Raw genomic sequence first — 125,042 nt, forward strand, 5'->3', positions numbered from 1 at the left:
TGGAAGAGTAGGACAGCAGATGCCTGTCCACAAAAGGAAACGTTAGTCACCCCCCTTCTCGAGCTCTGTGTCTTCATTTAAAATTCAGTCAAGTTTCAGTGTGACTCATAGACCTTTGGGACATCCCTCACTACAGTCTCTCCTGGGCATCAGTTACCTACCAGATAATTCAGCATCCTCGGCCAGGATGTTCCCCCTCACAACCTCTCAACAGCTCATGGGGACATCACCCTAACAAATAAACCCATCCTAAGTGTGTTGTCATTGATAGTGCTAGACACTCATGAGAGCTACAGAAATGTCCAGTTCTTTCTGAAAGCTAGTGAAATATTTGGCTCAACTACTTCCTTTGGCAATGAATTCACCAGTGTGATCTCATGACATGGAAAAGCGTTTCCCCATCTTCACTCCCCAGCTTCATTGAATGGTCCCTCTGTTCTCATATTATGATACAGGAAGAACAGAAGCTCTCAAGTCTACTTTTCCTACTCTAGTAATTATTTTATATTCATCCACTTTTATATCCCTCCTAAAATAGCAACCTCAATTTTTCTAATATCAGAGTTGTTACATGTCACCATTTCCTGAAATCTCCTCTTTAAGGGCAGACTTCTGTGTCCTCCCCAGACCACCCAGACAAGATTGTCCACACTGGTGCTGGAATCTCATGCCTGTGATTATTATAATTTAAATCCCAGAACAGGTAACATCAGCCTAAATGTTTCCCTTGCCATTGCACTGTTGACACTGAATTTCAATTACTGTGGCGCTGCCCAGCCACCTTCCTTGTTTAGGTCTGACTGAAGTCTTCCAGAGACCTCTCTAATACAGCTACTCTAAATTACTTTGTCTTCTGCAGAGGTTGTTGCTTCACTGTACTCTTTTCCCTCCTCTTCCCAGATGAACAATAAATAAACACAAGACAGGGCACAGGATAAATCCATAACATTTTGCTTTTAGCCTTTTGCCATGATGAAAATTAACTGTTCAACTCCACCCTTTGCTTGCTGCTTATAGGACAGTTCTTATTCAAAGACAATTAGTCGTGTCTAACACTGTAATGCTTAAAATTTTTTAACAGTTTTTGTTTGCGCAATTTAGGGAAGGCCATTTTGGAAAGTCCCTACTTAATTCTGGAATTTTTTCTTCCTCCTGGTCAGCCTAACTTTGTCCACTCTATACCTATTTGTACTAAACTAGCAATATTCTTCCAATTAAAAGCTCCTTTCCCTACCTGTTGCTTACTGTCAGGTATGTTTCTGGCCAGCCATCAGATCCCTTCCCAGTCTCAATTTTACTAGGCAAGGTTTTTAAGCCCCCAAACCTCTGGTGATAGGATCTTCATTCTCCAGAGAATCCTAGAACCCATTCTTGCACCTGCTTTAGTTTGAATTAATATTTATTGAGAATGACTGATCAGAATTATTCACAATATTCTATATGAGATTTTTTTAATAGAAAATTCTCTTGATACTTTCCTGGATCCCATTTACCTTTTAGCAGTTCATGGTGTGTGACCAGCTAATACTCAAAGATCCTTTTCCTCCTTCTCTCTCATTTCCAGTTGGTGAGTTCCCAAGAAAAAAAAAAAAAAAAAGAAGAAGTTATTAGTCCCTATATTCATGGCACTAAATTTTGCATACCTGAATCTCATCCAAGATTTCATTTCATCCAAATCTCAGAGGTCTTTCAGTATTCATATATAACATCCTGATCATTCTGTCCTTGTGCCATCAGCAAATTTCATCCAAATGCTCTTTTTGATTTATGCCAAGGCCATGAATTCAAATATGAAAAAAGATAAGGCCCCAAAGTGACCTACATTAGTAATCCCTTTTCCCTATCAAGATTTGTCTTTGTGGAGCAGTCTCAAAGGCCTTTTAAAAATCTAAATATATCAGATTAAATGTTTCTCTTTTATTAACTTCTTTATTGACACATGCAGAAAACTGAGAAGGGGATTTATGAGATATTCTTTGCTTAAAGAATTCATCTTGGTTATCATAGTCCTCCAGGTGCTTTGACGTATTTTTAATTACCATTCCGACCAGCTTTCAAGAAACAGATAAAAGTTTCACTATTCTACTTCCCTGCTTCATCCCTAGCACCTTTTTTTTTTTTAAATTGTGGGTACAGTCTGTATTGTCTCCCCTGATGCTCTGGTACCATGGCAGCTTTCTATGAGAGACCACATATTCTCCTTACCCAAGAAGCCAATGTGCCCAACTACTTCTCACTTGAAGTTCTCTGAAATTCTTGGAGGTATGCCATATTATGTTTTAAAATTATTAGTTGGGTCTACCATTTCTTCTTATGAGATCCTAATCTCCTGAAGTTGCTTCATTGTAAAAAATAGAATGGATGGACGACAAGTATATAAAAGCCTCCTACATCCTCAAAACTGAAGGTGGATATGAAAAAGCAAAGTTTTTCTTGATTGTTCTCTTTAACCTCCCTTGATCCAACACATCCACTAATTCTTTCACAGGCTTCCTGGTTCTCACACCCTGGAAGACTCTCGTTTATACTTTTCATTCATTTCATTGTTTGCTCTGCAACTCCCTGTTCTAGCTTCCCTCCTAATTATTACATGCTGCAAATTCAAGCTTCTCCCTGCTGTAAATTTTGAAGAACCTCTTGCATGACTCCCAGTTTCTCAGAAATTATAACTTAAGTCACACAGGTATCCTATTTTCCTTTTGATCCACAGGGATGCTTGTCATCCGAGACTATTATTATTGCTGATATCATAGGTATCCGCAGCACTTCTAAGGATTTTAATCTTTGACTATTAACTCTGATGGCTGCTTCTCAGTCAGATCGCAACGGCATGAACTGCTCATTAGTTTGAGCTATTGCGATCAAACTTTATATCCTGTCTGCATTTTCACACCATCTGCTTTTGAAGTGGTAGACAGACTGTTAATCAGACTTACTCTGCTTCAGTGTCTGTGAAGTGTAGTGGCTCTTTGAAATGTGACTTGAGGTGGTTCTACATTTACTGTTTCACAGCAACTTCTGTCCGCACTTACAGGCAGACAGAGCTTTCCTAGATGACAGTCCTGGGATGTGAAGGCCCTGGCACCATTGCCTAATATGAAGACCCAAACTTTGAGGCACAAAAGAGGATTTTATGGACAGCTACTAATTGATCTTTTGGTTTGCTCACTATAGCTACCTGAAACTTAGAATACTATTTTGTCAGTTCAGTACAGGAAGGAGCAGTATCCAGCTTCTTCTCTCGGAGATATTTTAATTCTGCAGGGCTAACAAGCAAGAAAAACAGTAAAAATTATTTCAATCGGTCAAGTCAGAAGATTAGTCAGAACACACCTAAGCACCCTAACTGCTGAGTAAGAAAGTACCTTTTCATGTACAGCTTCTTAGCAGAGAATCACTTTATAACTTTGCTGCATTTTCCTTTGTATTCACTGAGCCTATAGTAACGTAACATGTGTAACAGCACCTCTGTGAGCTTTTGCGCCCTAGAATCTTACTCATTATCAGTTTGTCTGTCTGTCTAACTACTGAAATGTCTCACTTGTGAGTATTTCATAATCTTTAACGTAGTAACACTACGTAAACCTTCTGAGCCGGGAAAGTGCAATTATCGCGGAAATATTTTCTCATGGAAAGCTTTTAAGATGTTTTACACTGAAGGAAAAACAACATGAATTGAAAATGTACGTCAAACAAATTCACTGCATTCACTGACAACCCCCTCTCTTCCTGGGAAAGCTCCTTTGTCTCACGCAAGTTGGCTAGAACAGAGCACAGCAGACCCTAGGCCACTAAAAGCACTTCAGAAGACCCCAACACCCTGGTCTGCCAGGCCGTGACAATGAGGAATCTCATCTCCAGGAGTTCCCTACTCTCTAGCCGAAATTGTGCGGGAGTCTGCATTTAAGTATTACTTATTCTCATGTAAGCACTTGCTGACTCTGTCAGCTCTGACTTCACCCTCCAAGCTTCTCAGGTTGAGTGGAAGCTCCAGAACGACTCCTATGTACGATTTCCCCCTGCCGATCTCTCTAGAAGATGGCACTCCTAGAGGCCCATTCAGAGCACATCTCAGCCACAGGGAACCCGTAAGGAAGGGCTGGGGCAGACCAAGCACATCACTTTTAAAACATTTTTCCCCGCTTGCGGGAGATCTGGATCTCAACTCCTGCCTCCCCGCGTTGCTTTCTGTCAGAGGTATCACAGTCTGAACACACAATTAAGTATTTTGCAGTAAGTATTTGTCATTTTGTATGATGTCTCTGGTATCTTCCATATACTGACTGAATGTCCTGAAGACTAGGGTTTGTAATACATCTATTTTTGTCTCTGTGAATATTTAATCATTCACACAGAGGGGAAGAGCTTCAAGAGAAAAAGCGTTTAAAAAGGCAACCAACTCCAATTACCCAAAGCTGGGTAATAAGAGCCTTTACCTAAGATTTGCTGGTACATGTCTCTTTCAAACAGGGCGTTTGACCTCAGGCAGACACAGAAGTCGTCTCCTTCTGCTCATGATTCTTGGGAATGAACCCTGCTCTGCTCGGTTACCTACCTACAGTCACTATGCCTGTCTGAAAGATTGAGGGAAAAGCAGGTGACCCAAGTTTAAACCTTTGCTAAAAAGCTTTGAGAAGAATGAAAACCCCTTGCAGAGATCTAAAAAACCAAGAACTCCTGTAGGATTCATGACAATAAGAGACCAAATACAGGAGAAATGCTTTATTTTTGTCCTTGCAGAGGGAAAGGTCACGATATGAACTAAAGATTTAAAAGGCATAAGAGAACCAGAATGAAAAGAAACATTACAGACACACCAATTAGGGGAAAAGCTTCAGTTAGAATTTGTGCCTTATTGGATGTCAAAGAATCCAATTATGAGACCAAAACTGATAAGAAACCAGGCTTTGTTAGTTCTGCAATTCACAGAACTGCCTTCTTCAAAGCACATTAAAGTGCAGCTGTAGCCTGAAAAATGACTATCACAACCATGTGTGATGGCATGGAGCCTGCACAGAGTCTGGCCTGGAGGAAAATAAAGAGCAAACCACCAGTCACTAGGAAATGAAGGCTGGGACTTTCTTTTGAAAAAGGCTTTCTGCATTGAAAGCACAGCCAATGGCCCTGTCTTGGACTTCCGAGGGGTTCAGGGAAGGGCTCACCTAGTTGCAGGTCCTGTTTGAAAGCAGGGGGTAAGCCCATGGTGGAGACAGGGTAGTCCATGTAGAAACTGTACTTCTGTGGGTGGTGAGAGACAGCAGGGCTTCTGTCCACCCAAAATATTCCATTATCTTTCCCAGTGACTAAAACCTCTGGAGCAGGATTTATTTGATGTTTTATGTAACCTGGCAGGGTTATGCTGGCAGCTCTTCAGCAGGCAGATTAAATAAGTGCTGAGTGGAGTTTAAGTAGGAAAAGGATACACTTCACCCTGTGAATTGTCATACCTGCCGAGCAAGCGAGTAGATTAAATTTAACGGCTTCTTTTACTCCCATCTACGGCGGCATGAACACAACTATGAGAGCAAGGGGGTTCCGCCGCTCCCCGCTGTCTCCCCACCGTTACCCGCCCGAGCGCTCACGGAGCCTGAGGAGCCCGGCGTGCGTCCACTCGCAAACGTAACAGCCCCAGCGTGGGTGCTGCTGCGAGAGACAACATGGAGCCCCTTGCTGCCATTTTACGGCGCCGCTCTCCACGCGGAGGCGGGGGGGAGGGATTCCCGGCGCCAGCCGCGGGGAGGCTGTGGAGGGGACGGCGCGGCCGCAGCCCGGGTGTCACTGCACGGCGACAGGGCTGCAGCTTCCCGCGGGAGGGGCGGGGCCGGGGCGGAGCGCGGCCTCCCCCGGGCCGCCCACAGCCGCCAGCCGCGCCGCGGGCCCCGCGCCGCCCGGCCACCGCTCGCGACGTGACGTGACGTGACGTGCCGTGCCGTGCCGTGCGCAGCGGCAGGAGCGGGGGGCCAGTGCCGCCGCGCATGCGCCGGCCATCGGCCGAGGGACGACGACACCCGCCTCAGGCCGCGGGTTAACCGGAAATGACCCCTGCGCGGCCCGGAAGTGACCCCCGCGCACTGTGACCAGCTGCCCCGCCGCTGGGGCCCGCTGCCCGCGCCCCGCTCCGGCCGGCCGCGCGGCCCTTTGTGACTCATTTGACTGACACGCGGCGGGTGACCAATGGGAGCTACGTCTCGCTTCCCGTCTGGCCCGCCTTCTCTCGGGCCACAGCCAATCGGAAGGGCAAACTCTTCTCCGTCGCCGTCGCCCTTTGATGGATGGATGCAGCAGCCAACCGGGCAGTGCGCTGCGGGCTAGCCCTGCCCCCGTCTCCCACCAATGGGCGCTGTGGAATGAAGGCGCTAGCGGGACCGGGGCGGGGGGGGAAGGGAGGGCCGCGCCAGCCGCCTCCGCCCCAACGGACCCGCCGCGCGCCTGTGCCCGGGGGAGCCGCCCTCCCTCCCCCCTCCCGCCGTGGGGTCCTCTCGCCGCCCCCGGGCCGGGGCAGCCCCGGCGGCGCGTCCCCGCGGCGGCTCCACTCCCCGCCACACGTTCCCAGGCTGGATGCGACACGGGGCGGGGAGGAGCCGCCCGGGCCGCTGCGTGCGGGGGCTCCTGGCGCTCTTAAGGTGGCCCGGCGCGGCGGGTGGTGTGGGCCCGCCGCCCTGCCCGGCCCTGCCCGCCCGGGGGCGGCGCGGCGGACCCGCGCGGTAACGGCGGCCGACATCGCGTCAGGCGGGAGCTGCCTGGGGCGAGGGCGGCGTGCGGGGGTGCCCGGCGGCGGGAGTGTGGGCCCGCTTTTCCCTCGGGGCGAGAGGAGGAGGAGGAGGCTGCTCCTGGCTTCGTGTATCGGGAGATAAGAGCCTGTCCCGTGAGCCTTCCTGCGGTGTGACGGGGAGCTGTCCCACCGAGGGAACCGCAGCTGGGGACGAGGTGTCTGCCTTCACCGGGCCCGAGGCTGGGTCAGCAAACGCCTCCCTCGGCGCTTGCCCAACCGTTCAAACTCCCGAGCTCCCGGCAGGTCTGGTTGGCACTGGTGGAGACGTAGGGCACGTCGCCTTTCTTGTAGTCAAAGTCGTATGTAAAGTGCCCAGTTTGAAACCACCAGTTTTAGCCTCTTGTAAGACACACCATTACATGGGGCTACCCTGAAAAGGGAGCAGATACATCACTTCCATATAGTACTCTGAGAAATGGTTCAGGGGACGTAGCATGAGCAACTCAAGTAGATCTTTACACACAAATACGTAAAAGAAAAAATTTCCTGGGTAAGAACAGGTTTTGGAAAAAAAAAAAACAATCACCAAACCCTATTTGGGGAAAAAAATATGTTAGGATAACTGTGTGTTTACATGGGATTGCTGAGGTGCCTGTTTACTACTAGTTGCAAATGGAAGGAACAGTCCTTCAGCCAGGATGTGGAAGAGAATTCCTTCCCAAATACTGTAAGTTTCAATGTCCTAACTGCCAAAACACAAAGCCACCTCCTACACCTTCCTGGGAACCAGAAGCCCCAACTGCCTGCTACCCATCTGTCAGAATTCATCACTTTCCCTAGACAAATATTAATAATTCAGTCATGCACAAAGCCAGTGGCATCTTGACAAGTTGGGAGAAGGATAAACCACAACAAATGTAGTGTAAAAATAAGTTATGTAGTGACTAGTTTACTTCTTCCCCCATGTCTCTACCTGCTATCCTCTTATCTTCTACTTAGCTTGCAGAGGCTTTGGGATGGATCTGTTTGTTCTCTGAATGCTAAATATGATAACAGATCACCATACATTCACTTTTGTGTCTTTCTGCAACACCGATTCTTTGGCATGCCTGCCAATTTGTGTTGGACATTTTTGTCTTTCAAGTAGTGGAATAAGTTAGTTACTTTTTTTTTTTTTTTTTTCCCCTATAAAAAGCAGGCAGTATTTCAGACATTCATCTGGGAGAGAGGATCCTGAAAACCAGAAGGAAGAATAAATGGGGAACGCACATTGGATGCCTGGCACGTGTCGAGTCCAACCGCAGTCTTCTAACACCTCTGCAGTTGGCTATAGATCAAACAGCTCGCAGATACCACCCGTCAGTGCCTCCCAGCACGGTGATGCTTCTGCCTTGTCTTTCAGTAAAGAGGAGCCTGTGTACAGTATGGACACAAATCCTGGCCATGGGGAACTGGAGAACTTGGTGTGGGAATAGCAGGGAGACCCAAAGATCACCTAGCCCAAAGAGAAGTCCAAGGAGAGGCAGAAGGCCGAGGGAACTGGAGCTAAGACGTTTACCTAGGACTGGAGTAAGGCTGGGGGAAAGGACAGAGCTCTGCTGTGGAGGTGGCAGGGAGACATGGTTGTTAATGATGGTTGGTGATGATTAGGAGCACTGTAATGGGATTTGTAATGAGATAATATGAGTAATATAGGAAAAGGGGCAGGAAATCCTCCTTGACAGAGAGAACAGGTAGTAGCATAGGGAGAAGAGCTACGGCCAGAGCTGCTGGCATAGGAGCCAAAAAAAGGTTTGGTGTGGGAGAAGAGGACACAGAGCATCCTGAGAGGATGGAGGTGGAGCGTTCGTTCTTGTGACTTCCTGAAATGAAGGCATGGGATTTTGGCACGGCTTTTGACTTGTTGAAGGAATGAGAGGAGTCATTGCAGGTACAGCGGTAAAGGAGGCCCTGCAAAAGCAGCAAGTCTTACAACACCCCCTCTACTATTAGAACAATTTCCATATTACAGTTTCCAGAAGGAAAAAAAAGAAATTTACTCAGAAAATGCCATTTTCTCCCAGCATGTGTCCTATCCTCTACTTCAAGCCTTACAGCAATGTTACCATTTGGAGGGATGCAAAGGTGAAACTACCCACAGAAAGAAGAGATTCTGAAATACAGGGCGTCTTTGAGATAACTGGGGTAGGGACCCTGAGGGTCGTGCATTTTGGATTTCCATGTAGAAGTGGCCTGCCTATGACATTGGCCTCAGATGCAGAGGGATCCCAGGCAGTGCCTGTTCCTTCCTATACACACATTTTGGAGTGTTTGACCTATTTAGTTCACTGCACATTCCCCTTTAATGCTATAAAATAATGGACAGTTGCCTTGGTCTGGGTCCCTAAGACCAGCCTTGCAACACACCGAGAGGAGACTCCCAGTTTTCAGCCGGCTGGGTGAAAGCGGGACAACGCTATATGTATGTAACTCATGGGGTTTTCGATATGGTTTTAACTGGTTGTAACACATCGGAGAGAGAGCGACGAGACTTTTAACAGGGTTGTGGCAGAAACACCTCTTCAGATTTGGGGATGTTACTACAATAGGTTATTGACAAATACAAGGCGTGAGAGAAGATTACCAGGGACGGAGAGGTGAATTTTTCGGGGGTGGGAGAAGACTCTGAGCGTCCTGGGCTGGAGCAGGGCACCACCACGGCGTGGCTGGTGGGAGCAGCGCAGGTTGCCCAGGGCGGCGAGCCCGACCCGCGGCGGGGCTGCCAGGCCCGGGCGGCCATTTGGGAGCGGGGTCCCGCGGGAGGGCCGGGGAGCGCGCTGGGGCTGGGGGAGATGACCGGCGGGTGGGCGAGCGGCTGTTGCACGAGTGGCCCAACAGCTGCTGCCGTTACCGGCCGCGGGGCGGCAAGAGGCTGCCGCTGGCAACGGCCCGAGGGGTGAAGGCGCCCCGGCCGGCGGCCATCTCCGGCGTGAATCGAGCCCCCGCGCCCGGGCGGGGGCGCCGGCAAGGCCGCGGCCGCGGCTGGTCCCGACGGGCGGCCAGGGAACCGGGCTCTCCCCCCACCGGCTAGAACGGGCGCGGCCCCCGCTGGGCAGCCGCAGCTCCCCCAGCCCGGCGCCTCCTTAACCCGGGGAGGCGGGGGCGGCCGCGGCCGGGGGGAGCGGGGGGGGGCGGAGCGGAGGCCGGGGAGGAGCCGGGGCCTGCAGTGGAGCCGCAGCCCGGAGCAGCCGGAGCAGCAGCCGCGGGAGCGGCGGGGCCTGGAGAGACTCAGCGCCGCCCGGCCGGGGCCCCCCGCACCGGAGCCCGGGGAGCCCCCCGGGGACGAAGCCGAGGCCCGGCGGAAGGCGGTGGAGGCGGCCGCTCAGCCCCGCGCAGGCCCGTGAGCCGCCGCGGCCTCCCGTGGTAGCCGGGCCCGGGCAAGAGGAGCTGGGGCCTGGGGGGAAGCCAGGGACAGCCTCCGGGCAGCCGGGGTGGGGGGACACCCCCGTAGCCTGCCGGGGTGGGGGAGAGACCCTGCCCGCCGCCCCCCGCCCCATCCGCAGCCGTGAGGGGACACCCCATTAGGCAGCCCCGCTCCCGGCGGGGGGGACACCCCGGCGGCCCCTCGCCGCCCCCGCCTCGCTGGCAGGCCGGGGCGCACCCGCCTGCCACCCCCCTTCCCTGCAACTGGTGGGGGAGCTTAGCACTTGCCCCCGTCGCGGGTGACGAGCCAAGGGTGGGCAGAGGCCCCCGGCAGCCAGCTCTGGTAACTATCTAGAAGCAGGTCTGCTCTTCCTCGCTGTGGAATAGAGCCTCCTGGAGCTCCCTCCATACCTGTTTAGGGGAGAGGTATCCTCAGACCCCGGTTTCTGAGGGTTGTGAGAATAACCCTTACCACCTACTCCCCCCCTGCTACAGAGGAAATTCCTCCCCCGAGCAGAGGAGACAGCTCTTCCCCAGACCAGATAGTAACAGGGGAGCCTTCACAAAAGAAACCCCATATGCCCAAGAGAGGCAGTCCCCAAGACAGAAATAAGCAGGAGCTACAGATACTTACCTAGTAATTTTATTTTTTTACGTCTGCTTAGCAGGCAGCAGAGAAAGCAAAACAAGGGAGAGAAAGTGGAGACAGAATTTAGATATTCTTCCCTTTTTCAGTTGCTGTTAACCACTGGAGATAAAGGTAATTTCCAATACTGACCTCGTCCTTCATCCCAAGGAAGATCCCTCATCCCCTAATTCCAAGACGGTTTTCTTCAGATATCCTGTGCAAGGAGAGAAGACACACCTCCCAGTTACAGGGAAAAGAAAAGGCAGATTTCGCTGATAATATCCACAGAGATAGCAAGAATTTTTTCAGAGAAAGAAATTTGCCCACCCTTAAAGACAAGGTGCGTCTAGGGGAAAGAAGAGAGATTTACAGGTAGGGAGATTGGGGAAATTGATCTCTGAAATAATCTGACAATCAGTGGAAAGGCTGTCTCCCAGGGGAACACCCCTTTAGCAGTTAGCTGCCAAAAGGGAGAGAGGATCTCCATCCTGGGATAAAACCAGCAGCTTTAGGGGACTGACAATCCCAAGCAGATTGTTTCAGTACTCAAGATCCTGATTTCATCTACAATCCCTTCGCCCCCCAAAATATTTCTTGAAGAAGCTCTTGGATTAGCTGACAGCAACGCTCTGAGGATGGGTCTCAGAGAAGGAGTGTGAAGGGCAGCACCCCAGAAACCAGCACTGAAGATAATCCACCTCCCTCCAGAAAATCTTCCAGACAAGAGTGAGTGACCACATTATATCACCTCTCTATTCCTAGCTGTCCTCCTCTTTTGCCTTCTGTCCTTGTTTTCCATGTCTCTTCTCTCACCGTATCTGCTTTCCTTTTAATCTTTACTCTCTGTTTCTGAACCTCTCCCCAGGCTTTTTTTTCTGCGTGTCTTTCTCCATCTCTCTCATTTAGATCCCTTATATGCTATATGGAATTGACCTGATTGTTTCTCTTACTATTTAGCTTATGGGAGACCTTAGCCCTGTTTAATTGTAAGAAACCTCCCTGCCCTTTCCCTTCTACTTTCTTTCACTGGTGTATTAATCTTAGGCTCAGCCTTTATCATCACCGGTATGAAATTAATTTCTGTCATTTAGGGGTCACTGAAAAGGGTAATACTGGCGAAAAAAGCTTTGAGGAGACAGGATCAGTGATTTGTAGTGCTGGTGTCCAAGGATGCACCCATGGGGTTGGAGTGTCAGTTGTTCTCCGTGTGGGTCCTACTATGCTTGTAACGGTGGGAATAAAATCATTGTGCGATGCAGACCTCGCTGTGCTTGGGAGCTGAACGTACAGATCCCGGTGCTCGTACTCCGAGATATGTGTCCTAATGTACCTAGGGGCTGCGGGATGAATTCTGGAAAGAGTGCCCTTGAGAGTGGGTTCTGTGGTGCTCAGGGGCCTGGGAATGAAAATCGTGACAGTGCTGGTGGAACCTGCTCTGAAAGCCAAAAGAAGCCATACCATTGCCACCAGTCTTCATCTGTGTTTTATGCTGTGTTCAGGGGCTAGGAATGTGAATCCTAATGCTAGTGCCGTGGTGAGTGAGCCAAGCTGGCTGCTTTTTGTAAATGAGGCAGTCACAAATGAGTATTCTGACACTAACGTTGTGATTTCCTAAGAAATCAAGTCTAAGGGAGACCTTGATCTCGAAGCCAAAGCAGATACCCATAGCAGAAGAATCATGCCTAAGGATATCTCACCTGAGATATTCCTGTTTCTGTTCTCCAGGGAGATAGCAGTGAGGAAATCCAAGATCAAAGGGTCCTTGGCCAGGACAGGAACTCTTCTGGAATCCATTTGGGAGCACAATGGTTAACAAGGGAGTCCCTGAGGAAGGAACTCTTCGGTGTAATTTGCTAGCAAGATCAGACAAAAGATGCCAGGTCCCTCCAAAGTGATTCCCCATTTTGGCAGAGGATTTTGACAGTTATCCATAGCTTCACAAGGTGCCTCTTTCTGAGGGAAGGCTGAACCGTGAAGCGTACATATGTTCTGGGGGTACTGTTAGATGCCCTCCTACCTGTTGCCCTATAGTTATGCAATCAGCCTGTTTTGAGTACAGCTGTGTGTTATCTAGCACAAGGGAAGAGATAACTGAGGCATTTTGGCCTTTGTACATTCAAGGAGGTAACTGACTTTTCATGCTCTTGAGGTTAATTTACCTTGCGCTGCCCCCTTCCTCACAGTAATGACTTGACATTTTTCAAGTGCTTTTGGCTCTGACGGATGCCTGGGCACTTTACAGAATATATATGCCAGCCTTACAAAATTCTGCTCTCCAACAACAATTATCTTTCTGTATATAAAACGGTTTTTTCTTCATTATTTTATGATAAAGATTCAGATTTTGTATTTGCTGCCTGAGCTTTAAATATTCATGACAGACATACAAGGCTGAAAGTCGTGTGCTGTAGAGTAATTGTTATTTATTTGTTAATTGCTGACAGGGCATTCGGTGCTGACTTGGACACACAAAATTAAGACAATCTGTGCTCTGAAGATCTTGTAGTCTAAAACACAGCTATACAAAAGATAGGACATACTGATAAATTTAAGGAAGGGAATAATTTTTAGAGAGCATAGCTCTTCAGTGTGATCATGGCATTTACATGAAATGTTTATCACAGGTGAAAATGCAGCTTCCTCTGAGGTGGAATACTGCAGCTGTTCTGCACCATTTATTTTATACAAAAGTATCCATAAAAGAAAAAGGGAGATTATTATTTATCTTCATAAAAGTGTAAGGTACTTTATAGACACATTTAAATGAAAGTGCTATGTCTTTTAAGAGTTTACATTAAGAATGTTAAACCTGAACACCTAAAATTAGACTTTAAAACCCACATTTAGGTACCTAAGTAAATAGCCTAATTCTTGTAAATGCCCAGGAATGAGGAGCTGACTTCAACAGAACAATGAAGTCTTCAACATTTGAGTAAAGAGACACCTAGTTATATGTGTATGGGTTTGTAAATTTAAATTTGGACATTCTTGCTTCCAAAAGTTGACTTTTTAAGTTGAAGCAGACTGATCCTATCCTATGGGCGCTCCACTCCTATCTGAGAACTGAGTGTGTAGCATTTCTCAGGTCAAGCCCTTAAGTAAAATGAAATGAGAAGGTCTAGAGAGTTATGGGAAAAGGATTACATTACTGAAAGATCATGAGGTTATATTAATGTTTAAGTTTGTGTTCTGTAAGTTCTTGGATTTTATCTTGAAATCTGGTTCTGTAGGCAAGTTTCTAGGATAGAATAAGGAGTCAGAAAAGTTGGAATGAAATATAATAAACAGTTTGAGGAGTTTGGATATAATTTTCCAGTCTAAGACGGGGTTGTGACTACTGTAGTACTTTTTTTTTTTTTTTTTTTTTTTTTGTCTTCCTATAAAAATACAGCTGAATGCTGGTGTCTCTGGAGAAGTTTTTTCTTACCGCAGAGGTACAGGTATCTTTGCTTACTGCCTCGTCCCCTAAACTTCAGCCGACCTTCATATAGTGGGAGATTCAGTCTGCATCACAGTTTGGATCTTCGGCCCTTTACGTCAAGTATCATAAAGGAGGTATGGTCAGTGGCAACTGTGATACGGACAGCTGTCCCTCAAGAGCAGGACTGAGCTGATTATCTCATTTTACACAGCTGTCCACCAGGAATTACATCTCGGTCATTAGCAACCAAAAGATGAAATGCTTTTGGACTCATTTTTCCGTTTGCTTCTCCCAACCTTGGGTAAAATTGTAACCGCAGAGAGCCCTCTGTGTTTTGTAGTGCTCCATTTGCAGGATCTCTTGCTGAGTGATGCTTCAGAATTGAAACTTGAAAAAAATAGTGTTTCTAGCATTTTCGGTCTGAAAGACAACTTTGAGAAGATGAGTAGTGCCTAGTTTAATGGACCAGCCTGAAATAGTATCTCCAAAATGTTTCAACTCTCCAGTTGTGTTAACTCTGAAGCCTAAGGAAAAACATTTAACTCTCTGTATTGCTGGCTGATACGCATTGTGTTATTTTAGAAAGAATATCCAGTTGAACTGCCAAGTGCTTATCATCTTGGTAGGAGTCACTATTGCTACTTGCTATCTATTCTGCTGGTTTTGTTTCCGTCTTCCTTCTGAGGGATCTCTGATGAACTTAAAAATCTATAACATATTTCTGCCCTGTACTCATGTTTTCACTTTTTCAAGGCAGTCTGTGTATGTGTATTAGAGAGAGCAAGCATGCTGCAGTATGTTTTCACAACTAATTAATTGCAAATTTTCATTTTAAGTTTGGGAATGTTTCAAAATTCGGAGACCTTGCAACAGAGTTTAGGATTGATTTAATGTTGTGTCCTGTGGTGCTTTGCCAAGATTTGGACTAGACTGTTGTTTCATCCTCTGTCTTTGACCTGCCCCATCCTCTACCACATCCTATTATGAACCTTGGAGTTGGTGTCTTAAAGGTAGACAGCGCACAGATTTTGCTAGTTCCTGACCCTTGTGAACCCTTTCCTGCATCCTGGCCTGAGCTTCCTACGGTCGTGTCACAGTCAGGCTCCTCTCCTGCACCTTTAAGGCCCAGCATGTTTCCACCCCGCCTACTTCTTTACTCTCATTTCCTCCTACACCCCACTCCTCCTCCCAGTTCTCTCTGTACTGCTCTTTGCATCTCATTTTCCATGCTGTCCCTTTGGCATCTGTCCTGTGGTCCTATAGGCCTAAAATGCTGCTTCTCTCTTCATCAGGGAAGCATCCCTCATCTCCTCTCTAGGATTCTTCACTGGCAGGAATCCTTTCTTACTACAGCTCACAGTCCCTGCTCTTACTTCCACACCTGCATTTTGACCTGTTCTTGGTTTGGCTTTCATTAGATTATATGCTTGTGGACACACAGTGTTTTTTGTCTGAGGTTATGTCAAGAAACCTGTTCTTTTTTACCACTCCACAATAAATAGAATTTTGTTCCTCCGAAAATAGCCGGTTCTGCTAGGCTGAGGAATGGTGCTTTGTCTCCATGATCCATCTGACTCATTCATTCTCCCACCCTCCCTTCTCCCCTGCCTCCTTCCCATCCCCAGGAATAGGTGGATTTTAGTTGGTTAGAATGAAAAGCCCTTGTGTTACGTTCTCTGGTTCCTTCCAGCACTCCAGGATCTGGGTTTTGAGAATTAGGGTGAACATTTTGTGCAAGGCCCAGTACCTTATTCCTCATCTTTTGAAGCTGGTCAGTTTACTTAATGTGAATTGAAGAAATTGTTCCTTTCTGTGTTTCTTTCTGGCCCTTTTTTATGTATAAGAGAGACTGAGTAATGAGGGAGAGGGGGAGATGACGGGTGAGAGTTTTTATACCTCAAGGAAAATATATTTGCTTTTTTGTTTTTTACAATTAGCAATTCAAATTTTGTTTATGCTCTCTGCTGTATAAAGACTGTGGCTGATTATAGCAGAAATATGTAATTACTGTTAAAAGTTCAAATCTGAATAATTGGGAAGGAATCTGAACTCTTTGTGGTCACAAATTAAAGGAGCAAAGCTTCTGAATTTTCAGTTTCCCCCAAAAAACTATTGTTAGGTAAAACCAAAACAATTCTCCCTCCCCATCAGGAACTTGCAGAGAAAAATAAACAAGCTGCTAAAATAGTTACCTCTGAAATTCCCTTTATCTCTTCCTGAACCAAGCAGACAAGCGTTGAATGTAGAGAACTGGGTTTTGGGAGACCTGTGTTCTCTGCGTGGTTCTGCTACTCTTCTGCTAGCTGACCTTGGGCTGCGTACTTCTCCATGCATGGCTTCCCATTTATCCTGGAATAGGTTATTGATCCTTTGTAAGGGTTCCAAAGTATAAGGATGAAAAACACTTTAGAAAGGCTGGCTGTTCTTCTTGCTGCTGATTACCTTAATTACAATGTGATGCTGAACCCAAAACCTCTATATGCTGCCTTTTGTGACATTAAGAAACAGTGAAAGCACGATGCCCCAATTAATTTTTGTTTCATGGAAGGACCCGTGACTCCAAAACTGAAGGATCCTGTACCATGTCTGCAGCCTGAAACTGTTTTTTTAAGTTGACTCAAGTATAGATATTGTGACTCCCATGAAGCTTCTAAGATCTCTAATGACCTTTTCTTGGCCAGGTCTCAGGGTCTCTATTCCATCTTCATCCTTCTTGGCTTCCCTGCTGTTTCTGACACTTGATCATGCCCAGTCTTGAAATCTTGTCCTCTCTTGACTTTTGTATCAGTATTTTCCTGGTTTCCCTCCTACTGTTCTAGTCATTCATTCAGTAGCTTCTGCACTAAGCTATTTACCTTCCTCCGTTTATTTTTTTCATAAGTTAGACACAAAGACCCACCCCTGGCATACTCTCTTTGCTTTTCTTTACTTCCGTCATGCCAGTGATACTAAATTATGCAACTTGGCGTACTACCTTAACATCTTTTTTGAATGATTTGCTGCGAGTTTAAGACTGCTGGGGCCAAGATGGAAGTCCAGAAAGCTCCTTTGAGATTTCCTTTTGTTTCACGCTTTCCACTGTTGCAAGCCTCCACAGTGGGACCCATAACATGGGTTTTCTCGCGCTCTTCTTGCTCTGCACATACAGGATAAGGACTCATTTTCTGGTTTCATGGCCTGAATCTCCCGCTTCTTCTTAGTCTCTTTGGGTAACCCTTATGCTTTCTCCTTCATTTACCATCTTGGTCTCGCTGTTCTTGCTGGCCGCTGACAACTGTGTTACCTTCTTGTCTTGTTAAAAACACGATTACTGAAGCTATCCTCCTGGCGCGTTTTCTCAACATGTTGCCATCTCCTCCTTGACAAGCCTGTTCTTTGGCTATCATCCACCACATAAGGTTCCAGCTTCTTACACTCACTCTAAGGGGCCTTCACATTTATGTTTCTCCCCTATCTGTCGCCGTCTCTTACTGTATTGTCCTTTGCTCTGCCAGCAACACAAGCATGACATTGTGCTTTTCCACTTCTTGCATGAGCATCTCTTCACATTCTTCCTCAGCTGACTCATACCTTGATACATATAGGAAAATTGCCAGCCACTAGAGGCCAGACATACTGGAAACTACTTATTTGCATATTTGAAAATTATTCAAAAGGTCTAACTGATACTCGGAGTTAGTTTTCTTGTTATATGCACCCTCCTCTCCCTGGCTTCTTTTGTAATGAAGGATGATCACAGAAGTAAAAAAAGATCATCTTAAGCAAAGACACAGCATCTCAGAGACTGGAAAGGTCAGGGCTGGAGCAGAATATTTACTTGCAGTTGCAAGGTGGCAACTGTGGCAAGTAATGTGTGGAAGAGGGGCTTCTCTCAGTGTCTGTAAGGAAATGAACAGGAGATTTAATTTGAGGATGATACACAAAATGGAGCATTTTATGAGTAGGATGCAGAAAGCCACGTACAATACTAGTGTTTTAAACCAGAAGAAATTGTTAATGGATTTGTGTTCCTTGCTAGGGTGGTTCTGAATCCTCTTGACCTTCAAGCTTGGTACAAATCTTCACAAGTTGTGAGCCTGGTTAGGGATTGTCAGGTGTTTTGTCTCCTGGAAGACAGTTCAGTCAGTTTAGTTCAGCTTAACAGCTAACAGAATAGTGAAAAAGAATTATGTTAAAGCAGTGGTTGAGACCTAATTTTTGAGCTTCACACAGTGTTACTTGATTCTTCTGATCATTCTCCAACTTCAATTTCAGCTGCGCTTTGCTTCCAAACTCCTCTTTAACAGGCTTTTCTGCAGTGCTTTGGTAAACTTAACTCTGGGAGCATCTGCTGTATGTACATTTTGGCCACGTGGTATACAACTAATCTGCACTTTATATCTATTTCCTTATTTTCTATGAATTCAGTACATAGTTCTTGCTAGTGCTTGATACCCATTTCCACAAGTGGGACGGAATGGGTTGTGGCTTGTTTCAGCAACTATTGCAGAGTTCATATTGACTAATCTATTTTCAGTGGTTCAGCCTTTGGTGAAGAAGTTCTGACCACTTGCAGTCAGATTTTCATTTTCACTGTGCCTGGCTGGCATTCATTTAGCCCTGGGAGCTCTCTTACATAGAAGCTTTCTAGTATTACTATTATTAAACTACAAGGTTAACAGTCATTTTTCACCGATAGACCCATTTTTCAATGGGAATAAGAATACAGTTTTCATTTATAAGTGCATGTTGCATTCTTTTAACCTGGGTTTCAGTACCTATCTTTGCAACGATGTGAAGATCTTCTAAGCAAGATATTCTGCATGCTGATCTACTTCTGATATGTCTCTAATTTCAGAGACAATCTGGGTATCATATCAGTGTTTGCATATTCTGCACTGAAGGTTTACTAGTGCATGGGATTCTCATAGGCAGCTAAAATTGAAATCCCTCTCTTCAACCTGGGTGCTCCCACAAGGCTGGGGAAAATACCTTCTCTTAGATACAGTTTCTCTACCACAGACTTCCTGGTTTCCAAGGGAATATTTCATTTCAGGTACGTGTTCATAAATTTGAATTATTCCAAAAACAATACCCAGTACCTTTCTCAATGTAAGAGTAATTGTTCTGTTAATATTCTTAAAGCAAATGCCAAAGATTTCTCTTGCCTGCCTTGGCATATGTTTAGAATTACAGCTCCTACTTCCCATGGTAAAATATTGTGTAGTGGTACTGAGGGTGGAGGGATGCTGTGGAGACATTTCTGCTGTGGTGATGTATTTTCATTGTGCTTCTTCAAAGTGCTTGGTTTACTTTTTACTTCAAATCTGTTCTTGGGAGGGTTGTCATAGGACATTTGGCTTATTATTAGAATAAATCTTTTATAGTAGTCTTATTACAAAGAAAATAATTTTCAGCTCAGAAGTATTTTAGGCATACCAGTATTCTCGGTATCATTTGTTGTTTCTTTTGACAGGTGTTACGTATTCCTCACTTTCATTTACGCAGCACCATAAATAAGCAAACTAATCTTTACTTTGAACACATATTTTCAGACTGTCTGAGGGGTCTCTGCAATGTTTGTATAGTATTTCTCAGTGCATTTTTGCTGCATGTTTATATAGCAGACAACAAAAATACTTGATTAGTTGGTCTTATTAAAATCTGGCAAGGCACTAGCTATCCTTGATCTTAGCCTTTTATGCCTGTAAAGATATTGTATCCCTTGATATGGGAATATTTTAGACTTTGGCTATAATGCCGTCTGTTGATAAGTTTAAGTAAGCAGGTCAGGTTTTGTAAACTATACCATTTTGTCAGTTTTGTACAAAACTAGTACATAATTGCTTTTGGAATTGGATCCTGATGCACTTCCAACATGGGGGTTTTGGTGTCTTTATAGTTCCCACAAGAGTTCATGCTTCATTAGTACCAAGAATGCATGTACAGTCAGGGCTGTTCATTCACAAAATACAAAATTATACTCTGCTCGTGCACTTTTCACAAAATGGAGGGAATCAAAAAGTCCTATGTTAAAATGTGCTATTATGATATTGATGTATTTAGTAACTTATGAAAACAAATTTGTTTTCTTTTGATTTTACCTCAAGACAATATGAACCTTATGTTGTTGAGATTTCTGTTTGTTAGGAAGACCGTATCTGTACGACAATTTAATTCTAATAAAACGATTAGTCCAGCGATTTATATTAAGCCATACACGGTCTAAAAGTTTTCATCTTCTAACTCTGATTTTTCAGTACCATCTTAGCGTGTTGTGTTGTAACTTTTAGCAAATTTCCAGTTCAGTATGCCGTAATTACTGTACCACCTGTGTTCTTTTACATAAAATAGCATTGAGCATTCAAAGCCATTCTGTGTTGCACACTAAGTAGTTTTGAGCAGTGGTACAGAGTCAGACCCCTGTGCAGTGGACAGGCGCAGACTGTGACAGTTCGTATTTGTATAGGTGATGCCACGCTGTGTGCTCTTAGGTGGCAGTAACTTCCTTTGGTTTAATTCTTTTTTCCTTTTGGTTCATGACTAGTAAGAACTGTGTGCCCCCTATTACCACATCTGCAAGCCTATAGTTTATTGGGAAAATGTTTTTTTGGCTTGTTTTGCTGCTCACAAAGAAGGGAAACATGGTTTTAGGGTATGACGATTTCTCTTACCTTTTTGCCCCAGGGAGCAGTTTTCCTCCTTTCATATGGCACTGCAGACAGAAGTGTACTTCCAAACTGCAGTGCTTTTCTTTTGGTTTGCTGATACACTGATATGACACCTACCCCTCCTTCCAGGTTAAGTTTCATTTTATGAACAATACCCAGCAGCCTCTCTCTTCCTTCTGGATTTGATTCCAGAAACATAAACATTTCCTGAAGGCTTCTCACAAGTAATTACCAAAATGATGGATAACAATTTCAGACTATGCAGGTAATCAGTATTCTTTCTTCCAATTTCTTACATGAAACACATATCTCTCAGTGAGAATGTTTGCTTAGAGAAGATAAGATTTTTAAGTGTTTTGTTCCTGCCCTCTTAGTACACACCTCCTTATTTTTGAGGGAAAGCACATGTCTTAAAACAGCAAATTTCTCTTCCTGCTAGAGTTAACAAAATAGATTCTTTTTCCCTTTCTGTATTGGCATAAGAATACAGGTTTCTTGCACGTATAATTGACACAAGTATATCAAAATTGCCTTTTCCCATCAAAGTAGATAGAATGAGTCCATTTCTCCATGCATGTGGTATTCTTATGTGTTACTTTTCTTCCTTACTTTTTGAGGCGGTTTCCTCTAATTGGCATTGCACTCCTCTTTCTGTTTCAGAAGGGTTGCAGTCAAATGGTTCTTTTTTGCCAGTTTGTTGGGTTTGAGGTTTTTTGTTGGTTAAATACCTTAGAAGCTAGGTGTATCTCTGAGGATATTAGATGGATATTGTTAGTTAGATCACTGGATCTGTGTTTCAGGCACCTAAATAGAAGTGGTCTTATTTTTATAGGTGTTCTACAGCAATGTCTCTCACTGCTTGGTAGTCAGTTGTGCATTTCTTCCTTCTCAAAGTTTATGTTGAGAAACCTAAGTTGAGTTTCCTTTGAATGTTTTGCCAGTAGTGTTTCATTGGATTGGAATAGCAGCAAATAAAGCAACAGTGAAAGTAAATATAATAAAGTAAATGTAGATAATTATTCTGGAACATGCATCTTCTGTAGGCTGTGCACAGCATAGTTTCATTCATTGTATGACTCCCTGCTTCAGTCCTTACTGATTCTGACTGGCCAGCCTTTGAGGATGCTTTAGGCTACAGATGTTTATTAACTACCTTCAGTATGATGCTTAGATTGCTGCTCCCCACATTTCATACATTTTTCAGTCCTGATATATAAGTAGCAGTGATCTTGGATAAGGTCTGACTGGCTTAGAGCAAGCATTTGCAAAATAGCAGGGCAGGCAAAATACAGATTTCTTCAGTCCAGCGGCAGGGATAGTACTGTCTGATAGACAGAAGGCTGGCTTGCATTTTCAGCCTGAGGTCTGATTTGCTAGTTGCAAATATTCAAAGTAAGGCAGTAGCTTTCCTGGAAGGCTGTAGTGAAGTATTACTAGTCCCAAGTGAATTAGTGGTTATTAAAAGGTATTCAGTGCTAGGATTTTCTTTAATGATTTTTTCGTAGGAATCCGACAGATTCTCATCTGTTTAATTGTAGTTTTGGATCAGAGCTTGGCTGCCATTTCTGCATCTCACTGACCTGTCTTGACTTGGGGTTGTACTGGAACTAGTTAGTGCTTGAGAAATTAAGACTCTGCAGTCAATTTCCAGCTGTTGATGGTGGTTATGACTTGGCTACCTTACCCTTGGTTTTTAAAGTCAGCCAAATACATAAACAGATACCATTTACCCTGTAAAGTGGGAGATTATGAATTCCGGTCTTCGACTTTCTTTTTACTTCTTCGACGTTAATTCTGGCTTGCTAATATGGTAGGATTTTTTTTTAAACACCCTTGATTTCAGTTCAATGTGTTTGTTAGTCATTAGTATCTTTTTTTTCTCTGTTTGAGTGGGATCATAAGAGAAGAGTTCGAAAGATTTGCCAGGCAGTAAACTGGGAAGGGAAAGTTGGAAGCATCATCAGCTGCTCTGGTTTGGCTGCAGACTTGTTTTATCGTACCATTAAGTAGTATCAAGCTGGTGTACTGCTTGGATCAGGTGAATGAGATACACAGCATAAATTATAGCAAGTATTACTGTTATAGTAAGTATTCTTTCCAATAATTTAGTAGCCAAATACACCAAATTATTTTTGCACTGACAGTGTTCTGGAATTGCTACCTTACCTAAGGTTTGACTGCCTGATTATTACAGATCCCATATCACCAGGATGCAGACTTATAAATCCAGTAACATGATCAAGTTTAAACTTGGAAAAAAATTCATATTCCACTGCTTTGAAACTTCCTATGTGATTACTGTTGGGTCTGAGTCTTCACTTTGTGTCCTAAATTACTGTCTAGCCTATATGTTCTTAAAGATCTGCTATATTTTACTGAAAGGTAGTTGTTCCAGTACTGGGTGATTAGTGCATATGTATACACAGAATTCTTTTATTTAAGATTTTGGGATTTTTTTTTTATCAAAGATTTTTATTATCCAGGGAATGAAAATATTCAGACTCTTAGTGTGGGTGTAATGTGACCCAATTCTAACCTTGCTTGTCTCCCTGACAAGTGTATTTTACACAAATACATAAAAGCTTGTGTATTTGATGATGGGTGTGTTGCATATCAACCTTACAGTTTACTGCATAGCCAATCATCCCAAATGCTCTACTGACATAACCTGGGCAAATCTGAAGCTCTGTGAAAACTGCAGTGTTTTCTTCTGCTTCTTGAATTTCTGGTGTTTCAGATTGGTATCTTAATCTGCCATAGGCTTTTATAACCTAATTTTCTTGATTTCTGTGCTTGTCTTAAAAGAAAAAAAATAAAAGAGTGGCTGGGAAATTTGTATTTATTTTACTTTGGGTTTGTATTGTTAGCACAACTGATATTTCAGAATGGTTTAACATGCACTGTGGAAATTAAAACTTATAGGAGGGACACTTACAAAATTAAGCGTTCAACTGATACTTAGTTCATGTTTGTTTTCACCCAGGTGGAATGCTACTTTTAGTGAGGGCTGAACCTGTAAAGTTGCCATGCAAATGTAGCTGTGTTTCAGTTACGTGGATACCTCAGCGGTCTGTCTATCCCCACTGGATAAAAATATGTTGTTGCTTTTTCCTTGTATAATTCAGGAAGGAATAGTGCTGCTTTTTTTTTTTTTTTAAATTTAAAATGTTTGAGATTAGATCAATTCGGCCAAAAAGCTCTATATTCAATAAACAACGACTTGAGGAGGGTGGATAATGGAAAGCCTTTTGCAGCTCTGATCGTCTAGTTAGCTGTGTAGCGAGCAGTCATCGCTATCATATGTGATAGTGTGGCAGATGTGTAGATAGATAAGTTAGTAGCAGTTGGGCTTTTCCTTTCCTCCACAGACAGAAAAATGTTTCCACTTGCTACAGATGCTGTAGTGCTGCAATTTTACTTTTCAGTCAGTGCGTGCAATGAGCGTGAGTGGTATGTTAGCTGTGCAATTTGGAGGTGTTTTCTGAGCGCAGGGCTTTGGACCACTGCTTGTGGTGGTTGAGGGACGGATTTTGTGGGGGTATTGTGTAGGTGTTTGAGCCTTAAGAGGTGTGATGAGCACATGCATGAAAATGAAAGGTTTAGTGCATACAAACGTGTTGGAGTGTAGGCTCTTAAGTGCTTTTGTGCTGTGAGAGCACTTCAGTGCAGAAGTGCACGGTATAATGCATATGGTTGTGGGGGAAGAACGGGGAGCTTCTGTGTCAAAATGCTGGGTGCATCTGTCTCTGGATCTGTGCATCCACACTGTGTTATTGTCAAATACCTATTTTTAGAATGAGTATCTAATTGGTATTCATGCAGATGGGTGTCTCCCTGTCTCATCTGATCCACTCATCTGAGTGATGCACTCGGTGGGAGGTGTCTGCTGATGAATCTTTCCTGAGCAGTGTGTTCATGTTGGTTTGTTCTCTTACATGTATGCATGTGTTTAATTTGTTACATGAGTGTGTACGTAAGTATGTACATGTGTGTTTGCGCGTTTACCTTTTGCATGCGCTAGCGTGCTCAAAGATAGTATCGTCTAATCCTCTAAAAAATTAATTTCAAAAATGAAAGACACAGAACTTGTAGCCCTTCAAGATATGATTCTTCTCATTATGCAAAGAAGAAGTGCAGAGCAGTGCAGGTTGTGGCCATGGAAACTTAGCCACCTCAGTCCAGACTTCAAGGGATTGCTCCTAGTGTAGTGATGCAGCCAATTATGAGTAAGAATGATGATCTTTCTGCTGCCTTGACTGCTACAAAAGACAGCATGCAAGTTTGGGTGCTAAGTGTATAAGTTCATACAAGTTCATGCTGCTAAATATTTTCTTGATATAATTGTTAAGTAGAAAACCCTGGGTACAAGTGCTAGTCATGTTGGACAGGTGTGTTTTATTATCATGAGAGGAAATATATAATATTTATGAGAGGAAAGATCCTGAGTCTGTTTCCACCCTGTGGCAAACTTGTTGTGTGACTTTGGACAAGTAAGTTTGTCTTGTGTCTCAGATTTGGGGAAAATACTTGCCTGTTACATTGTGAATTAAGCAAGATTTAATTCAATAAAATTATATGTATATTTATGAAAAACGGGTTATGGTAGGCAAAGCTTTAACTATTATGAGCTTAATATAGTCTGTTCCACCTCGACATGGTAGATGTAATTATCTATATATAGTATTATGCATGATCTTGGTGTTTTAAAATGAGATATGTAATCCTAGCTCTAAGGAATAGGATTCATTATAATGTCACCTGATACAAAAAGAGAGGCTAGGCCTTAGAAATGAATTTTCCCCAAATTAAGACAGTCACCGTCCTGACTTTTCCAGATGATCTAATTAAACTGTGGTTTGTATATGGCATGAAGGAGTATTCCCTTTTAGCTATGATTTTCCTCTTACCTGACACAGTAAACCTACTGGATTGCAGGAAGGGTCCCAAGGTTTTAATGCTTACGTAGTAAAGGAGTGAATGTGGTACAGCTGCTGAAAAGGCTCCACTTCTTTGGATAGATCTTAGCTCTTTACCTGGGAGCAGCTGGGATGCTCTGGGTGAGACTGTTCTAGCAATGTTACCATCAGCACTGTCCCAGCTACTGTCAGCAAGGATGATCCTCCCAGAGACACAGTCATAGGCCTTTTTGGGTGATTCTGACTAGCTGTGAGTACGGTATGTGAAGTAGGGTGATCTTCACAGAGGTATTTGTGATAGGGGGAGAAGCAAATGGAGGGAGGAATGCAAATGGATGTTTCTGTTCTTAGGGTTCACCTTGTTTATGTCTCAGGAGTTCCCTTTCTGCTCCTGTCTCCTCACAGATACTCCTGCTTTCAGCATCATGGCCTCTGACCTGGAAAGCAGCCTCACTTCCATAGACTGGCTCCCACAGCTTACTTTAAGGGCTACTATTGAAAAATTAGGGGGTTCCTCACAAGCAGGACCTCCAGGAGCTGCCCGAAAGTGTCCCCCAGGCTCACCGACAGATCCCAATGCCACCCTGAGCAAGGATGAGGCTGCAGTGCACCAAGATGGGAAGCCACGTTACAGCTATGCCACTTTGATCACATATGCCATCAACTCATCACCTGCCAAGAAGATGACACTTAGTGAGATCTACCGTTGGATCTGTGACAACTTTCCCTACTACAAAAATGCTGGTATTGGTTGGAAGGTGAGGACTTGCATCGCTAAAGTACCTTTTTTGTCTAATTACAAGACTTGTTTTCTTAATTCTGTGCAAAATGCCCTCATTGAGCAAAATAAAAAGACAGATGTGAAACTAAGTTGACCAACTGGAGAAAATACAGAGCCAGAAGTCCCGTTTTCTCTGAGAATTTTTTTGTATGCATGTGGTGGCCCCTTAAGGAGGAGTGTGCAAAAAAACCACCAACAACCAAGAGAAACAAAACAAAAACCCCCACAAAACCCACATCACTACCAACCTCTGCATCACACTGATACTGTTTTCATTGCACCTTCTGTACATGTATAGGTGGTTCAGCCCCGTATTATTAATCCTAATTCATCTCTCTCTTTTCCGCAGCTTCTGTTCTGCTCTGTTCCAAGTATATGTAGTGAGCTTTGGCTTTTGAGTATGCACCATCCTTCTATTTTTCTCTACCTGCTCCTGGGCATACTCAGAAGGCTGTATTGTTTTTGTTTTAGCACTTACCTGTATCTCTTACTCTCTCACCAGAACTCTATTCGTCATAACCTCTCTCTGAATAAATGTTTTCGGAAGGTGCCTCGACCAAGAGATGATCCTGGGAAGGTAAGAAATCTGCATGCTCCTGGTCAAGCAATTTAAAACTGCAGGGAATAAGCCGGGGTTGCCCTTTCTAACTCATGGTTGGAATTTGAAACCTAAAGTGTAGGCAAAAATGGAAGCAGTAGTAAGATTTACTGCAGTGCTTTGGCTACAGAAGCATTCACTTAAAGGGAACCTGTAAAGGGGCCTTAATGGTTTTAGCAATTACTTTTCTTATCTGTGATCTTCAGTTGACTTTAAAGATAATGGAAGAAGAAAAAAAAGGGTTTGAATGTACTTTCTTAGTTTTGTTTCTTTTTCTTGATCTTTATGTGTAAAATGTGGGTCTAGTCCATCCTGTTCTATTATGAAAGCCCATACTGGCTACTGGTGAACAGCAGGACTATGTTGTGACATCATGGGTTTCGTGGAGGCAAGACCCATGGAAGTGAGAGGAGAACTACTGCCTATTTAGCCTGCAAAACATTTGGTGCTGGGAAAAAGATATCACCATCAGATAGTTCAAATCTATAGAAATAATTTACAAGTAAAACTCAAGAATTTACAAATTTGTTGGCTAAGTAAGGGCTAATAAAGCTCTGTTAGTATATATAGATTGTAAAGGCGAATTGCTGGCAAAACCAAGACTTGGCATCTTGGCATGCAGATATTATTACTGTTAAAAAAACCCAACCAAATGAGCAGAGGGAAATGGTGGGGACAAGAAGCTGTGTATTTTCACAGAAAGATTGTCTCTTCCCCCCCATCCTAAAGTTACCAGAAAGGGCCACTTGCTCAGGCCGTTTGATTTTCAGGTTATATTTAAAGGACTAAGTGGTGCTCGGTTGGTGTCTATAAATGGAAGTAGTATATCTATGAAGATCACTGCTCAAAAATACCATTGATTATATGGCTCATTCCAGGAAATCCTAACTGACTTCAGTGTATATGTTTGCAGGTGTTCACTGGCACGTTGGGCTGGGCTTATAATGAAAGCCTGTCCTGTGCTTGTCACTGATAATCCAGATTTCAATTGGAGGTTGAAATGAGCTAAATCACACTCTAGAGTTCTCTTTCTACTTATTCAGAAAACAACAGACACAATTATAGACTTCTTTATGTTGAAAGGGACCTCTGGAGGTTAACATGCACCCCCATCCTCCTCCCAGACAGGGACAATTAGATTGGGTTGTTGAGCTCTTTGAGTTTTGAATATCTCCAGAGATGGAGATACCACAACTGGTACCACCATCATTATAAAGAATTTTTTCTGTATATCTGATTGTAATTTCCCTTGCTCTAACTTGTGTTTGTTTGCCTCTTGTTCATTTTTGAGAAGAGTTTGATTCTGTCTTATTTATAGTCTCCTTACACAGTTTAGGACAGTGGTTAGATCCCCTTAGCCTTCTCTTGTCCAGGCTAAACAGATCCCTCTGTGTGTACTGCTTGTACATCATGTGTTTTAGTTCTTAACCATCATGGTGGCCCCTCTTTGGATGCATTCTAGCATGGCAGTGTCAGTCTTGCACTGGGAACCCCCCAAATGGGCACAGTACTCAAAGTGCAGTCTCACAAGCATGGAAAGAGAGCGATCCTTCTTGCTGTCTCTGCCCAATCTGAACATTGAATTGGTTCTCATCAGTCAATAACGAATTCAGGTTGTGAGGAAGGTACTGAAGGGGGTGTGCAGGCCCAAAAGAGTTGGCCTAGCTTGGATCAAAACATCCTTTGCTCTTCTTGGTGTCCTGTCTTGGAGTGAGGGAAATGTAGAGCATTCTGCCTTCCACCAGTAGCATCGTACCTCATTGTTCAATACAGCCCAATGCAAGAGAGGTATCTCTTTCCAACACCCAAGTTGTCTGATGTTCCGGAGGGTGGTCCTTGTGGTCCTAATGTTTAGTTGGTGCTGCGTCCTTTGAGTCAGTAACCCCCTGCTTCAGGAAGCTCTCTGTTTTAATCATGCATTCACCAATGGGTCTTCTTTCCAGGGCTCTTATTGGACAATAGATACGTGTCCAGATATATCTCGCAAGAGGCGGCATCCTCCAGATGATGACGTGAGTGTTGTTCTTTCCAGACAGCATGGAGCAGGAGGGGGAATGCCCTTCTTGTTTCAAGGAGTCCTTCCAGCACCAGACCATGGTATTGTTTTGGGGGCAGGGTATACAGATGGGGAGACAAAGGCTAGGACTGAACGAACTAGTATGTATGTCCTGCTGATTGGCTGTTGTTGCTGCTGTTCAGTAGCAAAGTTAATCTTGTTTAAAGTCCTTTATCCTGACTCTTCAGTGACTAAGGCCCAGTCCTCCTCTTTTCTAAGCCGTGAACTTCTACAGCGGGGGAGCTGGCTTCCCATCTGCAGTTTCACTTCTCCATCTGTTTTTGATTTCTGCTCCTTTCCTTTTCTCTTTCTTCCCCATCCACAGATACCACAAGACTCCCCAGAGCAAGAGGCAAGTAAAAGCCCCCGAGGGGCTGTTCCAGTCAGCACAGAAGCCTCTTTGCCACCTGAGGCCACCCCTCAGCTGTCACTCCAGAGCACCACCCCTATTGCCAACTACAGCCAGGTGAGCAGTGGGGGAAAGGATAGAAGCCTTATGGTGGGGGAAGAGGAGAAAAGGAGAGGGGCAGGAGTGCATGAATGGAAAAGCAAGAAAATAAGGATGAAGCGAATTTTAACCAAGGGCTGGCTGGGGATAAGGGTAAAGGTATATAATGGTATTAGGTAGCTGAAGAAAAGGCTGGAGCCAGTGTGCTGCAGAGGGAATGTGGTGGTTGATTTTCCTCAAGGAAAATGGCATTTGGGGAGATTTGCTGGGAGATGAGCTAAGCAATATGGGATATCAGTGCATGTTCTACCTGTATCTAGTCTCTGGATCCCTGTCTCAAGTTACAAAACTTAGTACAAGCTAAAGGCCTTACTTCTGCCTTCCTTAGCAGGGTGCAGGGCCTGTGGATGTTGCCTCTACTGTAGCAGGGGGGCAGGGCCGTGAAGGGGCTGATGTGCCACCCCCGCTGTACAGTGCCAACCATGACTTCAAGTTCTCCTACTCTGAGATCAACTTCCAGGATCTTAGCTGGTCCTTCCGAAATCTCTACAAATCCATGCTGGAGAAATCATCTTCTTCTCAGCACGGTGAGTAACCGTATGCGTCATGTGGGGTGGGCAGGTATCTGCCCACACAGTCTTGTCCACTGATCTATCCTTGGTATCTCTCAGATCCTTCCTCGTTTAGGAGCCTGTGCAAACAGACTTTCCTTCTTTGGCATGCTGTAATTAGTTCTGCCAGGAGCAGATAAGAAATCTGCATGTCCTTTATCTATTGCTCCCCCTAGTTCTCTCAGAATAAAGAGGATAATGATTTAAAAATACCTTGTGTTGACACAAAAGCAAATACTAAAATGGCAGAAGCTTAGGGAAATGAAGTCCTGAAGAAAAGCATGTCGGAGAAGTGTTCACACTGTCAGGCTAGAAACCATAAGAGGGAGGGGATTGCTGCATGTGGAGTTTCTCCAAATGGAGAGTGGAAAGTCGTCATCGCTCAGATCTGTTAAAACTAGGATTGTACAAGGCCTTTGAGAATTGGGTTTTTGTGGATTGAGAGCGTGCAAGAGGGAGCCGACAGCTCCATTCATAGCTTGAATTTCTGGGGCTGAGGAAGCAGCCAGCAGAGGGCACAGTGGCTGTAGGGATGAGATGGGATGAGGTGTCCACGGAAAAAACACTTCAGAAAACTCTTCAGTTGTTCCCCCCCTTAAACACTCTTCTAAATACTAGTCTGGTGTAAAAAGGAATATATTATTAGATGAGTCTCTCACCTATGCTGTCAGTTATTAGATGAGCCTCTCATCTACGCAGACAAAGTTTGCTACCCTAGGAGGAGCCTCCTGAACTTGTAGCTTCAGTGAAATAAAAATTTATTACTTTTACTGCTTTCGTCATGCTGGCACTTGAGATTCCTAGTAGGAGCCTGTTGTGTGAGGTGGTGTAGAATGAGCAAGCTACAAAAATGTAGAGAAGAACCTTGACTCAGTGTGTGTCTCTGTAAAAGCTTAGCAGCAGCCTGTTTTTTTTTCCTCCAAGTCTTCAGCTGTAAGCTAGTCTAGGAAAACTTGCAGGTTTTGAGGAAATTTTGTGGGCAACTTTTGAGTCAGGATGGCAGTATTCATCCTTTAGCCTCATCGCAGTAGTAGGATATTCTGAGGGTTGATTTTGGATCTAGTAAAAAACTGAGGCTTGCTTGCAGATGGTCACGTAAAGGCACTCAAAGTAAGAAATGGGTAGCTCAGGTTAGTGGTGGGTAATGCCCTTCTCTGTGATTTTTCCTGGAGATTCCACAGCATGAGGGGAGAATGAGCTGGGGGAGCAGACAGATATGCTGAGCTCCTGATGTGGGGAAGAACGGAGAACACCTGATACTTTTGCCTGTAGGGGACGCCTGAAATACAAGAGGATAGAAATGACACACCCAATGAGTCAGGAGGAATGAAAGCAATAAAGGAGCCCTCATGTGTGCAATGTGTTCTGTGTACAAAAGCAGTAGAATGTGTGACCTGTGATGATCTGTGTGAGAAAAATTGTGAAGGTTCCCAACCAAGCTGCTTGTAAGATGGGAACTGAAGGGAGCTTTTGGAAACAACAAGTCAGATTTATCAAGTTATCTGTTTTCTAAATGTTTTGTTGTTTAAGTTTGCTTAATGGTCATTTCTAGGAAAACAACATGTGCATGACATTTCAGGAGAGCATGGGTTACTTTGGAAAGTATAGAAAAAATCCACGGAGGAGTTTAAGAGCCTAATTCTGTACCAGAAGTTTAAATCCTGATGGGGCTTTGTCGTAGAGCCTTTTGTTTTGAACAGAATTTGGAGCGCAGTGAGGGCATAACCGGCCAGGTGATAGTTGTTGGCAGCCTGTAGAGGGCACTCCGAAAGCTTCATAAATAGCAGGATGAGCAGTGTGAAATTAGAGATGGATAATTTAAGTGGAGGTCTGGTCCAGGCAGCTCTTAAAGCTCCCTCCTCTTTCTTTCACTTGGCAGGTTTCTCTTCTCTCCTTGGTGACATGCAGCCCTCCAACCACAACTACTACATGTACCAGCAGCAGCAGCAGCAAGGCCCCTCCTCAGTGGGTGCTGCTCCCCCACTTCACACTCCAACCCCGGAGGGTTGCCCATCCCAAGGGGGAAAGCAGCAGGGTGGTGAAGGTTATGGCCCTCCACCAGTGATGTCCATGCACCCACCCCCAATGCAGCATGGAGGCTACCACCAGCATCAACAACATCACCCACACTCCCACCCACAGCAGCAGCCACATCAGCACCAGCAGCAGCAGCAGTCACAGGCTTCAATCAACAATGCTGGCTTTGGTGAGTCAGGGGCGATGGAAAGAACAGTGGGGGAAGAGGGAGCAGTGAGGAGCCCCCAGGCAGAAATCTCACGAGAGTTTTTCCTGTGTTTTGTGGAAAAAGGGTGAAAGCCAGTTATGATTGAAATCTGAAAGGAAAATTGCTTCCTTACTGAAGGAAAAGAGGATACATTCACACTCGGTTTGGGATTCTGTTTAGGGATGCAGGATAAAGTCAGGGGCTAAAAGAAAAAGGAGGCACCGTGCCCAGTCTTCCGAGACAGAACAGATTTCTGGCCACTGTAGCATCAGGCTCTTTGGTGAAGAGGGGCCAATCATTTTATATTAAGGGCTGGAGGGAAAGGGGGGCCTGTATTGGAATAATCTTCTCCCTATTTCATTCCAGCATTTCCCCCTGATTGGTGCTCCAACATTGATTCCCTGAAGGAAAGCTTCAAGATGGTAAACCGGCTGAACTGGTCTAGCATTGAGCACTCCCAATTCTCAGGTCAGTGTTGGCCTAGTGACCAGGCCTAGTGACTCAGTGACTAGGGCTGTAGTCTAGAATATGTGAGTGCTGTGCCCAGATCTTTTTTTCAATGTAACCGTGTCAAGTCCATGGCTTTCTCAGTGACTCAACTCCTCTATTTGTAAAATGAGGTGTCCTACCTCATGTAAAATGGGTTCTGCTAAAGTCCCTGAAGCACTTGAATGCTGCAGGAATTTGGGCAGGGGGGCTGAATTCATAAAAGTATGTCAGAAAGCTAACTGAGATTTTTCCCTCCCCTACCTGAGTCAGTGAGACAGTATCCTAGATATGGAACTCTCCAGGAGTTTGGTGACAGATTTGAAGCATTGAAGTTGGGTTTGTGGGGAGAAGGTAGGATTTAGGGGTAGAAGACAGAAATCCCTTTGCAGGGAGGACCACAGTGTGAGTGCTGGCTTTGACATTGTCCTCTGTCCCCTGCAGAGTTGATGGAGAGTCTGCGCCAGGCTGAGCGGAAGAACTGGACGCTGGATCAACACCATATTGCCAACCTCTGTGACTCCCTTAATCACTTTCTTACCCAGACTGGTCAGCTCCCTCATCTGGTTGGCCCACAGCAGCCCCCCCGAATCTCTGATTCTTGTGCCCTGAACAGTGGCAAGCAGGAGCAGTCCATGAACCAAGGTAATGAGGAGGGAGACTAAAATGATGTGTAAATGAAGGCCCAGTTCTGTGAATATCCTAAACTACTTGCAGCCTTGCCAGGCAATGTAGCACTGAGCAACTCAGGGCTAGGCTGTCAGAGCTGTTCATACAACTCCCCTTCCTCTGGCTTTAAAGAATTAGGATGTCCTATGTCTGTGGCCTAGACAGACCGTTATTATGTGATGCATACCATGGACAGGCAACCTCTCCAGGCAGAAATACATTTAAGAGGTAAACCCATAAAAGGAGAAGGGGGTGGTGTGTTTGTAGGTGACCAACAGAAAGGAATTGCAAGGTAGAGAGACTGCTGTTCCAGATGGCAGGGGCTGTAGGAGCTGTAAAGATGGAAGCTCTTACACCCATGTTGGAGAAATACTGACTGGACAAAGAGTAGGAGGATGCACTCTGCGGAGAGCACAGAGGATATCATGGTCTTGACAGAACTGTGATGGTGTCTGTCATCTAGTACTGAACTAAATGAATGATATTGAGCCAGCCTGTGGTGTTTCTGGATGAAAATTTTCTTCTTTTACAATGATAGAGAAACTTCTGCTGGTTCCAAGAACAAGATCCCTGACCAAGCTATAGTTAGGACCCAACAGCTGAACATCTCCTCAGTATCCCGTGGGTCTGAGTGAGTTGCTCTGTGGCTGAGCTGCCACCCAGTCAGGGCCAAGACAGCTGACCAGAACGTTAATGGGGCTCTTTTTATTCCTTTCACAGTGAACTCCTATGGTCAGCCCCAGCCTCCCCATCTCTTCTCCGGGCCATCTCCTATGTACCAGATTTCCACCCAGGACTCTCCAGGATATAATCGCCCAGGTAAGGGGTGACATTAAGACATACTATACCAATGAATGTTAAAGAACTGGTTCCCAAGCCCTTTGTGCATTTCTCCCAACGCACTTACTAATCAAACGGAGCACTGAGGGTAGAGAGGGAGCCTGGATTGCAAGGGACCTGCCATAGCTCTGGCAATGTTTAGTATTTCAGCGGCCTGATTTCTTTCACTTCACATAAATAGTCTTCTAGCTCAGCTTCCCCCTCAGTTGGTTGCTTGAAGGCAACTTTACTTGAGAAGCTTCTGATGATGAAGTCCTTTGTGCTCTATCAGCAGTCAGCTGTAAGGAAAGTTAAGGAGACTGAAACTTAACCTCTGTAGAAGCTGCTGTGGCGAATTTCACAGCAGACCACCTACAGTCATTGGTAGGTGCTGTCTGACGGAGAAATCCATGCTTGGTAAACTGTTGGAATGGAGAAGGCCCAAATCGCTTATGCTTTCTTTTGCACAAGGGCCCGCTGTAAAAAAGCGTGGCATTTTTTATTCTAACTGTTCTTTTTCCTTTCTCTTCTTTTTTTCTTGTTTTTGGCTCAGCTCACCATCTGGTCCCTCGGCCTCCAGGGCCGCCTCCAGGCGCCAATGAGGAAATCCCCGATGATTTCGACTGGGACTTGATCACCTAGCGAGTTACAGACTTGATAGCCCGTCCTTTGTGAAGGACGCGGGAGGGGAGGGGGACATGGGGTCAATGGTGCCAGCACCACCCTCCCCAGCCTCCCTGCCTTGCCTGTATATAGATATATATTCTCTATCTCCGCCAGAGAAGCCACCGCAAGATGCTGCCGAAGATAATCCTTCCTTGCGTCCTGTTTTATCTTCTTTTTCTTCTTTTGTTTATTATTATTATTGTTATTATTATTATTATTATTACCAATAATTGAGCACAGCCCTCCCCCTCCTCTGGTGGCCTCAGACGCATCAGATTGGCTCTTTCGTGTTGCGTAGCGCCCTGTGGAGGGCGGAAAGATGGGTCCTTGGTGCCATGAAAAGACCTCGGAAGGCTGAATCCTCGAGTGCATCTTTCTCTGCCTCCGTCAATTTTTGCGTTTAACAATCCCTCTTTCCCTTCAAGGTGGCCGGTGAATCTGTCGTATTGGCTACTGGAGTGAGAGAGCCTAACGGACCCTGGGAGCCTGTAGTTATGTTGTTCCGTAAATGTTGTAAAGGTCAGGGGGCTGAAGGGACACTGGAGGGGTGATCTTAGCTCTGTGAACTTTCTCGCACCGGCAGGAAAAGCAAGAAAAGAAGTTCCCAAGTACAAAGAGAGGGTAATCCCTGAGGTAGGGAGAGCTGAGCTGTGAGGGCAGACCTGAGTTTGGAGAAAGGAGAATGTGGCAGAGATGGTATTTCAGCAGAGGTTTTGGAATGCAGTGCCATCTGTGAGGACTGAGAGGGATTTTGAGGGAATCCTGACCTATTTTCTACACTGCCTTTTGCAGTCTCCAGGTGAAGCCTACATACCCATCAGGCAAAAGAAGCAGTCAGGGGTGTCACATGTGATTCAGCAAATTCTATTCCCCAGAGCTTTTCATTTCACCCCCCACCCCTTCCAGCCCTTGTTCAAAATATGTAGTGAGGCTCTTGCATATGCAAATTTGGAAGTTTTCTCCCATCAGTATTTGTTCAGTTGTTATTTGGCCTTCCACCCCTCGTATTTCGTTGGAGACTGTCCTTGCCTGCAGTTTGAGAGCGCCAGCAACAGGAGCCTTGTTGCGTCGGTGCGAGTTCTCTGTCAGTGGTTCCCACTTTGGGAATGGGCTAATGGTGGGAAGAGGAAGCTGCTTCTCGGTGTGGAGGTGCATTAGGGGACTTCTGGACCCTCTGGTCACACAACCGGGAGGCCCTCACAAAGTGGTTTTTCTAAGAGGTGCATTAGAAGAGAGAGGATGAAGTGGGGCAGATTTTTAAACTGAACAGCCAAAGAGTGTAGTATAAAAGGGAGGAGGGTGGGTCAGACCCCTTGCAGTTCAGCTGGGGAGATGATGGAATTTAGGGTACATCCTGAAGGATGAGTTTTGTCAGCACTTGCAAATCAGGAAGGTGGAAAGGTGCAGGAGCAGGAGTGAGTGTTGAGATGCCTCCTCCCCAAAGCTGTGTCCTGTGTTCCCCTTTTTTCTGGTATGACTCTGTTCTGTCAGACCTCTTGTTTCCTCTTAATATTGTGTAAAGCCTCCCCTCAGCACTTACTCCCCATTTACCAGTGAAGGGAACCAAGATGGAAATAAAACATCATTGGCCGCTTGACAGACCTGGGACAGGGGAGTAATAACGCCTACTCTGACTGCAGGAAGGTGGGGAACTAGCATTGCTTTTTAAATTTGCTGTAGGGATAAACCAATTGGATCTTTGTCAGGGAAGTGGACAGAGTCTCGTTGTATTGGGGGGGGGGGCATTTTTGTTTGTTTCTTTTTTTTTTTTTTTTTTCTTTTTTAAGTGTGTGTTTTGGGGGGAGTTCATCATTGAGTGTTTCCAAGAGAAATGAGGAATCCCAGACAACTTCAGCATGGAGTCAGCTGTTATCTCTGCTGCCTCTGGATGGGACTGATACAGCTTGGAAGCGTGTGTGATGGGTTTCTGTGGAAAGTGGCACCAGAGACAACCACGAGAGACAACTTCTGGTAGGTGCCAGTTAGTGCTTTGCAGAGGATGTTACTGAGAGCAGGCCCTGTGGAAGTCTGAAAACACCACCAGAAGAAAACCAAACCAAGATGGCTCCTTCTGCGTATCCAAGTGCTCCTCATTTGCATATTTGCCTCATTTGCGTATTAAGTTGCGCCTCATTTGCATATGTAAATACATGCCGGTCAGTGTGCAAATTATCCTCGTTCCTCTGCCCCTGAAATAAATGTGCGTTGTTAGTGCGTGGGAAGGCATCGGGTGGGCGGCGTGGAGCTCTGCAGGGTGCGCGGGCACCGGCCTGCAGGGAGGGGGGACGCCGGCCTGTCCCCGAGGGGGGCTCTTGCAGGCCCCCCCCAGCGTGGTGTGGCCCCCGCGCTTTGTGTCAGTGGTCAGGGAGAGAGGGGCGTGGTCTCACGAGTTTATTTTTGTGCATGCTTTCTTAATAAAAAGAAAAAGTGAATGTTTATGGTTTAACTCTTTTGGTGCCAGTATTGAATTTTTTCGCAGCGGCGCCTGTCAGGTGGGCTTGGTTCGACCTTAGAAACAGAATTTGGGTGTGAATATTCCTAAATTAACAGCTCACACTGTGGTGGGTTGACCCTGGCTGGACGTCAGGTGCTGCCCAAAGCCACTCTATCGCTCCCCTCCTCAGCTGGACAGTGGGGAGAAAATACAATGGAAGGCTCATGGGTCGAAATAAGGGAGGGAGATCACCCAGCAATTACCGTCACGGGCAAAATAGACTCAGGGAAATTAGTTTAATTTATTACCAATCAAATGAGAGTAGGATAATAAGAAATAAAACCAAATCTTAAAACATCTTCTCCGCACCCCTCCCTTCTTCCTGGGCTTGGTTTTGCTCACGATTTCTGTCCCTCCTCCCCTCCAGTGGCACAGGGGGATGGGGAATGGGGGTTGCGGTCAGTTCATCACCTGTTGTCTCTGCCACTCCTTCCTCCTCAAGGGGAGGACTCCTCTTCCTCTGCTGCAGCATGGGGTCCCTCCCACAGGAGACAGTCCTCCATGAACTTTTCCAATGTGAATCCTTCCCCCAAACTGTAGTTCTTCCTGTGGGGGACCCACGCTAGAGCAGTTCGTGGTCACAAGTCCTGCCAGGAGCCTGCTCCAGCACGGACTCCTCTCTTCATGCGGTCACAGCCTCCTTCGGGCATCCACCTGCCCTGGCGTGGGTTCTCCCACGGGCTGCAGATGGGATCGAGTGCACCCTCAACAAGTTTGCCGATGCCACCAAGCTGTGTGGTGCGGTTGACACACTGGAGGGAAGGGATGTGCCATCCAGAGGGACCTGGACAGGCTGGAGAGGTAGGACCGTGCAAACCTCATGAGGTTCAACAAGGCCAAGTGCAAGGTCCTGCACATGGGTCGGGGCAATCCCAAGCACAAATACAGGCTGGGTGATGAGTGGATTGAGAGCAGCCCTGCGGAGAAGGATTTGGGGGTATTAGTGGATGGAAAACTGACTATGAGCCAGCAATGTGCGCTCATAGCCCAGAAAGCCAACTGTGTCCTGGTCTGCATCAAGGGAAGTGTGGCCAGCAGGTCGAGGGAGGGGATTCTCCCCATTTACTCTGCTGTTGTGAGACCCCACCTGCAGTGCTGTGTCCAGCTCTGGAGAAGGCTCTGTGGAGACCTTATAGCGGCCTTCCAGTACTTAAAGGGGCTACAGGAGAGCTGGGGAGGGACTCTGCATCAGGGGGTGTAGGGATAGGATGAGGGGTAACAGTTTTAAACTGAAAGAGGGTAGATTTAGACTAGGTAGAAGGAAGAAATTCCTCACTGTGAGGGTGGTGATACACTGGCACAGGTTGCCCAGAGAAGCTGTGGCTGCCCCCTCCCTGGCAGTGTTCAAGGCCAGGTTGGACGGGGCTTTGAGCAACCTGGGCTAGTGGAAGGTGTCCCTGCCCATGGCAGGAGGGTTTGGACTGGATGGGCTTTAAGGTCCCTTCCAACCCAAACCATGCTGTGATTCTATGATACCTGCTCCACTGTTAACTTCCATGGGTGCAGGGGCACAGCTGCCTCACCATGGGCTTCACCACAGGCTGTGGGGGAATCTCTGCTCCGGCACCTGGAGCACCTCCTCCCCCTCCTTCTGCACTGACCTTGGTGTCTGCAGGGCTGTTTTTCTCACATATTCTCACTCCTCTCTCCTGCTGCAATTGCACATGTTTGGTTTTTCTTTTCCTCCCTTCTCAAATATGTTATCCCAGAGGTGCTGCCACTGTTGCTGACGGGCTCAGCCTTGGCCAGCAGCCAGTCTGTCTTGGAGCCGGCTGCCACTGGCTCTATCGGACACAGGGGAAGCTTCTAGCAGCTTCTCACAGAAGCCACCCCTGTAGCTCTGCTGCTACCAAAACCTTGCCACGCAAACCCAGTACACACACCTATATGTACTTCAGAACTGAGACTTTTTAGGATGTCAAGAGAAAGAGCCAAAAGTTCTCACAGCTGCTGTTCTCAGGACACTGAGATCCATGAATCTTTCAACTTGTGCTCACCAGTAAGACAAAGTGAAAACTATACCAATGTTTAGTGGCTGTTTGTCATACCAGTTGTTGACCCTACTCTGTTAAGGAAGGACTAACATAAGCAGATTGTAAACCACTTCCTTAGAGTACCTAGTAAATATACTTCTGCATTTCAGGAGCAGGGAACGTTCAGGCTTGGGAAACACCCCCATAATAACCTGACTGGACAAAATTTTTATCTTCCTCCACCAGAAAGACAATGAGAAGCACATCTCTGTTATAGAGAGCTGGACATGACCGCTGCCACAGGCTTGTTCCCCACCTTCTTGAGGTCAGACTGGAGGTTTTCACTTCTCGATTCCAAGGTTTTACCAAATAGCTGATAGTCCAGCAGCCACCTGGACTGCAGTTGCTCAAATTCTGCTGGTGCGCCATCTTAAAATGTAGTAGGTACATTTGGATAATCTCAGACTACTTCCTAAAAGGAGGATTTGGGACTCTGGTGGTGGAGGGAGTGTTGGGGAGGCAGTGACTGAGTGCATGCTGACAAACAGGTGCTTTGGGCCAGTTACTACTGTACAGTGATGGATTTGTCGGGACACAGAAATATCTTGGGCATCTACCAGGGCATGAAAGTCAGTTCAGCACAGCTGACTGAGGCAAGTGCTGTTCTAATGCACTGCTGTAGGAAAATCTAGCACTAACCTCTAAGGAAATCTTCAGAAAAAAAACCCCTCAGACCCCGAGTATAGTTAAAGGAGAGGAAAGACGGAATGACAGATTCCAAGGACAGACATCAAAGTTAGTTTCATTGCAGTTTATCAGAGACAGGAAATGTAGAACATAGACATATGCAAATGACTCTAATGACATTCTCATCTAGCAAGTCAGAGGTTAAACTACATAATCCCACCACAAATCATTCTGCAAGCCTGCTTTCTTCTTTAAAGGTTTAAGTAGTCCGTGTCTTCTGCTTCACGAGTCTTCTCTCAGATTATTATTCCTGGTACTTCCATCTTCCCATCTCTCTAAAGTAGGATATGAAGGCGGTTAGCTGTTCTGATCCGAACCATCTCAGTGCCCTGTGTGCAGATCTGCAGATTAATCAAATGTGTCAGAGCAAAAAATCTTTTAAGTGGCGAGTGATTGATGCACAGGGCCATAGCTTGCTCACTCTACAGTGGTGATCAGAAGTCCTGCATTACACTGTGCTGCTAATGTCCTTCTCTGTCGAAGTCTTGCTTCTGTCAAGGGAGTAAGGGTTTGAACGTGTTGGTTCCTCAGTAAAGGCAACTTCCAAGATTCCTTGCACTGTTTGTCGAGCCTTTGCCCTGAAGTCCCGCCCCACAAAAACATAGAGCAGGGGGTTGATGCAGCTGTTGGCGTACGCAAGTGCTGTAGAGAGGTGATCCCAGAGGACTAATGACTCCTTCAGTCTCGTTCCAAGAGTAGGTACAAGGGGCAGAATCCCAACTACATGGTATGGAGCCCAGCAGATGAAGAATGCAGCTACCACAAGTACAATTGTTCGCAGCATCCTGTTGCGTGGCTTGTGAAACTGATTTGCACGCGTTCTGAAAGCAATAAGGGCATAGCAAACTGCCATTATGCCAAAGGGGAGTACAAAGCCAAAAACAGCCCTAGTGATGTTTATTACCCGTAAGGCAAGGGATACAGGATAACCTTCATAGAAATTTCCCCAAGAGTCATTACCATTGTAGGCTAAAGGTGAGTATTCTTCCCATGACACATTTACAGAATCATTCATATAACTCTCATCATTATAATCCATATAAACCTCATCATCTCCAAAACTGTACCCACACTCCGTTTTGCCATCATAAGTGCTAGTCTCACGGTAGTGGAAGACAGGACAGCAGAAAATGAAGGCCAGGATCCAAATGCCACTGCATATTAGTGATATAAATTTCACTGTTCGATGATTTTGACACCAGACCGGTTTCATCACAAGGAGGCACCGGTCAATGCTGATGGCCACGAGTAGGAAGATGCTAGCAAACATAGTGAAGATTATGATTGATGGAATGACTTTGCAGAGGAACCAACCATATGGCCAGTGCTCATGGAGGATCAGGTGAACAATGGAAAATGGCAAGGACAAGCAGCACATGAAGTCAGCCATGGCAAGGTTTAGGAACCAGACAATGTTCACAGACCTTTTCATTTTCAGACCAGCTACCCAGATCACCAGTCCATTGCCTGGGACACCTATGATGAAAATGATGATGAAGACAGCAATGGAGACAATGGACTCTGAAGCGTAATGTGCAGCAGCCTGTTCATGTGAACTGCTATTACCCAGGAGTTGAGGCATTCTGTAGCTATAAAACAGAAAATAAATTAATAGGGAATTCACACCCTCCTCCCCAAATTCTTCTCTTTATCTGTACTGAAGCACCTCTGACAGTACAGAGCTGTGGGGGTACAAAGGCATCGGACTACACAAATTTATGCTAAAGGCTTTACTTGTCTGACCTTTATCACCTTCATCATTCTCATGGTGGCTAAACTACATAAGCCCCACTATTCAAACAGGGGGGTGTAGACACTTAAATTCTCCTATCTCTACCACCCCCTTTGATTTCAGTCTGGTTCTTTTTTAGTCTCCACTCTAAAGTGGAGACTCTATTCACAAGCCCACACTGTCACCAGGTGTCTTTCCTCATTGACTTCCAGCTTTGTACACACTTTTCTCCAGAAAGGTAAGTCAGTCAGCATTTTAGTTACTTTCCCCTTTAAAATTAGTGATTTCTTCTGGCGTAACCAGTGAAATAGGTTTAGGTTAAGAAAGCAATGCTTGTCTTAATGAAATAACCCTGTTCCACTTTCTGGACATTATAAATAGACCAGACAGGACAGCAACTCTGTTTGCTAAGAGATATTTTTAGGAAAGTCTCAGTAAGCATTTCCTTCTCCCTGCTTTTTTCTAAGCTCTCTGCTGGTTCCTTGGAAAGACAGAAATTTAGTTGTAGAAAGAAAAATTAAAATACAGAGTAATAGCAGTAATGTTCTTGAGCCATTTTAGATATAAGAAAAGGTGTCTTACTGCAAGACAATGAAGCTAAGACACAGAATACTTAAGTGACATTTTAAAACTATGAGAATAGTAGTGGAAAAACTTTAATTGCTCAATTATCCTTGGACTTAGATATTAGTAAATTTAGAAAGGAAAGTAAAGGAACTCTAGCGAAGTCAATACAGAACTGAGAAAAAGAGCCTGATCATCCTTCAGGCATTATTAAAATTGTTTATAAAATCCCTGTTAACTAAACCCTTGTCGAATCAATGAATACACTTGTGTTGCTGAAAGGTCCATAAAAGCATTACCAGGATGCAGGGAAGCTGCATAGGTAAGAGCTGAATACAGCCTGCAGAAGCAACTGAGGAGACATGAATAAGACAAACCCAACTGATTCTATTTTAACCTCTGTTATGCCAGTATTTAAATGCCAGTCAGGGACTGCTGTGTGCAGGACTAAATATCAATATTATTTTAAAAAAAAAAAGAATATTTCTTGCATAACACACAGTCTAAATGTGGAGCAATGCAGAAGCGTTAGAACTTCTTCACCACGAAGGAAATTAGATAAACAGTTGTAACAGACATTGTAATTTACCACTTTTTGGTAACAACTGCTAAGAGGCTTTTAGGTGAGAGTGATCTGCAAGGAAAGCTAAGAAAGAAGTCACTGGAAGGCCACTGGGGGCTTAATTTAAAATTCTAAGAAGTTCGTTCCATTTCCTGCGGTCTTACTGATACATGCAGAAGTGACTTTTACAGGCACAACCGGAGAACAGTGCTGCAAAAGCTGAATCTTGCTGCCTTCTCATATAGCTACAAAAGATGGTATGAAGGGGATAGGGAGTCAAGGAATGCTGTAAAGATAGTAATACAAATACTACTCCAAAGCAAACTGAGGGATGAATCAATAAGAAGATACTGCCCACGCAATGTTTTCGAGAGTGCTAAAAGGGCTGCTATGTGGTTATGAAAATGGAAGGGGGAACTGGAGGGGAGAGAGAGGTTTTCAGGAGTGAAGAATAAGAAATTGCAAGTTGAAGAGGAAAGCAGAATTCTGCAGCTTATTATACCTACCAGATATGTCAGTGTCTCAGGGAGCAAGTACCATCATCAGTCCCGTCTCTAGAGTGACTGAAAAAAGAAACTCACATGACATTTTAGGAACTGCTTTTTTCCTGTATGTGCGTGTGTGTGCAAAGTATGTTCTTCCACCCTGACAGAAATCTTAGAAAGATTCATATTGGAAGTTTTAGATATGACCGGTTGACAAAATAAACAAAAAGGAAAACCACAAGAAGCTGTCCCAACAACGACAAAATAAAATAGTGCCCTGAGTCAAAGAATGATAGAAAGCAAGGCAATGACAGGCACAGACATATACTTCACTATAGTTTCCATAAGACAACTGAATCAGATGTCTTGTCTGTTGGCATAATGCTGACCTTTGCTTGATGTAATTCATAATTCCAAACCCTGCCATGCCACCATCAGGTGTCTTGTAGCCACCTCCATGTTTTACCAGATCAGCACATTCACCTAGCTAATCCCATTTCAGGGATTCTTATCCATCCAGATAAGCTTCTGTCCCAGCTTGAGACAGTTTAGTTCACCAAATACACTGTACACCAGAACATTGTACTCAGCAAACCATAACTGGTCATGTCAAAGGGATTTTTGGCTTTTCAGGGTATTTTTTTTTTTAAAGAAAGACGGAACTTAACTGATGAAAAGTTTGAAGTGGTTAACTGGAATGCTGATAGCACGAAATGTGGCAAGACTATAAAAAGAAAAGACATCTAGGGTGAGGCATTTCAAATGTGCAACAACGGGGCTCCCCCTCACTCCTCCCAGTTTGGGAAATGAAGACTGCTAGCAGAAATGACAAAGCCCAGACATACAAGAATCAGCCTTGGTATTTTGGATTTGGTTTCGAAAATGAACTGGGGTGGAGCAGAGTTCTGCTCCTGAGCGTGTCTTTGTGAAACACACATATGCTGCCTCCAACACAAAACTAGTGAAACCAGAAACAGGAAGGCAGGCCAGGGCTGGGCTGTACTCCCAAAGATGGATGGGCTGTCAGCAGCCTACCAGGAAAATTCCTCTAGCTGCATCTTATCCTCAGCTATCCCCTTTCCTGGGGGACTCCTCAGACCCAGACAGGAAGTGTTGATACTCCTATTGGCTCTTGTTGGCCAAGGGATGTGCCACCTTTTCACCACCTTGTGACTAGCTCTAGTCAAACTCTCCTTTGCAAGAAGGTCCTTCTCCACCAGTTGGACAGCTCTGATCCTCACAGTTCAAACCTCTCCCCTGCAGCCAACCTTGACACAGCAAGCACTTTGTCTTTAGTCTCACCCTGGACAAGGACGAGATGACGTGGTACCTCTCTGTATAGGTTTGCAGATCAAGGAACCTTTTAAACAGTTTGACTAGTGAAGCGTTTTGCACCTCAGCAAAAAGGGCCTAATGATGTAGACACTCAAAGGAGATGGTGCGAGGTGGAAAAAAAGGCATTTTTGTTGCTTTCATAAAAAGGTTACTTAGATCAGACCAGACCTTTGACTTGCAGTTTTGACGGTAATCCCAAATTACCACACTGCATTCTTTTCTTCTCTTCTGGATCTCTCCCTTCCCCTCATGATAAACAGACTGAGTTAGCTTAGAAAGACTCTAATTCACAGCATCACAGAATAGTTGAAGTTGGACAACTGTCTGGAGACTCTAGCCCAACCCCACTGCTCAAAGCAGGGTCAGCTAGATTGTCCAGGACTGTGTCCAGTCGGGTTTGAGTATCTCCTCAGAAGGAGACTCCACAAACTCTCTGGGCAACCTGCTCCAGTGTTCAACCACCCTCACAGTAAAAAACTGTTTTATTGTGTTCAGATGGAACTTCCCGTGTTTCAGTGTGTGCTCACTGCCTCTTGTCCTGTCACTAGGCACCACTGAGAAGAGTCTGGCTCTATCTCCATTAAATACTCCCATCGGGTAGATGAGAAACTCCCCCTGAGCCTTCTCTTCTCCAGGCCCAACAGTTCCAGCTCCCTTAGCCTCTCTTTCTTTGCATGACAGATGTACCAGTCCCTTAATTACCCTCGTGGCTCTCCACAAGTTTCACTCCACTATGTCCATGTCTCTCTAGTACTGGGGAGCCCAGAACTGGACCCAGCATTCTAGATGTGGCCTCACCAGTGCTGAGGGGAAGGATCATCTCCCTTGACCTGCTGGCAACAGGCCTCCTAATCTAGCCCTGGCAGCCATTTCTTTGCTGCAAAGGCGCATTGCTGGTTTATGTTCGGCTTTTTGTCCACTAGGACCACAACATCATCATTTTCTGCCAAGCTGCTTTTGGTATTAGTGCCTGGGGTTGTTCCTCCCCAGGTGCAGGACTTCACACTTCTTGAACTTCATGAGGTTCCTGTCTGCCCAGTTCTCCAGCACGTCTGTCCAGGTTCCTCTGGATGGTAGCACAGACACCTGGTGCATAAGCCACTCCTACCAGTTTTGTATCATCTGCAAACTTGTTGAGGGTGTACAATCCTTCATCATCCAGATCCTTAACAAAGAGTTAAACAGTACTGGAACCAGTGTTAACCACAGCCGGACACCACCAGTGACTGGTCTCCAGCTGGATTTAGTTCCCCTGATCACCACCCTCTGAGCCCAGCAGTTCAGCTGCTCACTGAACTCCACCTCGCTGTTCACCTGTCTGGCCCATACTCCATCAGCTTGTCTCTGAGGATGTTCACATTGATGTTTATCTTGATGTACTGACTCAACTGGCGACCACGACAAGTTGGCTAAAATCTTAATGCAAGTTACCATTTATAGTGCCGTTTCAGGTTTGTTATTACAAAACTGCACCAGTCTATCAGTTATTAGTTACACCCATGTGCAATTCTAAAAATGTGATCAATATATTTACAAAAGCCTCCCTCATGCAAGAGTATCCAGGTTGTCTCCAAAACACTTTAGCAAGGACTAAGAATTCCACTTGTATTTCATATTTCTACTTCTTCTGCAGAGCTTTGCGTCCCCTCTCACACCTCCCATTTGTTTCTCTGCCTGCGGTGTGACTAGCTAGCTATGATCTTTCGCAGACCCCAAATGTTCCTTGTGCAGATGGCAAACCCATCTTCCTTAAAAAAACCTGTCCAGAACACTCCCCATAAACCTTAGCCATAACTAGCCCAGCTGTTTCTCTAGGAAGCATACTGCAGTGGTCTGCTGGCTGGTCTTTGCCATGCGCTTGTTTTCATCGTCACAACTGTGCACTTGGTTTCATAGGGACTCCCCGGGAACATCAAGTGTCTGCAGGGTTGCCCTGCACTGGTACTCCTCAGACTCTCCTCTTCAGAAAATCCACTGAATGACCCAAAGAAATTTTTGTGCATCGCTGAATAAGCTCAGCTCAGCACAAGCTTTGGACACCACGCAGGGAACACAGCTTGGCAAAACTGGTACATACATAGATCGTATATAATTAAAAAGTGGCTCTTCACAATAACAGGTTCTCAGTACTGGGTGAGTTTTTGGGTCAGATGTTTTGCCAGGGCATTTTCAATGAATGAAACACCATTTGAAATAGTATTTGGACTGTTTTGTAAAAATGTTCATTTTGGGATTAATCTTTAAGTTATATAATGAGTTGTTTTTTGAGACTGGTTCCCCCTGTTCCTTCTGTGCAGAGAAGGAAAATTCCAAATGTTGGGTCCATCCATTAAGTACATTCCTGGGAAATGCCTTATTTATTTTCTTAAATAAGCAAAGCAAAAGCCCAAATGATTCTTCTGCATGGTTTATTATGAAGCTACCTACAGATTGGCATGAACTGTGCATTTTTTCAGAGTAAACATTTAGTACTTTTAGAGACTCAGACACTGGCTACTGCATAGCAGTAAACTTCAACACTAGTCTTTACTGAAAAGTCACTATTTAAAAAAAATAGCAGTTTAAATGTTACTAGTCTTGTCATATTTGATAAATAAACTAGTATCTATACACTTATTTTGGACATATTTCTGGGAAATCACACTCCCAAAATTAACCTTTACATAGCAGGCACTTTCAACACTTCTACCTGTTACTTCCTGTAATGGTTTGTGCTGTGTTTTACCTTTGGTTTGCTGTTCTACCAAAGGCCTCCTGATCCCAGAACCACAGGCCACACAAAATTCCATTTTCACTTAAAACCCAAGCATTGGCCCAAGGCTGCAGAGAAGAAAACCATGCTGGGGAGAAGCGCCCAGGCTCACTGCCGAGGGCACGCAGGGATCCACACCCCCCCCCTCCCCCAGATATTCATGTGGCAGCACAAAACCCAGCCCTGTGTTTCAGCAGGGTGTAAAAGAATGCCAGTGTTACATTGCTTGCCAGGCTGCTGGAGTTAAGGCAAAAAGGTTAATGAGAGGCAACAGAAAAACAGACCTGCTTAAAGAAAGCCTATGAAACAGTGCAGATTTACACTTTCCTAGGATACTAGCCAAGCAATCTGTAGTGTAAGTGCTTTGTGGGCCAGGGGTTTGGTGTGCATTTGTTAGCAATATTTTACAGACTTCCCTTCTATGGATTCATCTAATTGCTTTTTTAAAAGTTATTTATACTTTTGGTTACCCGTACCATCCCTGGAGCCATGAATCTAATTGTGCAATATAAAAAAGTGTAATTTTTGTTTTCAAACTTCTACCTGATCATTTCATTTGATACCTCCTAGTTCTTTTGCTATAAGAATTCATGTCATGTCCTCCATGTGTCTCTCATACTACCACTTAGATGTCTCTTCCCAAGGTGAAGCATAGCCGTCTACTCAGCTTGTCCACCAAAAGAAGCCATTTTCAGCCATGGCTGTCTAGTCATCATTTTCTACATAATTTCTGATTCTATAATTAAGATTGAGGACCACTACAGCATTCAGTATTCAAGAAGCAACTGAACACTTCTATTTACCTTTTGAATAGCATTGCACATTGACACGGTTTTTCACAGAACTTTCTGCAGTGACTGCTGCGTTTGAATGGTAATAACTTATCTAGAGTACATTGCTCTGTATGTATAGTTATGGTTGCTTTTCCAGACTCAGTAATACACAATTAGCAATATTAAATTTCACCTGGCTCTTTATTGTGCTGCCATTCAGTGTGCCACAATCCTCCTACAGTTCTTCTAGAAGGAGAGCATCTAAGACAAGAGCGTGGCAAAGAGCCAACTTTTATAAGGCATGTGAGGAAAGATGCAGAAGCAGCACCAGGACACCAGGAATACATCTCCCGTTCAATTCCATTGAGACTTAACCAGCAGAGAACGTAACACCCTTCTGTCTTTTTCAAACAAGCATCTCTGGACCAAGAAAATACAAAGCACCACCAGTAACAGCTGAAGGGTTTTGTTTTTTAAAGGATTAAGCAGTGAATTAAATACGTTCTTGAAAAACGTATTTAAAATCAAGACTATGAAAGCAATGGAGGATCCATATTCTCCCCACACAATAGTCTTCAATGAATGAAAACCAAGAAATAGCAGAAATCTTGAATGGAACTCCACAGTGTGCAAATAAAAAGGGCTACACAAGTAGGGTAAAATGCACAGTTCATGCCAATCTGCGGGTAGCCTCATAATAAGCCATGCAGAAGAATCTTTTGGGCTTTTTGCTTTGCTTTTTGCTTATTTAAGGGAAAAAAAAAAAAAAAAAAAAAGGCACTGTCCAGGGATGTAGTTAACGGACAGACCCAACCTTTGGAACTTTCCTTCTGTGCACAGAAGGTTCAGGGGAAACCATCTCGGCGTGACACCGGCGCCTCCTGCTCGGTGCCACCGTGGTCTGGAGCCCGCGCCCGGCGCCTCCCCCGCCGCGCACCGGGCTGGCGGGAAGCGGCAGCTCAGGGCCTCCCCAGGCCCAGCGCCCCTCCTGCCCGCCGCTGTGCCCCGGCAGCTCCGGGCCTCCCCACCACCCAGGACGGGAACCTGGCCTCCGCCCGGCTCTGCCAGCTCCCGACATGGCTGTGCCCAGCTCCAGGATGGCGCCCGGCACCACTTCATCAGCCCAAACCAGAGATGGCCGCGCCAGGCACTCTGGGGGAAACTGCCAGGGCCCAAGATGGCGCCAGCCCCCGCTGCTGTGTCAGAACCGGCTCCGAGATGGCCACCTCCCCGCTCCCGCGCTTTGCTGCCAGGATCTAAGATGTCTTCTTCCACGCCTTCGACGTGGCTTGTTCCCCGCCCAGCCGCCCCCGCGCCCCTAGGCGGTGGCTGCCCTCATCAAAGATGGCGGTCGGAAGCGCTCCTGGTTCTTAGGGTCCCACCCCTCGCTCTCGCCGGGTTGTGGGGGTTCGCGGCCGAGATGGCGGCGGCTGAGCTGGAGTACGAGTCCGTTCTGTGTGTGAAGCCTGATGTCAACGTCTACCGCATCCCGCCGCGCACTTCCAACCGCGGGTACAGGTGAGGGAGCGTGCGGCGCCCGGGATGGCCCTGGCCCGCGGCAGGGCAGCCAGGAGCTGGGCCCGGGAAGGGGCGTTCTCGCCCCGAGCGGGGCCTTGGGAAGCCATGGCCTGCGGCCGCAGGCGGGTCAGGCCTGTTCCCTGAGGCCTTTCACCCCACCGGCTGCAGCTCTGGGGGGATGTACCGGCTCTCATACGTGGTCTGCGCCTAAAAGCGGGAGCCTTTGCTCCGTGCTGGGGCTGCTCTGTTAATTGTGTGTGGGAGGTGAGGGCACCTGAGCAACCTGCGCTTCCCGGCAGAGCTGCCCACTGCTCCCAGTTTGCCCGGTTCCCTGGGATGTGAGCCTGATGTGGTGTAACGGCATGTTGAATTCGGCCTGTTGGCTCTTGCAGTAGCGGGGAGAAAGCCAGCAGGGGTTCAGCATGATTTTTAGGAAGAGGTTGGAGGACCAGGAGTTAGAAATGCTTTCCCTCTCCTTAGCTGAAACCAGTGGAGTGTCACTTTATAACCTGTGCCCACAGACTTGCAGGAGAAGGGGGTTTGTGCTCTGAAGTGCTGATGGGTGTTGGTGGTACTCGCTGAACTTAGTAAACTGTTACTGCCCTGGATGTTGTGCGGAGCCACAGGATGTATTTGTTTCCAGTTGTAAAATCCTGTAGGTTGGAGTTTTTCTCTCTTTTCTTTTTTCTTTTTTTCCTTCACAGCAGTATGTAGCAAAGAGTTTGATGGGCTAGTCAGGATGGCTGTGTGTGATGTTTTACCTAGTGTAAGCTAGTTGCCTCTAGGTTCAGAGGTACTTGATACTGCAACAATAGGGTAGAATAATGGAGAGGCTTTTCAGCATGCTCTTAACTAATTTTTGAGGTCTGCCTGATGCTCACAAGTCACTTAGTTGCTTTGGGGTTTATTGTTCCAGGTGAGTTTCTGTGTTTCAGTCTCCCCTTTTCTGCACGCTTATACAGGTAAAAACAAGAGTTGATGTTCTCTGCTCTGTATCTATTTCTCTTTACCCAGAGGAAAGAGGTCACTCAGAGCTGTGTGTGTCCATTGGCAGCCACGGATAGGAGCTGAGACCTCATATATTGTTTGTGGAGAGAAATGGAATAAGGCAGCTGCAGGTGTTGAAGGTTTGGGAGCAGAGATTTTTGTTGAGATGGTCAGGCAGAAGTGGAGGTGTTGATGTATGGTCAGTGAACAGTTGCTTTTCTTTTCAGGGCATCTGATTGGAAACTGGACCATCCGGACTGGACAGGGCGGCTTCGTGTCACCTCTAAAGGCAAAACTGCATACATAAAACTGGAGGATAAGGTTTCAGGTAAGGGAAAGGCTGTGGCTTGGCAAGGCTGTGACTGTGATTGCTGCTTATGAGCCGTGCTTCTAAGCCTGCTCACAGCTGTGCATGCAACCTTGGCCACGCTTTAGTAAGAGGTTGTTCTCGTTAACACCCGATTCTCTGTCTTCAGGAGAACTCTTCGCCCAGGCTCCTATAGATCAATACCCTGGCATTGCAGTAGAGACTGTGGCAGATTCCAGCCGCTATTTTGTCATTCGAATTCAGGATGGAACTGGTGAGTTGAGGGATCATGTACGTGCCAAGTGCTAGGGGTGGAGGAGACTTAGCCTGATGGAGCTGGGTGCATGCTGGGTGGATTGAAAGGGTGTTGGGAGTGCCAAAAAGGCTGGATAGGGTGCCTGGAGGGGTAGGAAGGCAAGGTTAACAGAGGAGGGTTCTCTACATCGCACAGAGTCCAGGGACTGGGAAGGAACATTCAGTTTATGAGAGTGCTGCATGGAAAGAAGGGTGCGTCCTGAAAGCTAGGAACAATGAGCTGCTGGTGTCCAGCTGCAAGTGTGTCTGAGGGAGGTAGCACAGAGTGGTTTAGGAGAAGCAGAAGGATTTTGGAGTAAATGAACACAAGGGCCCATTTGCAGGGCACCTCCAATGACTCCTCCTGTCTCCTTGCTAGGACGAAGTGCTTTTATAGGCATTGGCTTCACGGATCGTGGTGATGCCTTTGACTTCAACGTCTCTTTGCAGGATCACTTCAAGTGAGTGGTGCTTTTCTGGAATGCTGTTTTTCCTCTGGCCTGTAGAACATGGCGGGTGGTGGTGCATGTTCGTTTAGCACAGGCTTCCTTGGGATGGTCATGAAACCCTACTCTGGCTCCATCGGGGACGCTTGAGTGTGCTGCCAACTGTCATGCAAGCTGAGAGTCCTGCAGGGTTAGATCTGTAAGTCTTAAACTTAGGTCCTGTGATGCTACAGGTGCAGTGTTAGACAGTCTCTTGGGTTTGTGGTGGTCCCAGCTTTTTGCTGTATTATGTTGGGAGTAGGGAGGTAGCTGGTTTGACAAGGCAAGGTAGTTCTCTGGAGGGATGGGGAGAGGAACCATGCATTTTTCTAAAACCCTGTTCCCTTTTGCCACAGGGCCTTATGTCTTCCTCTTTTCTTTTTAGGTGGGTGAAGCAGGAGACTGAGATCTCCAAGGAGTCCCAGGAAGCTGACACACGTCCCAAATTAGACTTAGGGTTTAAGGAAGGGCAGACCATCAAACTGAACATTGGGGTAAGCAGCCCAGTTTACCCTTCTTCTTTCTCTGCATACACCAAAGGAGACTCTTCCTCACTTATCTTTTCTTTTTATATAGAACATGACGACAAAGAAAGGAGGAGCAGCCAAGCCCCGTGTGCCTGGATCGGGGGGCCTAAGCCTGCTGCCACCCCCACCAGGAGGCAAAATTGCAGTCCCTCCTATACCTCCCCCTTCCTCCACAGCCATTGCCAACCATGTCACACCACCACCCGTGCTGAAATCCAGTAATGTGAGCAGTGCAGGTAAACATTAGTGCAGAGCAAACAGTCTGTCAGACACTTGCAGATGCGTGGAGAGGACTGAGGGGACTTCAGGGAACCAGTGTTCATTGTAGTGCCAGCAGTCCCCTGTGAGACATGATGTGTCCTGAGGGCTTTGTTCTCTTTGACCTGAGGATCTCCGTGCTTGTTTAATAATGCCTGCTTGTTCTCCTTGCAAGGAGGACAGTGTTGTAGCTCCTGTCCTTGCAAAAGGAGAAACCAAGTGGCTTGGTCAAAACAATCTTGGCGGGGGTGGGTATGAAATTTAAATAGGTTTTTCTGAACATGTATGTGGTTTAGGTGCACTGGTGGTGCTGTGTAGGGTGTCCGGAAAAGTACTGCACGGTCACTTGGTTTCTGCAGAAAAAATACAGATAAACTTGTGGCTGTTGTTGAAAGATGCAGGAAAAGCACTTCTTGAGTGGCTTTGAATAGGGAGAGAGGAACCTTTAGTATGAGCAGCAGAAGGAGGTGCAAAGTATAGTGGGATTGTGGGTATAGTGGGTTGTTTTAAAAATGTATATTTTATATAATACATAAAAATATATGTTGAACTTCATACACACATTATATATACACATGTATGAAGTTCAACATAGCAAAGTTCAAGGTTCTGCACTTGTGGTGGGGCAATCACCTGTATCAGTGTACACAAGGGGATGAATGGATTATGAGCAGCCCTGCAGACAAGGATTTAGGGATACTGGTGGATGAGAAATTGGATATGAGCCAGCAACGTGTGCTCGCAGCCCAGAAAGCCAACTGTGTCCTGGGCTGCATCAAGAGCAGTGTGGCCAGCAGGTCAGGGGAGGTGATTCTCCCCCTCTACTCCACTCTCGTGAGACCCCACCTGCAGTGCTGTGTCCAGCTCTGGGGTCCCCAGTACAAGAAAGACATGGACCTGCTCAAGTGGGGTCCAGCAGAAGCCATGAAGATGACCAGGGGGCTGGAGCACCTCCCCTGTGAGGACAGGCCAAGAGAGTTGGGGTTGTTCAGCCTGGAGAAGAGAAGGCTCCAGGGAGACCTTATAGCAGCCTTCCAGTACTTAAAGGGTCTACAGGAAAGCTGGGGAGGGACTCTATCAGGGAGTGTAGGGATAGGACAAGAGATAACGGTTTTAAACTGAAAGGGGTGAGATTTAGATTAGATATAAGGAAGAAATTCTTTACTGTGAGTGTGTTGAGACACTGGCACAGGTTGCCCAGAGAAGCTGTGGCTGCCCCCTCCCTGGCAGTGCTCAAGGCCAGGTTGGACGGGGCTTTGAGCAACCTGGGCTAGTGGAAGGTGTCCCTGCCCATGGCAGGGGGTTGGAACTAGGTGATCTTTAAGGTCCCTTCCAACCCAAACCATGCTGTGATTCTATAACAGAGAGTCTGCTGCAGTCTTCTGGATGCTGTACTAAAAGTGTGACCATACAGAGGTGTCTGGAAAGCTGATGATACTCTTGTGAAGGCAGAGACTTTAGCAGTGCAGTACTCAGATCAGAGTGAGAAGAAACCACACAGAATTGTACTGTTAAGGTGATGCCTGTTTGGCAACTGCATGATTGCTGAGCTTGGGCTGAGTCTGAGTCTTATGTCTACTGGGAGAGGTAATATGTCACAAATCTGTCAGTTTTTATGCTAGGTGGAGACTGTATAGTTCTTGAAGACAGTGTACCCCTGCAGCATGCTCCATGCACATTCAGCAAAAGGAGCTGCTGTTATAACAAAATCCTTAAAAAGTCTGACTTCCTTCTTCTGGAGGAAGAGCTGAATCTCTTCAAAGATTCTCTGCCCCTGCATCCAGCAGTTTGTGTAAGGTGACAGTTTAAATGCCTGTGGGGTTTTCTTCTTGATTAGCTTGATTTTTTTTTTTTTTTTTTTTTCCTTCTGCCTTAGATATTCTATTAGACTTAGATGCTCCTCCATCTGCATCCAAGGTACCAGCATCAGCTACCACAGACCTCTGGGGAGACTTCAGCACTGCATCCAGGTAAGCTGTGGTGAAGGGAACTGCACACAAGAAGGCTGGTGTTCTGATGGGCACTGGAAGAGCCATAAGTTAAGAAGTCTTGCTAGATCTGCTCCTTTGTTTCTCCTTTCTTTATTTCAGTGCTGTTCCCAATCAGGCTCCTCAGCAGTCCAACTGGGTCCAGTTCTGAATGGTCAAAGCAGTGGAATGGGACAAACTGATGACCAAGAGGCTCTAGAGGCACCAAATGGGATCAGAGGGGACACAAACCTCTCTAGTCTTCAATCAAAAACAAATCGGGACAATCCTCATTTTTAAACCAGATCTTCACTTCAGTCAAAACTTACTATTTTTTATCCCACAGTGAAACCACTGAACCTAAAGACTCCTTGCAAGATGGGCAAGGAGGAGAGAGGTAGCCTCATCTCTTCCACCCACTTGGCCATTACATGGTACATCCTAGCTCTTTTTCCCTGTCTTTCCATACAGGGAAATCAAGAATCCTGAAGAAGGTGGGTACAGGGAAAGGCTGGGTAGGTGCCTCTGGGTTCCTTGTCCTTTAAATTTTCTCTGGTTAGAATGTTGCGTTTTGTGGCTGCTTTCAGTAGTGACTTAAGCCTGTAGCTTGGCCTGCAGTGCTGAGGACAGCTGCAGTTGGCTGCAGCTTGTAAACGGAAGCTGTAAGGAGACAGGTCTTGTCTCAACACAAAACCCTCCTTGATTAATTAACGTCTGTGGTGAGGAGTGAACCTCCCCATGCACGCACTACTCTTCCTCTCTTTGGTGCAATTCTTGATAGTGCTGGATGTTCCTGTGCTCTTGTGGGAGGAGTCATGCAAGTCCTTGAGTAGACCTGCTGCCACTGTGCTGTAGCTCCGGGTGGGCACCCCATCTTGAGGCTCCTTGTTTGGCTTGCAGGTTCACTGGAGGAACTTCTATCATTTTTCACTCCTTTCTCCTTCCCGCCCCGTGCAAAGGCCTCATTTGTCATTGAGCTGTTTTAACTGGAAATAGCTTTAAAAAAAACAAACAAACTAACTTGTTTTTATAATTTGGTAGTTACTTGCACTAGATGACAACCAGGTAATCCCACCACTCAGCATTTCATGTTCCTGCATCACGATCCTGAGCCCTGGCCTTGTGTTGTGACTTGGCACTGTGTTACAAGTATTGCATATCCATACCACAGTAAGAACTATGGTGGGACAGTGGATTATTCTCTGGTGAAGGGACAGTCTCCTTCCTCTTTTCATCTCACACTTTGTGTGGGCAAGAAAATTACAGTAGGCCCAAACTTGAGAACTGTGGCAGTGAAATTCTCCCACCTGTGTTCCTTCTTGTGGCTTTTCTTCTAAGGCTGACTTTCTAGGGATGTGAGCTGGTTATTGTAACTTAGATTTTTTTTTTTTTTTAAATTTTTAATGTGCCCCAAACCCCCTCTAATTCCTGTGTGGTTTAGGATGTTAGAGGTAAAAGGCCCTTACTCTCTGCTGTTCTCTTTGGGAGAGTTTCCTCAGGCCCTTTGATCTGGACACTAATCCATCTTCCGCAGCTATGGGTGTGATCTGGGGTGTAAGTCTGCTGATTACTCTGGGCAAAGCCCGTGGGCAGACTGTAAACCTCACAATGCTGGCTACCCTCTGTGCTAGCTGATAAGCCAAACCACTAACTGGCAAAGGGGAGGCTCAGTGGTTCTTCTACAGCTGTACCCGGTTACTAGAACACTAGGGTTCTGGTGCTTCCTTGGAAGGCTTCTTCCTGTTTTGAACATTCAGCCAGCAGCAACGCTTTTGTAACTGGGATGCACTCTGCTAGCACACCTGCTCAAGTAAATTTTTCCCTTTGGGCAAAGATTTCCTGGTGAGGCTTTTAAAAGGGAATAGTTAGCTGTATGCACCTTGTACTTGCAAAGGTCTCTTGTCCTTTCTGTCTTCTTATTACACTGAGGGCATTTTGGAGACAGAGTTTCACTTAGACCATCCTTCTGGGAAGCAAAATGCTTGAAAATAGCTCTAAAGCTGCTGCAGTTCCACTTGTGGAAGTGGGGACCAGACTGCTCTTGGATGTATTTTAAGTAGTCATTTAATCCTGATCCCCTGGCTCTCTTAGTGTTCCCCCTGCTGCCCCTTCCCCGCTGTCAGAGTCACTCCTGCAGTCTCGTTGTACTTAAACTCCCTGCCTCCTCTAACTTTGTGGGTGGCTATAATCTGCTAGCGAAGTCATGGACTCTGCTGGTTGGCTTTTTGTTATTTTTTTTTTTTTCTCAAATCATTGTGAGGTCCTGTCATTTCAACTATGTATCAGTTCCCCAAACCAAGGAAGTTCATGGCACCAATTAACAACTAACTAGGAGCCTCTTCTATATTGTCTTAGTTAGTATTCTGGAGATAATATATTATGTATTTGAAAAGCTGAAGAAGCAAAAATTAAAGATATATGTATATAAAGCATAAGATGTACTGGTGCAAATGGTAATTAAACAAGTAATATCGGGGAAAAGAATGTCATGAGTCTTTTAAGTTGTCAGATTGTTGTTGCTTTGGAAGCCCTGCAGTTTGAAGGTCTTTTTATCTCCAGCAAGATCCTGGTAGCCTACTTAACCTTCTGCAAGTGTGTTATGGCCTCCAGATTGGACAAGAACAACTTTGGGAGTGAACAGGTTCAGGCTCTGTCTGGGCGAAGAAGCAGGAGCATGGAAGAGGGACACGAATATGACCTATGGCACTTCCAAATGGGTAAAAACCCAACCCCCAAAATCTACAACATGGAAACAGGCCTGGCTGTAGGGGTGTATGTGATGCTTGGTAAGAATATGGATAAAACTAGCAAGTGAGAAAACTTAGTTGCCCTGCCATTTAGCATTTCAGATGTTAAAGGCTTCTACACCCTGCAGATGTTTGAAGAATTGATTCTTGCCACGCTTGCAAATGGGAAGCAGCCTCTCTGCTGACTGCAGAGATGAGCAAGGTGAGCTGAGTGGGCCCTGTGTCTGGGAGCAGCAGGGACAGGCTGCTCGGAAAGGGAGAGCAGGCTGGAAGCTGAGTCACAGCAAGGCAGGCAGGGACAGTGGCCCTGCTGGCAAAGGCACAGCCCCACAGTACCTGAGCAGGAAGATTGGAGCAGCTCAGGCTGAGGGTTTAGATCAGCAGGGTACGTGGCCAGGCGTGGGCATGGCTGCACTAGCTCAGGCAGGGATCAAGGGTGAGAACCTTAGCTGAGATGAACTCAAAGGCAAACCTTGCTGAGGTTTCTCAAAGCCAGACACCTGTATTATTTAAGCTGGACCTGAGTCCAGGCAGACAGTCCCCCAGAAGATGGAGAATATGCTCAGGGCCCTGATGTTCTACTATCAAGCCTGCCCACAGCAATCTCTTGCACAGTCACGCTTGCTCAGTGTTCCTCTGGCAGACAGCAAAGCTCTATATCTGTTGTGTTGAAAGTACAATGGAGGTCTTGTGATCTGGGTAAAGATGAGAAGTCTTAACCTTTTAAGTCAGCTGTTTGAATGGCACCAGTAAACGCTGGTGTCATTGTCAAACATTCTAGCAGCTGTGGTGGCCAAAAAATAATTCTATGTTTCTTCAGATCTGGAAGCAAAGATGTTGCCCTGTTTTGGTGAATAGGGTGGGTGTATTGTGTAGGTCCTGGCCAGGCAGAAGATGAAGGGTCTTGTCCTTGAGCTGTGGTGAAGCTTCTGTGACTTTTCAGTAGGTACTTGCAGCAAAAGGGTTGAATAGTCTTAAGAGGGTATTTCTCCAGACTAGGAGGATTTTCAGGTGAGGTGTAGCTAAGGGAGGTGCTGGGATGTGCTCCTGTTGGTGCACAGAGAAGCACAGGGGACTGCGAAGCAGTTCAGGAGGGAGAGCTTAGTTCTTTCTGGAGATCTTTCTGGAGATCTTTCAGGTCCCCGTGTCTTTCCTTGCAGTGAGACCTGCTAGAACACAGCAGCTTGATGTGTCTTGTATAAATCTTCTCTCCCTTCTCCTTGGTGACTGTCAGGAACGGTATTTCCATCCCTAGTGGGAGAAGTTGGCTGTGATGGTAAGTTACTGGTGAAATGACTTGGCCTGCAGCTGGACTGGCTGAATCCTTCTACCTCTTCCTGCACTTTTTGTTGCCAGCGGCTTTTCTAACATTGCAGAAGCCAGTGTGCAGGCTGCTTGAGACCTACAGTCTCTTATGTTGCAGAAAATAGCGTTCTCTAGGTAAAGGATTAAGGCCAGGCCTTTAATGTGGATCAGCAGCTCAAACTCATTATCTCCTGAACATTTATTATGTTCCACTTAATAGATCAACTGATTTCCTTAGGCGGCTGGGAAGAGCTGTCCTCCGTCTGAGAGGGACAATGGCCAAAGAGGGAGAAAAGTTCATGCCAAATGGGAGACAGACTGTAGCATGTAGAAAGAGTCAAGAAACAAGTGTCAAAGGGAAGATCCCAGTTTTGTCTGGTGGTTATTTCTTTTGCAAGAGCTGTAGTTGAGCTGGGATGTGAACATTCCCTCCCCTTCCCCCATTAATTCAGTTCTACATTCTGTGACTTAAAACTCCTGTCTCACAGCTGTGCAGTAACTGTTCCTTACTACAGCCACACAGTATGGATTGCAGGCACAAACTCCCTAGCTTTAACAAAGCCTTGGTGATGTGTCTGGACTCCTGAAGAAATGGAGAGGAAAAGGTGTCCATTGGAGGAAATCAAACAAAATAAAAACCAAACAAGAAACCAAAACCCTGAAGTCTTCCTGAGCTTTGAGGGGGGAACAGGATCCGAATCTGAACTCATCCTGTTAAATCGCCATAAACCTGCCCAGCTCTGGGAGGGAGCCCAACTGTGCTGTTAATGCATAAAACCAGAGCACTGGGGCCTATGTAGTTAACACACATTGTAACGCCTCAAGGTCTAGGCAATCCATTGAGTGCTCATTACATTATGTGAACAATAGATTCTCAGTCTAGAGACCATTTTAGGTCTCTTTCTTCCAAGTTAATAGCTTTGTCTATGTTAATAGTCAGGAAAAGCACATTGCAGGATGTAGTACCCTTCTAGTTTGATAGCTTAATTTTGCCAGCTGCTGTTAGCTGTAGCTGTGTGTCCTCATCCAGAGCTGGGGCTCTGACAGACATTCACTGCGGCTGTCTCTGAGCATGGGAAGATCAGCCAGCAGCAGCTGGTGCACGTTGTGGCTCCCAACCACAGCCACGTCTTGCCAGCTGTCACTGCTGGGAGGCTGTGGTGAACTTCTTGCATCACTTAATGTTTAGGGCAGGCCAGCCAGGTAACTTGCAATGGCCTCCTTTCCCTTTTCTTTCCCGGCTGTTGTAGGAGGACAACTCCTCCGTGGTGGGGCAGAGGCAGCTGGATTGCTGAGGTGACCAGCTTTTTAATCCTTGAGGCAGTTTGAAGAGACATTCCCTGAAGGAGGGAGCTGCCTGTAACTTGCAGCCTTTGTGTTGAGTCTTGTGTTTAGATGTAAAGAGGTGTGGTGCTCCCCTGCCCTCCTAGCCTGGCCTGCAAGTCTGGCTGGGTTGGTGACACCTGCGACCAAGGGCTTGCAAATTCAGCCTCACCCATGACCGTGTGCTGCCATCTTCTGCTGAATCGCCTTGTTGCAGGGCTTCTGGCAACCCTCGGGCTCAGCCACCATCTCCAGGGATTGCCAGAAGCCCCCAGCTTCTGGGAGAGGGGGATGCAGGCAAACATCACCCACGAGTTGGCTAGTACTGGTGAAGTGCTCTCTGGAAAATCGCAGCTGGCATCTGTCAGCAAGAGCGTGCTGACTCCCTGGGTTGGCTGCCTGAAGTGACTTCCCCTGGGCAGGGGAGAGGTGTGCCTGGGAGGGATGTGACCAAGGGCTGGACGCATCTGCAGGTGTTCCCAAAAGCATCTGAGATGGGAGGGAAAGGAAGAGGTGTCTTGACTTTAGCATACAGGAGGCACAAAGGAGTAGGAGGTAGGCAACCATAGGATGCCGGATCAAGAACTTCGGTGGGTCTGGTTTAAAACAGACCAGAAGAGCTTTGAGTGACAGCAGAGTTTGTATTGGCTTTTATTGAATGCTTCCCTCAGTCCAATAGCAGCTTTGCCTTCATGTCCACCAGTATCATGATTTGTCATTCAGATGCTTTCCTGAATGACTTAAAACTGACCCCTGGTCAAGTTTACAGAAGCATGGCTTAAAGATTTTTGGTTTTTTTCTTCATCTCTTTTGACAGTTTGGCAGTAACGGAATTGGTGCTTCCAAATGTAACCATATTCTGCTATCTGAATGCCCTCTGTGCCTCAGTGCCCTCGTGCACAGACAGCACAGTGTAGGGCTAGAATCGAGATGTCCCAGGCCAGGCACATACCTCCTCTTGTGGATACACGTGTGTATGTTGTCTTTAAAGTTTGGCCCATAGGAACTGAAGCCCTCCTAGTCTTTTTTAAAGTGAAGTCTAAGCACTTGTCCATAAGCACTGATTATGGTGTGAAGCAAACTGTTCAAAGATGTGGGGAGGTGCTACATCAGTAGCGCTACACAAACTGTCGCTTTGGTTAGCTGGCGGGGACAAGGAACTGGATCCTAATGAGCAGCAGGACCAAGAGGAGAGCAGTAGGAGAGCATTTCCTTTGAAGAATATGTGCTAAGAGGCTATAGATACAGCAGCATAGGCTGCATGTCTGGCCCAGAGTTAGGGGCTGGTGTCACTAATCCCTAAAGCTGAAGTCAATACCATGGGTACATGTACAAAGCATGCTTGGAAATGACCACTGCATACTTTTTGGGTAGAAGAACAGGAAAAGTCCTTAAGCAATACATTCCATACCAAAATAGGGTTACTGTAAGCCGAGAACCTGCTCTGGGTAGCCTGATCTAGCTGCAGAAGTAGCCCTGCTTTGAGCAAGGTCTGAATGAGATACCTCCAGCCTGAACTATTTCCTAGCACAACTTTTGTGCTAGGCTGTGGTGAGGTGGGTCCCGCAGTGGGCCAGCAGTGTCCGGTGAGACATCTGATGTGGGGGATTGGTGGGTGGTGGGGAACGACGAGGTCTGACGGTGATCCTTCAGCTCAGGAAGAGCAGAGGCTGTGCAAGGACCAGCGTGGTGTGCTGTGCCTGCCCAGTCTTAAAAGTGCTAAATATGAAAATAAGCGTGGACTGGAGGCAGAGTCTAGGAGACAGGCCACGGTGCTGCAGGCCAGCGTGAGTCAGCAAGGAGCACTTTGCCTTCTGTGTCAGTGCCGGCTGCAGCTCCGGGGCCTGCGAGGAGCTGGCAGCGGGGGCCCTTCGCCCTCTGAGTCAGTCCTGGCTCCGTGCTGGAGGCTGGCACCCGGGAGCGCAGTTTGCCCGCCCTTCGCTTTACTGTGCCGGTGCTGACTTCAGCGTCCTAGCGTGGTAAAAGTGGGTGATGCGGGCATCTGGAGAGTGTGCCCTTCAAATACAAAGTGCTCTTCCCCACCCACCTGTGCTGACATTTGTGTCCTGCGTGCAGTTTGAACCCCAAAGCTAGAGCCCTTGCTGCCTGGCATTAAAACTTACTCAGCCTACTTCGGTGATGAGGTGCCAGGGAGCGTCCAGCTGAGTTGACTGTACTCCCTGGGTTTAATTCAGCTTTCTGCAGGTGTTTCCAGATGGCTTTTGACTTGTCCCCTCCTGACTGGATGCCTAGGACGGCTGCGCTGCTCTGGAGGCCGATGGTGTCCCTCGCCCCGCTGCTGGCCAGCAAGAGCGTAGCGTGCAATGGGCGCAGAGGCTCCAAATGGCGTGCAGGGACTTCTTGGGTATAGGGTGCAGGGTAAGGGTCAGCACAGGCCATTTACAATCTTCCTGATAGATCTACTCTTGAGGATATGAGCAGCGTGAGGGAGCCACACGATGTCCATGCTGAGGCAAGCTCTGCAGGGCCTGAGGTTTGTGCTGCTATTCCAGTGCCATCTGGTGGGGCAGCCTAGCCAGTGCAGCTCTCCCCAAAACCTCTCTCTGGGAAGGCTTTGCTGCATTCTCTTCATGTGCACGCAGAGGATGTGAGGATGTGGAGGGAACCAGCTTGAGATCAAATAAGTAGCCCTAAGGTTACAGCATGGGTCTGGATGACCTTACCTGATAGCCCCCATGCTTGCTCAGTGACTGTGGTTGTTTTCCATTTTTGTGCTTTTCTTTCCACTCCCCCCACTCCTGCTTCAAAAGAGGGAGATTAGGTGCATTCACCTCACTGGGCAGAGGTGTAGCCACACTGAATTCAAGGACATCAAGATCGGTGCGATTGTTGGACAGAACCGACAATGAAGCATGAAGGATTGCTTCTGTGGGGGGGTGTTACATGGCTACAGTTTGTCCATGGAAATCCCATGTGGCCACTCCGAGAAGCTAAACTTCACAGCCCTGCCTCTGAAACAGGCCCCTGGGTCTGACCAGGACTTGCATCTGGCCCAGGTTTGGAGTCAGATGTGCAGCTGTGGCAAGCAACTGCAGTACCTGCATCTGATCTCCCACAACTTCTAGCCTTGAGACCTGTGGCTCAGATCCAAAAGAAGAGGGGGGTGAAGGTGTGATGTTCCCAGTAATGGCATAAAACAAAGCTGTGGGCTAATGCATCTGTATGTGTCCTCTGTTGGCTTTGGTTGGATAATTTGTTAATTAGGGGAAATAAATGATATGTATCTTTTCTAAAGAAACAATCCTGGGTTAATGGTGTATGTAAAGAGGTGGGCTGGGGCTTCTTGTCTTTTTGAAGGTTCCCTGGATACTGTTCTTGCTTCTCTTATTCTTTCCCTTATACTTGAGGGATTTGGGAAACCTATCACCACAGGTGAGCACATGACTTTCACTTTCCAAAGCTGACTGAGTTTGAGCTCCCTCGGCTCAGATAGCTTTGGGACATGGTCTGTTCTGCTTGAAACCCTCAGCTCTTGCTAAAGCTTGGCAAAGATGTGGACAGAGAAGAACATTTCTTTCTCATCTCTCCTACTTTTATTTCCTTCCGCCATGCTCGGCATGGTACTGTAACTGTAGCATTTTGGGGAGCTGCTGGTCTCTTTGAAAGTGCTAGAGTGTCACTCTAGGTGTTTTTGCTGAGGACACAAAGTGTTGCTGCTGACTCAGGCCTGCCTGTGGTGAAGTGCTGCCACCTGCCAGAAATTCGTGTGGCTTTGCAGTGCTACCTTCTGTTTTATCTATCTCACTCTCTGCTCTCGCCTCCCTTTCTCACTCTCCATTGAGTTTTTCTCTGTTTCCTCTTCACCCCTAGATGTTCAAATGTCCTTTCCTCTGAGCTTTCACAGCTCCATATAACCCATTTATTCCTAAAGTCTCCTAGTATATCTGTATGGCACTCCGCTTCACCTTCTGGCATCAGCAGGGGTGTCTGCCTTCCAGAAGAGGTTTCTTCTCCCTGCAGCTCTGGCCAGTGCTGTCAGCCATGGGCAAGAAGGGCATAGGATGCCTTTCTCTCAGGTCTCAGCAGGCTGCTGTGCTCCCACACTGTCCCCTGCAGCTGGGGGAGCTCAGCTCCTGCAGTGAGATCTGCAGCATCCTGCCCTAACCAGTTCCTTGCAGCAGGATATGCAGTGGGATCATTTATTGCTAGATTCCCTCTAACCAGCCAAATCCCTCAGGCGTTCTCAAGGAGCTCTCCACTGCCTGAATCCTTTTGATTAGATATCTGCCATCCCTTACTAATGTCGTGCCTTGGGGCCCCATTCTTCATGCTTCAGTGCCTTTTTATGCTCTTCCCTTGGCTGCAAGGGCTCTGCTCTCCCTTTATTACCTCCATGGCCTTAACCCCTAGGAGGGGAGCAAGGTGATGTGGAGGGGGAAGCCCAAGAGGGTGGCATGCATTTCTGATGCTCTTCTCATCCAAGTGCAGGGACAAAAAGCCAGGATTGGGTCTAGGCTGTCTTTATCTGTGTGACCTGGAGGACTGCGCTAGCCAGAGGTGCCACAAGAGCAGATGATGGTAGGACTGTCCTATCAGCGGGCAACTAGGGTCCAGGTAAAACCAGAGCAGGCAGTTTTATGAAAGGACTGGGTGTGGGCTGTGCTTGAATAAGGTCTTGTGAGAAGAGGTCTTGTGAGACGGTCTTGTGCTCTATTCAAGAAGCTGAACAAAACTATGCATAAGGCTGAGTGGTGATAAATACTTAGTTACACGAATGACAGTAGATGGATAGAATCCAGTTTGGCTAGAGGAAATTCCTCCCCCACCTCATTTCTGTCTTTCTGCCTTTCTTGCTTTCTGCTTTGCTTTCCAGGATGCAGCAAGCTGCCTTCCCTGTGTCTGTGCTCAGGGGGAGACCCCACAACTGGTGGAACAGCAGAGGTGTTCTCCCTGAAAGATCGCTCTTCTACCCAAGGTTGCCCCACTGGCAGCCCAGCTGTCTGGAGGAGCTGAAGCCCACTCAGAGGATGGGAGCCACATCAGTAACACCCTTCATGCTGTTGGATACAGAACCTCAAGCTGTGCTCTTAGCACCTGACTGTCTCCTGACCAACCTCCACCTGGTAGGCGCTCTGGACAAATAATCTAGAAAGATCATACTGATGTTAGTGCCTAAAGAATAAAAACAGGGCAAGCATACAACGTGTTCTCTTTTAATGTTTTGCCCCATTCCAAATGTTATCAGAACAGGAACTTGCCAAGCAGGGTATAGTTACTTTGCATTAAGCAAACCCTCAGTGCATTTCTCTCCCGTTATTTTTTTCCAGTTTCCACCTTTAAGCCAAGTAAGCTTTCAGATGCCCAGCATCCTGGGTTAAGGAGTCCATTGCCCAACTCAGTTTTGTGAAGAACCACCTTCCTTCATTAAGTGACCCCCCTTCTCTTCTTTTAATGCCCTGTAGTTCTTGTATTAAAAAAACCAGAAATGACTCAGTCATCACTCAGCCTTTCCTAGATGATTTTTGTAAGCCTCTCTCTCTTCCCATCTTCAGGGTGCAAATGTCCTATCTCAATTTGTTGTTCTTTATGTGGCAGTCATGCTATACTTTTTTTCACCCTTGTCTTTCTCTGAGCCTTTTCTGGACCCACTGTATCCTTCTTGAGATGATTTGAGTTATGAGGACATAATGATACAGTGCTGTAACAATATTTTCTGTACTGTTCTTTATGCCTTTTTCCTGCTATTCCTATGTTTGATTTGCTGTTCTTTCTGCCTCTGAACAGATTTTCTCATACATCTGTTAAAATCTGACATTTTTCTTTGCATGTGACAATAGTTACCTCAGAGCCCGTTATTTTATGTGTGAAGTCAGGGCTGATTTTCCTAAAGTGCATTGCTTCGTTACCCACTTCCCTAAAGAGCATTGCTTACCTACACAGGACTCTGTCCTTTTGTCACCCTGCTACTCAGTCTTATCCTTCTCCAGTTCTTTGCAACTGGCTCTTGAATAACTGCCCTGAATAATTTGGTATCATTAGCAGATTTTATCATATCAATTCCTCTTCGCCATGTTGATGAAGGAAATGTTAGTGTGTGTCCTATTACAGACCTGGCAGAGTTCTGTAGGTGTTCTCCCTCCATTGAGGAACTGTCTATTAATTCCTACTCACTTTTCTGTCTGCTTACTATGAAAAGATCTGCCTTGTTATCCCATGGCTGCCCACTTTCCTTAGATGTTTTTGCTGAGGAATTTCATGGGTAGCTAGATTATTCTCATGCATGTGATTACTGACCCCCCAAAGAACTACAAGAGGCAGGATTTCCTTACAGGAGTTATATTGACTCTTCCCAAAGTACATCATACTTACACACATTCCATTAGTTTCATTCTTTTGATACAATTTCTATTAACTTGGCCACTACAGATGTCAAACCTTTAACTTCCTAAATCTCCCTAGATTTCTCCCCTCCCTTTTATATATTCCTTGCCATCCTGCCATTTGCTGATTAAAAGGCAGTTTAAGGCAAGAGGCCACCCACTGCTATTAGCAACTGTGTCACCCCTGAGTTTCTTGGGAACCTCTGGGACCATCTTGCCCAGACCTACTAATTCCTTACCTTTCGCACACTTTTATTTTCGACAGGTCTTTTAGGTTAGTGCCCCACAAAACACAGTTCTTGTGGGAATTTCTTCCACTGTCACAAATAATTAATTTAGCTTTGTTTTGATGCCCTTGTTCTCTCTGACTGCTTCTTTTATACCCTGCTCTTCAGTTGTCCTCAAAACTTGTGAAAAGGTTTCTGCTTTTCAGTAGCCATAGGAAAGAAATTATTGCTAGTTCTGATGGCTTCTGCTAGTTGTTTTTCAGACTCTTTTTTACCTTTGCTTTGTTGTGATTTTATACTTACTGGAGGTCATGATCATTTCAATTTTCCTCATTCAAATGGAAGGTCAACTTGTTGAAGAACACATACTAATAACCCTCAACGTTTTAGCTGTGTCAACTTCCTTTTGCCTTTTGTCAAATCTTCTAAAGAGGTACTAGGTATTGGCTTTGGGCTGCCAATTTTGATGTCCCTGTGTAACCTCCATGCTATTTGTGATGACTGAATGCCCTCAGCTGCCCCTCTCCATTCTGACTGGCTTGTAACAAGTGTCTCACTTCCCTGCAGCCTCTGCCACAGCTGTGCTCAACTTCAAAAGGGGATTTTTTTGGAATGTGTGGGGTCACAGCTCTAGGATTCAAGTCCTTCTCTTTGCTTATGAATTCAATTTTAACTCAACTGCTTCAGCTTGATTTTCAAAAGAAGTAAGGCACATGCGATGGTGCTGTCTCCTCTGCTGTTACATGGGCCTGCTTGCAAAATCAGGTGAAATTGGCTGTGAGGTGAAAGCCTTGCAGATACTACCTTACTCAAAATTCATTGACAGGTAGGGAAGAAAGAGCATTAGTACCTCTTTCTGATTGTGTCATCTAGGCAACCACCTAAAGGCAGCAGCTGGAGCATGAGTAAGGAGGGAAAGCAGGACTGTTGTGGTGAGCAAACACACGAGTCCTAGAAAGAAGCTGGGGCTTGCAAGGTGTGTGGGAGGTACCTGGCAGTGCTGAGTGGGGTTGAGATGAAAGATGTCTGTGGTATTGTGGGCGGATGAGGGTGTGCTGCATGGGGTGGGCAGAACACAGGTAGAAGGGGAAGAGAGGAACTGAGGAACAGCAGTGGAAATGCAAGGAAACAAAGTGCGAGTTTTGGGTTTTTTTTTAAGCCAGGTCCTATTTTTTTTCTATTTTCAGCCCCACAACTAACTGCTGGGCTCGATTCTCCCTATCTCCCACCCATTTTCATGCCATCAATGCATATGAAATTGGAAGTACAAATTTTACCCTCAGAAATATCACCTCACTGTTGTTGCACAAGAGCCCATCGTTGTGTCCTATGGAAGTATGATTCAGGGTTGAATTTTGACAGCAAATAACAACGCTGATGGCTGAAAAGGAAGAATTGAGCTGTCTCCTGGTGTTCGAGTGCAATCTGGTGTATTCTAATAAAATCAGCAGCTAGATTCTGAATTTACATTTGAAATGCCTCAGCTGTGTTTGGAGATGTGTTTCAATGGCAAAAACCTCATGAAGCTGCACTGTGACTTCCTCTCTGTCTGCTGATTGTATTTCCTGTTTCTTCACAGTGGAAAGTTTGAAACCCTGCCAGGAAGCAAGCCTTTTCCCCCTGAGACTGAGTCTGTTGTGGTTTGGTTGGCTGTGGCAGAGGGGAAGCACACAGAGGATTACTCTGGCTAAAATCTCAGCATGAAGTTTGAAGGCATAACTAGGTTTCAGCAAATACTTAGGGAGGCTTAATTCTAGTGAGAAGGTGAAGCCTGAAGGCAAAGGAAAGTGCTGGAAGGATGTTGGAAAGAAAAGCAGGCAGCATACATCTTCTCAAGGAACCAGACTTCTGGCCTGCAGCTGCTCCTCTTGTATAAAAGTCACCCTCTTTGCACACAATACAGAAAGGACAAGTGAAGCCAGCTCAGTGCACAGGAGACATGAGGAGGCTCCTTGGTAAAGAAATCCAGCTATATATACCCCATTCTGTTTAGGGGCAGTTCTCCATAATCTGTGTGCATATGTCCACTACATCCCTCCCTTGTCCTCCACCTTCTGCCACATTGTTCTCCTCTGTTGTCTGATGCGTATTCTTCCTTGCACTGTCCTGTCTCACCTCCAGCTCTGCCCTGTGTACCCTCCATGCTAGCTCCCTGGATGTCCTGTGAGTGTCTCATTCTGGACTGCCTTGAGGAAATTTCAGCTAGCAAAACAACCAAGCAAACCTTCCTCCTTCTTCATTCTGGTTGTTTTGGAGACCTTACTGAAAATGATCAGAAGGCTGGAAGACCTCTCCCATGAAGAGAGGCTGAGAGAGATGTTCTGCCTGGAGAAGAGAAGACTCCAGGGACACCTTATTGCAGCCTTTCAACATATAAAGGGAGCTTTTAAAGAAAGGTGGAGAAAGACTTTTTACCAGGGCCTGTAGCAAGAGGACAAAGGACAAAGGTTTAAACTGAAAGAGGGTAGGTTTAGATTAGATGTAAGGAAGAAATTCTTTGCTGTGAGGGTGGTGAGGCACTGGCACAGGTTGCCCAGAGAAGCTGTGGCTGCCCCTTCCCTGGAAGTGTTCAAGGCCAGGTTGGATGGGACTCTGAGCAACTTGAAGCAGTGGAAGATGTCCCTGCCATGGCAGGGGCATCAGAACTAGATGACCTTTAAGGTCTCTTCCAACCCAAACCATTCTATCTGCTGACTGAACGCTTCTCACCCTTTTTCTCCCGGGTATCCTGACTCATTGGCATTTCTTCGAAGAAGTCTTTCTGATTCAGCATGTATCTCAGCCGCCATTTCCCTTAATTGTCTCCTTTCAACATCTGCCCCAGCTTGAAATCAGACTAAACATTAGTCTGACATTTTCCCCAAGGTAATATCATAGGCCTTTACTAGAAAGCAGGAAAGGGAGATAAATGAAAGTGTTGGAGCAAAAAATAGAAACCAGCCCTTTCAGCCTCAGAAATGCAGCCTGACTCCCTGAAGCAAGCACTTCTTTGAACTTCCACAGGCTGTAAATCAGGTTGTGATAGAAAGGTCTCTGTGTGTGCTCTTTCCAATAACCTCTCAAACTATCAACCCCATTTTTTTTCATTCCACTTTGCTTGTTCTCCTCCCCGACCCTGGCTTCATCTTTCTCTACTTCTCCTTGGATATATCAGACTTTTGATTATTTATAGTCCTCTGCCTGATGCTGCAACTCCTCAGTCTCACTTCTATAGAGACAGTTCCTTGTTTGAGATTTGTTCTAGTGTTAGCTGCCAACTGGGGCTGACTTCCCAGGATGAGTTATAGCATGGGATATTTGATGTAGCAAATGCAGCTTAACCACAAGAGACAAGTGAGGGCAGAATGCATTTTGTATTGGGCTGTGCTGCAGGTTAAACTGGGCTAAAACCAGTGATAGCTCCAAACCTAAGAGCAATGGTAGAATTATTAACAGACAAAGAAAGGCATGAAGATAAGGGAAGGACAGAGAGTTAAAAAAGAAGTGTGAAAAAAGAAACAACCAAGAGATATTAAAAAGGAAGCCTACCAGCTGAGAATCTGACATGGGGAAGGAGGACTGCAACTTCCTTTTCAGTTAAGTTCTCGTTTTAATTTTCTCTCTCAGAAGTTTCCATAGTGCTGGGACTGATTTCCTGGGCTAAGAAACTGAAGATCTGTTCAGAGCATTTCTGAGCTCCCAGGAATTCTCAGGTTACCACCAGTGCTTCCAGTGTCCAGCACAACCTTCTTTGCAGACAGAGGGTGAACGAGCAGATGGGAAAAGCACAGTAACTTATCGGTGTCTCCGTCAAAAACCAGGGACCTCAAAGGCTGACCTTCTATGTGGCAAAACTAAGGACAAAGGGACAGGGCCAGTGTTCACACTGTGCTTAAATGGCATCAGAAATCACCTACGCTGAGGTGAAGTTCAAGAATGCATCACCGGCTGCAGTGATTGAAGGTAAGGAATGGATGGGTTATCCAGGGGAAGGGGACCTGGAGGGAGGAGGGCTGAAAAACAGCGAATGGTGACTTTTCCTTCTGTGACTGTTTCCTACCTGGTCTTGACAAATTGGTGAGAAAAAGGAGTTGTCTACTACTACATGAGCAGGAGACTGGAGGACTTCTGAAGTAAGAGGGTCAAGGAATGTCTACAAGAGGAGAGGTGGGAATCTTTAGGTGGTGGGGGTTGCAACATGAACGAGGATGACTACCGGGGCCACAAACAGTCGGTTTCAAATGAGCATTCAGCAAGGAACCTATCTGGGCTCCCTTAGTCCCCTGGTTGCAACACCAACAGTGGCAAATGGTAGAGGGTCCAGGATGGGTGCTGTACAGTAATAGTGCTTAGCTCTGGCACAATGCAGGTAGTAGCTGCCTCCTTACATGTTATGTAGTCTTGGTTGAGAGAATAATTTTTGGACAAATAGTGAGTATGAACAATAGAGACTATGGTTTATTACAAACCATTTGATCTGTTACAAAGGTGTAGGGGCTACCAGGGCAACAAATGGCAGCAAATAAGCCCAAGCCCTGGCTGCTCCTGCTCTTGCCTCTCAGAGTGAGGCTGCAGGTTCCTGCTTACGGAGAGAGCAGCAGTAGAGAACAAACATGCCTCCTTACAGTAGAGCCGTCAGTTGCCCTCTACAGTTTTGTGAGAGGTGACACTGGCTGCAGAAACTTACAGCCCCATTGTCCTCGGTTGATTGAGAAATGGTCCTTGGAGAAGAGAGACCCAAAAGTTAAAAGTAAGAATGGGCTTGAAGAAAACACTGTAAAATACACAGAGGAAGGATCCCATTCTGTGATTGATGTTTACCACTCCTGAAAAATAATTAACACACCAAACACACAAATTTGTATTGCTGTTAAAAATCACGGTTGTAAAATGGTGTCTCTACTAGAGTTTGTGCAAATTTAAGGCATGTTCTGATCAGTATGTATTCTGTAGTCATTATGCTGCAAGTAAGAACACATAGAGATGTCCTATGTGTGGCTCGTTGCTTCCACCCTTAGACACAGGACCCTACACACCAGCAGGTGAGGGGTGAAAGTATGTGTGTGTAAAAGAATGAGTGAATAAATAAATAAATAAATATTGCTGCTAGAGATATTAACTTGCCTATTTACAGCTTTACGTCAGTTCTACGATCCCAAACAGAGCAGGCATCATCTCCAGGTTATTCCTTGCCCGCTCTGAGGCATGAATCATGCAAATAAAGACTGTACATACTCCTCACTGACTTGAAATCTCACTGTTTTCAATGCATCAGGGTTAGCTGGTTCTGGTTACGGCTAGCATTTCCATCATGGTGAGGTGTGGGTGGTGGAAGTCCCCCATTGTGTTCCCAGTGACCTATTCCAAGGACACCCGATCCAGCTGTGTTTGCTTGAGCTGCTGATGCCAGGCTCATGTTATAGGTTTGGGTATGTGCTCAGGGTCTGTCTTTGGGTGCACCTGTCCAAGTGATCACACACTGGCTGTAGCTTATACTTTGAATTCAGAGAAGTGTCCACTAGTACTACTGCACACAGTGCTAATGTCTCTCACAGACTCATGGTATGCTCATAGTATGAGAGTTATGATTGAAAATTATTGAAAAATTGAGGGAGTCTTGCTGCTCTGTTGGCCTTCTGAGTGGTTACTCTGGCCATGCGGACTCCATGTTGGTAATGGCCAAGCACAGCTGGGTTTTCCCATTTTGTAGCCTCTTCTAGTTGGACTCTAGAGATACCAAAACTGACAGTCATTGGAAGATAGAGAGGAGAAGGCAGCAGCTAATCAAACAGCATATAGTCTGTGGCAGGAGATGGCAGAGAGTACCAGCGTGGGTTTCACACCACAGTGCCGTTAGGGTTCCTGCATTTCCAAACAGGATTTCCCAGGTAGAAACATAGGCATCTGTGCTGTACCACACTTGTTGCATGTGCCTAGGAGATGATGGATTTACATGCTGAATAACCAGCATATTCTCATCAGGTCTGTTGTGTTGTGATCATGCTGGACATGTTGCAGACTAACTGTAGGAAGCATGTTGCAGGGAGATTAACTCACTGAGTATGCACAAGATCTACTGCACTTCAGTTGTGTTGGTGAGGTGCATGCATGCTGGCAGTGCTCTCTGTGCCACCTGGGTGTGAGTGTGGAACGCACAGGTCTGACTGGGCACGGGATGAACAGTCAATCTGTGGACATGCAGCACATCAAAAAATCATTTGGACTGGGCAGATCTGTTGTCTGAAGTAGGTGTCTGGACCACAGACCATGATCTGGGTCCTTGTTTTCACTGCAGACAAAAGCTCTGACTAGAAAAACATGATTTGGCCAGGGAAATCTGGGTCTTGTCTGTCTATGAATGTTTTCTCTTCTGATAATGAAAGGTGATGCTTTTTGCCCTGCTGTAACAACCTCCTACAAGTCTTTGGGAAGTAGTCAGAGGGCTTCCCCAAACAGCAGGTTACTGGAAGTCTTGCTTACTAGGCATGACTGGCAGGCACACTTGGGAATCTCATGCTGAACAATGAACGAGGTCTCTCTAAAGCTTTTCATTAATATCAGTCTCTCCCAAAACTTCTTTACTCCTGTCCTGCAGTCATGTGCTGCTGTTTCTTTACCCTCCTGTTTGCCCCATCTTGCATACCTGCCACAACCTAGAATAGTCTTTAACAAGTGTTTACTTCTGCTTCCCTGTGAGCCATTCTCCTGCCTGCTCCCAGACTTCCTCAGTACTGGCAGTATTCCTCTAGACAAAAGTCAGGCCCTGGTAAGTCTGAATCTGAGTGGGATACTTTACTCAGGCTGCTGGACCCAGCCCTCTGTTCTCCCCAGCCATCCAGCCTTGCACAACCTAGTTTTACTACAGCATATCTCTAAACCCTGGCTTGGAAAGCAGAGATGGAAGGGAATATTTTTTTTTTTTAATCTTCCAATGATTCTGTGCCATCATAGCTTTGTACATTTTTTGCCTCCTGTCCTCATTTGGCTTACACCAACCTTCTTCTACACAGAAAATCCAAAAACTAAAGAGGAACTGAAGCGGGCGAAAAAGGTTTTCTGGGGAGAAGTCAGCATGAAATCTTCATATGAATGCCTCAAGTATCACAGATAGAGCAATGTTGTACTTGGCAGCTTTGGGCCCCATCTAGAAAGACATGCTTTCACTCCAGATTTTGGGGCCATGTGAAGGCCTCATCCCAAACACCAGTAATTAGCACTGCCAGCTGGGCTGGGGCTGTGAACACTGTTGCTGAACCTGACCTTCTCCAGAAACCACAGAGGTCCCCTGCTCTGTCCCAATCTTCCCTTCTCCCAAACTGTGTAACTTCCACATCAGAACTGAAATTGCATTTTTCTGGAGCAGCTCTCCCTTGAGTTGTACGTCCTCAGTGTGTGGACTGACTGAAGCATAGTTGACTGCTGTGTTGTATTTGCTGTGTTCCTTCACTTTTAGTACCTCCTGAGACAAAGAAGCATGAGCCCCGTCCCCAGAAATACCCGCAGTGGGTCCCGTGGCTGATCTCGCTGCTGCTCTTCTTGGTGTGCATTGCCCTTGTTACTGCTCTCCTTGGTGAGTATGTGCAGGATGGTTACAGGAGAGAGGTCTGGGGGAAGTGCTGGGAGAAAAGCAGAGAAATCAGAACCCAGAGGGGAATATCTTCCAACCAGGAGGGAGTTTTTCCTCAGGAACAGTTTTGTCATGAGAAAGGATGCAAGCACAAACATTTTGGCTCAGAAAACCTGAATGTTGAATATTTGAAAGGTATATTTAGGAGCAGAATCTTTCCTGACTACTTAAGCATTGGGGATTTTAGGGTACAGTTACAACATGGCACAAACTTCTCTCTTGCAGGGTAGCAGATGTTTTGGCCAACTGGTATGTGGGAGCTAGGACTACCACAGCATTATGGCAGATGGTTCTGTTATACCCATTTTCTTCCCTAGAATGATGGAAAGAGTTAGGTGGGAAGTGGTTTCTGGAGGTCTCTAGTCTAATGCCCTACTTGAAGCATGGCCATCTTCAGAATTTCAGGGTTGTTTGGACTTTCTTTTCTGCCCTGGCTTTGTATATGTGTACATACATCCCCCAAATATTCCACTGTTTACCCTGAGGCGTTTTCAGTGTTCCCAGATTACACCGTCTCTTTGGAACTGTGGAACAGTTCTCTATCTTCATACCACACAAAAAAAGAAACAGAATTAATTACAGAGGGGGAAAAAAAAACTGGAAATGGGAGCACAAGTGTCTATGAAGGCAGATGCATCTGCACTTGGGCTCTCTAAGGTGCTTGGACACAATTTGTGTCCTAATGGAAAAAATGGCTTTTCACAGTCCTGTCATCTCCAGGATTAACTGTGTGGTGCAAACTCTCACACCTTTTTAGTGTTAATTGCAGTATACTAGAATAATTCATAAAAAGTTATTCTTGCACACAATGTTTGTGGTGACTGTGATCACTGTTTTTTTCTCATTCACTGCTAAAGATCATTCATGGAATGTTTGCACAAAATGTCAATAAAGATGATGGATTCTGGAGGAGGCGTGTTGTCAGGATAAATTGCTGCCCTTCCTTTTGCTGTCATTAGTTCCCGAGTGCCAGAAGTTTGTATTGCTTTCTTCCCAAATGTATAACTTCTCACAGTACTCTGTCAAATGGTTGAGAAGGTTTAGGTTGGGCTGTCAGAGTCTGATACAGTCTGGCCAGGTTTTTTTAGATGTTTCACACCTTCCAAGTGAATTTCACACACTCTGCCATGTGTAAAATGGTAACATATTTAATGGTAAATTTTCTTATCTAAGTTAATTGATGTTGTGTAGGATTTTGATTTAGCAGAGTGATACAGCAATATATTTAAATGAAAACACAGTTAGCAGAGCGTAGCAATCACAATGCAGAGTTGAATCACAATACAAATGTAGTTCCCATTGTCAGTCTCTGCAATATGCTCAACATCAAGACACTGGGTGTCCCCAATGACCAAGGAGGAATATGTGGGTTAAAGCCAGCTCAGGCCCATAGCTATCTTGAGAGATGGTTTTGTTACTAATACATTGGCTTCATGCTCCTCCGGCTAACTTAGGAAGACACTGCTCTCTCTTTGATCTTTAGAGGGATGAACAGGTACACAGCTGGTCAATACATTCAGCTGATGCAACTGGTTGATTCAGTCAACAGAACTAGATAGAACAAAGTCCATTGTCTGGTCTCCTTTGTGTTGAGAAGAGGTCGCCTTTCTTTGCAACAGGTGTGGCCAGTCACGCATCAGCCTTGCCCATCTCCTCCTCCGTTATAGGAGTTCACTGATGAGGCACAGAGGCCACTATTACTCTGCCATCCTCACTAGAATGATTTTTCTAAATGCAACGTTTGATAAAACAAGACATCATTTAGAGATTATCAGTGCCACTGAAGTGCTGCTTTTTATTCACTGACTGTAAAGAGATTTAGACAGGCAGCTTGGCTGTAGGTATCTCCATGGCAAAAGCCTATGGTTGGGTGGCATCAATCCCAGCCCTTCTGGCATGTCCTCGGTGTGATGCCCTTCCACTGGTCCTTCTGCTCTCTGACATGGAAGATTGTCTCTTTCTGGCTGGAAGGCAGCCACACCACTTGTTCAGGGCAGTTTTCTCAGAGCCGTGGACCAGGGATCCACCAAGCCCACCCCTTCAGCTCCACAGCACCCAAGGGGGCCTGATGTCAGCTGCTCGGTGCTGGGACAGACTCTGTTGACAAACCAGAGGCCAGCTATGGCCACCAGGCACTGTTTGGGTGGGTCACAGGCTTCTCTAGCTTTGTTGGCCATGTCATCCTGTCTAGATCTTGTCAGTCAGTGGGCAGAGGAGTCCTTGTGGGCAGCTGTGGGCTGCTGGGAGCAGAAATGCCCGTTCCCTTCGCTGAGAGGATGGCAGTTACCAGTTGTGAAATGGAAAGAGACAGCCCCAGGAGAGGCGATGCTGGGACAGTGCTTGGTTGGGACCTGGGGAAACAAGAGTGAAGCCCAGAGATGGTGTGTGAGGAGCTGGGAGGAAGGGGTAATCCTGCTGCCTTTCCTCTCCCTTTCCAGTTGCTCCCTTCTCCCGGAAGGGTGACCAGCCCACAGCCCTGCAGCAGGCATTCACGGAGTGGCGGTGCAGCTCAGCGGAGCCACAAGGCAAAGGTCAGCTGGCAGGGGTGCAGGAGGTCTTTGGGATGGGGACAGTGAATGCTGGGGTCTGCTGTGACAGCCAGCAGCAGTGGGAGCAGACTCTGGAGAGGCAGAGTGCAGAGGAAAGAGGTGGGGGGAGAAAAGATTTCCTGCTATCAGCTTAGGGGGAGGAGAGGGCCCTGTTAATGGTGTGCTGGAGGGCAGGGTGGCTGTGGAGTGCAGCTCTAGTCAGGAAAAGGGGCAATATCCCCTGTTCCCTGGGGCTAAGGGCCTAAAGGAGTCTGTACAAGGAGAAGTCAAACCAGATCACCAGAATAACTTTGTCAAGACCTGAGATCATGTTACAAGGATTACCATGGACTTGTGTACACAAAGCTCTCTGGTCATACTGCAAAGCAATGGGGTGGTACAGTATCTGTACTATCCTTGTTTTTTCAAGTGCTTTCTGTCAGGAAAAGTGATCCAAGGAGAACATGAGCATCATCCCTGGAGCACAGGGGTCCTTGCAATCACCATGTCTCTTGTTATTAGCATTCACCTCTGCGGTCTCTCCCTGCACAGAGCGAGGCTGGATGTGCTGCCCGAAGGGCTGGAAACGCTTTCAGAAATGCTGCTATTATCTCTCGGATGATACAATGTCCTGGGCTGAGAGTGTGCAGAACTGCACTGGGATGGGCTCCCATCTGGTGGTGATCAACAGCAAAGCAGAGCAGGTAGGTGCATGGCTGAGAGAGGGGCACAGCAGCCAGAGACACAGTGCCAGGCCCTGGAGGGGACTCAGAGCCCTCCTTGTCCTGCAAGGGAGGGGAATGTCCTTTCTGTGTCCTCTCTCTGCTCAGTCCTGCACCTCATGGGCATTGCACTCTCCCTGATTTCCAGGCATTCCTCTCTAAGGAGGTACAACAACCTTCAAGAGGACCGAATTTCTACATTGGTCTGAGTGCAGAGAAGGTGGGCCAGTGGCAATGGGTGGACCGGACTCCATTTAATGTGTCAGCAGCGTGAGTATCCCTGGATGGAGAGTGTTTGCTGCGGCTGCTGGTAGTGTGAGAAAGTAGGGGAGATGTGAGGGTGTCTGTTGGTGCATGAGAGGGAGGTGAGACAAACCCTTGTGAGAGGTCAGTGATGGAGCAGGAGAGGGCTGTGTGGGACACCAGGGTCACATGGCCCTATCCCTGTTATTACTTAACTACCTGTGACGTGGTCATCAATGCTGTAGGCACAGAAGAAGCTGCATCTCACCAGCAGGAAGAACCCTTCAGAGATGACCAGCCTTGCCTGACCTCCATAGTGCCCCCACCATGCCTATGTGCACTGAGCAGGGCCCTGTGGTGTTGCCTGTAGGAAGAAGGCAGGTTTCCACATTAGAGTGGTTCCAGTGGGATATCAGAGTGGGAGGAAGGTGGTACGGCTTCTGTCTGTGATTGGGCATTTGGAATTTTTCTGTCTCCTCTCCAAGCCTTGCATCCCGCTGTGGCCTTCCCCAGCAGTGCTTTACAGAGTACACTGGCGAGTTACACGTCTGTCTCTTATCTCAGGTTCTGGAGGAAAGGCGAACCAAGTAATACAGATACTGAGAAGTGCGTTGTAATCCATAGGCTTGAACCAACATCCAACAACTGGAATGATGTCAGATGCGTGAATCATCATCGAATTTGTGAGGCTGCAGCAGTAACTGTGTGATGGAGATACCCTCACCCTGAGTAAAACTGAGAGATGAGCAGTGAGCTGGGAGCAGTGCAGGGCTGTGTTGGGAGGGGTGGGGGGCCCTGGAGCCTGCATCTTCACTGTGCTGGGTGGGACGATGTGAGTGGAAGTGATATGACTCAGTGTCCAGCATTCCCAGTGCACGTAATGGTTCAGGGACCACAAGAAGGCTCAGGCTCATCAAAGCAGGTCCTGGGCTCTTGTGTCCTCTTCTCTCTGAGTGGGACCAGCAGCCACTGAGCAAAAAGAGGTTGAGTTCTCCAGGAAGACGACACGGGAAAGGAAGACAGATGTTCAGAGCTGCAATTTCTTTTGTCTCCTTGAGCAGAGGTGTCTGCTTTCTGTTGAGTCACACAGAGAATATCCTCTAGTTGCACTGGTTTTGCTGAACAGATACTGAATTCTTATATAAGAGAAAATACAATATTAGGCCAATGAAAAAGGCTCTGTGCTGTGTGTCTCTCTCTTTCTCTTTCCCTCTCTAAGCTGCAGGTGTTTTGTGGAATCATAGAATCATAGGATGACACAATTGTTTGGGTTGGACGGGACCTTAAATTTAATCTAGTTCCACCCCCCCTGCCATGAGCAGGGACACCTTCCACTAGCCCAGGTTGCTCAAAGCCCCGTCCAACTTGGCCTTGAACACTGCCAGGGAGGTGGCAGACACAGTTTCTCTGAGCAACCTGTGCCAGTGTCTCACCACCCGCACAGTGAAGAATTTCTTCCTTCTACCTAGTCTAAATCTACCCTCTTTCAGTTTCAAACCATTACTTGTTTTCCTCTCCCTACATGCCCTTGTAAAAGTCCCTCCCCATCTTTCCTCTAGTCCCCCTTGAAGTACTGGAAGGCCGCTATGAAGTCTCCCTGGAGCCTTCTCTTCTCCAGGCTGAACAACCCCAACTCTCTCAGCCTGTCCTCATAAGGGAGGTGCTCCAGCCCCTGATCATCTTTGTGGCCTCCTCTGGACCCGCTCCCATGGGAGGAACAATCCACACCACTGTCTTCAGCCACTTCCCTGTATGCACTACGGGGATCTTACCTCCTCCCACAGTATGTAGGGGTTTTGTCTGGGCAGGACCAGGATCAAAAGATGTTGCTGTGCCAGGATACAGCCTTACCATACAACTACTGCAGCAGAGGTTGCATCTGCCCGGTGAGAGGAAATGGCTCAGAGACAACCTGCCTACACTGTTCCCTTGCACACAGCCAAATCTCTGGAGGGGACTGGGCACAGGAAACCACTTCTAGGTATATGGTGAGTATTTGTCAGGCCGTGCTTGACCTGGAGCTGTCTCCAGAGGCAAAATGGCTGGTGCCTTCAGTGTCACCTCGAGGAAGAAGTCCTCTTCCCAACTCAGATGCTGCTCCCAGACCCTCCTGGTGCAGCAGCGTTCCTGGGAGACCAACCCCTCGGTGGTCCCTGTATGGGCATTCCCGCCCAGGCGAGACCATGCTGCAGAAGAGGCAGGGCTGCTGCTGCTACATGAGGTCCCTTCCACAAGTGCATTGCCTCCTGAATTGCCATCATGTCCTGCTGCAGACCATATGCCACCATGGATCCCACCTTTTCTCCACCCCTTCACACTTGCTGGCTGCTATGCCTCCAACTTCTCTTTGCCTCAGGAAACATCATCTGCCTAAGCTTTCCCGACCAAAGAGTGCCAGCTCCCCAGAGGGCACTGGTGTGCATCTCCTGGCTGTGCGACTGTGTCTTACCTGTGAAAGTGAATCCTCTCTCTGTGTCCCAAAGAGAGGGGAGAACTTGTACTGGAGGTAAAGTGACCAGGAGATTTGGCTTCCTAAGCCAGTCAATGTTCTGTGAACAGCAGTGAATGGTGGCAGGAGCTGCTGAATCCTGTAGCCCAGCAGAGGCAAGGCTGCTGCAGCTCCATGTCCCCGGCTCAGACAGCAGTGAGACTGAGCATGGATGTACAATATGGACATATATAGACACATAAGGATGTATACATCTAAGCAACCCCACAGGTCAACACAGACACAAAGCACTGACACAAACACAAACAGCATGAGCAGCCTGATCCTGTTCCCCTCCCTGCCTGCTCGCAGGCTTTCATCCACGCAGCAGAAAAAATGTATCTTTACACATATACAACATGGCCCTCTCCAGCAGCAAGGCTTAGTCATTCAGTCTACCCATAGCTGGCCCCTGCATCCCCTGGTCTTCCCTGTACTCGGTCTCATGACAGACACAAAGAGAAAAAATCCTCCCCAGGAGCTGGTCAAGACTTCTGTTCTGCCTGGGAGCTGCCTTGGACAACTGGGCCTCTCTTCCATTTTCAGCGATGAGGTTCCTGGCGGTCATAACTGCTTGATGTTGTTCAACCATGTAATCTGACAGGTGGGAAGGGTCTGGAGTCCTTTTTTGGAAAGCAGCCACCCCCACTGGTTGTCAAAGCTATTTCCACCGGTGTAGTATTGACACTTGTAGGGATTTGACTTCATTCCGGAGGATACCGTCAGTAACACAAGTTGCCATGAAGCAGTGTCACAGACAGCTGTCAGAAAGTGGTGGTCAACAGAGACTTGTGGTGGTATCAGGGAACTGGAGAAGTGCAGCGCTGGAAATAGCCCCCCTTCCCCTTCCTGGTCCTCGCCAGCTTCACAGTGCAGAGGTGCGTCTCCTGTAGAACAAAATCCTTCCCTGCTGCCACTTGAGTTAATGTCCTCCAGTGTCCTCTGGTGGGAACATGAGCACTGTGCTCTTCACGGCCTCTTTGTGGCTGAGATGCTTCCCCCTCCTCCAACTGCCTTTTCCCAGTGTCAAGCCTCATCTTTCCTCACAGGTCCTACTTAACAAGTTTCTTTTCACCCTTTCTCTTACTTTGCCTCGGACTCCTCCCATGCCGCTCTGGCTCTGGCTAAGCCCAATGCTCTAGCTGTGAGCAGCACAGCACAATTTACCTCTTTCCCCCTATTTTGCATATCTTGTCCCAGAGTTAATATGTTTTCTCTGGACACCCACTGTTGGACAAGGCGTTTCCTCCTCTATTTAGGGCGTTTTATGAGGGCCCAGCTCACCCCTGCAGAGCAGCATTTTAGTCACTTCTCCCAGGGTTTATCTCCATGTTGGATTTCTTCTCCATGCTGTAACTGTCCACGTCTGCCTTCCAAGAATTTTATCTTCTCTGGTTTTAGTTAATTTCTCTGGTTTCCAGATCACCTGTCCTCCCAGCTGCTTTCTTGGCCTGTTGTCTTGTCCGTTCTCAAGCTTTCATGGCTATTCCTGCTCTTTGACTGGTTATTGACTTTTCTTCCTCACGGGGCTTTTGTTTTTGCATTAGTGGACTGAAAGGGACATGCTTTGTCTCCTTCTGAACAGACCCTGAAAAACTGGATAGGGAGCAAAAGAAACGCAGTGGTGGTCTGGCATGGTGAGTCGACTGCATCCCGTCACTTCACAGGATGGGTCTCCATCTTCCTTGAGAGTTCCTCCTGCACAGGCGTCCTGGGGTGAGACTTTCTTCCCAAGACATGCAGAAGATGAGCTCTCATAGACCCAGGTCCTGCCTGTGTTTACGTGCTGTCATTTCAAGAAGGGTGACATGTGACAGTACCCCTTCCTGGCCCTACAAGTGAGGGCCTCTTCATTTGAAAGCTAGGAAGTATCCTCTCTAGTGGCACAGTTCTTCCTAACCCCATCCTGGGGTCGTGGGCTCGGGTCTGCCTGGAGGGGACCTTCTTGTCTGGGGTCTTTAGTGATGTTGCCACTAGTTTCTGGCTTTTGCTGTGCAGGGCTCCCCTTTAGGCCTCACTCTGTGATAATTCTTGACATGCAAGAATAAGAAGGAGCACATTTCCTTTCTTCCCTTCTCCAGCAAAGAGCCAAACCAACAGAGGGGAGGTTAGCCTGCAGTGGTAAAGCTAGCTGAAGGTGCACAACCCTTGAATGACAGAGCTGACCGGCAGTTCCCTCTGCTGGGTGTGGAGAGCCTGGGGTGAGCTGCGGTGAGCAACATCGCCTGCCAGGTCTGAACATGGCCCTCTTGTCTTGGCTGGAGGAAGGAGGCAGGCTTCTGTGTAGGACTGATGCCAGTGGGATTAGCGTAGTAGGAGGACAGGGGTGATTCATCCAGGGGTTTCTGGATGTATCAGCATCTGGAAGAGTCCCTCTCCATGCCCCTCTGAGCCCTGGACCCCCATGTCCTGGACGTGACCTTTCCCTGCAGTGCTTGCCAAGGCCATGCTGGAGGGTAACATGTCTCCAGTTCTGGAGGCCTGGGGAACCAACTGATGTGACTGATGAAGCGTGTATTGTAATCCACTGGAAGTCAGAAGTACACCAGAGGTGGAACAAACTTCCACATGAATGACAGCCATTGCCTTCAAATTTCTGAAACTGCAGCATCAGCTGTCTGATGGAAGAAACCTCATCCTGAGAAAAATTGAGACACCAGCAGCGACCTGACAAGAACACAGATTTTTTTGAATGGCTGTGAATGCTGGAGCCTGCATCTTCACTCTGCTGAGTGGGAATATTGAGTGGAAGCAGTATGGTCAGGCAGCTGGTGACCACCAACCTTCTCTTCTCCAGGCCGAACACTTCCAACTCTCTCAGCCTCTCCTCATAGGAAAGATGCTCCAAAAGATGCTCCATTTGCCTTTTCAAGGCATAGGAAACTTCTCTCAATTACTGCAGCCTGTCAAAGACACCGGCTTTGCAATGAGATTGCCTTTTTCCTGCGTGTTATTTGGACACATGGTTAGTGGAATGGTCAGTTGCCTGGGTAACAACCTGCAGAGAACAAGCCAGCATTGTCCTGGTGCCTTTGGTGACTCTCCGGAAAACAGGCCGTATTCGCTCTCTGTCCTCTTGGCAGCAGTCTCTCTGTGGCCTGCATCACTGTCTAGTGCGAGGCTGGGTGTGCTGCACGAAGGGCCAGAGGTGCTTTCAAACATGCTGCTACTACATGTTGGCTGAACAGATGTCCTGGAATGAAAGCCAGGACAGCAGCACAGGGTTGGGCTCACATGGAGGTGATCAATACAGAAGTAAATCAGGGAAGCGTGAGTCTTCCCATGGGAATCTTCCAAGCAGATCCTCAATTCGGCCAGTGTCTGCTCTCCTGAAGTCTCTGCTTGTGACCCTGTGCACACACCACAGTGAATCCATGTGAGCGTGCTTGCACAGACCTTCATCTTGGTCAAATGGACTGGATAGTAACAACTGGATAGCAACAAAATAGGAGTGTGAATGAAAACCGCTGTGGGCATTGAATACCTGAAACTATCTGAGATGGCATTTGCCCCAAACCCACTACTCTTCAAGCAGAACATCACCACCAGCTTAACAATAACCAGGGAACTAGCAAAAGGCTTTGGAGACAGACAAGAGTCAGTCTGAAAACAAAGTTTAGAAGAAGCAAGAACATTTTTATCAGCAAGAAGAGAGAAGTGGGAAGGAAGTGGCCATTGATGCCAGGTTTGATAGCTGCCCCACAGCTTTGCACCCTCTGTCTGTCACAGAGCATCCTCCCTGTTGGGTGCCGTGGGTAGCCGTGTTCCTGGCAGTGAGGGGGGCAACATGTACAGACCCACAGCTTCAGTGTGCATACGTGACCTCGTGCTTTGTCACTGACCTGTGGGTTAGCAGGCTGTAGGAAGTGGCATGGATGCACACGAACTCTAGACTCCAGCAGGTAGCGTGTAAGAATAGGGGAACCCTTCCTCCCAGAAAAGGGGATGTGTTCTTGCATCCTGCACTTCCTGTGGCAGGAGTGGGAGGTTGCACAAGTAATCATGTGACTATCTGTGTGTATGTGGGAGTTAGAGCTTTTGGGGATTAGTTATGTAAAGACGTCTAGATCTTTGTAGGTGTTTATTAATATTTTGTGTCTGGTATTGTGCTTTATGTGTTGGATTGCTGATCCTGACCCTGAATATACAGGCCATGGTTTGTCAGTTATTCATGTCATGAATGAATTGGTAAACTGCTGAGATGCATCCTGATTAGATTTAAATGACATGAACTGAGCACATTTTCCTTCTGACAGTTTTGTACCCTCTGCATTCTCTGTCCTGGTCAGTTGAAGTCAGCTCCCTGCCCATAGGAGCAAAAGCAGGTATATTTTAGAGCAATAACAAATACAATGCATTCTCCTTTGGGGACATCTGTGGTGCAATTCAGTTCTGTTTGCCAGCATGACGGCTGGGAACTTTTATAAAAGTCACTGGAGAATCTCTCACTGTGCTGTGAGTCCAGTAGCTAGTGCCTCCTAGTAGCCCATACCTTCTACAACAATACCAGCAAGCACGGGTAGGGACCATCCTTCCAATGCAACAGAGCTGTTGGATGGTTCGACCCTGCCCGCAGCCTGTTGTGCACAAAGAAACATACTCAGAGGGTATTTTCTACATGCAATTTAGGCTTGTCCTCATTTGTAACCCGTTTTGTGCCCTGCTCTTTTAAGACTTCTACTGATATGCTTGTGCTTTGCGTTGACTACCCCATTCCGTCCTCAGTGCATCCACGCATGCCTCTTCACAGGGAGAAACTAGCTGATGGAACAGGGAAGAGCAAAGGCTGCGTACCCACCCCAGTCCATTCAGAGTGCAACGAGATCCAGTCAGGATTCTTTATCCTTAGGGGTATCCTTAGGGACACTTTAGCCTGTGGGGTTTTGAATCAAGTCACCTTGAAGAGCACCTGAAGCACCACGCATGTCTGTGCCTTTTGTAGTCGTGACCGAGTGAAACCTCATGATCTGTAATGCGCAGGGATTCTGGCACCATCCAGTGATCCCTTCCGGCCTCCAGCTCCATGATGACAGGTCATATGCAATCCCTCCAATCCAAGCTCCATCCTCTTTTCCTGAGCATGTAGTTACAAAGAGTGTTGACAAATTCTTTGTTGTGCTCTGGGGTGCTGGGCTCTGGCTTCACATGGGACTTGCCCGGACTGACTCACAGAGATGCTTTCCTGCCGTTTTTTGACTCCCTTTTGCAGGACACTGTGAGTGGGTTTAGCCCTGTGCTCGCAAATACCAACAGCGCAGGCATTTTCACACACATGCTCACTCACCAGGAAAGAACAAACACCAGTAAGGCCAGTAGTATGTCCTATGAAACTGATTGACACTGTGCAAAAGGCAGTTGTTAGGCCTTGAAGGATAGTACTCTGCATCTGTTTTCATTTGCCTCTGTGGATTTCCGTGTCACAACAAACATCTTGCGAAATGTGCTATCAGAGAGATGATGTGCTGTGGGGAACACCCAGGATACGGCTTTTTCTGAACACCAGGTTAGAGACCCTGAAGGCTCCTCAGCAGTGTGGAAGCTGCCCGAGTGCAGTGTCCTGTGCAGGAGAAAGACACTGGTAACGTGGACTCTTGGAGAAGAGGGATATGGCAGTAGAGATAATGAATCGCCGAGGGAGTGTCAGTCCTGGAACTGCAGGTAACCCCAAAGCCTTCCTTTCTGTCCTCCTGCAGAAGAAGGGGGAGGTGGGGTTAAATACAGAGCTGGGATAGACAATGGGCATGGTACGGTGGCTGGCCTCATACCAGGAGAAGGGGCTTGGGACAAGAGCAAAGCAACAGATGAGGGAACTGGGGAGTGCCTGGACTGGGAGAATGACCTTCTTCCCAGAGCCGGGGCAGTGAAAGTCCAGGCAGACTATGGTCTGCCATCCCCTTCAGTGAGTTCTTTCTGTAAGTGATGGGACTGAAGAGTGCTATCCTACTATCATTATCCAGGTGAAACTATCTGCATCAAGCTCAGCACAAGTCACTGCTCCCACCTCCGGTGTCTCTAAGGAGAACCAAGCTCTCCCAAGAGCTCCAAAGTGCCCGTTCTCCCTGTGGAAACAATCTCTTCTGTGCGTCTGCCTCTGCAAACACTGAGCTGGACCGTCACTCCTTTGAGTGACTACACGCTATTGCATAAAGGGGCTTGGGGAAGAGAGCCAAAATAAAGGGAGCTAAGAGAAAGAAGTTCTAAGGAGAGATGAAGAGGAGGGAGGTAAGGACAGAACGTTCAGTGAAAGACAGGGGTAACAAGGGCAACAAGGAAGATGTGCTGAGGAGAAAGGAGGTGGGATGGGACAAAGAAAGGAGGAGTGCAGTTTGGGAAGAGTACAGGCAGGGCTTGTGATTGATCGAAAGTGAAACCAAAGAGCAGCTTCAGGGCAGCCCCTGTGTTGCCCTACTCTGTGGGTCTGACCCACTGCTAATGACGGGTGGCAGGACCTGTTTACAGCAGGACCTGGTTATAGCATCTGTGGGTCTCCCCAGTCCTTGGAACAAGGGCACCAGCAGGTGGTTGGGGTACGGAGCCACCTGGGTGATCCTGCCCCTGACTCTGGCTTGAGGGATTCCCACTCTTGCCTTGTGTTTTTCAGCTCCAGCAGAAGAGAGAAGCTGCTCCTGGATGAAGCCCTGGGTCTTCCTTGTTTCTGCCCTTGCCATCAAAACTGCCTTTGTCACCATCTACCTTGGTGGGTTGCAGGGTCTCTTAATTCCCCTGGGATGAAGGGAGCACCTGACTGCCTTTGGTCAGATGGAGGGACAATATCCTACTCTCTCTGACAGCAGGCAAATGCCTTTCGCCAAAACAGCCTGTTCTGCTTCCCCTCTTCTGCCTCTGCCCTCTTAGTCAGGGAGTAGGGTCCCTTCCACCGTTAAGGTTTGTTCCCTGCAGGGCTTCCCACTGCTCCTCTCACTTTCCCACCTGCCTGAGTAAAGCCAGGCCTGGATAAAACCAGTCAGTTTCTCCCCTCCCACCAAGAGCTGAGAAGTCTCTTTAGTGTCAGAGGGCATCTGAGGAGGTTCCCCACAGGCTGCCTTTGGATGTTGGTTCTCCTGATCTGGTCTCTCTCCTGTGACAATGTTGCAGGCAAGGGGCCAGTGTGATGTCCTTGGAAATACTGCTACCAGGCTGCCCATATTTTAGCAGGGTGGGGGTGAATCCATCAAAATGCTGTCCTGGAATATCCTATTGCTCTGTGATGACTCTTGCGTGCTTCTTCTTAACTCCCTTGTGTGAGGCCTCAATACTCAACTGTTCTACCCCTTCTTGATGAGGGTAAAAGTGTTGCTCTAAAGCTGCAATGCCTGGGAAGATCAAGAGAGAATGTATCTATGGGGTTTTTTTATCCATCATGTGACTTTCTGGCTATAAGGCAGATCTCTGGGAAAACCTGGCTAGTGTAAGGAACTGCCTGTGGTGGCAGCAAGGCTGTCAGATGGACATGTCTGTCACTCTGCATGAGCTGAGAGCTAAACACTTGGACAACACTTCTCTGACGGAAGCGTTCCCAGAGGAGCGTGAGCCATCTTGCTTTCTCGGGAAGGGTAAGGCAGAAACTGTGTCTCTTGCCAAGCAGAAGTTGCATGGACATGGCAGAACAGAGAGAGAAAGGGAAAGGCACTTCAGGCAGGGCCTTGTGACAGGAGCCTGTCAGGCTGTTGACAGCTTTACTTGCGGAGCATGGAAGAGAGCGTTTACCTCTGTCCAGATTACAAGCGTGGTTCAGACTCCTCCCATAGCACCTGGGACCCTACATTGTGCTCACGGAGATGAAGGACAGCACATCTTGTTCAAAAGCAGGATTTTTTTTCCCACCACAGAGGAGGGCTGGATGTGCTGCCCAAAGGGAGGGAGATACTTCCAAGAAGAGTGCTATTATCTGTCCACTGATGGGATGTCCTGGGTGTTTTTAGATATTTCACACAGGAAGTTTTAATCTTTAATGGCAAATTTACTTATCCAAGTTAATTGATGTTGTGTAGGATTTAGCAGAGTGATACAGCAATGTATTTAAATGAAATCACAATGGCACTTAGCAGAGCATAGCGATTGCAATGCACGTTTGAATTACAATACAAATGTGGTTCCCATTGTCAGTCTCTGCAGTATGCTCAACATCAAGACACTGGGTATCCCCAATGACCAAGGAGGAATATGTGGGTTAAAGCCAGCTCAGGCCCATTGATATCTTGAGGGATGATTTTGTTACTAATACATTGGCTTCATGCTCCTCCGGCTAACTTAGGAAGACACTGCCCTCTTTTTGATCTTTAGAGGGATGAACAGGTACACAGCTGGTCAATTCACTCAGCTGATGCAACTGGTTGATTCACTCAATAGAACTAGATAGATCAAAGTCCATCCATCTGGTCTCCTTTGTGTTGAGAAGAGGTCGCCTTTCTTTGCAACAGGTGTGGCCAGTCACGCATCAGCCTTGCCCATCTCCTCCTCCGTTATAGGAGTTCACTGATGAGGCACAGAGGCCACTATTACTCTGCCATCCTCACTAGAATGATTTTTCTAAATGCAACGTTTGATAAAACAAGACATCATTTAGAGATTATCAGTGCCACTGAAGTGCTGCTTTTTATTCACTGACTGTAAAGAGATTTAGACAGGCAGCTTGGCTGTAGGTATCTCCATGGCAAAAGCCTATGGTTGGGTGGCATCAATCCCAGCCCTTCTGGCATGTCCTCGGTGTGATGCCCTTCCACTGGTCCTTCTGCTCTCTGACATGGAAGATTGTCTCTTTCTGGCTGGAAGGCAGCCACACCACTTGTTCAGGGCAGTTTTCTCAGAGCCGTGGACCAGGGATCCACCAAGCCCACCCCTTCAGCTCCACAGCACCCAAGGGGGCCTGATGTCAGCTGCTCGGTGCTGGGACAGACTCTGTTGACAAACCAGAGGCCAGCTATGGCCACCAGGCACTGTTTGGGTGGGTCACAGGCTTCTCTAGCTTTGTTGGCCATGTCATCCTGTCTAGATCTTGTCAGTCAGTGGGCAGAGGAGTCCTTGTGGGCAGCTGTGGGCTGCTGGGAGCAGAAATGCCCGTTCCCTTCGCTGAGAGGATGGCAGTTACCAGTTGTGAAATGGAAAGAGACAGCCCCAGGAGAGGCGATGCTGGGACAGTGCTTGGTTGGGACCTGGGGAAACAAGAGTGAAGCCCAGAGATGGTGTGTGAGGAGCTGGGAGGAAGGGGTAATCCTGTCGCCTTTCCTCTCCCTTTCCAGTTGCCCTCTTGTCCCGGAAGGGTGACCAGCCCACAGCCCTGCAGCAGGCATTCACGGAGTGGCGGTGCAGCTCAGCGGAGCCACAAGGCAAAGGTCAGCTGGCAGGGGTGCAGGAGGTCTTTGGGATGGGGACAGTGAATGCTGGGGTCTGCTGTGACAGCCAGCAGCAGTGGGAGCAGACTCTGGAGAGGCAGAGTGCAGAGGAAAGAGGTGGGGGGAGAAAAGATTTCCTGCTATCAGCTTAGGGGGAGGAGAGGGCCCTGTTAATGGTGTGCTGGAGGGCAGGGTGGCTGTGAAGTGCAGCTCTAGTCAGGAAAAGGGGCAATATCCCCTGTTCCCTGGGGCTAAGGGCCTAAAGGAGACTGTACAAGGAGAAGTCAAACCAGATCACCAGAATAACTTTGTCAAGACCTGAGATCATGTTACAAGGATTACCATGGACTTAGCATTCACCTCTGCGGTCTCTCCCTACACAGAGCGAGGCTGGATGTGCTGCCCGAGGGGATGGAAGCTCTTTCAAAAAAGTTGCTATTATATCTCGGGTAATGTAATGCCCTGGGCTGAGAGTGTGCAGAACTGCACTGGGATGGGCTCCCATCTGGTGGTGATCAACAGCGAAGCAGAGCAGGTAGGTGCATGGCTGAGAGAGGGGCACAGCAGCCAGAGACACAGTGCCAGGCCCTGGAGGGGACTCAGAGCCCTCCTTGTCCTGCAAGGGAGGGGAATGTCCTTTCTGTGTCCCTGCAGCACCCGCTTCCCTCTGCCACCAGCCCCACCCCATGGGGACTCTTGATGCCTCTCTCTGCTCAGTCCTGCACCTCATAGGCATTGCACTCTCCGTGATTTGCAGCTTTTCATCTCTGAGAAGATACAACAATCTTCAAAAGGATTACATTATTTCATTGGTCTGAGTGCAGAGAAGGTGGGCCAGTGGCAATGGGTGGACCAGACTCCATTTAATGTGTCAGCAGCGTGAGTATCCCTGGATGGAGAATGTTTGCTGCGGCTGCTGGTAGTGTGAGACAGTAGGGGAGACGTGAGGGTGTCTGTTGGTGCATGAGAGGGAGGTGAGACAAACCCTTGTGAGAGGTCAATGATGGAGCAGGAGAGGGCTGTGTGGGACACCAGGGTCACATGGCTCTATCCCTGTTATTAATTAACTACCTGTGCAGTTAATGAAGTAGCAGGTTTCTACAGAAGACTGGTGCCAGTGGGATATCAAAATTGGAGGAAGGTGGTAGAACTACTGTCCATGATTAGACATCCAGAATTTTTCTGTCTCCTCTCCAAGCTTTGCATCCCGCTGTGGCCTTCCCCAGCAGTGCTTTACAGAGTACACTGGCGAGTTACACGTCTGTCTCTATCTCAGGTTCTGGAGGAAAGGCGAACCAAGTAATAAGGATGATCAGAAGTGTGTAGCAATCCAGAAGGCTTCAGAACCACCCAACAATTGGAATGATCTCACATGCGAGCATCATTATCGAGTTTGTGAGGCTGCTGCAGTAACTGTGTGATGGAGATACCCTCACCCTGAGTAAAACTGAGAGATGAGCAGTGAGCTGGGAACAGTGCAGGGCTGTGTTGGGAGGGGTGGGGGGCCCTGGAGCCTGCATCTTCACTGTGCTGGGTGGGACGATGTGAGTGGAAGTGATATGACTCAGTGTCCAGCATTCCCAGTGCATGTAATGGTTCAGGGACCACAAGAAGGCTCAGGCTCATCAAAGCAGGTCCTGGGCTCTTGTGTCCTCTTCTCTCTGAGTGGGACCAGCAGCCACTGAGCAAAAAGAGGTTTAGTTCTCCAGGAAGAAGACACAGGAAAGGAAGACAGATGTTCAGAGCTGCAATTTCTTTTGTCTCCTTGAGCAGAGGTGTCTGCTTTCTGTTGAGTCACACAGAGAATATCCTCTAGTTGCACTGGTTTTGCTGAACAAATGCTAAATTTTTATATAAGAGAAAATACAACATTAGACCGATGAAAAAGGCTCTGTGCTGTGTGTGTATGTTTCTCTTTTCCTCTCTAAGCTGCAGGTGTTTTATGGAATCATAGAATCACAGAATGGTTTGAGTTGGAACGGACCTTAAATTTCATCTAGTTCCACCCCCCCTGCCATGAGCAGGGACACCTTCCACTAGCCCAGGTTGCTCAAAGCCCCGTCCAACCTGGCCTTGAACACTGCCAGGGAGGGGGCAGACACAGCTTCTCTGAGCAATCTGTTCCAGCGTCTCACCACCCTCACAGTGAAGAATTTCTTCCTTCTATCCAGTCTAAATCCACCCTATTTCAGTTTAAAGCCATTATCCCTTGTCCTGTCACTACACGCCCTTGTAAAAAGACCCTCCACAGCTTCTCTGTAGTCCCCCTTTAAGTACTAGAAGGTCCCTATAAGGTCTCTCTGGGACCTTCTCTTCTCCAGGCTGAATACCTCCAACTCTCTCAGCCTCTCCTCATAAGGGAGGTGCTCCAGCCCCCTGACCATCTTTGTGGCCTCCTCTGGACCTGCTCCCATGGGAGGAACAATCCACACCACCTTCCTCAGCCACTTCCCTGTATGCACTACGGGGACCTTACCTCCTCCCACAGTATGTAGGGGTTTTGTCTGGGCAGGACCAGGATCAAAAGATGTTGCTGTGCCAGGATACAGCCTTACCACACAACTACTGCTGCAGAGGTTGCATCCGCCCAGTGAGAGTAAATCACTCAGAGACAACCTGCCTACACTGTTCCCTTGCACACAGCCAAATCTCTGGAGGGGACTGGGCACAGGAAACCACTTCTACGGATATTGTGAGTATTTGTCAGGCCATGCTTGACCTGGAGCTGTCTCCAGAGGCAAAATGGCTGGTGCCTTCAGTGTCACCTCGAGGAAGAAGTCCTCTTCCCAACTCAGCTCATGCTTTTGATTTTGCACTAGTGGACTGAAGGGGACATGCTTTGTCTCTTTCTGAACAGACCTGAAACTATCTGAGACGGCATTTGCCCCAAACCCACTGCTCTTCAAGCAGAACATCACCACCTGCTTAATAGTAAACAGGGAACTAGGAAAAGGCTTTGGAGATGGACCAGAGTCAGTCTGAAAACAAAGTTTAGAAGAAGCAAGAACGTTTTTATCAGAGAGAACAGAGAGAAGTGGGAAGGAAGTGGCCATTGATGCCAGGTTTGATAGCTGCCCCACAGCTTTGCACCCTCTGTCTGTCACAGAGCATCCTCCCTGTTGGGTGCCGTGGGTAGCCGTGTTCCTGGCAGTGAGGGGGGCAACATGTACAGACCCACAGCTTCAGTGTGCATACGTGACCTCGTGCTTTGTCACTGACCTGTGGGTTAGCAGGCTGTAGGAAGTGGCGTGGATGCACACGAACCCTACACCTCCAGCAGGAAGCGTGTGAGAATAGGGGAAGCCTTCATGCTTTTTCAGTTATTCATGTAATGAATGAATTGGTAAACTGCTTAGATCCATCCTTAATTAGATTTAAACTACATGAACTGAGCACATTTTCCTTTCCCAGTTTTGCACTCTTGGCATTCTCCATCCTGGTCAGCTGAATTCAACTCCCTGCCCATACGAGCAACAGCAGAATCACAGAATCATCAAGGTTGGAAAAGACCTTGAAGATCATCCAGTCCAACCATTAACCTCACACTGACCGTTCCCAACTCCACCAGATCCCTCAGCGCTATGTCAATCCAACTCTTAAACCCCTCCAGGGATGGGGACTCCACCACCTCCCTGGGCAGCCCATTCCAATGCCTAACAACCCCTTCTGTAAAGAAGTGCTTCCTAATATCCAGTCTAAACCTTCCCTGGCGCAACTTAAGGCCATTAGTTCTTGTCCTATCGCTTGTTACTTGGTTAAAGAGACTCATCCCCAGCTCTCTGCAACCTCCTTTCAGGGAGTTGTAGAGGGTGATGAGGTCTCCCCTCAGCCTCCTCTTCTCCAGACTAAACAACCCCAGTTCCCTCAGCCGCTCCTCGTACGACATGTGCTCCAGACCCTTCACCAGCTTCGTTGCCCTTCTCTGGACACGCTCGAGTCATTCAATGTCCTTTTTGTAGTGAGGGGCCCAAAACTGAACACAGGAATCGAGGTGCGGCCTCACCAGTGCCAAGTACAGGGGTAAGATCACTTCCCTGTCCCTGCTGGCCATGCTATTGCTGATACAAGCCAGGATGCCATTGGCCTTCTTGGCCACCTGGGCACACTGCTGGCTCATGTTCAGGAGGTCACTGACTATCTCCTTCTGGAATGTGGGGGGGTCTTTCTCCCAGTCTCTGTCTTCTGGCTGAGGAGGCTGGATTCCCTCCGTATAACTAGTCTTGTTATTAAAGACTGAGGCAAAGAAGGCATTAAGCACCTCAGCCTTTTCCTCATCACTTGTTACCATGTTTCCTCCTGCGTCTAGCAGGGGATGGAGGCTCTCCCTGGTCTTTCGTTTGCTGTTGACATACTTATAGAAACATTTCTTGTTGTCCTTGATTGCTGAAGCCAGATTAATTTCTAGCTGGGCTTTAGACCTCCTGATTTCCACCCTGCATAGCCTCACAGCATCTTTGTAGTCATTGTGAGTCGCTAGCCCCTTCTTCCAAAAGCTGTAAACTCTCCTTTTCTCCCTGAGTTGCAGCCAAAGCTCCCTGTTTAGGCAGGGTGGTCTTCTCTGCCACTGGCTACTCTTACTGCACCTGGGGACAGCCTGCTCCTGTGCCATTAAGACTTTCTTCTTAAAGGGTGTCCAGCCTTTCTGGACCCCTATACCCTTTAGGACCATCTCCCAAGGGATCCTGTCCAGCAGGTACCTAAACAAGACAAAGTCAGCCCTGTGGAAGTCCAGGATGTCAGTTCTCCTGCCCCCTCTCCTGGCCTCTCTAAGAATAGAGAACTCTATTATTTCATGATCACTGTGCCCTAGTCGGCCTCCAACCGGCGCATCATCCACCAGTCCTTCTCTGTTCACAAAGAGGAGGTCCAGCAGGGCACCTTCGCTGGTCGGTTCACTCATCAGCTGCGGCAGGAAGTTATCTGCCACACATTCCAGGAATCTCCGGGGCTGGTCCTGCTCTGCTGTGTTGTACTTTCAGCAGACGTCTGGGAAGTTAAAGTCTCCCCCAAGAACAAGGGCAAACGATCGTGAGATTTCTCCTAAGTGCCTATAGAATATTTCATCCACCTCTCTGTCCTGGGTGGGTGGCCTGTAGTAGACTCCTGCTACAACATCTGCCCTGTTGGCCTTCCCCCTGATTCTAACGCAAAGAAACTCCACCCTGTCTTCACTACACTTGTACTCAAAGCAATCATAACAGTCCCTAACATACAGCGCCACCCCACCACCTCTCCTTCCCTGTCTATCTCTCCTAAAGCGCTTGTAGCCGTCAGCTGGCACACTCCAGTCATGGGAGACATCCCACCATGTTTCTGTAATAGCCACAACATCATAATTTTCCTGTTTCATCATGGCTTCAAGCTCCTCCTGTTTGTTACCCATGCTGTGTTCATTGGTATACATGCACTTCAGATGGGCTGATGTTTTGCCCCCTTCCCCCTTCAAATCCAGTTTAAAGCTCTCTCAATGAGTCCAGCTAACTCCTGCCCCAATATCCTTTTCCCCCTCTGGGACAGCTGCATCCCATATGATGCCAAAAGGTCTGGCGTCCTGTATACTAACCCATGATTGAAAAATCTGAAGCCCTGACGGTAACACCAGTCCTGGAGCCACAAGTTCATCTGTTGAGTTCTCCTGTATTCTTCTTCATCCATCCCCGCAACTGAAGGGATGGAGGAGAACACAGTTTGTGCCCCCAACCCCTTAACCAGTTTCCCCAAGGTCCTGAAATCTCTCTTCATTGATTTAGGACTTCTCCTGGTAATATCGTCACTACCTACCTGAAAAACCAAGAGAGGGTAGTAGTCCTTGGGTCTCACTAGAGTGGGGAGTTTTGCCGTGAAGTCCTTCACCCGGGCCCCAGGGAGGCAGCAGACTTCCCTATGAAGCGGGTCTGGTCTGCATATTGGGCCTTCGACACCCCTCAGAATGGAGTCACCCACTACAATGACTCTTCTGGGATTCTATTTAGAACTGGTTTTAACACCTGGTCTAGAGCAACCCAGCCTCGTTGGATCTTGGTCTTCCCCCTTGTATGACTCATTTTCTTCATCCTTCTCTCCTTCATTCAAAAGTTTCAGAGACCTGTATCTATTGTGAAGGGGCACCACGGAAGGTGAGGGAGGTTGGGAGAGGATTTTCCTGCCTCCCTGGTATATTTTATAGCAGGTATATTTTATAGCAATAACAAATACAATGCATTCTCCTTTGGGGACATCTGTGGTGCAATTCAGTTCTGTTTGCCAGCATGACGGCTGGGAACTTTTATAAAAGTCACTGGAGAATCTCTCACTGCGCTGTGAGTCCAGTAGCTAGTGCCTCCTAGTAGCTCATACCTTCTACAACAATACCAGCAAGCACGGGTAGGGACCATCCTTCCAATGCAACAGAGCTGTTGGATGGTTCGACCCTGCCCGCAGCCTGTTGTGCACAAAGAAACATACTCAGAGGGTATTTTCTACATGCAATTTAGGCTTGTCCTCATTTGTAACCCGTTTTGTGCCCTGCTCTTTTAAGACTTCTACTGATATGCTTGTGCTTTGCGTTGACTACCCCATTCCGTCCTCAGTGCATCCACGCATGCCTCTTCACAGGGAGAAACTAGCTGATGGAACAGGGAAGAGCAAAGGCTGCGTACCCACCCCAGTCCATTCAGAGTGCAACGAGATCCAGTCAGGATTCTTTATCCTTAGGGGTATCCTTAGGGACACTTTAGCCTGTGGGGTTTTGAATCAAGTCACCTTGAAGAGCACCTGAAGCACCACGCATGTCTGTGCCTTTTGTAGTCGTGACCGAGTGAAACCTCATGATCTGTAATGCGCAGGGATTCTGGCACCATCCAGTGATCCCTGCCGGCCTCCAGCTCCATGATGACAGGTCATATGCAATCCCTCCAATCCAAGCTCCATCCTCTTTTCCTGAGCATGTAGTTACAAAGAGTGTTGACAAATTCTTTGTTGTGCTCTGGGGTGCTGGGCTCTGGCTTCACATGGGACTTGCCCGGACTGACTCACAGAGATGCTTTCCTGCCGTTTTTTGACTCCCTTTTGCAGGACACTGTGAGTGGGTTTAGCCCTGTGCTCGCAAATACCAACAGCGCAGGCATTTTCACACACATGCTCACTCACCAGGAAAGAACAAACACCAGTAAGGCCAGTAGTATGTCCTATGAAACTGATTGACACTGTGCAAAAGGCAGTTGTTAGGCCTTGAAGGATAGTACTCTGCATCTGTTTTCATTTGCCTCTGTGGATTTCCGTGTTGCAACAAACATCTTGTGAAATGTCCTGGCAGAGAAATGATGAAAATTCCCCCATCACCATGTGCTGTGGGGAACACCCAGGATACGGCTTTTTCCGAACACCAGGTTAGAGACCCTGAAGGCTCCTCAGCAGTGTGGGAGCTGCCCGAGTGCAGTGTCCTGTGCAGGAGAAAGACACTGGTAACGTGGACTCTTGGAGAAGAGGGATATGGCAGTAGAGATAATGAATCGCCGAGGGAGTGTCAGTCCTGGAACTGCAGGTAACCCCAAAGCCTTCCTTTCTGTCCTCCTGCAGAAGAAGGGGGAGGTGGGGTTAAATACAGAGCTGGGATAGACAATGGGCATGGTACGGTGGCTGGCCTCATACCAGGAGAAGGGGCTTGGGACAAGAGCAAAGCAACAGATGAGGGAACTGGGGAGTGCCTGGACTGGGAGAATGACCTTCTTCCCAGAGCCGGGGCAGTGAAAGTCCAGGCAGACTATGGTCTGCCATCCCCTTCAGTGAGTTCTTTCTGTAAGTGATGGGACTGAAGAGTGCTATCCTACTATCATTATCCAGGTGAAACTATCTGTATCAAGCTCAGCACAAGTCACTGCTCCTCTGTGCTGAGGAGAAAGGAGGTGCGATGGGACAAAGAAAGGAGGAGTGCAGTTTGGGAAGAGTACAGGCAGGGCTTGTGATTGATCGAAAGTGAAACCAAAGAGCAGCTTCAGGGCAGCCCCTGTGTTGCCCTACTCTGTGGGTCTGACCCACTGCTAATGACGGGTGGCAGGACCTGTTTACAGCAGGACCTGGTTACAGCATCTGTGGGTCTCCCCAGTCCTTGGAACAAGGGCACCAGCAGGTGGTTGGGGTACGGAGCCACCTGGGTGATCCTGCCCCTGACTCTGGCTTGAGGGATTCCCACTCTTGCCTTGTGTTTTTCAGCTCCAGCAGAAGAGAGAAGCTGCTCCTGGATGAAGCCCTGGGTCTTCCTTGTTTCTGCCCTTGCCATCAAAACTGCCTTTGTCACCATCTACCTTGGTGGGTTGCAGGGTCTCTTAATTCCCCTGGGATGAAGGGAGCACCTGACTGCCTTTGGTCAGATGGAGGGACAATATCCTACTCTCTCTGACAGCAGGCAAATGCCTTTTGTCAAAACAGCTGTTCTGCTTCCCCTCTTCTGCCTCTGCCCTCTTAGTCAGGGAGTAGGGTCCCTTCCACAGTTAAGTAACACTTTCTTTCTCTTTCCCCTCTACCCAGTTATTTTCCTTCATGGAAGCTATGGCCAGTACAAGACTCTGCTCCAGAACGCTACAGAGTGGTGCTGCGTCCCCAGCGTATCTGCAGGCAAAAGTAAGTGATGCTAAGAGCCTCATAAGCAGCACTAAGAACCTTACCAAAATTTACTCCGGTGTCAGTCAGCCTTCGAGTTTGGGAATGTGATTGCCAGCCAGAGCTGGATTGTTTTAAGGAAGGAAGTTGGAAAACTGAGGAAAGAAAATTATACATTGCACAATTTTACTTAGGACACCATGAAACTATGTTCTGGGCCAGGCCAGTGCAATGGAAGAGGGTGGATTGTTCCAGACCTATCTTGGACCACCCTTCCTGCTCTTCCCCTCTCACTGGCCCTCACACAACCCCTCAACTGCTAGTCCAGTTTACTAATCTTATTGAAAGTTTTTCATCCTTTTGTAAGGGCTGGTTCAATCCAGCTCCACTCCCTGTGCTGGCTCACTGCCTGTTCACACAAGCATCACGGTCAGTGTGAGGGTCAGAGGTAGGAGTGGTAGAAGGATGTTGTCATGTAGTTTAGAGTAGCTGGAGAGCTGGGCTGCAATCACACATGAAGTGATGGCAATGGCAAGTGCTAGAATTCCTGCAGTGCAAATTCCCAAACTCAGCTCAGAGATCTGTTGTCATGTAGCCTTTGAGAGAATGTATCTATGGGGTTTTTTTTATCCATCATGTGACTTTCAGGCTATAAGGCAGATCTCTGGGAAAACCTGGCTAGTGTAAGGAACTGCCTGTGGTGGCAGCAAGGCTGTCAGATGGACATGTCTGTCAGTCTGCATGAGCTGAGAGCTAAACACTTGGACAACACTTCTCTGACGGAAGCGTTCCCAGAGGAGCGTGAGCCATCTTGCTTTCTCGGGAAGGGTAAGGCAGAAACTGTGTCTCTTGCCAAGCAGAAGTTGCATGGACATGGCAGAACAGAGAGAGAAAGGGAAAGGCACTTCAGGCAGGGGCCTTGTGACAGGAGCCTGTCAGGCTGTCGACAGCTTTACTTGCGGAGCATGGAAGAGAGCATTTGCCTCTGTCCAGATTACAAGTGTGGTTCAGACCCCTTCCCTAACACCTACCTTGTATTCACAGAGATGAAGGACAGCACATCTTGTTCAAAAGCAGGATTTTTTCCCCCCACAGAGGAGGGCTGGATGTGCTGCCCGAAGGGCTGGAAACGCTTTCAAAAAAGCTGCTATTATATCTCAGATTATAAGATGTCCTGGGCTGAGAGTGTGCAGAACTGCACTGGGATGGGCTCCCATCTGGTGGTGATCAACAGCAAAGCAGAGCAGGTAGGTGCATGGCTGAGAGAGGGGCACAGCGGCCAGAGACACAGTGCCAGGCCCTGGAGGGGACTCAGAGCCCTCCTTGTCCTGCAAGGGAGGGGAATGTCCTTTCTGTGTCCCTGCAGCATCCACTTCCCTCTGCCACCAGCCCCACCCCATGGGGACTCTTGATGCCTCTCTCTGCTCAGTCCTGCACCTCATGGGCATTGTGCTTTTTCTAGGAGTTCCTCTTCAACTTGGCAAAAGGAGTATTTACTAACGACTATGAAACAAAATACTACATAGGCTTATCTGCTTACAAAAATGGGCAATGGCAGTGGGTGGATCAGACTCCATATAAGAAGGCAGACACGTGAGTATACCGGGGGAGAGAAGAAGGTCCTGTAATTCACACCCCTCAGTCCAGGTGACTAATACGCTGTGTAAAGTAGGTATGTGTCAGAGTGGGATTTCTGTCTCAAAATGCCCTATAAGTCAGAAAACTTGACTAGTTTTCTAGTTAAAACTATGATTCTAGATCTGTCACAGTAACCTTTCCCTTTCTCTTCCACAACTGTTTGAGGTGACTTCACCCCCACTGTCATGCATGCCAATGCATTCCCAATAGAGGAACTCTCTTTTACAGGTTCTGGAAACCCGGGGAACCCAATTTACTCTTTGCAGAAAGATGTGCTGCAATTCATGTCAAGGGAAACACAGACCCCAACACTTACAGTAATTGGAATAACATCCTTTGCTTCACAAGTTGCTATCGAATTTGTGAACTGGCAGTCAAATTTGTCTAAGGAAGGAAACTCCACTTTGGATGAAGGACATGAAGGAGTATCCTTGAGAAAGAGCAGCTCATGAAAGAACTGATGAAAAGCTGGCCTGAGCTCTCACAAATGCTTTATCTTGTGATGTAGGATGAGCAAGCCTGCCACAGAATCCCAGCTCTGAAGGACCTCAGTTCCCAGCCTGTGCCCCTGCATCTCTTTCCAAGCTGGAGTTCAGTCCTGGATGAAATCGCTCAAGCTAATGTCAAGGACCTACTGTGCCCCTTTTCACTCTCCTCCTTCACAGATGCCCTGATCCTCCAGTATTTTCCTTGACTCCTTGTCCAGTCAATATCTCAATGATGTGAAAAAGGCCCTCTCTGTTTCATGAAAGGGTACTGGTCCTACAAATCACTGGAGCAGAATTTGAAAGAAGAGCATTCAGTGGAGTGTACTTGACTAACCACTGAAGGGAACAATTATTCATGGCTTATCTTTAATGTTTCCTTCTTCCTTCAGCGTATTCTGTGTTGATAAGATAACAAAAAAAAAAAAAAATCAATAAATGTTAATTTGCTCTTTGCATGAGGCTGTCTTCTGAGTGACAAGTCCCGGCGCCCCGCCAACCCAGCCTCCCTGCATGGAGGTTTTAATTTTTCAGAGTGTTTGGCACCTGCAGGTGAGAATTTTACTGTGAGTGTGCTGGGCTGGCCAGGAGCAGAAACAACCTAGTGTTCACCTGTAGAACATGTGAAAAAGGCTCTGAATCAGGTGTGAGGGAAGCAACAAAGCAGGCTGTGTAGTAGTCAGCTATTTGCCCAGGATATAGCAGAAAGGAGATAGATTTTGGAGATCCTGCTGAGACATGTGGCAGGATTAAGCATGACAATGAAGCAGGGAGAAAGCAATCAAATATCACATGAAGGACAAAAGCCAGAGTCTCCTCAGGCACTGTTGCTCCTTGCCTCATCCAGGCCCCGTCAGCCACTGTGGCTGAGCTGCGGGCTCCTGGCCACTCTCTTGTCTCCCCTGAGGTTCACTGATTTGGGAAACCCCACTGTGCACCACGCTAGAGTGCTCTGCTGTGGGACGTGCCAGCACCAGAGCTGCTTACCTCAGTGACCGCAAAAGCCTTCCTCCTAATGTATTCCTCTTTGATATGGATTTATCTGAAAGAGGTACCTTTCTCCAACATATGAGAAACAGGCGTCATGTCTCAAGTCTGTCTTGATTCAGGAGGCAGCAGATGTCATAGCAAGAGGCAGAGGTAAAGAGAAACAGTCAGGTAGAGCACTTCTGGGAAGCTTCAGAAGGACAATCCCTGCATATTGAACCAGGAGGTTGGGTGGAAAGGACAAAAAGTTTATCAGCATAGTTCATGATGACATCCGCAGTCTTTGTTTTCAGGTGGACATCCTGGCCACATCCCAACTGCCCATCAGAACAAGACCTGGATGCTCACCACTCCTTGGCACGTTAACTTTTCCTTTGGAAAAGAACTCAGGTCTGAGGATAGGGAAAGAGCCACAGTGACATTCACTTCTGAGGATACATACACTGAAGACATGGTCTGACTGCAGCAAAAAAAATTCTGTCATGGTTCAAACTTGAGCTAGCTTCTGGTTTTCCTGAAGAAACCCTCTGAAGCCCAGTCTTTGAGATGCTCTCTTCAGCTGGAAAAACATCAGAAGAGCCATACTGGAAGGACAGACTGGGAATACACCTCATTCCCCTGCATATTGTTTCTTTTTGCAGAGGAACATACAGCCAGTTCTCCCTACTCTTTCATTCCTACTCTGCAAGTCTTAGAAATTTCCTAGTGGGAATCTTGTTGGGGAGGAGGCGGTGGTGTACCCTGCTGGTTTTGTCCCACCTGCTCAGATAGCAGCCCAGGTAGAAAGGGAGGTTGATTTCCTTTTTGCTGCTGACAAGCACTATGTCCATTGATGGCATCATCAGCAAAAGAGGGAAAGAAAACGCCAGACATTACTGGGGAGAGAGAGAGAAGAAACAGTGGGAAAGAAACAACATTGCATTCTCTTTACAGAAAATGCCTCTTAAAAATGTGTGTCCTGTGTGAGCTGGTGCAGGTATTAAAGCAGACATTAATTGTGTCCATGGGTGGCATTAGGCAAGAGAAGGCAAGACTGGTGCAGGTACCAACATTTAGCTTGTAGGATCACATGGGAAGAGGAGTGGTGGTGTGGGGTCTATCACAGTAGCAGTGTATTCACCCTCTTAAAAAAATTCCCTATTGCCTTGGAGAGCACTGGGACATGCTGGCTTACCTTCCTTCTCCCTTGCTTAGAGGAGTGACACCAAAACCTCTGCGAGATCCCAGCAGTTAGTACTGACATCAGCTGGGCAGTGGGCATGTAAAGCAGTCAGTGTTCATCATTCTCTGGTCAGACTTATTAATTACACCTGTACAGTCCATGCTGCTCTCTTTATGTTTAGTTCTGACAGCTGATTCTTCTTTATAGGATACACCTGACTGTCTCTAATAAATGATGACCCTTGCCAAGCCAAGTGAAGAAATAAAGTGAAATATACATGTTTTTCATGACAGCCACTGTCTTTCTCTTATTGACTTTTCTATAAAAATTTCCTCCACAGGTCTCTGATCTTCTTTTTGACAAAGCAGAGATTTTTCCCCCCTATTCTTTCTCACATTTCCTCTTTTATCCCACCTCAAATTCTTCCATGTTCCCTTACTTCTCTTACATTTATTCCTCTACTACTTTATGTTTCTTTGCAATCCTGCTGTCTCTCATTCTGTTTCCCTCTTTATTCCTTTTTTTTTTTCTTTTAAATTTGATTTCCTTTTAACTTTTCTTGCTAGACCACAGGTGAAGAGCATACAATCTTGTTTTGGGAAATAAAAGAGAGAAATTGAATTTAAATGAGTTCTGACACTGGAAACACACTTGTTCTGGCTTTTAAAAGTTTATAACAAAGAGGAAATGGGAGATTATTGAATATGTGAAACTTGCTATTGCTAGATATACTGATAATGAGAAGTAACACTCAACCAAAAACTTTATTCTGCAGTGATTTGCTTTGATGGTACATGGGATTTAATAATTTTTCCTTTTCTCCAATTCACTCTTATAGCTCTTAGAGGCCTGGATAAGTTCCCACAGAATCAGTTACTAGATATAGCCTTAACAGAAGTAACAAGGCAGTTCCTACCCCAAAGAGCTTGCAGTCTAAATGCAACAGAAAAAGTAAAGGAGAAGAAAAATAACAGACAAATGAACTGAAACTGCTATTTCTGAGCTGTAAATTAGAGTGGCATAAGGGAACCACTCTTCTGTAAAAGAGTTTCATTAGGTAGGATGAGATTCCTACTGAACTGAATTTGCTACGCCAGGCATCGTGATTGGTACCATCCTGCAGTACGTTACTAAAAGTAACCAGCACTCTGATAAATCACCCTCCTGAGCCACTGATGCTTTCTGAGCACGTTCCAGGTCAGGGAATAGGATCTCCACACAATGCTGGGTAGCAGTGCCCAGCTGGAGGCCTGTCTGTTTTGACGCCCTTGTGTCTGTTTTTGCTGTGCAAAAGAGTTCTTACTCTTGCCCTTCCAGTATGGCTCTTCTGATGTTTTTCCAGCTGAAGAGTGCATCCCTACTGGTTCCTTTCTTGGTAGCTTGAATTGAGTAGTGAGTTGATTTGGAACCTCCCACTGGCTGTAAAAATCCTTCTTGTAGAGTAGGTGTGTGAGCTCACTTGTGGCAGGCTGGCCGTGTTTGCTGTTCAACTTAATGGTTCTTCAGCTAAAGTCAGGATTGGATGAGCTAATACGGATGTTATCATGACAGGGGACTGACCACACTGCCTGGGAATTACTGGGGATTTCTGCTACATGGAATGTTTGCATATGTTCCTTATCTTGAAAGGTTCACCATCTGGTACAAAGTAGGACTAGACTAGTAAAAGCTTTAAGTTCCAATGTTTGCATTGCAACCAAAGAAGATGGGTGGAGGAGAGAGCCAAGGGGCAGTATACTGTTGATGCACTTACAAGTTCTTGCAGGGGCATTGTTATAACTCTGGTTGTAATATTGGTTTAAGAGTTTCCTATTTCCACCCTGGCATCTCATTCCCACCTCTGCTGTGCGGTTATCTGCCCCATTTTCAAAGCTGCTTCACATCACCAGGTTACTCCAAAGCAGTCTCACCTGCTCAGCAGAAATTTTGGTTATTCTGCTCAGAAAGGTACACCTATCCCACACAGAAATGTGCACAGCAATTACAAGTTTGCATGGTCAGGTCTTGCATGACTACACCTGCAGCAGACACATATGCCTTGGAGGGTTTCAGTGTGTGCAGTGCCTGTGGATCAGCTGCCCACAGGGTTAGGCTGGCTGAGAGACACTGTGAGACCTTTTGCATGTGGCAAACAGAGACACAGTTTGAGCTGGCTTAAAGGAAGGAAGGCTGGACAAAGCTCCTGAGTAGAGGCTATGAGGTAGGCCTTTGCTTCCCTGTTGACACTTTTCAGATTCATTATAAGATACTAGAAACTACCACTGTCCCCAGCTGGAAACAGCTACATCTCCACTGGGTCCAAAGCAATTAACAGTTAGAAGTTTGGCCCTTCATTGCCTGAAAGCTGGATCTTTGCTGTCACAGAAAGTTTGCAGACAAGAGGAGCTGCTTCCTCATTCCTGTTTGGACAAACCTGTTGGATCCACAGCATTCACACAGAAGCTGCAAAGTTTACCAGTGTTCATCTCATTTGTCCTGGATCACTTCTCAGGAAAACCTGTGACCAAGCAACCTCTTCCAGAACATAAGAAGTCTTTACACAGTAAGCCACCCTACACTGCTACATCTTAAATGTTTGAAATTTGCTTAAAGAATCAAATTTGTTTCTTGATTTCAAGCTGGTGAGCAAGGCCACCTGAGCCTCTCCACTTTTGGTATAATAAGAGCCATGATTCACGGTTTCCCCAAGTCCTCTCTCATCACATCCCCTCAAGAGACCCAGAGTGGTCTCTTGCTGTAGGTCCACATCCAGGAGACCCAACAAATCCTTCACAGGTGTTTTCCTGGAGTGCCACAAATGTGACAGGCTCTCAAGCAAAAGCAGGCAATTCCTGTTTCCATTCTGGTATGTTAATACTTTCACGAACACAAGAAATCCTCCCTGTCTATATGATTAAGTACCTCCAGGTACCAGCCTCTGCAAGAGGGAAATGCCCTTGCATCAGAAGGGAATTATTATGAACATGATACTGCAAAGCTGGAGCCTGAGCTGGAGGACTGGGAAGTCTCAGAATCACACAGAAAGGTTTCTCTTTGCCCTAAGAGGAGTTTCTCACAACAGTTTTTGCTGTTACAGCAGAAAGACTTCATTCCAAGTAAGGAGAATGATCTTTTTCACACATGCATCAGCACCCAGCTGCACGCACACGTGCCTGACATCATCTTCAGCCCCGCTTATCTCTGATGTAGTCTGACAAATGGTTTCTATCATAGAGCATACACACATTACAATGTGGTGTGCCCAGTGGCTTTAGTCTTCTGCCTTGTCCACACCGAGACTGTTGCAGAAGTTTACTTCTTTGCTGCCTGTGACAAGTACTTAGAGCCAAACAGAAAAGGAAATCCTGCTAAAACATAAAATTAATTTTTCACTAGAGGCAGGACTTGAGCAGACAAGAGTCTTTGTGGGTTGATTGTGGGACTGAGGGTGGAGGCAGCCCAAACAGAGAAGGTCCAACTCGGGAGCAAGGTGGGAGGTGTAGGATCTCTCCAGAATTGCTGAGCTCTGTAGTTACCTTCTCAGCACCTGTACAGATCGAGTGAGAGCCCATCCCATTGCAGTTCCTATTGCTGGGACATTGTATCAGACAATATGCAGGATTAACTAACTGACTTGAAGATCTCTCCAGCCCATGGGAAAGCAGATCCTGACTCTCCCTGTGTGTGGCAGACAAGCACAGAGGAAGCACTAATGATTTCCATGCAATATCCCACAGTCCCTGGGAACCATATAGGATCATTTCCTCCCTATGTCTAAGGATTTGCCATCTTGTGTTTAGGCCTTTGCTGAGACTGGGATAAAATATGGGTTATGAGAAGACCTCCCTAATACATTTAGCAGCTCTAGCTACATCAGCAAGCTGATTATTGAGGATCTAACCACTCATGGAAATCTGCGCCTGGAGAAAAATAGTAGTATCTCAGTGTCATCAGAATCACCTTTGTCACTATTTCTCCACTCCCTGACTTGAAAAGAAGTCTGTTGCTTTCCTTTGTCCCTGTGTTCTACCTCATAATAGACTCTCCCTCTGTTTTTAAGAATAACAATTTTGAGTGGGGACAATTGGGGGCAAGTTAACCATCTGACTCACAGAAGAGGTGATCTACATCATTCCTGGTAAGCAATTTTTGCCACCACATATCTTACAGACACAGTCTTCTGTTCTAAGGTACTGCAGCAAAGCTTTGTGCTCTTTGCAGTTTGATGTCCATCCAGAAGATATGGAAGAGGACAAGGAGAAGAAAAGTAAAAGGGAAAAAAACTTATTTTCTGTTAACTTTTGTAGTTAACCCAATCTCCTCTGACAATGTTACATACAAAAGTGCTATTGGTCACTTCCCTCAAGAGGACCCTTGCTGGTTCATCTTCCCTTCTTTCCATGCTGGGTGTTGGGAAGCTATTCTACTGCATGACACCGTTCACGTAGCCAAAGAAGAAAGGGAGACTGAGAGGAGTATGGGTCAGGTGAGGATGAGCATGCTGTGGCACAGATTAATGTTGTACTTTCCCCCCTGCCTGAAGAGTAGCTGATGTGGAGGCCATAGAGTGTGACTGCACCCCAGACCCGAAACATGAGTCATTTCCGAAATTGTGAGACTGTTTTGCAGTTCTGAAAAGCAAGAAGTGGTGGCTTCCTGTTGCCAGAGTGCTGCTGGTTTTGCTCCTGGAGTGCTGAGGTTTCCACCCATCCCTCCACAGCTACTGAACTCACCAAAAATTTATTAAAGCAAATGAAAGTGGTGGATGAAAACTGTGCAAGTAACAAACACTGTCACACCTGTTAATGGGAGCGTATCTCCCCGATTTAGGTAGTTCCAAACAATTAAGTTATTGATGACTTGTAGCCACATGAGAACAAGCAACTGCGTTTCCTGCACAAACATTCAAGTACCATACAACAAAACAAACATAACTCCATGAGGGAGGCTCTGTCTGTGCCAAAACAGTGCCTGTACTGTTGTTGCAACCCCATTCTGCCCAAATGCCTACTCATGTCTGTGAACAAAACCAGCAGTTTGGGCAGTTCTGGCAGGAAGCAGGCAGAGAGGCACAGCATATATTGCTTCAACAAGGCACCCTGTGCAGTTCTAGCTCACCTGCAAGGCAACCACAGAGCTGCCACTGCCATTTATTTTTCTTCTGGCACAGCCATATGGGTAGCAGGAGAATATTCCATATTTCAGCTAAGCATGTGGGTTGAGTGGTGGTAGAACACTGCTGACTCCATGCAGGTGCAACACTGCTGGTGTGTTGTAGAGCACAGGGGAGCTAGATCTTCAGCCATCCTGGTGGTGTCCCAGGACAGCTGCATTATTAATGCCCATCTACCAAAGTAGTACAGAGCTGAGGTGCTAACCTGCTGCTGTGGTTCCCTTTAGGATCTCCTAGACAGACTCAAGGTAAGTGGGAAGTTTCTTAAAAGTGGTCTTTGGATCAGAAAAGGTTGGATATTCTCTTTTGGGCCACCTCTGCCCCAGTGTACAATTCTCTGCTCTAGGGAACTGAGACCCCCATCTGCCAACCCAATACATTATCTAGGCAGGTTTGCTCTTTGCCAGGCACTTGCATTCATGATGTTGTGGAAAGACTGCCAACACTTGTCCAGCCCTCAGACTATTACTCGCTGCTGCACCTCCATGTGAGCCACAATGATACTGCCAAGGGAGACCTGGAGCATGGCTCAGAGGCCAAGGGGCAGTGATGTTCTCCTTGATCCTGCCAGTGAGGGGGAAGGGCTTGAGGAGGAATGGATGGATCCTGGGGGTCAACAACTAGTTGTGCAGCTGGTATCAGTGTTTTGCACCAAGAAATGCTGTTTCATTATAATCTCAGTAAGAAAGGCACCCAGACTCTGTAAAGTACCAGCTAAAATACTATTTATCAGAGATCACACTATAAAGAAAGAGTGGATAATACAGATAATCTTATGTCCCTTCGGATGGTGGAACCCCTGATTTGTGCAGTACTGAATGGTCCTATGATCAGGTCACAGGACACCGAGAAGATCCCATCTTTGCAAGAGTTACCTCATTTTGCTCCTCTGAACTCTCATCGGATTTTATTACAAGGAAAACAATTCTATTCATCATTTCTTCTGTCCAACAAAAGGATATTGACATGGGTACTTCCTGTTGCAGCCTTAGGTAAAGACGAGTATACATGGTGTAATTGCTGGTACTGAGTGGGAGTTGCCTGCAGGCTCCTATTACAAGCAACCAGCTAAGTTTATCCTGTGGACAAAGGATATGGGCAGCACAACACAGCCTGAAGGCCACACTGCACACACATCACAGAGCAGCACAAGACAGACCTGCTCCTACTCAGGTTAACTGTCATGTGGATCACTCACTGCACAATGGTCTTCTGGTCAGGATCACTACCGTTGGCAAAAGGGTTTTGGTTTCCAGGACCATGGGACCCTCTTTGAGGATCGACAACTGCTTGGAAGAGATGCTTTGAAGAGATGGCATCCACCTGATTAAGTGGGGCAAAACCATATTTGCCAACAGGCTGGCCAAGCTGGTAAGAAGAGGGTGGTGATCAGTGGGCCCAGAGAGTGGCAATCAGTAACACAAAGCCTAGTTGGAGGCCAGTAACTGTCAGTGTACCCCAGGGGTCTAAACTGGATCCAGTCCCATTTAACAACTTCACTAGTAGCTTGGATGATGGAACAGAGTGTACCCTCAGAAAATCTGATGATGATACAAAACTGGGAGGAGTGGTTGATACACCAGAGGGTCATGTTCCATCCAGAGGGACCTCGATAGGCTGGAGAAATGGGCTGACAGGAACCTCATGAAATTCAACAAGGGGAAGAGCAAAGCCCTGTGCTTGGTCAGGAACAGCCCCATGCACCAGTACATGCTGGGGGTCACTTAGCTGGAAAGCAGCTTGGCAGAAAAGGACCTGGGGTCCTAGTGGACACCAACTTGAACATGAGCCAATGATGTGCTCTTGCTGCACAGAATGCTGATGGTATCCTGGGATACATTGGAGGAGTAGTGTCAGCAGGCCAAGGGAGGTGATCCTTCCCCTCTACTCAGCACTGGTGAAGCCACACCTGTAGTATTGTGTCCAGTTCTGGGCTCCTCAGTACACGAGAGATATGGACATAGTGGAGAGTGTCCAACAAAGGGTCACTAAGATGATGAAGGAACTGGACCATCTCTCCTACAAGGTAAAGCTGAGAGAGGTGGAACTGTTCAGCCTGGAAAAAGAGAAGACGTGGGAGGATCTTATCTATGTGTATAAATACCTGAAGGGATGGTGGAAAGAAGACAGATCCAGGCTCTTTTCAGTGTTGCCCAGTAACAGGAGGCAATGGGCACAAACTGAGAAACAGGAGGCTTACCCTGAATATCAGGAAACACCTTTTTATTGTGAGGGTGGCCAAGCACTTTTACAGGTTGCCCTGAGAAGTTGTGGAGTCTCCATCCTTGGAGATATTCAAAAGCCATCTGGACATGATCCTGGGCAACTGGCCCTGGCTGAGCAGGGGTTTGAATAAGGTGGCCTCCAGAGATCCTTTCCAACTTCAACCATTCTATGATTCTGTGGAGAATCCTCACAGCAAGGAGGAGAGAAGCTCCTGTGAGGTGGGGTCTCTGGGAGTTAGAGGCGAGAGGGAAGATAAAACTCAGGAAGGAGGGGAACCACTGGAAAGCACTGAAGATGTGGAGCCAGTTGAAGTCTACTGGAAGGCAGAGTCCCACTGATCAGCAGTGTGTGAACATAGCATGTGAGTTGCTGAGAGTGGGGGTCCACTAGCAGTAATGGGGTGGATATACACATGTATGTGCTGTATTAGGTTGGATCCAAGAAGACATGAGACCTTTCATGGCACCAGTGTTTGTAAAACATGAGCAGAGAGGCTGCAGTGAGATGCCCTCAGCCTTAAATAGCACTGCTCTTTCTCACCTCTTGCTGCTGTCACAGCTTTCCTGTTTATTCACTACTTTGCAGAAACTAGGGTTCATTGCGAAAATAATAACCCATGATAAATGGGCTGATTCATTTCAGGAGATTACACTCACTGATGGGTTCCTCACAAAAGTGAGATCTTCTATAACAGTAGCTGTTTGTACTTGGTGGGCAGTTTCAGGCCTAAGCTGGCAAACTCCAAACCAATAGTTCATGTCCTCACCACCACTCAGAGGCACTACAGCAGTGCAGTATACCCAGGGAAGAAGTCTGCAGCTCTTAGGAGACCCAAGCAGAGGCAGAACACTGCAGTATGTCTTCTCAGCCTTGGCTACTGCAAGCACACCAAGCACTATGCTCCAGACCCTACACTGGCTTTCATAAAAGAAGCAACTGACTTCTAGGCCTTGGTTCTTAAGATACCCCATGCTTAGAGGACCTGAAAGATCAGATAAAGCTGTGGGCTCATGGCCGTGATCAACAATGCATTCCTGAGATAGGAAACAGCTCTCAGGAGCCTGTCCCAGACTGTCAGACAGATTCTCTGAGTCATCATGAATCTTCTGCCCAGGGTGGAAAGCACAATTCCTTACCTTCCTTCCCCCTTTTAATGTAAAGAAGCAGTAACAAGTACCTACCCATGCCTGAAGACACGACGGTGTGCTACTATTTTAAAATAAAATGCCATACTACTCAGACTCCTTCCCAGGGGAGAAGCCAGGGAAACAGGCACTGAGCAGATGTCTTTTATGTTGATAATGCCAAGTTGGGGAAACCTGAAGATCTTCCCTAGCTCCAGGCCAGCATCTGAGAGCACAGGCAGATCCCTGACTATATCTTGTAGATGGGATTCCATGCAGTTACTGCTGTTGGAGATATCTGAGGTAGGTTTCATCCTCATTTCTGGAGTTTAGCCCTCCAATGCATTCATACAGAATAATCACAGAACATCTCCCAGGCTTTAATTTTTCAAGGCTTAAGCAAACTGTGTTTATTAAAACCAGTCTTAAGGCTGGTTCCTCACTCCCCCTCCCCACTATGTTCTGCATTTATTTCAGTTTCTCTATATCATAAGCTATCCAGTGACCCACTAATATGCCCATGTTTTTTCCTCTTTGCCGTTTCCCATTAATAAGCTATTATCCTAGAAAAGAAACTCTCAAGGAGTTCAAAATGGTTCTGCACTTTAAAATGTCATCCTATTTTCCATACTATAGTCTTCAGTGACATCTGATTATTTTCAGATAACATTCATCCACTCTGTACCAACAATGTATTTGTAGCATGAGATCATGATGAAAATGCTAAATGAAATTTGTGCTATTTATTCTTCATGCTCTGCTGGTACATTATGAAGGAAACATTTCTAACACCTTGGATATAACCACTGAATCCCAGATATGTTAACAGTATGTTATCATATTGTGTATGGTGTACAAACTGATAGGAACAATCAAAAAGCCTTTTTTAAAGACACCACAAAACACTGGAGGCAAAAAGAGGTTCTACAGAAACGTCAACTATCAATGTTAAAAGTACCAAATTTGGAAGAATATCCTCTACCATAGAAAAGGGAGCAAGTTCCATTTTCTGGGATATTTAAAACTAGCTTTGTGGAAGTTTTTCAGACTTTGGGGTTGAGGAGATAATCATCCACTATTAGGTTTTAATTCTGGAGAATCAAATCATAATGTCTTCAGCTCTTTCTCAGCTTAGAATTCCCAAAACTTAAAAACAGAACAGTTGTATGACTTCACCAGAAGAAAAAAGCTGTAGCATTTGAACATTTGGCTTCAAAGTATAGAATAAAGATTTTCAAATTCAGGATGGTTGAAGGATTTGGGGGTCTTTCTGGACAATACGTGTTATTGGATGTAGATGTAAATGTTTTGTAGTACTATTAGTGCAGGTCACTTCATTGCCTTTGGATTATTCATAGGTTTGACATATGTTTACCTGGGCACAGTGAAAAGAAATGATTGATCTTTGTATCCCTTACTTCTCAGCTCTTTTGCTGAAGAATCTGCTCAGCTATGACCCATGAGATCTGGAGGAGCTGCAGAGAGCCTCTGACTCTGTTGCTGCTGTCCCCTGTGATGCGTGTTAGTGGCCTTAACAGCAAGATCAAGAATTCTGTACCCTTAACTAGAAAAAGAAACTACAGCCACAAGACAAGCAAATACTTGGCTCAGGATCTCAAAACACACCATAAAAATTGGCCTGTGCTATAGTCCATGTTTTAACATAGGGAAAATTCAGGTGTAGCATTTAAGAATGGGCCATTGATCTGATTATTTATATTGGAGATCAAAATAGACCATTGAAAACACATTCCAGTGCTGCTTTCCTGTCAACACATTCAATCCTGTGAGGTGAGGCACCTGCTGTCTTAGATCCTTAGGCAGCGAGTTGCCACAATTTTACATTCACTAGTTGTCTACGGATTGATTCTAGCTGAGGATCAGGGTGGTCATTTCACTGCTGCAGCACTGTTTTGCTTCTGACATGAGCTTAAGCAGCAGTTTCTCACTACACACCTAGCTCTGAAAGCAGAGCATGAAGGCAATCCCTTTCAAAACATTAAACAAAGATTCTATGCTGTCCATCAAGGTTTTCCTTGGAATAATCATTCTCATTTCTCATTGTTGTAACTATAATTCCACCTGTGTTCTTCTATTTATTTCTAGCTTTATGTCCTAACATGTCTATTTTTAAAGTGACTTTTTTCCTCTGTTTCTACTCTTCTAATGATCTTAATTAACAAACTTTGCATACCTGTAACAAGAGTAAGTCTGGAACAGAAAATCTTTTAGAGACAAGGAAACTGAGGAGGAAAAAAATGGGAAGTGGTTGCTTTGTTTCATAGGTATTAAGACAGCAAATATATCCCCTTCTGTGGTTAAAATTACTCCTGTTGAGAAAGGAAGTAGTGGGACCTTAACACACAAAGGCAGGCTTGGGACGTAGCCAAGAACAAACTCCTCTAGCACATGTACAATGTAGAGCTGCTTCTCAGATTCATTGTAATACCCATACCGTTCAGACACTATTTAAATCTATTGCAGAGCACTGACTTTATCACAGACAATCACATTTTCATTTTCATGAGCAAATACCTGCTTAGGAGATATAATGCTTCATTGGCTCATCTGACCCACCAGAGAAAGAAACAGCCATCTGCTGGGAAAGTCTCTCCTTGATTTGCCATCTTCAGGCCTTAGAGAAAGGAGTCACATTCTTCTTCACCAGATGAGAAAAGGTTTCTGCCAACAGATTCATTTTTGAGTCATTATCATCTGGGAGCTCAGACATATTTTGGTATTCAGAAAAGATTTCAGTGAAGGCTTCCCATCCAAAGGCCTCTTGCAGCTATGAATCATAAAAGAAACAGTACAAAACAGATGTATGGAAGTTCAGAATTACTCTACCTGCATTCTTTACAAAATCTTTTACTAAATTCAGTTACTGATCTTTTTACAGAGTACATTTCTTTTTTGTAAGTGTAGCTACCCAACAACTTCTAAATGCCTACTGAAGAATCAGAGTAGCCCTTTAATACCATCAGACTATTCAACACATCTATATTTCTAATATTCACACAAAACCAAAAATCAAGTACTTTTATATAAGTGCTTTTCATCCTGAAGGGCATGGCTGTGCTTACAAGCTTAATTGCTACTTTTTTTTATGTTTGTTATAATTGTTCCAAACAAGATTGATATAAATATCAACCCACCTCTGCATGCTTATAAGTATGCATATGTATAATATCTCTGAATACTTATAATACATAAGACTCTCTTCTCTCAGCACAAAATACAGGCTGCCTGATTGGCCACTGCACTTGATGTTTATACCAACAATTAATCCTGGATGCTGCTGAATGAAGTATTGCACCAACAAAAGTGAAAGACTAGAAGGAGAGGAGAGGAGAGGGGAGGGGAGGGGAGGAGAGGAGAGGAGAGGGGAGGGGAGAGGGAAAAGCATTAGCAATGATCAGGTCATCTTTGGTAACGCCCAAAGGCTGTGGTTTACCATTACATCCCAAACTGGTACATTCCACAGTGCTGAGATCACAAATGACTCAAAACGAATACATTTTTTGAGGACTTCTTCAAAAACTTTTCCCTGCAGCCCTGGGTCTCCTGCTGAAGTGTGTTACTCAGAGAAAGATCAGGACTGCCTGTGGAATCCTATGAACTGGCACACAAAGACACTGTTGGAGACTAATAGTCAACAGAGAGAGATAATCTGGAGTAGGGATTAAGTGGTTGCAGAAAGTGAGGAAAAGGAAAGAAGCAGCCCTGGATTAAAATGACCAGTTTGTAAACCTGTTGCAAGCTTCATTTGTCTGCAGATTACCTGCAGGTATGTCTCCAGGGAAGTAAATACTTCCCAGTCCTTCAGCTGTGCTCTATTTTCAATATAATCTCGAATCCTCTTCTTTCTAAATCCTAGTGAAAGTGCATTGTGGCCCTTATCTCTTGGGATGCCCAACACAGTCTCATTCACATAAACAGACCAGCGATTGTGGTTGGTTTTGGTGGTGTGAGGGGGAAACTCCCGTTCAGATTGATGCTGCCTGTGACTCAGATCACGAATGGCACCACAAAGGCCATTGTCTTGGAGGGACTGCACATCTATCATCTCTGTCATTGACTCCAAATGATGCATGACAAGGTAGCCAGCATGCATCCAACCAGCAGGGAAGGTAAACCACAAACAATCTTGGCAATCTGTCTGGGAAAGCTCATGGAATGGAACACCACAGTGAGAAAAATACAATTAATTATCTTTATGTTAACTCATTCTTTAAGTTGTCTGTCATGAGTGAATGCTGCTCATGATGTGCTTCCACCCCCTGTGCTGGAGTATCAACCACAAGCAAAAGTTTAATGTGCATATTGTATGCTCTTCTGCTCCACTTGCACTCCTCAGCACTACCCAACGCAAGAGTAAAGAGGCCAAATGCCTTTTGCCGGAGCTACAGACATTGCAGATGACTGTACTCCCAGCTACAGGAGTGGAGAGGAGGTGTGGATATCTAATTCTGACTGCAGAAGAACTTTCTGTTGACACTGATGTTTTCTTATTTTCAGGTCTGGTAAGGAAGATGGTATTGTCAGGTGATACAGAGAAATGATTACTTGTTTTAAGACTTATTTACTTATAGAAAACTGATTAGCAACTTATTTACTTACTTATAGCAAGTTATAGTATTACTTATAGTATTTTTTAATATTGCTAAGAATCGTGCTTGCCCAGACTGTTCTGTGGAATTTTACCAAGGACTACTGTGTCCATCAAAACAAAGCAGTTTACTGTGAAAATCTACCAAGAACTGCAGTGTTCAGCAAAATATGTTTTTGTCCTTGAGGAACAGGTGTGCTCTAACTAGCTGGGCCTCAGTAATGAATAAAGATAGCCATATACGGATTGTAGAAGTTTCATTGGTTCCCTTAAATAAGATAGGATGAGTAAACCAGCTGAAAAACATTTTTGTTGTTCAAGAAATTGGCTAAGAGAATCTGCGCATGCTCCGGGGGAAAAAACAAGGTGAGAAAGACTGTGAGCCTTCCTCCAACAGACCCCAAAGACAACCACCAGGAGGCCATGTGCAGGTGCAAAGAGAACATAAACTGCTGACACCAGCCTCCAGAACTAACCCAGCCTTACTCATGCATATGTATGTTGTGTTATGTAATCAATGAATATGTATATCCATACCTTATAAGTTTTTGGTAAAATGTGCTGTTGGTGTGCAAGCTTTATGGAGAAATCCCCTTGCACCCCGGCCGGAGTAAAACATACCTGCTGTATAACTCTATTTCGAGTTGTAGAGTCTTTTTTCCGCGAATCACAGGACAGTTTGTATCCTTGTATAGCCAAATAACTGTATGGTTTGTGTTGATGAAAATGACCACAGCACCCTCCCCAGCTCTCCCTAGAAACTCTGTAATATAAGCTCTTGCTCTGGAGGAAATGCTTGGGGGAAAAACCTCATGATAAACAGCAGACAAAAATAAAGTAGAAAAATGGATTATTTTTCCTGAAGTGCTCCCAAAGAAGATTTTCATTTTGAAGGCAGGGGACTAAAATGTTTCATTGCAAAAATTTATGTCAGGCCTTGAGTGCATCAAAAAGCTCTAATGGCCTTGAACAGCCCCACCACCTGGGGATTCCACAGGGCCACATTTCAGCTCTGCCCTGGGCTGTCAGTCCCTGCCTGAGCTATGTTGTAGGTGTGCCCGTCTCCAGCCCTGTCACAGCTGTGCCTGTGTCTGGCCAAGGACCCTGTTGATCCAGAGCCCAATCCGTGATCTGATTTCCTCACTTGAATTCAGACACACCTCATCATGGTGGGCCTGCCTAGTAATCACTGGACTATGTCTGACCCTGGTTACTATCACTGGACCTGACCTTGACCTGCAGATTGATTTCCTTGCTTGGACTCAGATCTTCCTCATCCCTAAAGACTTGTCTAGCAATCTGGACTCTCAGCGGACACTCAGTGTTGTTCCAGGTCTGCCCCGCTTGCCTCCCACGGGTGTTGTGGGATGGCCCCGGGCTGGCGAGACACCGTCCTGCTGGCTGTGTCACTGCGGTTGGCTCCTGGCTCCCTGTCTCTTGGGAACAGCCAGCCTCCACTGTGCTCTGACAATGTCTATTGTACTAGAAAGCAAAACTTGAACTGGGATTTTTTTTTTTTTTTTTGGTGAAGGCGGATTCTTGTCAGTGTTTTTAGTAAAGCAGCTCTCTACTATTGAAAAATATTCCATAGTTCACTTCAGCTTTGGGTAGAACTTGCTGTTGATGGACACAGTTACTACTTCACTATAGTTGTCATCACTTCGATTCCAGTTTTACTGTTTCTCATGCTGATTGTAAAAATCTTTTGCAGAAAAGACAGACTTAACATACTCCTTAATATCTCCCATGAGTATTGCTGACTACCACAACCAGCTTTAAAAATCACGTTTCAGTAGCTTTTCATAGGAATTTACTATCTTTAGGGTTTTTTCCTTCAGTGACAATTCAATAGGCTCAATGGATCCTTCACTGGTTTCTTACAGCTCCAGAATAGTGCAAGGAGGATACAGAGCCATTCACATCTCTGAAATGGTGTTATTCTCCACTTATTTTGGCAGGCATGATAGAAGCTGGAAGAGTTTTATATGTTGGGTTCTACCAGTGTGGCCTCTGGTGGACACAGCTGTCTATCACATGGTGAGTATCTGCAGAGGGCTGGGATGCATTAAGAGAAGGAGCCACACAAATCAATAATCCAGAAGTCTTTGTTTCTGAGTGCAGCTTCACTCAGAGAATGGCAGCTACCTAAACAACAAGTGTTTCTCGGGGTGGCTTCTCAGTCAGTGCAAACTCATTCCAAAGATCTGACTCACAGCAACTGTGAACCAAGTCGGCATGTGTTCAGGGTCTTGCTGGTTTTTAACACTCCTGTTTCTCTACAGCTCAAGGGAGGGGACAGCTAGTGGCTTAAAGTTCACCTCCATCTGTAGATATCCAAGGATTTTAAACTCTGGCATTTGGAAGTCAGTTCTTCCTGTGCATTAGTAAAAATTACTGCAGAACAGCCACTTGTGTCAGCACAAAACCTACTGATTGGCCTGGCTCATACACATGCCCTGGTTTGCTTACTAGGCTGATGGAGTCAATACAGCTAAAACAAAGCAGGGAAATGAATCACAGAATCACAGAATCATCTAGGTTGGAAAAGATCTTGAAGATCATCTAGTCCAACCATTAACCTCACACTGGCCATTCTCAACTACACAATGGATAGACTCTGCTCTCTGACATGCACTGCCAGATGAACTGCTTGCTCATCCTTTATACCTGTACAAAACTACCCATGGAAATTATGTTATCTCTGTGTCCCAAGTCTATATTTTCAAATAGCACTGTCACTAATCATAAGAATGAACGAGAAAAATATAATACTCCCATGTTCCCCCTTGAGCTTGGGGGATTAGCAGTTACAAAAATTAGCAACTGACATGTAATCTAAACACAATTGTTGAAGAGTCACTGACAGATTACAACTTAATTGTTAAATTCAGAGCTGTATGCAGCCAGATGTAATGACTGATTACTCTGACAGAATCCTCCCTATGTGAGGATATGCTTAGAGGAGCATATGCAGCATGGAAACATAGCATCTATTTATCATGGAATCAAGGAATGATTTGGGTCAGAAGAGACCTTTACATGTCATCTAGTCCAACTCCCCTTCAATAAGCAGGGGCATCTTTGACTAGATCAGGTTGCTCAGAGCCCCGTTCAACCTGACCTTGAATGTTTCTAGGGATGGGGCATCTACCACCTCTCTGGGCGACCTGTTCCAGTGTTTCATCACCATCATCATAAAAAACGTCTGCCTTACATCTTGTCTAAAACTACCCTCCTTTACTTTAAAACCACTACCTCTTGTCCTGTTGCTACAGGCTCTTCTAAAACGTCTCTCCCCATTTCTCTTATAAGTCTCCTTTAAGTATTGAAAGGGGGCTTATTATTTATATTTGTTATATTTCACTAGTGATTATAATTAAATTGTTATTAATAACTGAAATGCAAGTTGTTTACACTTGAGCCAGCCTCTCTTGAATTAGTCCTACTTGACTGACAGCAGCTACACCATGTGAGTTAAACTGCTACAGCTGTGGATTATTGACAGAGTGGTGGCCTGGGCATCTGATGAACTTATCAATTCAAGTGGTAGAAAACACCCCTAGTGTTGCAATCAAGTAGAGCTGAATATACCCACCAATCCCACTGAGAAAAGTACAACACTTGAACAAAAACTAATTGCAAATAATAGTGAGATTTAGCCTTCAGGAGTCTCCTTACCACCCATAACAGGCTTCAGTTCCGCTGGCTTAGTGTCTTTAAACAGCATGTTTCTTAAATGACAGATAGCAAAATACTGCTTACAACAAACTTTTTCCCCCGCCACTGCCCTCACTTCCTCACTGATGTAAGTGATCCTATGCCTGCTAACATCAGGGTCTCAGTACATAGTAGGCTGCCTGTGTGTGTTACATGCCTTAATTTAAGTTTCAAGATCTCATTCATCCTGCCTAAACCAGCTAGCTCTGTTTCCCTTCTTTCTGTTGTAATTAGCATAAACTCACTCCCACAGTAATAAGAATAACATGACACAGTACACACATCATTTTGTGGCCAGCCTGTCTCCCTCCACTGTGTTTTACCCTGGGATAGCCTCAGATTTAGCAGCAGAATGTGTTACTTCTGTGTACAAGCTCTTGACATTCACAGAAGATTCTTACTCTCATGAGTAGTCTCCTTGAATTTGGTGGGATTAGTCTGTTCATTTGAGGATCTGCAGGATCTTGTGATAATATTACTGCCTTGTGTATTTCCCTGACAAATATCCATCACAGATAAAGACAAAATGTTCTACTTATTATACTTGCCATTAGATGTCTGGACATCTGCCACCATCCTCTGTGGTCTTGTAAAAGTTGCTCGGATGGCTGCCAGTCTGGCTATTGCATTCATCATCTTGTTCCAGATGGAAAGCAGACTCTCTTGGTTGTCCATGTGGCATAAATCAGCGGCTGGTACTGTCAGGATGATGTTCCCTGTGGCCAGCTCAGCCCTGGGGGGCTGGGTACTGACAGATGGTTGACTGCCAGGCAGAGATGTCAGGTGGAAAAAGGTAGCCAATTTAAAAAGGAATTTTAGGTGTGAAGAGAGAGAAGAATCCCCATAGCTAAAACTCTCTGCATAGGCTCAGAAACAATAAATTAATCTAGATGTAACTGGGTTTTACCAAATCAGGGAGAGATCCTGAGATTCTGGTGAGGGGTCCAGTCATCTTTGGTGACCTGATGTGTACTGTTGCTGCAAGGAATTGATGATATTCACTTTTTATTATCAAGCTACTTTAAAGGTGTCTCAGACATGCTCACACTGGGAACATGGACAGAGATTAATTCCTAAGTGAAAGTCCTATCAATATACTTTCTGCACTGAGAAATACGAAGCTTTATGCAAAGGCTTTCTGGTGCACTACTTGTTCTGAGGTCTTCTCTATACACGACCACAAAAACCCAGGAAAATATAGGCAAGCCATCAATACAGATGATCAGTTAGCTGGCCTAATGTGCTCTCCTTCGGCACTATGATATATATGGGGTCACCCCACAGACTAGAGACTTCCATGGTTTTTTTTTCAACTTTGAATTTCTTTACCACCAGGGAAGGCCACTTCAGCTCTGCAGCATAGCTGAGGTCATCAGTGTGACAGCTGATCTGCACCTGGTGGGAAACAACGGTCGCCAAAAGGCACTGCAACTGGGACAGACTTGGGTAGCTCAACTCCAAGCTCCATACGCTCTGTAGCTACCATAGGCAGCAAGACACTCTTGTGTCACCAGGGAAAGGCAGCAGTATCCTACCATCTGGAACACGATGCTTTACCTCAGCACAGATATCAATCAGATGAAAGCAGCATAAAAGAATCAAGGTGGGACTTAAGCCCCATGAAGAAGAAAATGGAAATGCTGGATCAGTTGCCAAAGAAAAGTAGAATTCTCTTTCTACAGCTCTGCTCAGAAGGAGGGATTTCACTGGTTTTGAAGAAATTTCAAAGTTGGTTGGCCCCAGCATTAGCACCCTTGCCTCCCATCACAGAGCTGTGCTGCTATAAATGGAGAGCAGAGCATGAGCAGAGCTTATCCTGATATGAAATGAGTGAGGAGAAAGGAAGCCAGGGAAGGGGATACTGTCCCCATTTATAGCAATGCACATGCTTTCCACGCACTCTCTGAAACACTGTAATGCCCACATGGGCCAGCCATCACTGACTGAAGACATGGGAATCCCTGGTTCCCAGACTAGTTCTGTCCAATTCTGCTCAAAGCTTGTCCTAACATCTTTTCAAGGACAAAAAACCAACCCACCCTGCTATGGGATAGTACTGTTTGGATAACTACCTCTGTATAGTGTTTATTCCTTTCCACTTACAATTACCTAGAGGCTGGTTTCAGATTCAAGACATAAACCCCACAAAAATATTTTTTTATAGTGTGGATGTTCATCTGTCATGATGACAAAGGTAATAAAACTTGAAAGAAAACATCTTGGAGGCCTTGAAATGAGGCGGGATGATAGCAGAAGACAGCAAGGCGGGGCAAGTAAGATATTTTTATAGTGGGCAGAGATACCTAGTAGTCTCCTCCAAATAGTCAACATTCAACCTTAGCACTTCTCATCCTATTCACTGTCAATACAGGGATTATTCCTTCAGTCTTGAAAGCAACAATATAGGTATTTGTCTTGTTTGACCTCTGCCTCCTCTAGGGGAATGGAGGTATCAGACCAACATGAGATGTCCACAGTGTGAAGCAGATGAAAAGCAGAAGTGTGACCATTACAGCTGCATAGGGCAGTCATTTTTCAGGACAGAAATGAGAGAGTATAACTTGAGAAATGTAGAGAGAGGTTTGTGGTAGGAGAAATTTGGGGAGAAATTGTTTGTGATTCATGTCTCAGTAAGGCCAAGACAAACTTCAAAGAAATGAGAATGAAAGCAAGAAAAGTTCTTCTGACTGTAATGAGAAACAAAGGCAAATGTTCACCTTCAGGTCAGCTGCAACAGCAGAAGCAGGAAAATGCAGAGTGGCTATTCTTCTGGGAGGAATATAAAGCCCAGTGCTTCTCCGTGCTTCTGGACCTTAGAAAGAACCACAGGCATTATCAAAATAGAAACACATAAGTCATATGATAGTCTTCAAGTTTCAGATAAAATTCAACAGCAGCTTCAATTCTAATTCTAATCAATTAGTTTTCTGAAGTTTCACCTTTGTGCTGAATCCTTCCCCATCTGACCAACAGCTAATGTTGAAGCTTTTTTGAAAATTTGAATTCTTAGTGATTTATGAGGGGAACTGAGAAAGTCCAAGGACATTTCAAGATCAAGATTGCAAAATCAATCAAGATAATCCTGCCCCATCCTCATATCATAAAAGTTAGTTCAGGAAGATAAACTTGGTATCAAGGTGACGTTTCTGGTAAAATTTTATCTAAAAAAACCCCAACAACAAACATCAGAAGTGATGCTTGTTTCTGAAAAGGACGCAGGACAATCTCCAAATGTGACCTGTGATTTTATACGTCCAACTAGAAACACTCCAGGACAGTGTAGGTTTTTTTGATTTCCAGAGAAGCTCACCTCAAGCAAGACAAAACACACAGCTCCATGCAATGGTATCTTCAGGTGAAATGTCATTGCACCTGAATTTGACAAAGAGCAGTAGTGGTGCTTCATATCGACCAATGAGTTAAATCACTTCCTCTGGAAGCATTTATGGGCCATGTGCCTGGACAGCTCCCCGACTGCATAACCAAAAATTAATTCAACATCCAACCAAATTGTACCCAATAGGAGATCAAATGATCATTATGTCAGCATTCATCATAAGACCGAGGTATTTCTGATTATATGATGAGCGTGCAATCCCAGTGGAAAGCTGGGGAAGGAAGGAAGCAGATTAATTTAGACTATTATATTTATAGATCACTCTGGTCAGCCTGATTTCATTCCACAGTTTGGGTGATGCTGAGAAAGGAAATAGAAAAATATCCCCTGCCTTCATTTCTTCCATCAGTCTGGACAGTTACAGTTGGGGATGTAGTCATTTCTGGAAGATTTTGCCATGGTTTAACCCCAGACATCAACTAAGCACCATGCAGCCACTTGCTCACGCCTCCCCACCCTTGCCCTGGTGGGATGGAGAACTGAGAAGTAAAACTTGTGGGTTGAGATAAGAACAGTTTGATAATTTAAATAAAAATTAAAATATAGTAATAATAATAATAGTAGTAGTAATAATGAAAAGGAAGATAATAAAAAGCGAGCAAAATAAACCCCAAGAAAGACAAGTGATGCACAGTGCAATTGCTCACCACCTGCTGACCGGGTGCCAGTCCCTCAGCAGCGATCCGCCACACCCGGCCAACTTCCCCCAGTTTATATACTGGGCATGATGTCATATGGTATAGAAAATTCCTTTGGCCAGTTTGGGCTAGCTGTCCTGGCTGTGTCCTCTCCCAGATTCTTGTGCCCCTCCAACCTTCTTGCTGGCAGGGCATGAGAAGCTGAAAATCCCTTAACTTAGTATAAACACTATTTAGCAACAACTAAAAACATCTCTGTGTTATCAAAATTATTCTCATACTAAATACAAAACACAGCACTGTACCAGCTACTAGGAAGAAAATTAACTCTATCCCAGCCAAAACCAGGACAGTAGTACATATTTGGTTTTATACATCAGGGAATTTGTCATAGAGCTCTGCAGCTATGTTGGTTAAAACCATTTCCTCAGAGCTGCCTTTGACTGGGCTGTCAGCACTGACATCAGGAACCCCCTGGGAAACCACTATCTCAGCCATCTCCTCCTGAACAGAGCAGATAGCTAGGGAGGTCTGAGCTGGAGTCCTCAGGAGCGCTGTTGAGTCCTGTGATAATTTCTTGAGTCAGGAGGAATGTGGTGGCTTTAGAGCTTCTTTTTTCTCAAGGATTTGCCAAAATTGGGAGAATGCCTTGTGAAAGTGGTACTATGAGAAAACTCATCGGGATGTAAGACTGGCCGACTTGATGCTAGTATGTTATCTCCTAAGATACCAACTCCACACTTTTGCAGTATTTTGTTCTCAGGGAACCTAGCAATGGCATTCTCATCAGCATTCCCTGCAGCCCAGGACCACCACTCAAGTGGCAGCAATGTTAAAATTACCATCTTTCCTTGAGCATGGTATAAACTGAATTCCAGGCAAGAATGGTGCTGTGTGCTTGTGACTCATGTTAGATTTTTCTTCAATGCGCTAAGATGTTACCACCCACAGAGAGTGGCTCTATCCTTCACAAGAAGAAGTTACTGTCCTCAGGGCACAGAATCCATGAGATCAGGCAAGCACTTCCTAATCCTTTTCAGTGCAAAGGCAGACATGTACCTCAAAACATTCTCAGCAATGGCTTCAACTAATCCAACTGATTTTGCTTTCAGGAAGTCCAGGGGTTCTGACACTCTTTCTTCTAACAGTTCAGCTTTAAGGTGGTGACCTCCAGTCATGGAGCAAATGGAAAACAGGTGGTAAAATGTTAAAACTGTGATAGTTGTTTGCAAAGTTGCACAGTCATTGCTCTCTTGCTTGTCTCTTTACCGCAGACTTCAGTCTAAACTTTAGCCTCCATTGCCTGCCTGTCTCTCCTCTCAGATCACAGAGGTGTGGTAGGTGCCTGACTTTTACCCATGTCCCCTTCCACAGCCCAATGATAGTCATGTCCCTCCCCTCTGACCCTGCTGCTATTTGACACATCCTTGAACCTCTCTATGTGAGCATTCTGGGACATCTCAAAGCACCACCGAACATATATGTCTCCATTGACAGAGGTCTCTTAAGTTTCTTCCTCTCTTTTACAATATTAACATAAATAAAATTGTTCTTCTGCACTTCCACACTGTTCCTCCACTGAGCACTTTAATCCAGCATGGAGCTCATGACCCTGTTACTT

At 46.3% G+C, this 125,042-nt stretch overlaps 7 protein-coding genes across 14 annotated transcripts; 5 read left to right on the forward strand and 2 right to left on the reverse strand.

The window, feature by feature from the left end:
• The first annotated feature begins 9,910 nt into the window (after window positions 1-9,910).
• FOXJ2 (forkhead box J2) lies at window positions 9,911-37,533 on the forward strand. Of its 5 annotated transcripts, none has more exons than XM_074825774.1 (11): window positions 9,911-11,468; window positions 14,134-14,297; window positions 26,135-26,487; window positions 27,013-27,087; window positions 29,052-29,630; window positions 30,001-30,199; window positions 32,103-32,429; window positions 32,814-32,915; window positions 33,378-33,578; window positions 34,323-34,421; window positions 34,975-37,533. In XM_074825774.1, the coding sequence occupies exons 3-11, from the start codon at window positions 26,155-26,157 to the stop codon at window positions 35,061-35,063; spliced, it is 2,004 nt and encodes a 667-aa protein (XP_074681875.1). In that variant the 5' UTR covers window positions 9,911-11,468; window positions 14,134-14,297; window positions 26,135-26,154; the 3' UTR covers window positions 35,064-37,533. The 5 variants fall into 5 exon arrangements, with proteins under 5 accessions (XP_074681875.1, XP_074681877.1, XP_074681878.1 ...); XM_074825776.1 differs by lacking the exon at window positions 14,134-14,297 and having other exon boundaries at window positions 29,052-29,120; window positions 29,490-29,630; XM_074825777.1 differs by lacking the exon at window positions 14,134-14,297 and having other exon boundaries at window positions 29,052-29,120; window positions 29,490-29,630; window positions 30,004-30,199.
• A 2,817-nt stretch (window positions 37,534-40,350) lies between these two features.
• Window positions 40,351-43,969, reverse strand: C3AR1 (complement C3a receptor 1). Its single transcript, XM_074825312.1, has 2 exons — window positions 43,666-43,969; window positions 40,351-41,890 (listed from the first exon to the last, which is right to left on the reverse strand). The coding sequence occupies exon 2, from the start codon at window positions 41,881-41,883 to the stop codon at window positions 40,750-40,752; it is 1,134 nt and encodes a 377-aa protein (XP_074681413.1). The 5' UTR covers window positions 41,884-41,890; window positions 43,666-43,969; the 3' UTR covers window positions 40,351-40,749.
• Window positions 43,970-49,542: 5,573 nt separating this feature from the next.
• NECAP1 (NECAP endocytosis associated 1) lies at window positions 49,543-57,282 on the forward strand. The gene is made up of 8 exons (XM_074825778.1): window positions 49,543-50,022; window positions 51,237-51,337; window positions 51,486-51,590; window positions 51,990-52,071; window positions 52,481-52,589; window positions 52,672-52,858; window positions 54,757-54,850; window positions 54,971-57,282. Exons 1-8 carry the CDS (start codon window positions 49,682-49,684, stop codon window positions 55,017-55,019), a joined length of 1,068 nt encoding a protein of 355 aa, XP_074681879.1. The 5' UTR covers window positions 49,543-49,681; the 3' UTR covers window positions 55,020-57,282.
• A 162-nt stretch (window positions 57,283-57,444) lies between these two features.
• LOC141923986 (C-type lectin domain family 4 member A-like) lies at window positions 57,445-79,066 on the forward strand. The gene is made up of 9 exons (XM_074825779.1): window positions 57,445-58,870; window positions 65,057-65,306; window positions 67,978-68,745; window positions 70,397-70,732; window positions 74,223-74,339; window positions 76,835-76,927; window positions 77,477-77,628; window positions 77,795-77,916; window positions 78,454-79,066. Exons 4-9 carry the CDS (start codon window positions 70,666-70,668, stop codon window positions 78,596-78,598), a joined length of 696 nt encoding a protein of 231 aa, XP_074681880.1. The 5' UTR covers window positions 57,445-58,870; window positions 65,057-65,306; window positions 67,978-68,745; window positions 70,397-70,665; the 3' UTR covers window positions 78,599-79,066.
• A 6,587-nt stretch (window positions 79,067-85,653) lies between these two features.
• On the forward strand, window positions 85,654-91,582 carry LOC141923987 (C-type lectin domain family 4 member D-like). 3 transcript variants are annotated; one of them, XM_074825781.1, is made up of 7 exons: window positions 85,654-86,035; window positions 86,335-86,599; window positions 86,979-87,074; window positions 89,617-89,709; window positions 90,093-90,244; window positions 90,467-90,588; window positions 90,986-91,582. In XM_074825781.1, exons 3-7 carry the CDS (start codon window positions 87,008-87,010, stop codon window positions 91,128-91,130), a joined length of 579 nt encoding a protein of 192 aa, XP_074681882.1. In that variant the 5' UTR covers window positions 85,654-86,035; window positions 86,335-86,599; window positions 86,979-87,007; the 3' UTR covers window positions 91,131-91,582. The 3 variants fall into 3 exon arrangements, with proteins under 3 accessions (XP_074681882.1, XP_074681881.1, XP_074681883.1); XM_074825780.1 differs by lacking the exon at window positions 86,335-86,599; XM_074825782.1 differs by lacking the exon at window positions 85,654-86,035 and having other exon boundaries at window positions 86,279-86,599.
• Window positions 91,583-96,873: 5,291 nt separating this feature from the next.
• Window positions 96,874-100,863, forward strand: LOC141923694 (C-type lectin domain family 6 member A-like). 2 transcript variants are annotated; one of them, XM_074825314.1, is made up of 7 exons: window positions 96,874-97,231; window positions 97,900-97,995; window positions 98,215-98,307; window positions 99,382-99,533; window positions 99,749-99,879; window positions 100,153-100,349; window positions 100,631-100,863. In XM_074825314.1, exons 1-6 carry the CDS (start codon window positions 97,180-97,182, stop codon window positions 100,310-100,312), a joined length of 684 nt encoding a protein of 227 aa, XP_074681415.1. In that variant the 5' UTR covers window positions 96,874-97,179; the 3' UTR covers window positions 100,313-100,349; window positions 100,631-100,863. The 2 variants fall into 2 exon arrangements, with proteins under 2 accessions (XP_074681415.1, XP_074681414.1); XM_074825313.1 differs by having other exon boundaries at window positions 100,153-100,863.
• A 12,826-nt stretch (window positions 100,864-113,689) lies between these two features.
• On the reverse strand, window positions 113,690-121,339 carry LOC141924012 (TRPM8 channel-associated factor 2-like). Its single transcript, XM_074825819.1, has 5 exons — window positions 121,331-121,339; window positions 120,603-120,781; window positions 119,944-120,149; window positions 114,842-115,188; window positions 113,690-113,848 (listed from the first exon to the last, which is right to left on the reverse strand). The coding sequence occupies exons 1-5, from the start codon at window positions 121,337-121,339 to the stop codon at window positions 113,690-113,692; spliced, it is 900 nt and encodes a 299-aa protein (XP_074681920.1).
• Window positions 121,340-125,042: the final 3,703 nt, after the last annotated feature.

The sequence above is a fragment of the Strix aluco genome, chromosome 5, assembly GCF_031877795.1.
Source record: "Strix aluco isolate bStrAlu1 chromosome 5, bStrAlu1.hap1, whole genome shotgun sequence".
NCBI lineage: Eukaryota > Metazoa > Chordata > Aves > Strigiformes > Strigidae > Strix > Strix aluco.

Excerpts from the sequence above, each read along its gene's own strand:
- LOC141924012 (XM_074825819.1), bottom strand. Across the intron at positions 115,189-119,943 it reads GATGGTGGCAGATGTCCAGA|TCCCTGCTGGTTGGATGCAT; the intron begins CATCTAATGGCA and ends TGTGGTTTACCT. Across the intron at positions 113,849-114,841 it reads CCCTGGAGACATACCTGCAG|CTGCAAGAGGCCTTTGGATG; the intron begins GTAATCTGCAGA and ends TATGATTCATAG.
- LOC141923694 (XM_074825313.1), top strand. The coding sequence starts at position 97,180 with ATGGCAGTAGAGATAATGAATCGCCGAGGGAGTGTCAGTCCTGGAACT. Across the intron at positions 97,996-98,214 it reads CTTTGTCACCATCTACCTTG|TTATTTTCCTTCATGGAAGC; the intron begins GTGGGTTGCAGG and ends CCCTCTACCCAG. Across the intron at positions 99,534-99,748 it reads TCAACAGCAAAGCAGAGCAG|GAGTTCCTCTTCAACTTGGC; the intron begins GTAGGTGCATGG and ends TGCTTTTTCTAG.
- LOC141923987 (XM_074825780.1), top strand. The coding sequence starts at position 85,984 with ATGGCAGTAGAGATAATGAATCGCCGAGGGAGTGTCAGTCCTGGAACT. Across the intron at positions 86,036-86,978 it reads TGTCAGTCCTGGAACTGCAG|CTCCAGCAGAAGAGAGAAGC; the intron begins GTAACCCCAAAG and ends TGTGTTTTTCAG. Across the intron at positions 89,710-90,092 it reads AGCGGAGCCACAAGGCAAAG|AGCGAGGCTGGATGTGCTGC; the intron begins GTCAGCTGGCAG and ends CTCCCTACACAG.
- FOXJ2 (XM_074825774.1), top strand. The coding sequence starts at position 26,155 with ATGGCCTCTGACCTGGAAAGCAGCCTCACTTCCATAGACTGGCTCCCA. Across the intron at positions 26,488-27,012 it reads ATGCTGGTATTGGTTGGAAG|AACTCTATTCGTCATAACCT; the intron begins GTGAGGACTTGC and ends CTCTCTCACCAG. Across the intron at positions 33,579-34,322 it reads GGAGCAGTCCATGAACCAAG|TGAACTCCTATGGTCAGCCC; the intron begins GTAATGAGGAGG and ends TTCCTTTCACAG.
- C3AR1 (XM_074825312.1), bottom strand. The coding sequence starts at position 41,883 with ATGCCTCAACTCCTGGGTAATAGCAGTTCACATGAACAGGCTGCTGCA.
- NECAP1 (XM_074825778.1), top strand. The coding sequence starts at position 49,682 with ATGGCGCCAGCCCCCGCTGCTGTGTCAGAACCGGCTCCGAGATGGCCA. Across the intron at positions 50,023-51,236 it reads ACTTCCAACCGCGGGTACAG|GGCATCTGATTGGAAACTGG; the intron begins GTGAGGGAGCGT and ends TTTTCTTTTCAG. Across the intron at positions 54,851-54,970 it reads GACTTCAGCACTGCATCCAG|TGCTGTTCCCAATCAGGCTC; the intron begins GTAAGCTGTGGT and ends TCTTTATTTCAG.
- LOC141923986 (XM_074825779.1), top strand. The coding sequence starts at position 70,666 with ATGGCATCAGAAATCACCTACGCTGAGGTGAAGTTCAAGAATGCATCA. Across the intron at positions 74,340-76,834 it reads CCTTGTTACTGCTCTCCTTG|TTGCTCCCTTCTCCCGGAAG; the intron begins GTGAGTATGTGC and ends CTCCCTTTCCAG. Across the intron at positions 76,928-77,476 it reads AGCGGAGCCACAAGGCAAAG|AGCGAGGCTGGATGTGCTGC; the intron begins GTCAGCTGGCAG and ends CTCCCTGCACAG.